This window comes from Rattus norvegicus, chromosome X (assembly GCF_021556685.1).
Source record: "Rattus norvegicus strain SHRSP/BbbUtx chromosome X, alternate assembly SHRSP_T2T, whole genome shotgun sequence".
Taxonomy (NCBI): domain Eukaryota; kingdom Metazoa; phylum Chordata; class Mammalia; order Rodentia; family Muridae; genus Rattus; species Rattus norvegicus.
The window spans coordinates 42984203-43106098 of NC_141554.1; the positions used below are offsets into that span (position 1 = coordinate 42984203).

Genomic DNA, 121896 nt, shown 5'->3' on the forward strand with positions numbered 1-121896 from the left:
GGCTTTTAAAACTAATTTATTTACTTGGTAGGTTTTTTTTTAATTCACTTTACATCCTAATATTGGCCCACTTTACTCCCAGTCCTCCCTTACACAGATCCTCCCCTCATTCTCCCTCCCCTTCTCCTCTGAGAAGGGGGAACCTCCTTCAGGCATTGCCCCCCAGCACATCAATCATTGCAGGACTAGGCACATCCTCTCCCACTGAAGGCAGACAAGGCAGCCCAACTAGGGGAATGGGATCCACAGACAGGTAACAGATTCAGGTACAGCCCCTGCTCCAATTGTTGGGGGACCCATATGTAGACCAAGCTGCACAGCTGTTACATATATGCAGGGGGCTTAGGTCCACCCAGAACTTGCTCCCTGGTTGGTGGTTCAGTCTCTGGGAGCCCCTACAGCTTCAGGTTAGTTGACTCTTGTTCTTCCTGTGGAGTCCCTGTCCTCATCAGGTCCATCCATCCTTCCCCCAACTCTTCCACAGGACTCCCTGAGCGCCATCTAATGTTGGGCTGTGGCTCTCTGCCATCTGTTTTCATATTTTTGTTTGAGTCCCGGGTCTCTCTTACATAGGATAACCCAGGCTGTTTTCGAACTCATTATGTAGATCAGACCAGCCATGAACTCAAAATACCTTCCTGTCTCTGATTCCTAAATGCTGAGATTAAAAGTGTGACACCATGATCAGCTCAATTAAAAAAGGGTTTCGAAGATTTCCTTTTTTTTAACTAATTATACTCAGAACTAGGATCCCCCCCATAAGGGTCTTGGTTGGTCACTGCTACAAACAGTAGCAGGTGTTTTTTTTCCTGATCTTGGTGGCTGAACACCTTGTCAACCTTCTCTCAGGGCACCAATCTGGGGTTCTGTAATTAAAAACAGTTCTGCTTAATTCTAGCTGTATGTCTTGGTGGTGGTGGGGTGTTACCCTCTTGTATCTACCTCATGGCAAGAACAAATCTTAACACAGAGTTGAATAAGCTTAGCTCATGCTGCCTGTCATGGTATAGTCACACAGAAACCTGCAGCTCAGTGAACAGAGTCCCATTTCGCCCTTGCACCACTTCCTGACTGCAGCATATCCTGGGGCAATGGACAACAGGAGCCTCAGAAGAGGTTCCCAAGCTTTGTATCTACATTTTGTTCCACTTAAACATTGAAGCATAATTGGGATCCATGTCTTGGATGAGTCATCTTGTCACTTTAACTTCCAGCTTCTGTTCCCACTTGGTTTCAGAACCTAACCCAGCTGACGCTCTGGAAGCACCAAGTCCTGTTATTTTTCTACAGGTACGAATGGCTGGCCTCTAGATTTCATGAAATATTAAGTGCTAGCTTATGTTCACTCTTTTTTTTTTTTTTAAAGATTTATTTATTTATTATATATAAGTACACTGTAGCTGTCCTCAGATACACCAGAAGAGGGCATCGGATCTCTTTACAGATGGTTGTGAGCCACCATGTGGTTGCTGGGAATTGAACTCATGACCTCTGGAAGAGCAGTCGGGTGCTCTTAACCGCTGAGCCATCTCTCCAGCCCTTATGTTCACTCTTGCTGCTTTCCACTGCTATTCTAAATTTCTCTATCAGCATATAGTGTTTTAAGTAATAAGAATTGTATGCAGTTTACCATTTGCTGGGAGAAATTTCACTTTCTAAAAATTTAAGTCTCTTCGGTTTTTTTTTTTTTAAGATTAATTATATATCAGTACACTGTAGCTGTCTTCAAACACACCAGAAGAGGGCATCAGATCTCATTACAGATGGTTGTGAGCCACCATGTGGTTGCTGGGATTTGAACTCAGGACCTCTGGAAGACCAGTCAGTGCTCTTAACCACTGAGCCATCTCTCCAGCCCAAGTCTCTTCATTTTGTTTTCTTACATAAACTATAGAATTCTGACTTGGTCCAAAAGAAACCCCATGGGTTGGCCAAAATCTGAGTGCCTCCTTCTTCACATGCATAGATCTGGCCATCCTAATACCCCTTGGGACAAACCTCAGAAGGTTACTTCCTGGATACAAGGGTCATCTGACTGTAATGTTTGTCACCCCATTGATCCCCAGGATTGATTGAGCTGATCTAGATAGCTAGGCAGGTGTCTGTTCCTCTCCCAGTGGGCCTTGTTTGCTCCTTCTAAAACTTTATGCTTGGATGATTGGAGATGACAAGGACAAGTCTTTACTGTGCTCCACCTGCCAGGAGTCTCCAAATAAGTTCTCAAAAGATAGATATTTCTAGGATTTTTATTTATAGGGATCTTTTAAAATTCTAACACATAAAACCCAAAGTTTTGATTTTTTCCTTAATAGTTGCCCTCCTGTGGAATTATTGTCTTCAGTCATTCCAGGGTTCTTGGGTGGAAGTGCATAACAGGCTTCTCGTTTCTAGTATTTCTAATAATTGTCATTTTCTTTCACATTCAAGACACCTGAAAAATACTGAGAAGTGAAAATTGGAGTTGCCCCCCCAAATAAAGTGTATATACTTAGCAATGAATTAGTTCTTGTATCATTTCTACATTTGTTTTCTAAAAGCACTTAGTAGAAAGTCTGTATACATCATGCAAACAATTAGGATATTCAAAAACTAACAATTACTCTTAGGACTGACTGGTCAACCTAAGCTAGGTCAGCCCTATGGTAAAGCTTATGATGACACACATGACTTCTTTTTTAAAAAAAAATATTTTAAAGATTTATTTAATGTATATGAGTATGCTGTTTTCATGTCCACCAGAAGAGGGCATTGGATCCCATTAAAGATAGTTGTGAGCTGCCATGTGGTTGCTGGGAATTAAACTCAGGACCTCTGGAAGAGCAGCCAATACTCTAAAGCACTGAGCCATCTCTCCAGCTCTAACATAAATGACTTCTAATCCTAATCAGAACCTGGAAAGGCTGCGCTGACTGACTGGGCTCTTAGCTTCAGATTGCTCAGGAGGAAGTCTGCATGTAGAAGAATGCAAATCAATCCATTCTTATTGACCTGTACAAAGCTCAAGTCCAAGTGGATCACGGATCTCCATGTAAAACAAGATACACTCAAACTAATAGAAGAAAAAGTGGGGAAGAGCCTCAAACACATGGGCACTGGGGAAAATTTCCTGAACAAAACACCAATGGCTTATGCTCTAAGATCAAGAATCGACAAATGGGATCTCATAAAACTGCAAAGCTTCTGTAAGGCAAAGGACACTGTTATTAGGACAAAATGGCAACCAACAGATTGGGAAAAGATCTTCATCAATCCTACAACAGATAGAGGGCTTATATCCAAAATACACAAAGAACTCAAGAAGTTGGACTTCAGCAAGCCAAATAACCCTATTAAAAATGGGGTACAGGGGTTGGGGATTTAGCTCAGTGGTAGAGAGCTTGCCTAGGAAGCGCAAGGCCCTGGGTTCGGTCCCCAGCTCTGAAAAAAAGAACCAAAAAAATGGGGTACAGAGCTAAACAAAAAATTCTCAGCTGAGGATTATCTATCGAATGGCTTAGAAGCACTTAAAGAAATGTTCAACATCCTTAGTCGTCAGGGAAATGCAAATCAAAACAACCCTGAGATTCCACCTCACACCAGTCAGAATAGCTAAGATCAAAAACTCAGATCATGGGTTGGAGATTTAGCTCAGTGGTAGAGCGCTTGCCTAGCAAGCGCAAGGCCTTGGGTTCGGTCCCCAGCTCCGAAAAAAAGAAAAAAGGAAAAAAAAAACTCAGATCATAACAGATGCTGGTGAGGATGTGGAGAAAGAGGAACACTCCTCCATTGTTGGTGGGATTGCAAACTGTTACAACCATTCTGGAAATCAGTATGGAGGTTCCTCAGAAAATTGGACACTGAACTACCTGAGGACCCAGCTATACCACTCCTGGGCATATACCCAAAAGATGCTCCAACATATAACATGGACACATGCTCCACTATGTTCATAGCAGCCTTATTTATAATAGCCAGAAGCTGGAAAGAACCCAGATGCCCTTCAACAGAGGAATGGATACAGAAAATGTAGTACATATATACAATGGAATACTACTCGGCTATCAAAAACAATGATTTCATGAAATTCATAGGCATGGGTTTGAGACCCCATATGAACAATAATGCCAAACCAACCAGAGCTTCCAGGGACTAAGCCACTACCCAAAGACTATACATGGACTGACCCTGGGCTCCAACCTCATAGGTAGCAATGAATGGCCTAGTAAGAGCACCAGTGGAAGGGGAAGCCCTTGGTCCTGCCAAGACTGAACCCCGAGTGAACGTAATTGTTGGGGGGAGGGCGGTAATGGGGGGAGGATGGGGAGGGGAACACCCATATAGAGGGGGAGGGGGAGGGCTTAGGGGGATGCTTGCCCGGAAACAGGGAAAGGGAATAACATTCGAAATGTAAATAAGAAATACTCAAGTTAATAAAAAAAAAAAAAAGAAAAAAAAAAAAAAGAAAATATCCTGAGTGAGATAACCCAATCACAGAAAAACACACATGGTATGCATTCACCATATATGTATACACACACACACACACACACACACACACACACACACACACACGGCCACCAAACCTAAATAATACTGATGAAGCCAAGACGAGCATGCTGACAGGAGCCTGATATAGCTGTCTTCTGAGAGGCTCAGCCAGAGCGTGACAAATACAGAGGGAAATGCTAGCAGCAAACCATTAAACTGAGAATGGGACCTCCATTGGTGGAGTTAGAGAAAGAATTGAAGGAGCTGAAGGGGTTTGCAACCTCATAAGAACAACAATGCCAACCAACCATTGCCCTCAGGAACTAAACCACTACCCAAAGCATACATATGGACAGACCCATGGCTCCAAGTGCATATGTAGCAGAGGATGCCCCTGTTGGGCACCAATGGGAGGAGAAACCCTTGGTCCTGCCATGGCTGGATATCCTAGAGTAGAGGAATGTCCGGGAGGGGAAGTGGGAGGGAGGTGTTTTGGGAGGGGAAACACCCTCCTATAAGAAGGGGGAGGGAAGGGGATAGGGGGGCTTATGGATGAGAAACCAGGAAAGGGTATTTGAAATGTAAATACAAAAATATCCAATAAAAAAGACACTCATTCACAGGGGGGAAAATAAGTCTAATATCGTGGTTGGTACTATTTCTCAGGGAGTGGGGACAAGCCTGAGTCATGTATTACATGTAGCTATTTTCTCTGAATAAAAATACCCTTCCCCGGAGGGTAGGGAGACTCATAAACCTGATGATATAAACAAAGATAACAGACTCCTGAAAGTTACAAGATTCACAAACTCCTTCAAAGTTATACAAACAGTAAACAGTAGCTGGTGAGAGCAGTCTCCTGCTGGCTAAGCTGCCTGCAAATAACTTGTAAGAACATTCTAGAACTCCAGGGGTTTACTTCTTTTTTTTTTAAAGATTTATTTATTTATTACACGTAAGTACACTGTAGCTGTCTTCAGACACACCAGAAGAAGGCCTCAAATCCCATTTCAGATGGTTGTGAGGCACCATGTGGTTGCTGGGAATTGAACTCAGGACCTCTGGAAGAGCAGTCGGTGCTCTTAACCACTGAGCCATCTCTCCAGCCCCAGGGGTTTACTTCTTGAGAGTTGTCACCAAGACTACTGGGGTAGCTTTCTGTTTGTTTACAATTCTTTTTTTTTCTTTATTAACTTGAGTATTTATTTACATTTCGATTGTTATTCCCCTTCCCGGTTTCCCAGCCAACATCCCCCTAACCCCTCACTCTCCCCTTCTTTATGGGTGTTCCCCTCCCCATCCTCCCCCCATTGCCACCCTCCCCCCAACAATCACGTTCACTGGGGGTTCAGTCTTAGCAGGACCAAGGGCTTCCCCATCCACTGGTGATCTTACTAGGATACTCATTGCTACCTATGAGGTCAGAGTCCAGGGTCAGTCCATGTATAGTCTTTGGGTAGTGGCTTAGTCCCTGGAAGCTCTGGTTGCTTGGCACTGTTGTTCATAAGGGGTCTCGAGCCCCTTCAAGCTCTTCCAGTCCTTTCTAAGATTCCTTCAACGGGGGTCCCGTTCTCAGTTCAGTGGTTTGCTGCTGGCATTCGCCTATGTATTTGTTGTATTCTGGGTGTGTCTCTCAGGAGCGATCTACATCCGGTTCCTGTCGGCCTGCACTTCTTTGCTTCATCCATCTTATCTAGTTTGGTGGCTGTATATGTATGGGTGGGGTAGCTTTTTATGTGGTATAGCTGCCTTTGTTTCATCTGAGCACCTAATCCCTCATCCATACACCTGGAGGAACCCCAATAAACTTACTGGTTCACCAAACCAGACTTGGGTTTCTGTCACTGTTCATGTCTCTTCAAGAAAATTACATTACAGATACCAAAAAGTCAAGTCTGGGTGTCCCAATCCTTGACAGAAACGGCCATTATTTCCACTCCAACTATCTGAATGGCAAACTGCTATGTGAAAGTCTTACCAATTATATCATAATGAGGTATTTCTTTACTTAGCCAACTGCTTGCTCAGTGCCACCTACCCATTCTCTGAAGTTCATCATGTTCTATGGACCAACCACCAATGAAGCTACAGCTGGCTCCACTTGGCACTGACAACTGAGGAATTTTTAATCAATCTGACAGAGAAAGAACGCTTATATAGAAATCAATTGGCTTTTTGTTCTCTCTACCTAGTTTCAGGTTTTATAATCTGAGTAGGTTTCAGGGAGTTTCTTTACTGAGATTACAAAAACAAAACACCAGCAAGTCATCAGACTCTTCAGTGAAAATGTATTAACATTAGACAAAATGTACACATTATGCAAATGAGGCATCACGTGATCACAATTGTGTTGAGAGGTACTATGGAGCTCAATGAAATAGACACCCAGGAAAATAAAGTGTTAAGAAAAATAGCCAGGTATTTTTTAGATGTCAGACTATGCTATCTTTTGTGTGTTTGTCATAAAAGATTTATCTCCTTAAGTATTCATCAAGGTCAATGGCACAGCATTCTTAGAGGTATGTATTTTATTTAGATTATATCACATAAACATACATAGTTTGTTAGACTAATACATTCTTCAACTGTACCAGCTTTAAGACTTCTTTGTATCTTCTGTTTGTAAATCTCAGAATTAAGGATCTTTTCAAAAGCTTTAAGGTACAAGTCAAAACAAAAAGTTCCAAAGAAAAAGTCATTTTTAATAGTAAAGCTACATTTCACCACAAGAAATGAAAATTTAAATATAGCATATGGCATACACGGAGTTATACATTCTAGTGTCATTTTTCCTTGTTCAGACTTTTTAATGTTTAAAGCCTATTAAAGTGACATACTGGAACCAACTTGGGCCCCCTTTCAAAGCACTGACTCCTTTTTATTACAGTTAGTTAAACACAGGAGCAAAAAGAAAATACCAAGTCTAATAGAAAAACAACAGCAAAACCATGAAAATAACCACCTGTATGTTACTTGATTCATTCAGCTGAAAAGCCATTCAATGGTTTGGAGTGACAATTCGGGGGTTTTAAGGGTATGACATGAAAGCATCATTGCTAGATTTGAGTTCCCATAAGGGAAAAGAAATAATTGCCACTATTTAATTATTTATTCAACTAAACATTTCTTCAATCCCTAAACAGTAAAGGAGGGTAATGTTCTGCAGATGATGAAGCTTAATAATAAAATAACAGAAACCTGAGATGGAGAGAAAGTAGCTAGATTTCCCCCACCCCATACTCACACACTCTCTCGCTCGCACTTGCGCTCTCACTCACACTCACTCTCTCTCTCTCTCTCTCTCTCTGGCACGCGAATGTGCACGTGCATGCACACGCACACACAAAGACACAAAGACAGGGAGATAAGCAGCCCAGGTTGAGTAGTGCACGTTTAACTAGAGTATGGGTAAATAGAAGATTTTTATAGGGAGAGACATCTAAATGTCCCTGTGCTCCAACTCTGGAAACTTGAGTGTCCTAAAGTCGGGTTCCCAGACAGCATTACACAGGTTACAATAGTAGAGAAGGTCAAGAAAGTGCTTTAGCAGCAGCTGAAGCTCATAAGTAGAACCATAAAATGAAACTTTGCTAAAGCCCCACAAAGCAAAAATCTCAAGGTTTCTACCAAGAGACCAGTGTTTGCCAAACTACCTAGGAATAATACAGTTACATTTTGAATCTAGCAATTTGGAATCCAGCAGTTAAGGGCAAAAGAAGCTTCTTTAGGTGGCCAGCAGCTCAGATTCAACACTGACAGCTTCATGGGCGATCCAAATACCACCTGTGTCAATTCAAAAGCAAAAACATGTAAGATTAAAGCAGACACCAACTATTTTGCATTCTTCCTTGGCTCAACAGAAATATTTCTCAATAGAAATAGTGTACAGTTTTTACAGAATAATTATTTTAGTGGGTTCAAGTGTTCCTCATATGGGACTTCTCTAAAACTGGCATATGTTTTGTTTGTTTTTTTTCTGCCCTTAAGTGAAGATCAGTTCTCCCTTCAGGAAGCAGGGCCAGTACCCAGATTCAGGAAGAATGAGGGAGGGAAGGAGGAAGAGAATACTTTCTAGTCTACATAGAGACTTCAGGCCAGTTTGGTCTATATGAGACTCTCTCAAAAAATTAAAAGTAGCTTTTCATGATTTTCCTATTTTGTGTTTAAGGAATGCAGGAACTTTCCAGAGAATTGACTGAAGGAGGCTCTAGAGCCCAGTGTCTATACTAAAGACTCTATAGGCAAAGACTAGAAATATGTACACAAAATACAACTTTGTGGCCTTTCCACCCTATTATTGTATTTGATTTTTTTAAAAAAATTAGACTTCAGTTTAGGCATCAAATTTTTATTAGAAGAACACAGCACCATAAAAAAACATGGTGGACTTCTGAGAATCTAAACCCCTTTTAAGACAGGAGGCCTGGGGAGGAGGCTCAGTAGGTAAGCATGCTTGCTGTGCAGGCATCAGTATGAATACAGCTCTTCAGCACCCACACAGAAGAAGGTCGTAGTCACATGCACTTGTAATCACATTGTTGGGTAAGGGGTGAGGCAGGAGGACTGTTGGAGCTCACTATTCAGGTTGCCTAGTCCCCCAAAAATGGTGAGATCCAGGTTCAGTGAGAGACCCTGTCTCAAAGGAAACAGGTGGAAAGTGACAGAGGATGACACCTTTACACAAACAAAAACGACAACCATAAAAACATATAAAATAGCAGGAGCCATAGAAATTACTAACTTATCCACAGATTTTTTTGAACAATGTTTGCATTGTTCCAGGGGCTGGAGAGATGGCTCAGTGGTTAGGAGTGCTTACTACTCTTGGATAGGACCTGAATTTGATTCCTAGTACTCATGTCAGGAGAGTTAACTCTACACACACACATTTAAAAGCATTTTTCTTTTTTCAAGTCCTAACTTAAAGTAAACCAAATGTAAAATATAGGTGTATACAACTGGAATGAATACAACCCATATAGATCTCACATGAGAGGGACTGGTGTTGTTTAGTAGCAAAGTATAAGCTTAGCATGTAAAACACAGTGAGGGTGGGGGGAGAAAGGGAGAGGAAGAGAAACTCTAGAGGCCAAAATGTTCCTGAGTGACCATCAGAGTGCCAGTAAGGACAAAAGCTCTTTGGCAACAAAAAGGTCAGTGTTGGGAGAGAACCTTCAAGACACAAAAATAAAGTTCTTTCTTTTCTCATCTCAGCTATAATCCAAGAACTGATGGCTGCTTGGGAAACTAAGTGCTGAGGTTCCTTTCACCCTGCAGCCATTTGAGCATTCTCTTCTTGTCTCACTGTTGAACCTTCTTAACCTTTCTACCCACAGGGACATGAGCAGGACACTATATTGGGGATCCACATATAAAGTAATTATTTAGACTCCTTCTCAATGTCTGTGCATGCTGCAATATATATTTGTGTTTGTAATTTTCACTTAAAATCAACTGTCCAAGAGGCTGGACAGTATTTATCCAATCTTACCACATCTCAGTTGGGGAGTTAAAAGATTTAGAGTGTCATTAAAAGACTGTACCTTTCATTAAAGAAATGTTTTCTTTGTCAACAGAAGGTGTTCAGCGTAGTTTCTTGCCCAGGACTGTTAAATCCTTCGATGAGGTTTTTGTTACAGTCATCAAGGCTGAGGTTTTCACTGGATTTCTTGGGGAATGCTGGAGGGCCAGTGAAATCTAAAATATCTTGAAGTGCCCGGGCATTACCAGTTCCATTTTGATCCAGAGACATCCCAGGAATCATTTCACTCACTGGTGAAAATTCTGGGATGGAGATAAGCTCTTCTTTGGAAACAGGACTAGAAGAGACAAGGGAGACAGAAAATGAGATAGACAGAGGAGAGAGGACATGAAAACTAAACATGATGTGGTAATGCACTTTCCTTTTTTTTTTTTTTTTTTGGTATGGTTTTGCTATACTGCTCTTATGGGAAAGTTTGAGTTAGGAAAACAAGTGAATTCACATCTGAGAAGATAGTGGACACAAGGTTCCAGTGGTTGAGGACATGTGAAGCATATGGGGCAGAGCAGTGAAAAAGAGTAAGTGCCGTGTCTGAGGGCTGAAAGGAAAATTCCGAGAAGCAATGGCCTCCAAGAGCTTTCAGGCAGGGATATTCCAAGGGCAAACAAGGGCTAAAAGTTCAAAGTGAGCAGAAAGGAGCCACTAATTCACACTGGGCCTCCAGGTGCTGCCCTTCCAGCAGTGTTGTCTATGGTGAGCTGTTTTTCCTATCTATCCCTGGCTTCAGTTTCCTTCCTCTGTATAATGGGGAGAGGAGTTATTCTTCCTCCCACTACTCCTTTGAGATGTGAAGTGACCATGCTGAGAAGAGTTAATGAAGGGCCACATGAAGCATGTGCTCGTTTAAAGTTGAGAAATTGGGGACATGAACCTGTTGTCACCCTAGGTAACTACTGACCCAATCTCACCCACTACATCCTTTCTAAAACCAGGCTCCCATTTCACCCTGACTTATCCAGGTGAAACTAGCTGAGGCATGCATTTTCTTTATTTTCTTTCTCTAGAGACTGGAGGAGTTTCACTGCTATAGTCTGTTGTAGGTCCAGCAAAGGAGCAAACCTAGGTCCAGAAGAGTAGTGGGCTAGAAATTAAGGGCCTATCTATGTAAGACTCTAGAATAATGCATATAAAATAAAGATGATTTCAGGTTCTTCTTCCTTCATGAATTCTTAGAGATGAATGGAGAAAAATCAGTAGATTTGCAGAAACTCAAAGGATCTACTTTCCTTACACCTGAGCCAAGCTAAGTCCTAGAAACTGACCTAGCATACCTTCAGGTATCTGGGCAAGCTGCCTTATTAAGGCACCTGGTCCACCTTCACCTTCCCCTTCCCCCCATTTCATTCTCTTCACTTCAGCTCCTCAAGAACTCAAGAGGAAGAAATCTGAGCATGGTAGCACATACCTGTAATGTCCTCACTTAGGAGAATTAAAAGTTCAAGGTTAGCATGAGCTACATAGTGACATCAAGGCCAGCCTGAGCTACATGAGACTCTGTCTCAAAAACACACAACTATTACCATCAACAAGGATAATAAAGAGCACCATAAGCTTACATATGGGTGGCTCCAGTAGGTACCTGTAAGGAAGAACTCAGCATATAAAACCCAGTACTTTTATGACTCCTGTCCAGTGGTGTCATGTCTTGTCCTGCCCTCAAATCCGAAAACATAAAAATAAAGCACACTTGGCTCAATATGGGGGTGTGTGGAGATATGTTGTCTTAACCCTTATATGAATGATCACCTCTGTTTTTCTCTGATGGGAGCAGAGTGGCACCAGTCACGGGGAGGCTGTGAGGTGGTGTTGGGGTATGCAGATAACCAGTTGAGGGTTGGTGGGGAGCTCTACTATCAGTCTATACAGGATTTTCTCTGTTAGTGACAGCACTGTTGGGGGCTTGGGTTTTCAATTATTTGATTAAACCCAGTGTACACGAATAGGATATTAATGATCAGTGTGTGTTACAGGCTGCTCACATCTGCTCAGAAAAAGTAGAGGGTTTGTGGTTGATGAGAAAAGGGTAGGGTCTTGATAGCTAAGAGCTCTGGTAGAACTTCTATAAAATACTGTCACACGTCCCTGACTCTAGAAAACCACCCTATTCCAACTCAGGGGGAAATGAGTCGCGACCCCAGTGTACTGGTTTCTGTCGTCCCTATCAATAAACCTCTTGTTGATTGCATCAAGATCAGTCTCTCGTGAGTTCTTAGGGGGTTTCGTCATCCTGAGACTTGAGTGAGGGTCTCCCCACTTCAGGGGTCTTTAAAATTACTGTGCTACATGATGTCATCTGCAAACACACCAATTTAAAGAGACCTTAGGTTTTTAGTAACTGACAACAAGCTTTTCCCCTATTCTCATTCTGTGACAAATTTTTCTATGTAGCCCAGGCTGCCATTGAACTCTTAGTTCTCCTGTCTTAGCTTCCAGAGTGCTTGGATTACAAATACCTGACAATTCTGACCTTTAAATAAAAAATTTACTTAAAAGAGAGACTCTGTGGACACAGGAGACTATGATGGTGGCTTGGCTAAGATCTCATTTACTTGAAGGTGCACTCAGAAAGCCTCAGAAAGCTGCTTCTGGATCCATCTCTGCCCGAAGCTGACCCTGTGCCACAGCTCTCTGTACCCAGATCCTGCCAGGAGAGAGCTGGTCTCTCAGAGGTGCTCACACACCTGAGAGAGCACAGGTGAGACCACCACTTCTGCTCCAAGGGACCAGGCCCTGAGCCCTCAGGACACAGGAATCAAGGAGCAGTCTGGAAAAGGATCCTTTTGATTTCTGTCTGCACCCCCAACTAATCCTGTGCCACAGCTCCCTGTACCCAGATCCTGCCAGGAGAGAGCTAGTCTTCCAGGAGTGCGGACACAGAGGCTTAAAGGAAGGTCAAGCCACTGTCAATGAAAGCAAAACCAGCTTACACCAGAGATGACCAGATGGTGAGAGGCAAGCACAAGAACCTAAGCAACAGAAACCAAAACTACTCGGCATCATCAGAGCCCGGTTCTCCATCACAGCTAATACTGGATATCCCAACACACCAGAAAAACAAGATTCTGATCTCGGGCTGGAGAGATGGCTCAGCGGTTAAGAGCACCGACTGCTCTTCCAGAGGTCCTGAGTTCAATTCCCAGCAACCACATGGTGGCTCACAACCATCTGTAATGAGATCTGATGCCCTTCTGGTGTGTCTGAAGACAGCTACAGTGCACTCACATACATAAAATAAATAAATAAATATTTTAAAAATCGCATCTCATGATGATGTTAATGGACTTTAAGAAGGAAATAAATAATTCCCTTAAAGAAATACAGTACAATACAGGTAAACAGGTAGAATCCCTTAAAGAGGAAACACAAAAATCCCTTAAAAGATTTACAGGAAAACACAACCAAACAGGTGAACAAAACCAGTCAGAATCTAAAAATGGAAGTAGAAAAAATAAAGAATTCACAAAGGGAGACAACCCCAGAGATAGAAAACCTAGGAAAGAGATCAGGAGTCATACATAGATGCAAGCGTCACCAATAGAATACAAGACATAGAGGAAAGAATCTCAGGGGCAGAAGATACCATACAAAACATTCACATGACAGTCAAAGAAAATGTTAAATGCAAAATGATCCTAACCCGAATCATCCAGGAAATCCGGACTCAATGAGAAGATCAAACCTAAGGATGATAGGTATAGAAGAGAGTGAAGCCTCCTAACTAAAAGGACCAGTAAATATCTTCAACAAAATCATAGAAGAAAACTTCACTAACCTAAAGAAAGAGATGCCCATAAACATACAAGAAGCCTACAGAACTCCAAATAGATTGGACCAGAAAAGAAACTCCTCCCATTGCATAATAGTCAAAACACCAAATGCACAAAATAAAGAAAGAATATTAAAAGCAGTAAGGGAAAAAGGTCAAGTAACATATAAAGGCAGATCTATCAGAGTTACACCAGACTTCTCACCAGAGACTATGAAAGCCAGAAGATCCTGGGCAGATGTCATGAAGACCTAAGAGAACACAAATGCCAGCCCAGGTTACTGTATCCAGCTAAACTCTCAATTAACACAAAACCAAATTTACACAATATCTTTCTAAAAATCCAGCCCTACAAAGGATAATAGATGGAAAACTCCAACACAAGGAGAGAAACTATGCTGTACAAAAATCAAGAATGTAATCTCCTTGCAACAAAACCAAAAGAAGATAGTCACACAAACATAATTTCACCTCTAACAACAAAATAACAGGAAACAACAATCACTATTCCTTGATATCTCTCAACATCAATGGACTCAATTCCCCAATAATAAGACATTGACTAACAGACTGGGTACTTAAAATAGGACCCAGCCTTTTGCTGCATACAGGAAACACACCTCAGGGACAAAGACAGTTATTTCCTCTGAGTAAAAGTCTGGGAAAAATTTTTCCAAGCAAATGGTCCCAAGAAACAAGCTGGAGTAGCCATTCTAATATCGAATAATGTCAACTTTAAACCGAAAGTTATCAAAAACAATAAAGCAGGACACTTTATACTCGTCAAACAAAAAAAATCCACCAAGATGAACTCTCAATTCTGAACATCTATGCTCCTAATTCAAGGGCACCTACATACATAAAAGAAACTTTCCTAAACCTCAACGCACACATTGCACCTCACACAATAATAGTGGGAAACTTCAATATCCTACTCGAATCAATTGACAGATCATGGAAACAGAAACTAAACAGAGACACAGAAACTAACAGAATTTATGAACCAAATGGATTTAACAGATATCTATAAAACATTTTCATCCTAAAAAAAAAAAGAATATACTTTCTCAGCACCTCATGGTACCTTCTCCTAAACTGACCATATAATCGGTCACAGAACAGGTCTCAACAGATACAAGAAGACTGAAATAATCCCATGCATCCTATCGGATCACCTCAGACTAAGGCTGGTCTTCAATAACAACAAAAACGACAGAAAGCCCATATACACATGGAAGCTGAACAATGCTCTACTCGATGACAATTTAGTCAAGGAAGAAATAAAGAAAGAAATTAAAGACTTCTTAGAATTTAATGAAAATGAAGGTACAACATTCTCAAACTTATGGGACACAATGAAAGCAGTGCTAAGAGGAAAACACATAGCTCTGAGGGCCTGCAGAAAGAAACAGGAGAGAGCATATGTCAACAGCTTGACAGCACACCTGAAAGCTCTAGAACAAAAAGAAGCAAATACACCCAGGAGGAGTAGACAGCAGGAAACAATCAAACTCAGAGCTGAAATCAACCAAGTAGAAACAAAAAGAACTATACAAAGAATCAACAAAACCAGGAGAAAAATCAACACGATAGATAAACCCTTAGCCAGACTAAACAGAAGGCACAGAGAGTAACCAAATTAACAAAAATCAGAAATGAAAAGGGAGACATAACAACAGAATCTGAGGAAATTTAAAAGAACATTAGATCGTACTACAAAAGTCTATACTCAACAAAACTGGAAAAATCTGGATGAAATGGACAATTTTCTAGACAGATATCAGGCACCAAAGTTAAATCAGGATCAGATAAACCATCTAAACAGTCCCATAACTCTTAAAGTAATAGAAGCAGTTATTAAAAGTTTCCCAACTAAAAGTAGACCAGGGCCAGATGGGTCTAGTGCAGAACTCTATCGGACCTTCATAGAAGACCTCATACCAATATTATCCAAACTATTCCACAAAATTGAAACAGATGGAGCACTACTGAATTCCTTCTATGAAGCCACAATTACTTTTATACCTAAACCACAAAAAGACCCAACAAAGAAAGAGAACTTCAGACCATTTTCCCTTATGAATATCGACGCAAAAATACTCAATAAACTTCTGGCAAACCGAATCCAAGAGCACATCAAAACAATCATCCACCATGATCAAGTAGGCTTCATCTCAGGCATGCAGGGATGGTTTAATATACGGAAAACCATCAACGTGATCCATTATATAAACAAACTGAAAGAACAAAACCACATGATCATTTCATTAGATGCTGAGAAAGCATTTGACAAAATTCAACACCCCTTCATGATAAAAGTCCTGGAAAGAATAGGAATTCAAGGCCCATACCTAAACATAGTAAAAGCCATATACAGCAAACCAGTTGCTAACATTAAACTAAATGGAGAGAAACTTGAAGCAATCCCACTAAAATCAGGGACTAGACAAGGCTGCCCACTCTCTCCCTACTTATTCAGTATGGTACTCGAAGTCCTAGCCAGAGCAATCAGACAGCAAAAAGGAGGTCAAAGGGATACAAATTGGAAAAGAAGAAGTCAAAATATCACTATTTGCACGTGATGTGATAGGATACTTAAGTGACCCCAAAAGTTCCACCAGAGAACTACTAAGCCTGAGAAACAACTTCATCAAAATGGCTGGGTATAAAATTAATTCAAACAAATCAGTAGCCTTCCACTACTTGAAGGGTAAACAGGCTGAGAAAGAAATTAGGGAAATGACATCCTTCATAATAGTCACAAATAATATAAAATACCTTGGTGTTACTCTACCCAAGCAAATGAAAGATCTCTATGACAAGATCTTCAAGTCACTGAAGAACGAAATCGAAGAAGATCACAGAAGATGGAAAGATCTCCCATGCTCATAGTTTGGCAGGATTAATATGGTAAAAATGGCCATCTTGCCGAAAGCACTCTACAAATTCAATGCAATTCCCATCAAAATTTTAAGTCAATTCTTAACACAGTTAGAAAGAGCAATTTACAAATTCAGTTGGAATAACAAAAAACCCAGGATAGCAAAAACTATTCCCAACAATAAAAGAAATTCTGGAGGAATCACCATCCCTGACCTCAAGCAGTATTACAGAGTGATAAAACCTGAATGGGATTGGTACAGAGACAGGCAAGTAGATTAATGGAATAGAAATGAAGACCCAGAAATGAACTCACACACTTATGGTCACTTGATCTTTGACAAAGGAGCTGAAAACATCAAGTGGAAAAAAGACAGCATTTTTCAACAAATGTTGCTGGTTCAACTGGAGGTCAGCATGTAGAAGAGTGCAAATCGACCCATTCTTATCTCCTTGTACAGAGGTCAAGTCCTAAGGGATCAAGAACCTCCACATAAAACCAGATACACTTAAACTAATAGAAGTGGGGAAGCATCTCGAACACATGGGCACTGGAGAAAATTTCCTGAACAGAACACCAATGGTTTATGCTCTAAGATCAAGAATTAACAAATGGGATCTCATAAAACTGCAAAGCTTCTGTAAGGCAAAGGACACTGTGGTTAGGACAACACGGCAACCAACAGATTGGGAAAAGATCTTTACCAATCCTACAACTGATAGAGAGCTAATATCCAATATATACAAAGAACTCAAGAAGTTAGACTCCAGAGAGTCAAATAACACTATTAAAAATGGGGTACAGAGCTAAACAATGAATTCTCAGTTAAGGAATATCAAATGGCTAAGAAGTACCTAAAGAAATGTTCAACATCCTTAGTCATCAGGGAAATCCAAATCAAAACAACCCTGAGATTCTATGTCACATCAGTCAGATGGCTATGATCAAAAACTCAGATCACAACAGATGCTGGCAGGATGTGGAGAAAGAGGAACACTCCTCCATTGTTGGTGGGATTGCAGACTGGTACAACCATTCTGGAAATCAGTCTGGAGGTTCCTCAGAAAATTGGACATTGAACTGCCTGAGGACATAGCTATACCTCTCTTGGGCATATACCCAAAAGATGCCCCAACATATAACAAAGACACATGCTCCACTATGTTCACAGAAGAACTTATTTATAATAGCTAGAAGCTGGAAAGAACCCAGATGCCCTTCAACAGAGAAATGGAAACAGAAATGGTGGTGCATCTACACAATGGCATAGTACACAGGTGTCAAAAACAATGAGTTTATGAAAGTCATAGGCAAATGAATGGAACTAGAAAATATCATCCTGAGTGAGGTAACCCAGTCACAAAAAAACACACATGATATGCACTCACTGATAAGTGGATATTAGCCCAAATGCTTGAATTACCCAAGATACAATCCACAGACCATATGAAGCTCAAGAAGTAGAAAGACCAAAGTGTGGGTGCTTCAGTCCTTATTAGAAGGGGGAACAAAAATATCTACAGGAGGAAATACAAAGACAAAGAGTGGAGCAGAGACTGAAGGCAAGGCCATCCAGAGACTGCCCCACGTGGGGATCCAGCCCATATGCATAACAGTTACCAAACACAGACAATGTTGCTGATGTCAAGAAGTGCACGCTGACAGGAGCCTTATATAGCTGTCTCCATGTCAGAGCATGACAAATACAGAGGTGATTGCTAGCAGCCAACCATTGAACTGAGAACGGGTTCTCCGTTGCAGGAATTAGAGAAAGGATTGAAGGAGCTGAAGGGGCTTGCAACCCCATAAGAACGACAGTACCAACCAACAAGAGCTCTCAGGGACTAAACCACTACCCAAAGGGTACACATGGAGGGACCCAAGGCTCCAGCTGCGTATGTAGCAGAGGATGGCCTTTTTGGACATCAATGGGAGGAGAAATCCTTGGTCCTGTCATGGCTTGATGCCCCAGTGTAGGGGAATGTCATGGAGGGGAGGTAGGAAGGAGTGGGTGGGTGGGTGGGTGAGAGAGTACCCTTAGAGAAGCAGGGGTAGGTGGGATGGGATAGCAGGTTTCTGGAGGGGAAACTGGGAAAGGGGATAACATTTAAAATGTAAATAAAAAAGAAAAAAATTCATAGCTGTTATCCTTGTTTTTGTCAACTTTAACTGAGAGGAGAGAGGAACCACTATGGTCACAATTACTCATGCATCAGTCAACCTGTAGTGCCTGGCCAACACTGAATGACATATATAAATACACACACACACACACACACACACACACACACACACACATATATACATATATATACATACATACACACACGCACACACTCTCATAAAAATGATTGCCTGGTGGAAAGCCAACCTCGAGATATCCTGTTGAGATTGAGAACCCATCTTTCCTTTGTGCTTTCCCTACCTCCACAGTCCTCCTTCAGAACATTATATGCCACTAAAACCCTGTCACTGGTTTTTCTTCTAGGATGCCAAACCTGAGATACTTATATTACACCAGTGACAGCTTTCCTGTATCAACAAGACCTGCTTTCAAGGTAATTCATTACAGATGAGGAAGATGAGTGAAAGGATACAATAAGAAAGGTATATTGTAAAGAAATAACTAAAAGAAATGAAAAAGTGAAAAAGGATGGAGTAATTGGGAAGGACTGGCAAAGAGATTGAGCTTCACTGCAACATAAATGAACATACCTCACATCCATAGATTGAACTTCTTCAGTTGAATCATCCAGACTGTTTGACTTCCCATCAAGGACATCCGGATGAACAGGTCCCCCAACTGGTTTAAGACCATTAGAGAAAATGTCTTGGGGGAAGGTTTCTGGAGCAGCACGCTCTGAGACATTTACTTTCTGGCAGGTGTTCAACACATTGATTTCTGAGCAAGAAAACAAAGTCTTCAGATGATCATAATGTTCAAATTTAATAAGGCAACAAAAAACATAATAAGGCAATTATTCTCATCTTTTCTTTCACCAGTAATACAGTAGTTAGTTATTTGTTTGTTTGTTTGTTTATTTAATTTTTGTGGAAAGAGCTACCAGTAACTCCATGTAGAGAGCTTCACATAGTCTCGAGAAGAGAGTATGATCGTACTATCCGTGACTGCAGGGCCTCAGTTTAAGAGACAATCCAGGTCTTAGTAATATCTGATGCCAAGGACCCTGGAAAGCATCCTGGGCCAACCATCAGTTATTAGAGCAGCTAAAGAAGGCAGTGGGTTTCCAAATGGAGTCAACAGCCTTTGTGCTGAAAAGATGTCTCAGGAAGAAAAAGTGCCAGCAGCCGCTGCCTTGGGCCCAGCTGAACCACCCTGACCTTCAGCAGGAAGGTTCACTAGTCCTCATTAACTAAAGGATCCAAACACCAGACCTCACACTCACCTATTTTGTTGGGGACAACTGGTTTTATCTTATTTTCGACATCTGGAAGAGGCTGAATCTCCACTTTGGGGTCTTCCTTCTGGAAACAAACACAAGGTGGATGACTTGGAAAGAAGGGAGAGGGAGAAAGAGGAAAAGTATCTAATAAAGAAATAAGTATAAAAAAGAAATTTTTTTAAAAAATGAAGTTATTGGCAATGACTGAGGAAGAAATCAAAAGGTGACATAAGGATGAAAGACTGACATAAAGAAAAAACAAATACTTTTTTGAAAGCACCAGGGAGTATTTAGAGCCCTTGTGGGCCATAGCAGGAAGTGGTTCTTTGAAGGTCTGTGTATCTCTTAATTATTATGTCACCTTTTCCTTCAACTACTCTGTCTTTCCTTGCACTACCACCCCACTGCTCTGAGGGAATCTTTTACCTCTGAAACTCCTCTTTCCTTTAAGGTCTCAGTTCCTTCCTGAGTCCCACCTTGACCAGAACAGGAAAAGTCTGTTTTCTATTAATTTGTCTCCAACCTTCAACCTCACTAAATGTATCCTGCTGTCCTTCGCTCATGACATAATGGCCATCTGAATTCCTACCTTCACTTCTAGAGACGCATCACTCTTCCTTGTTCTCTTCATGATTTCATCTATTCTCTGGGGGGAAAAGTAAGAGGCCTCTAAGAATAAAATTATATAAAAAAGAAATTGGCTCCATATGCACTTTCATATCTCTCAGAAAAGTTGTAAAAAATGTCAGCAGACAAAAAGTAGCAGAGAAATGTTTCCCATTGGTGCTGCGGAGGACTTACTGCCACTGCTACAAACAAAGAAGAGCACTAATACAGATAGATCTACAATTAACATCCAATTTGTACACCAGCTTTCTTTCTTCTCCTTAAATTAACAAATTACTGTCTGCCATTCAAGAGGACGATGCAATAGAAAGCTAAGGTGACCAGTAGCTCAGAAAGGGTCCCAGATCTCTTAGCTCCTACACCTAGAGCCATACAAAGCCCACACTGGGCCACAACAAAAATGGGTCTGCATTATCAGTCTCCTTAAACCCAACCTGATACATAAGTGTGTTAAATTTAAAAGAAATAACATTTTCAATAGAAAGACAAACACTGCTTAATTAGATTCAGATTGCAAGTCCTGACTAAACTATATGTTTACAAAGGACACTCATAAATAAATCCTGTCTCGAAACACAGAAAAAGAACTAAGAAAGGAATCTCATGATAAAATAGTCAATTCAAAAAGAAAATGTAACTACATTTTTTAATAATAGGGCTTCAACATTCTTATTCTCTCCCTCTCTCTGTATGTGTGTGCTTATATGTGTGTGTGTGTCTGTGTGTGTGTATGTGTAACAAAACTGACAGAAATGAAAGGCAAAATGGAAAAATTCAAAATCACAAAAAGACCTCTATTGTTTTGAGAGCTGAGGGTTAATCAAATGACCACATCAACAAGCACTCATACTACTGCGCTACATCCCCAGCCCACTAATGGAGCTTTCTTTTTTTAATTTATTTTATTTTATTTTTTATTAACTTGAGTATTTCTTATTTACATTTCGAATGTTATTCCCTTTCCCGGTTTCCGGGCAAACATCCCCCTAATCCCTCCCCCTCCCCTTCTTTATGGGTGTTCCCCTCCCCATCCTCCCCCCATTGCCGCCCTCCCCCCAACACTCTAGTTCACTGGGGGTTCAGTCTTGGCAGGACAAGGGCTTCCCCTTCCACTGGTGCTCTTACTAGGATATTCATTGCTACCTATGAGGTCAGAGTCCAGGGTCAGTCCATGTATAGTCTGGGTAGTGGCTTAGTCCCTGGAAGCTCTGGTTGCTTGGCATTGTTGTTCATATGGGGTCTCGAGCCCCTTCAAGCTCTTCCAGTTCTTTCTCTGATTCCTTCAACGGGGGTCCTATTCTCAGTTCAGTGGTTTGCTGCTGGCATTCACCTCTGTGTTTGCTGTATTCTGGCTGTGTCTCTCAGGAGAGATCTACATCCGGCTCCTGTCGGTCTGCACTTCTTTGCTTCATCCATCTTGTCTAATTGGGTGGCTGTATATGTATGGGCCACATGTGGGGCAGGCTCTGAATGGGTGTTCCTTCTGTGTCTGTTTTAATCTTTGCCTCTCTATTCCCTGCCAAGGGTATTCTTGTTCCCCCTTTTAAAGAAGGAGTGAAGCATCCACATTTTGATCTAATGGAGCTTGCTAACCACTCCTTTTTCAATAACCAATAAAATATGATGACAGAAAAAACATAATAAAGATATAGACTGATCACTTCCTGTTTCTGTCCTCACCTTAAGTCCTCCTGATCACTCCACTCTTACCTTCTTCCTCTCCAGTCGTTCCTGCTCAATCTGCAGCATGATCTGTTCTCTTTCTAAACGCATCTGTTTAGCGGCATCCTGCGCCTTTGCTTCTGCTGCTTCTTTCTGAAAGAAATAAAGCAAGACACAGGCTTTAGTAAGGTAAGAACCAGTGGAGTGGTTCCCTGAGCTCTGCACATGTGCCTTCCTCCCATCATCTTCCTCAAAGTCAACATTTCAATATTTAATGTACAGTTAGGCAACATACTTCTGACACCGCAGGTAAGGCTGGACAAGGTGCATATACTCTCACCCCACCATAAAAACCACCTGTAGATAGTTTTCACAGATGGTGAACGGCTCTGTGTTTGTGGGCAAGCTCTGGCCAGGAATTGTGCATACAGGCAGACACTTCCAGGAGTTATTTCCTCTAAAAGCAGTATTCTACAATGTGGTGTTTTGAATAGGTTTTGCCCCACACCTACTCATGTATTTGAATGCTTGGCACACAGGAGTGGTGCTATTAGGGGGTGTGGCCTTGTTGGAGGAAGTAGATCACTCAGAAGGGCTTGGGGTCTCCTAGTGCTTCATCAGAGCCTCCTCTTGGCAGCCTGTGGAAGTCAAGTCTCCTTTTGGATGCCTTTGATTAAGATTCAGAACTCCCAGCTCCTTCTCCAACACCATGTCTGTCTGCAGGCTGCCATACTTCCCGCATACTTTCAGTATTTTAAAACTAATACAAAAAACTTGCATAGTGGACTGAACCTCTGAAACTCTAAGCCAGTCCCAATTTAATAATAAAACACTATAATGTTTTCTTTTGTAAAAGTTGCCCTGGTTATGGGATCTCTTCACAGACACCATAAAACTCCAACTAAGACACAGTAGTGTTAGTAAATTGCTCAGTTTCCTTACTCCTCAGGGAGAAAATTCTAAGTCATTACCATTAGTCTCAGGGGTTCCAATGGCACTAAGCTCCAGTTATCCACAATAACTTATTCATTGGTTTACTGATTTTCCTTATTCTCACACCAGATTCAAGAAATTTTCTACAAATAAACCATTGGAACCCAGATTCTTATTCCAATGTCTGCCTCTAGTAGAGAAATCCAAACTGACATGGACCACATTATTGACTTCACTTTACAGGAGTTACATTTACTAGCCAGTACAAGGAGTTTAAGAAAATCCTTTAAGTTATTATTATGAGGCATTCAAATTGAACAGATTTTACCTAATATTAATGCCACTGAATAACAAGAAAAACCTGAGACCTCAGCTTGTATCTGCTTTTCAATCATGGCTTTTTCCTTCTTTTCTTTTTCTTGTTTTTCCTTTTCTTGCTCCTCTTTTGACAACAGCTCCTCCTCAGCCTTCTCTTTTGCCTTCTCTTCTGCCTTTCTTTTCTCTTCTTCCTCCTGCTGCTTCTTTTCTTCTTCTTGTTTTTCTATGCGCAGCCTTTCCTCTTCTGCCTTTCTTTTCAATTCCTCTTTTTCCAGCCTTTTGAGAAAAAAAATAAGAGGATGATACACTCCAAAGGCAAACTGCCAATGGACCACGTGCTGGTCATGGCAGGTAGAGCTCGACATAGTTATACACACACCCTCATTCTCTCTAAGATTAAAAGAAAGTGAGTGAGTGAGTGAGCAAGGGAGTGAGAGCAAGAGAGTGAGAGCGAGAGCTGGATAGAACTGAGAGGTAGAGTGTGCGAGAGAGATTGAGACTGTTATAGTAGTATCCCTATGGTCCTGCATCTCCTTAAACCTCATTATCACTCAGTGATCCCACATACCTACCAGCTTCTGCTTATCTTTTCCTTGGTATATTCAGGGAATTCCATCCTCAACTTCTTACTACTGAAAAGATTTCCTTTTACCGCCCTTAAAAGTATTTTAAAGCTAGCACACACACAAAAAAAGGCCTAGTTTTCCATGGAAAATAGGAAACCGCTATTTTCTCCAAGTATGAAACTTCTCACTTTAAGAGCCACTTTATCTTCCCTTATCAGCTCCACACCATAGGCCACCCCTAGCCCACTGCAATTGTCATTGTCACTAACCTACCTACATGCTCTAGTTTCTCTTCTAGACTTCGAAAAACCTTCGAACAGTTGTCATTCTCTTGATTTTTGTTACCATACTCATCCTACCCAGTTTTGCTTCTCTACCAAGTAGAAAGTGTCATCATTCAGCAGTTAATGGATATGCCTTGCCTTGGTCATGGGGTACTAGCAAGATTCTTCATGCAGTGGACTCTATCTCTTAACCTCTAGCACTTCACATTTTATGTTCCTCATTGTCACAGTTGGCCCACGCTATTGGTGTGCTGGACAGGCCTTGAATTGTTTAGTCTTGTAGATGAGTGTGTGGGCTTTGCTGTTCGATATTCCTGTGTTTTCGGATTTCATTTTAAAAGCTTCACCTTCACCATCAATCTTTGATTTGATTTTAGCCCATCCTTCTGCCTCTTTGGTGACATTCCCTGCTGAGCACTGTACAAACAACTTCCATCCTTTTCCTTCCATCAGGATCTCCCCAGGCTTCTGGTTCCTGTGACCACAGAGAGGCTGCTCTGCTCCCCAATTCCCACCATGCGTGGTCCTTAGGATCACTCATGTCCTTCCCTGGTTTCCTAGACTGGCTAGAGAAAGGCACAAACAAAGCTGATTGGTCTTGTGCTCTTTAGTCCTGTCTCTTGGACTCTATGTGCACAACCACCTTTTTGTCAACCTTTATCCTCATTCTAGTTGACAGTATTACCACTACTTTTCAGAGAAAATTGGGACTACTTCATCCTGCTTCTCTACTTCACTCATTCATTCACTCTATTAGTACTGAGAATGTTTCCTGTCTGTTCTGCCTAATGTGTAAATGACTGTAAATTCTACCAGTAACTCGTGCAATTCATGGCATACCTTCCCATTGCTCTGACATCTTCTGCTAGATTCCATTCCTTCCAATGCCAGTTTTGCCATTCTATATTTAACTTTCCATTAGCTTCAAAAAGACTCAAGTCTTAGGCATCCCACTCCACCTTCCTAAATTCTCTCCCACCTGCCTTTCTTCTGCTCTATGACAACACTCTTACCTCTTTCAGGCTGCTTCTTGTCTTTGTACCTTCTCAATAATTTAACTCCAAAAAAATCTGTTCATTGCCTAATCCCAAGACCATTCTCAGCCTCAATATGTCTTGCAATAGCCTGATAACACTGACTTTCCTTCCCGTGAGGGCCTCTTACACAGCCCCTGGCCACCTGAGGTTGTGGTATCATTTCTCTCCTGCCTGTAACCTACCTTGCTACTACCCATTGGAAGGCTAGTGCCTGCCCTAGTTTACACCCAAAACACCTGCCACCTAGAAACTTAGCTAGTGAGAAGCCAGGTGTAAACAGAACTGTGAAACTCTGCCTGCAATTTCAGGTCTGTGTTCTCATTTGGACAATGACTCCAGGTTGGATATGAGGCCTGGTCATAAGAAGCTTTATTTCAATATGGGCCCCTAGCAGCCATTTCAGCTTCTAGATGTAATTTATTTTATAATCCCACGAAGTTCTTATCTTCACTAGACTGGACCTAGGGTATAAGGATGCTTGCCCTAACTCCAAGAATCCAACTGTATATCTTAGCCCATCCCCAGGCCCAGAGGCTGGGACTGCTTTGTGGATTTCTAAGAGCACTGGTGTCACAGCCATCTGTAACTGGATCATGTTTTTACTCTCTTAGGGCCTTGTTGCCAGATTAGTCTAGTAAGCCTTTTCTTTAAAGAAAGTCTCCCAGATTCATGACTTGGACAAATATTTGCCTCAACAGCTAGTGACAATAACTGGGCTTTCCAGAGTTTAGCACAAGTATCTTTATTTTTTATTTATTTTTTTGCTACATTTTCTCAACTTGCAGTCACATTTCTGTGACTTTAGTTATTGACACTAAAGAAAACAGATGTGAAGATGGTCCTGTTCCAAGAGATGTCCGCTATTTCCAGCCTCAGGCTGTTTGGTACGTTGCTCTCTCACCTTTTGGGTGGTACTATCAATGCTTCTTCACATTATGGCAAAAGACGGGAAAACTGATTTGGAGTTAAGTGTATTCATCTCAATTTCATCTTGGCCTCAGGCTTCTATTTGACTTCCAACTACCTGTATGTTCTACAGGCACCTATGTTTATCTTAAAACCAGAAGGTTAGTTTTTAGCTTTTCAGACCTTTTTTTTGGCCTTTCCATGGTCTATTACTTCCTAAATACTGCAAATCAAACCTTAGCATCTCCTCTGAAATTTTCCCTTCTTTTAACTTGTCTCAGTATGCATACATCATTTTCTTCTGCCTTGACCACAAAATCTTAGCCTTTGAGTCCACTTAGCCCACTGCTGTTACTGACAGCCTTTTAGTTGAGCTTCTTCCTCTTCACTGAGCAGCAAGCAACAGTAATCAAAGACTGTACTCTGGCCTTTTTAAATGTTAGCTAGAAAAGGGAGACAACCTGTAGACAAATGAGGCTATGTTAGTCATATGAAAGCTTAGCTCAAAGGGGAAAGAGGAATAAATCAGTTCCCTCTCCAATCCAGGTCCAGAAATGCTGCAGGAGATATTCAACCTGCATGTTGAGAAAGAAAGAGTCATCACATGGAAGAAGCATGAGTTCATGTGGAGGCACAACAAAAGAAAGGTTTTTGTGGTTGTGGACCTGCATACTGAAACATAGGAGGAGGTTTGCAGACTGGTCTAGACAGAGAAGGTAGAGGGCAAGGAGTAGCCGGTCCATGGTAGACTTGGTAGGATTTGATAAACCCTGTAGTCAAAAGAATCACTAACAAGGACAATCACATTTATTTAAGAAAAGTAACTCTGGAAACAGCATGGACAGCAGCTCTGGGAGATCTGGTGCTAGAGGAGCATGAATGCTAACATGAGAGCCAATGAAGACTTAACTGATAACTGATGTGATATGAAGGATGATAGAAACATTGAAAGTAGCTCTGAGATGTCAGGAATGGGGTAGACAGAGTATGGAGTGCATGAAATGAACAAGAAGTCTGGGTGACATACTCTAATTTATGCCTTTAAAATGTTGAATTTGAGGTAAATATGAGACAGTAAAATATACTTGAAAATATAGGATTTGCCTTAAAGACAAATGCTAGCTAACGGCTATCTGAGATAAGGAAATGAGTTATAAAATGATGTTATATGACAATAAACAATGACATGTGGCTAATAAGGCCGTCAATTCACATATATCTAGATGTTATGGTATAATGCAATGCAGCTCTAGAGTAAATTCAGGACATAGGCGCAGATTCAGGAGTCTTCAGTGTACTGCAGCAAAGTATGGAAGGTTTACAAAACAAAGTTACGGTTACCTTCAGATATGGGTGATGAACACAAGGTAAAGGGGAAATGGACTCAGGAAGGGAAATGAGAACAAGTTCATGGCTAAGCATGAAACTGCTGCATCAACTGTCAGCCATAAATATTTTGAAGTCAGAGGAAACTGGAAGGATGTCAGAGACAATAGCCAGCAACACTGTGTGCAAGGGAGACTTGTCAGGCAAAAAGCTACTTAAGGACTAAGGGCTTGGAGTCCAGGCAACATTTAGGAGAGATGCAAGAAAGACAAAAAATAAGAATAAAAAACAAGAACAAGTTCCACGGTGCCAAAGGAATCAAGAATCAAATTAAGAATTGGATAATGAAATATTTGAGGGTGTGCAGAAGTATGAAGGGTTTGAGTTGGGAAAATAAAGACAGGAGCTAATGAATTCTTTCTGCAGCTGTGCTGTGAAGGAAATGTGAAGGAGAAGACAGTAGCTGGAAGGTAAACAATCAGTTCTTAAGTACACAACAACAATCAGGTCACTCACCTGCTTAGGGGAATGTTATCTCTGTGGCTACCTTTATCAATCTGTCATTTGAAATCCCATGATTTATGACCTGTCATTTCCCTTACTTAACCTCCAGGAGCTCACCCAAACCAGCTTGAATACACCATCCAACAATAACAAACCATATTGATATTGATCAAAAGGTCGGAGTAAAAAAAAATATGAGATGTTCAGAAGAAGAAGGGATCTATCACCCAACTGTTAAAAAATAGATTGACAAACATTTAATCAGAAACCACCAAGATTTTTTTTATAAAGTTCTAAAGGATCAGGAATACATTATTATTTGTTATCTTAAATTCAGTGCTGGCTTTGTGCTATAGCATTGCTTGAATCCTGTCATGTTCCCATTGTCTAAATGGTACAGGATTGGGCTCTGATTATCCCAAGACCACTCTTTATCTTTGTAGTGATTAAATTGACCTTGTTCATTAACGATGCATTTCCTTTCGGAACACAAAGATCAGAAAAAGTAGGACTACCAGTATCACAGAAAAGTGTTCTAGTACTATTAGCACAGTGGCTTTTAAACACTGATGAATTGCTCCAGTAGAATGAGACTAGAGCAAGCACATTTCCACTATGTTCCCCAGACACTTCTGATAAGATACTCTCCAACATTTAGAGAATCACAGCAATAACATCTTCTGTTTCAGTCTAGGTGAGGATTTCCACATAACTCATTCCCGTGAGTTGGCTCTTCTCTCTAGCCCCTTATCTCTGGGACTCTGATTGACTGACTCTCTTTCATTCCTGAATTTGAGCACAAGTTAGGATCATTTGGGAAGCAGAGTCATGATCTCTATATCCAGAATCTTCTGTCTTTCCAGGAAGACTCAATCTATCCTAAAAGTTCAAACTCTCCTTATAGTTCTACTAGAGTTGCTTCATTTCTCTATCTAAGAAGGGAAAAGAAGGTACCTGTAACATTTAGACCCTGAAAATGTGAGTTTCTAGGTCCTCAGAAAAGAACAACTCTTCATCAATAAGATGTAGAAGACAATGCAGTGTCCCAAGCCCCTTCCCTGCAGTCCATACATCTAGATATGGATTCCCAATACTGCTGTTCAGGTTTTGGCAACATAAACATTGTAAAAAGAAAAGCAAGCTATTTTTTGAATCCCACCTTTACAACAGATCACGCAAGTCTAAGTGCCTGTATACCTCTCTTGTTCTTCCTTCTCCAGCCGTTCTTGCTCCTCCTGTTCCTTCTGTAGCCGAGCCTGACGTCTCTTTTCAGCTAGGATCTTTGCAGCCTCCCCTGCATCTGTGGTGCCTGCTGTGGATTTTCCTGAGGCAGTCAGACAAATAGTAGATAGATAGATAGATAGATAGATAGATAGATCGATCAGAGGAAAGGAACACAGTGAGTCCACTCACACAGAAATGGACACACCACTATTTTTTTTTTGGTTCTTTTTTTCGGAGCTGGGGACCGAACCCAGGGCCTTGCGCTTCCTAGGCAAGCGCTCTACCACTGAGCTAAATCCCCAACCCCACACACACCACTATTTAACTCAGCATGGTGATGGCAAACACTGCAAAAGAGTGCTAAGCAACAGAAGCTGCAATGGGCTAGTTTGACCCTAGTGTGTTCACTCCTCAGTAGTGGCAAGAAGTAGTTGAGTACAGGGCTACAAGCAAGTTCTACAATTCTACCTTATTAATGAACTCACTGCAAGACCGAGACTTTTTTTTTTTTATTAACTTGAGTATTTCTTATATACATTTCGAGTGTTATTCCCTTTCCCGGTTTCCGGGCAAACATCCCCCTCCCCCCTCCCCTTCCTTATGGGTGTTCCCCTCCCAACCCTCCCCCCATTGCCGCCCTCCCCCCATAGACTAGTTCACTGGGGGTTCAGGCAAGACCGAGACTTTAAGGACTAAAGCTAGTGCTTTGTCATGCGGAAGTGCACATATAGGCTGTATGCGGCTCATCTTAGCATTCCTAGGAAATCTTACAGCCACAAGAAGACTCGAGGTTTAGGTTTCCTCAGGAAGAAAAAGGATTCAAAACTTATGAGCAAGCCCGAGAAAGCAGTACAAGGGGATGGGTTGTCCTAGGGAAAACCCAAAATCATGAAAGTGTGCTATGTGGATCAGAACAAAGAGAGAACCATGAGGGGAAAGCTAAGTCAAACTAGCAACACTAATAGAGAAGGTTTACCTGCACTGTGCTCAGCCTTCCCTCCGGTGGCAGAATGTTTCTCAGTTGCATGCTTATCAGCTACATACTTCTCAGTGGCATCCTTGTCAGCCATGGGCTTCTCCAGGGTTTCTTCTCTGGGTAGAACAGTGGTCTGCCGACCAGTGGCACCTTCCTTTTCCTTATTACTCTTCTCTTTTTCTGCCTTCTTCTTGAGTGTTTCTTCACTTGGAGTGGGTGGAAAGTAATACTTCACAGGAGACCCTATGTATGTGGGCTTCACTGTCTTTGGAGACTGTGGATATGTTTTTGCAGTTACCCTGGAAAACCAAAATAAGGCATAACAGATACTGAACTTGATCACCGAATTTTTCATAAGAAAATTTGCTCCAGGAAACTATTTAACTTCATCCTTATATAGAATCAGTTGTAGGGTTTAGAATATACTCCCCAAAGTCATCCAAATGAAATACACGGTACCTGTAAGATGTTCTTGGAAGAAAGAGAAATTGTTTAGATTGATTTATTTTATGTATATGAATACACTGTAGCTATCTTCAGACACACCAGAGGAGGGCATCAGATTCCATTACAGATGGTTGTGAGCCAACATGTGGTTGCTGGAAATAGAACTCAGGATCTCTGGAAGAGCAGACAGTGCTCTTAACTGAGGAGCCATCTCTCTAGCCCAAGAGAAATATTTTAAGAAATCTAGCTGGTAATACCCTGCCCTAAATTTATCTGTGTTTTGTGACAATGTTTAGGACAGGTTGGTAACATGGTTTGGATATGATTACGCAACAAAAGACCTCTGTGTGTGTGTGCGTGTCCCCATGTGTCCATGCTGTGATGCACATGTGAGGTCAGAGGAAAATTTTGTGGGGTCACATCTCTCCTTTCATCTTTATGTGGGCTCTTGGTTCAGGTTTCCAGATCTGGGTGGCAAATGCCCTTATACAATGAATGAATCACCCTACTGGCCCCAAGCCACACTATCTGGGATTGGATTATTTACTATAAGGATGTGTTAGAGTGTGAACCAGCTTTCCCCACCTCACAAATACGTGACCTTTCATATATGCCCACTTTTCTTCTTCGTTTTTCCTTATGAAGCAGCAACATGAGTACCTCACCAGAAGCCAAGGGAATGCTGGTATTATGCTCTTCAACTTCTACACCTTCGAAAACTGTGGTCCAAAAACAAACCTCTTTTCCTTATGAGACATCAACCCTCAAACATTTTGTTATAATGTGAAACAAGTTAAGACAGATTACTGAGCATTCCCTTTATCTTCTTTTTAGATGAACACTAGAGTTGGATTTGGTTTCAGCATATGGCAATAGACAAACTGGTTTTATTTTTTTTATTTCAAGCTTTATTATCAGAGAAAAAAAAACCACACAGACTCATGTGTTTGAATGCTTGGTCCACAGGAAGTGACACTATTAGGAGGTGTGACCTTGTTGGACCTTGTTGGATCTTGATGTTTCATATAATATTCCCCTCTGTTGCCTTCAGATCAAGATTTATAACTTGGTTTTTACTGCCATACTTACCACCAAGACAAGAATAGACTAACAGTAAGACAGCCCTAATTAAATGTTTTCCTTTATAAGAGCTGCCTTGGTCATGGTGTTTCTTCACAGCAGTGAAACCCTAGCTAAGATAGGCATTTTAAAGATAATGCTGTCTCAAAAACTAACAATAATATGAACCAAAACCAGGATGATAAACTTGTGCTGGCTAGTTTTATGTCAACTTGACACAAGCTCAAATCAATTAGGAAGAGGGAATCTCAACTGAGAAAATGCCCCTACCAGATTGGCCTGAGGCAAGCCTGTGAGGCATTTTCTTATTTAATAATTGATGTGGGAGGACCAAGATTGCTGTGGATGGCACCATCCACGTGTTTGTGGTCCTGTGTTCTATAAGAAAGCAGGCTGAGCAAACCATGCAAAACAAAGCAGTAAACAGCATTCTTCCTTCCATGTCCTCTGCATCAGTTCCTGTCTCTAGATCCCTACCCTGATTTCTCTCAGTAATGCACTATGAAATAAGCAAAATAAATCCTTTCCTACCAAAGTTGTTTTGGTCGTTGTGTTTTATCATGGCCCAACTAAGACAAACGATAGTGGGAAACCATGCTGTACTGTTCTTTCATGTTGCTAGTTTTCTACTGTGCAATGTTTTCCTAGAAGTTGCAAAACTTATGTTTTACTTCAAAGAATGTATACAAACATAACAGAAAGTCTTTTACTTGGCCACACCCCTTTTCCTGCACTGTCACTAAGTACTATAAGGACACTGTTAGATAGGTAGATCCTCAGTTGTCCCCATGTTGGAAAGCCTCTATTTGCCTTCTCATGGTGACAATGGCCTTCTGAGGTAGAGATCCACACTGCTCACAGCTATAAAGCACTATGTGTTTGTCATAACCCGTGAGGGTAACAGAGTGATTTGGTCTAATGTTCTGCCACAATCGGCACATATTACTCACTCTCTAGAACATTATACAGGTGCCATAGATACCCCCATCCAACAAAGGGAAAGGCAAGGATAGATGAGACCTGATGGGAGAAGTGATGGTAAAGAATAATACATTGTGGTGGATGGAGAGAAACATTCTCCCTGCCCATAGACTTGTCTACCTTGACTCATTAAGGTGGCACTTTCAGTAACAGAAGCACTGGCGAAAACTGTCTATTGCTTTTCTTTGCACTTATACTCCCTAAGAAGTAAAGTTTGAGTTTTCTAATCAGTAAGTCTAAGGAGGGTGTTGGACACAAACAACCTGACCTTTGTAGTTCTTTTGTTGTAGGAAGTTCTCTTCACTTACAGGGAGCCTTTCCTCTGAGTTCCTCTAAGTAGTGTGAAAAGAGATGGGCCCTGGTTCCTCAGGGGTCTGCAGTATGCCTGCTATCTCCACCCATGAATGAGCGCAGAGATGATGGTTCTGAAGACACCGCTCTCACTAAGAAGAATCTCTACAACTGGACTGTGTACTTGGAAATGATTAATATTCACTGTCAATTTCATTAGATTTAGAATCACCACAGAAACATACCTTTGAATGTGATTATGAGGGTGTCTTGAAAAAGTTTTAACTGAAAAAAAATCTATTCTTTTTGTACTTTTTCATCCATCCATCCATCTATCCATATTACAGCCTGACCTGCAGTTTTCTTTCTCTTTATTCCTTTCTATCTTACACCCTGACCTGCAGTCTTCCTTCCTGCCACACATGTGTGTGTGTATGTATGTATGTATGTATGTATGTATGTATGTATGTATGTATGTATTTTTACAGTCTGACAGTTTCCCCTCCCTCCTCTCTTGCCAACCTTTTCCCTCCCACCTCCCCTTCACCCAATCCCATCTACTCCTCCTGTTTCTCTTCAGAAAAGGGCAGGCCTTCCATGGATATCACCCAGCCATGGCATATCAAGTTACAATAAGTCTAGACACCTCCTCTCCTGTCTATTAAATCTAGACAAGACAACCCAGTAGGAGGAAAGGGTCCCAAAGGTACACAACAGATCAGAGACAGGTCCTGCTCCCACCGTTAGGCATCCCACAAGAAGACAAACTACACAGCTGTAATATATGTGCAGAGGGCCTAGGTCAGTCCCATGCAGGCTCCCTGGTTGGCACTTCCATCTCTGTGAGCCCCTATGGGCCTACATTAGTTGATTCTGGAAAACCCCAATCTTATTATGGGTGGCATCACTGATGAGGTAAGGTGCTGAACCACAAAGAGAAAGTGAGGAGCACAGCACTAACATTTGTCTCTCTCTGCTTCAAGCTCCTGGGCTTATGCTTTTTCTACCACGATAGACTTTACCTTCAAACTCTAAGCGGAACTCAACCTTCCTCACATTGTTTCTGTCAGGTATTTTGTCACAGTTATAAGAAAAGCAACTAATATAAAACCTGAATTGGTCACAGCCTAGCAGTCACAAAGCTATCACCTGAATGCCAACATGACATTCTTTTTTGCTTTAAAGGGCTCACTAATGCAAAATGAGGTCACATTCTCTCTCTCTATCTGGCAGAAGCCTGCAGGTCTGTTAGATCCATAATGGTCATATGGAAGTTCATGTTGCACCACTGTGAGGTTCTATTATAAGTAAACTATTCATGACCACATATTAAAAACAAACAAACAAACAAACAAACAAACAAACAAACAAACAAACAAACCCCTTCTACCTGTTAAGTGAGAATAGATTATTTGGGATAAAATTCTGTTTATGCGGGGTTGGGGATTTAGCTCAGTGGTAGAGCGCTTGCCTAGGAAGCACAAGGCCCTGGGTTCGGTCCCCAGCTCCGAAAAAAAGAAAAAAAAATCTGTTTATGCTCCCCTATCCCAACCTCTCATTAATGAACAGAATATACTAACACATACACAAACACACAGCTAGAGAAATGTACAATACACAAGCAAAATCTAGAATACAGTCTTTGAAGTCTCAATTTTACATATGTACAGAGTTTCCAGGAAAGCTTGCCTCTGTATAGCTTATATGGATTTAGCACCCTGCTGGACATCATAGAAGAGGAAGAAATCTTGAACAAAACACAGTCATTCTGGCAGGTTCTATGGCTTTCCGGGCAACTGATTCACACTACTTTGAGCCAAGGGAAGCCTGACAACACTATTTTTCTAGTTCCCAGGAATAGGTGTTTTAGCTAAAGAAACAAATTCAACTTAAATTAATTGAGAGAAGCCATTGTGATTTTTCTCAAGCTTTATTTTGAAGTATCTTCATACCTATTTATTCAAGACCTACTTAATTGTCAGTGATGCAGGCAGGAAATTTCTACTAACCACAGTTTTTGTAAGAACACTACCCTTGACAGCATAATAAGTGACTTTTCCCAAAGAGATACAAAGAGTGAGGACAGGGCTGGCACCCAAGTTCTGATATTTATTTGCCTTGCTTTTTCAGTTTTTAGTTTTATTTTGCTATTTTAACTTTTACGGGTTGAAAATACTGTAATAGAGAATTAAAAAGGAATGCACAGAGCAGAATTATATAATCTGCATGATTAACAAAAAAAAAAGAGTTAACAAACACCTACATAAGTACAGTGAATGGCAAGAATAACTCTCTGGAGACAGCTTTACACCACAGAACGTGAACAGACAACAAAGTGGAACTCCAAAGGAGTCCCTGCCCCCTATCCTGGAATCTGATTTTATTTTCTCCATTGCTATTTAATGCCAAGAATGGTGAATATAGTCTACACCCTGGCTATGAGAGAGTTATGTGATTGAGTCAGTATAATTCAGCCAGCAGTCTGAAATTTATTACTTTATATAGAAAAAAAGAAAACCTACATACACCACCTTATCCCACAAACTGACACCATAATATGAAATGCTAACAAAGACTCAACATCCCTGCCACAGGGTTTCTGTCCAAATGCATAACCTGAATCTAACCTTCAATAAACATCAAAACAACCTAAGTCAAAGGCAAACCATCACATGAACTAGCTTCTATGCTAAGATCATGAAAAAAATAAGACTACAAAATCATTACAGGTTAAAAGAGACCAAAGAGTAAGGGACTCCATATATCTATAATTTTAGATTTTGGGAGGTGGAGGCAGGATAATCAGGAATTCAAAGCCATCCTCAATTACACAATAAGTTCAAGACTGGCCTGGCAATATAAAAACCCTATCAAACATACACAAAACTAAACAAATAGTAAATAATGAGATAAAGAAGACTACGGTGATTAAATTATCAAATACAATGTGGAATTCTTTGCAGATTCAATCCTGGGCTATAATTGACCAAAGCTACATATAGTTTATAAATCAAAGTTAATTTTTCTAATTTTCATGTACTGTGGGTATATGTATTAGTTACTTTTGGTTCTCCTGCAACAAAATACCTGACAAAAGTAACTTAGAAAACATTATTTGGGGTTATGGTTTGAGGGACCACCATGATGTTTGGCAGCAACAGTGGGAGAGGGACAGTGAGTCACATTTCATTCAGTTGGGAATCAGAACAAGTTAAATATTGGTGCACGTATTACTCCTTTTAATTTTTTTTCTGTTTTTTAAAATTTAGTCTGAGACCCCAGATTATGAAATGGTACCACAATCAGGGTGGGTCTCTTCTCAGTTAAACCTCTTTAGAGACTTCCTCAAAGACATACCCAGAGGTGTGTCTACTAGGTGATTCCAAATCAAAGTTGTCAATGAAGGGGGCTGGAGAGATGGCTCAGTGGTTAAGAGCACTGACTGCTCTTCCAGAGGTCCTGAGTTCAATTCCCAGCAACCACATGGTGGCTCACAACCATCTGTCATGAAGATCCGATGCCCTCTTCTGGTGTGTCTGAAGACAGCGACAGTGTAATCACATAAAATAAATAAATCTTTAAAAAAAAAAGTTGTCAATGAAGACCAACCATCACAGTAAATAAAGGAATGCCTTTGTTTTTGAGGGACACATTGTCAGCAACTTATTTTCAAAAGTTCCAGGAGATAATGGTATGTATCTACTGATAGAGGGGATGAGAATGATAAAACAAATGTGGATGAAAGAGTACTAATAATTCTTTAAAATTGAAACGATCTAAAGAGAAAGGCTTAAAAATTGGTCCAAATTCAAATGATCCTTTGGTAAGACTTAAACATATAGTATTATGGAATGGGTAAATACATATACCTGCAGGACCAGGTATCACTTGATATTTTTAATTATACTTTACAGGGAAAAGGTCGGATAAGAAACAAATGATGGTGACAAAACAGCAGCTGAACTGCCAATACAAGGAGCCCTAGTGCCCTATGGTTACTTATCTATGTGAGTGGATAACCATACCATGCATCTGCCAAAGAAGTCTATGGGAATGACACCTAGACAAAAGCAATTAAAAATTTCCTGGGTTTCTATGAGCATATGATTTAAAGCAATGAGATCCTTATTTTGACATATGCAAAATACCCTTTGTGCTAGTTAGTTTTCTTCTTGTGATAAAATATTTGACAAAAGTAAATTAAGGAAAGAAGACTTGTGCTTTTTGTTTGTTTTGCTGGTTGGTTAATAGTATGGCATGATGGTAAAAGGATTAGGCAGATAGTCACATTGTATCTGCAGTCAGGAAACAGCAATGACCACTGATGATCAGCTTGCCAACCCATGGAATGGTATCATCCACATTTAGGGCATCTCTTTCTACCTCAAATAACATAGTCTAGAAACTCTCCCATAAACATACCCAGAGATGGAGAGATGGCTCAGTGGTTAAGAGCACCAGCTGTTCTTAGAGAGGGTATAATTTCAATTCCTAGTACCTACATGGTGGCATGTAACCTTATTTAACGCCAGTTCCACAGGAATCTGGGCTTCATGAGTAACAGACAGACATATTCTGGTGCACAGACATACATGTGTGCAAAGCACCCAAGCATATAAAATAATTTTTAAAATTGTAAAATGTCAATAATAAATGGAGTTTGCTTATGTGTGATACCATTTTTAATACCAAGTTTCTTTTTCTTGTCTTTCTTCAATATTGAAAATATAAAGTAGGGGTTGGGGATTTAGCTCAGTGGTAGAGAGCAAGCGCAAGGCCGTGGGTTCAGTCCCCAGCTCCGAAAAAAACAAAAAAAAAAAAAAAAAAGAAAAAAAAGAAAAAAGAAAATTAAAAAAATATGTTAAGTTGTAAAGAATGAAACAATAAGTGTCCATACATCCACCATTTAATCCAGAAGAAAGGCACTATCATTATGATGAAAATTTTTGACTGATCTGAACTGATCCAACAGCTCCCTGCACCTAAATCCAATGTGGGGAGAGAACTGAACACCAGAAGTGTGGACAATCCTGAGACCACAGGACAGTCCTGCCCACTTCTGCCCACCTCTCCTACTTCCCTGGCCTAAGAGGAAACTGCATAATGCCTCTGGATACAGGAATATAGGAGCAGTCAGTGGCAGACTGAACCGGTCACATGGCTCTCTGTACCCAAATCCTGTGGGGGAGAAAGCTGGACCCTCAGAAGTGCAGACACTCCTGAGAACTCAGAAGAAGACTATTCTCTGCCCACATTCCCAACCCAAAAGGGAATCGCCTAGTGCCGTCTGTGGCCCCTGGGTGCAGGGACCTAGGAGCAGTCAGGGGCAGGGTATCTGCCTGCACCAAGAGCTGAAAGCCAGTCACCAGGAGTGCCTACACAACTGAGGGCAGAGCTCTCTGCTCCCAGATCCAGCTGAAAGAAAACAGGTCTACAGGAGTGCTGACACACAGGCCTATAGGAGGGTCAGGCCACTGCCAGAGACAGCAAGACAAACTAATACCAGAGATGGGGAGAGGCAAGCACAGGAACCCAAGCAACAGAAACCAAGACTACTTGGCATCATCAAGCCCAGCTCTCCCAAACAAGCAAATACTGGATATGCAAACACACTAGAAAAGCAAGATTCAGATTTTAAATCACAATTTAAATGATGATGGAGGACTTTAAGAAGGACATAAATAATTCCCTTAAAGAAATACAGGAAAGGGGTTGGGGATTTAGCTCAGTGGTAGAGTGCTTGCCTAGGAAGTGCAAGGCCCTGGGTTCGGTCCCCAGCTCCAAAAAAAAGAACCAAAAAAAAAAAAAAAAAAGAAATACAGGAAAATACAAGTATACAAATAGAAGCCCTTAAAGAAGAAACACAAAAATCTCTTAAAGAATTATAGGAAAACAGAACCAAATGGGTGAAGGAATTGAACAAAACCATCCAGGATTTAAAACTGGAAATAGAAACAATAAAGAAATCACAAAGGGAGACCCTGGAGATAGAAAACCTAGGGAAGAGATCAAGAGTCATAGACCAACAGAATACAAGAAGAGAACGAAGAGAGAATCTCAGAGACAGAAGATATCATAGAAAACATTGACACAACTGTCAAAGATAATGTAAAGCGGAAAAAGCTACTGGTCCAAAACATACAGGAAATCCAGGACTCAATGAGAAGATCAAACCTAAGGATAATAGGTATAGAAGAGAGTGAAGACTCCCAGCTCAAAGGACCAGTAAGTATCTTCAACAAAATCATAGAAGAAAACTTCCCTAACCTAAATAAAGAGATGCCCATAAACATACAAGAAGCCTACAGAACTCGAAATAGATTGGACCAGAAAAGAAACTCCTCCCGTCACATAATAGTCAAAACACCAAATGCACAAAATAAAGAAAGAATATTAAAAGCAGTAAGGGAAAAAGGTCAAGTAACATATAAAGGCAGATCTATCAGAGTTACACCAGACTTCTCACCAGAGACTATGAAAGCCAGAAGATCCTGGGCAGATGTCATGAAGACCTAAGAGAACACAAATGCCAGCCCAGGCTACTATATCCAGCAAAACTCTCAATTAACACAGATGGAGAAACCAAGGTATTTCATGATAAAACCAAATTTACACAATATCTTTCTACAAATCCAGCCCTACGAAGGATAATACATGGAAAATTCCAATACAAGGAGGGAAACTACACCCTAGAAAAAGCAAGAAAGTACTCTCCTTGCAACAAAACTAAAAGAAGAGAGACACACAAACATAACTCTGCCTTTAACAGTGAAAATAAAAGGAAGTAGTAATTACTATTTCTTAATAGCTCTTAACATCAATGGACTCAATTCCCCAATAAAAAGACATAGACTGACAGACTGTATACAGAAAGAGGACCCAGCATTTTGCTGCCTACAGGAAACACAACTCAGAAACAAAGACAGACACTACCTCAGAGTGAAAGGCTGGATAACAACTTTCCAAGCAAATGGTCCAAAGAAACAAGGTGGAGTAGTCATTCTAATATCGAATAAAATCTACTTTCAACCAAAAGTCACCAAAAAAAGATAAGGAAGGACACTTCATATTCATCAAAGGAAAAATCCACCAAGATGAACTCTCAATCCTAAATATCTATGCTCCAAATGCAAGGGCACCCACATTCATAAAAGAAACCTTATTAAAATTCAATTTACACAATGCACCTCACACAATACTAATAGGAGATTTCAACACCTCACTCTCATCAAAGGACAGATCATGGAAACAGAAACTAAACAGAGACGTAGACAGACAAAGAGAAGTCATGAGCCAAATGGACTTAACAGATATTTATAGAACATTTCATCCTAAAACAAAAGGATATACCTTCTTCTCAGCACCTCATGGTACTTTCTCCAAAACTGACCATATAATCAGTCACAAAATAGGCCTTAACAGATACAGGAAGATAGAAATGCTCTCCCATGCATCCTATCAGATCACCATGCACTAAGACTGGTCTTCAATAACAACAATAATGACAGAAAGTCCACATATACATGGAAGTTGAACAATGCTCTACTCAATGACAACTTGGTCCAATATTGTCAGAAAATGTACTGATGAAGTCAATGGAGAAATAAGATAAATCCTACAATTAATTTGTAACAGGCCTTTACACCGCCAACTATAACTTTAACAAAGCTCCCAGTAAAAAGAAGTGAACCCATGTTTTATTTGTTCAATTATCTAAAAGAAAAGAAAATTCCCATGTGTTACTTCCTTGTCTGATCCCCATCTTGCCTCATTCAAAGAGTCCAGTATGTCATAAAAATTCATTTCACAACATTTAATTTTGAAGAATGTTGTTTAGGTAGTAATCTGGGAACTAAAAGTACATGGAATCTATTATCAACATTCTTCTGTAACTTGCTTTCCCATTCACTATGACATTCCTGAGATCTACATGTGGTTACAGGCAGTTGTGACCAACGTTTCTTTACTGTATAGTTTTGATTTAGTTTTAATTAATTTATGTTCACTGCATATAAGCCCTCATGATTCTCTAGACTGGACCATGCCCGGGTGTTTCATTCACTAATTTTCAACTAGTAGGAACCTATTTTTCTGGGTATTTTATTTTTATTTACTTGGGAAAGAGAGGTTTCAATATGTAGCCTATGCTGGCTTAGGCTAGCCTATAAATTTATATGATCCCTCTACCTCAGCCTCTTAAATGCTACGATTATAGTCTGGCTTTTCTGAACATTTTAAAACCAGAAACTCTTGTTTCTCTTTAGACCAAATTTAAGCATTCTTTTTTCTCCCTTTTTCCCTTGCTTATTTTTAGGTTAGTCATTCTTAATAGGAAGTTTTGAAATCTGAAATGCTCCATACTCCAAATCTTTTTAAGTATCATGCTACTGCTTAGAAATTTTCAGACTTCAATCTGTCAGATCAAGGATGCCTAACCAATAAAGTCTGTGCAAGCATCCCCAAGCCTGAGCAACTATAAAATGTGAAACATTCCTAGTTCCAAGTAGTCCTAATGAACTAAGAGAGACACATACCGAGCATCTGTCATACAATAATAAATAAAGACAATGCCCCAAGTATTCTGAAGAGGCCACCTCCTGTAGTCAGGCAGAACTCTCAGGGGAGGGATGGGGACACCAACCCACCCAAAAAACTTTCAACCCAAAATGTATTCTAAATAAATCTAAATAAATCTCTAAAAGAGATTCAGGGATGGGGGTTGGAACAGAGACTGAGGGAATGGCCAATCAATAACTAGCCCAACTTGAGACTCATCCCTTGGGTAAGCACCAGTCCTTGACACTATTAATGATACTCTGGTTATGATTGCAGACAGAAGCCTACCATGGCTGTTCTCTGAGAGGTTCCACCCAGCAGCTGACTGAAACAGATTCAGATATCCACATCTAAACATTGGATGGAGGTTGGGGACTCTTGTAGAGGAGTAGGGAAGAATTAAAGGCCCTAGTGGGGACAGGAACCCCACAGGAAGACCAACAGAGCAAACTAACCTAGGACTTTGGGTGTTCTCAGAAACTTAGCCACCAACTAAATAACATACTCAGGCTGTACCTAGGCCTCTGCACTCATATGTAGCAGATGTACAGCTCAGACTCCATGCAGGTCCCCCAACAACTGGAATGAAGACTGTCCCTAAAGCTGTTGCCTGTCTGGGGAATCCATTCCCTAACAAGGCTGCATTGTTGTCTGGCCTCAGTGGGAGAGGATGCACCTAACCCGGCAAAGACTTGATGGGCCAGGGTGGATGAGGGACGAACTCTGATTTCAGAGGGGACTGGAATCCTGGGTAGCAATTAGGATGTTAAAAAAGGATGTGTGCACAATAATGACAGGCAGAACTGAAGACTCCAAGATAGTGAGGAACGGCATCATGAGAGTAACCAACAATGTCACCCTAAGGCCAAGGTATGGTCCTAGCCTGTGCTGCCACCAAGGGCCATATCAGGGTGCAAGGCCCTGCAGCAGCAGGTCTGATATCACCAAAGAGCAGGTGGTTATCCCTGGTCTGGACTATGACCAGGGGGCCATGTTGATGTCTGTGGTGCTTTGAACAGGTAGGTATGGGCCCCATAGACTTATGTGTTTGAATGACTGACACATAGGGATGGTATTATTAGGAGGTGTGGTCTAATTGGAGTGGGTGTGGCCTTGTTGGAGGAAATGTGTCAGATAGGCTTTAAGGTATTCTTTGGTCATTCTATGCCCTCAGATCAAGATGTATAACTCTCAAGTACCATGCCTCTTCCATGTTTCCTGCTATGATGATAATGGACTAAAACTCTGAAATTGTAAGCCAGCCCAATTAAATGTATTTCTTTATAAGAAAAAGAAAGATGGGCTGGAGAGATGGCTCAGCAGTTAAGAACACTGACTGCGGAGAGGAAGATAGAGACAGACAAGAAGGACGATTTGAATCCAGGTGATCTAGGTCAATTTTATCTCGTCTAGCTGGTCGGTTGGCCGGAGTTTCTCATCAAGGAGTACATGCTGTTTGCTCCCCAGATGGACAGCCTGAATGAGCTACAAATCCATGGAGCCTGGGACACAAGAGACTCTAAAGTCTGCAACAGAATTGAAATCTCCACCTTGCCAGATCCTGCTGGGGGAGAGCTGGTCTTCCAGGAGTGCTGACACAGCTGAGAACTCAGAGATGGTCTTATTACCCTGACACATATCTTTGGGTGAGAAACATCGGATGACAAGTTCCTCATGTGTTCTGAAGAGGGTGGATCTAGGAGCCCCTCCAGTGAGGCTTGAAGGTTATTGGTTAGCCAAGTGGTTCTGCGGTTCCAACTGAAATACCCCTTTCATTCAGTTTGAAGGCCCTTTTCCTTTCCAACTTGCTAAAAACAGAAGTCTATGTTTACCAGTGAACCCATCGACCCCACTGCTACTTAACATGGCCACAGGGGCTGTGAAGAGGTTAGCAAGTTGGCTTCTCAAAAAAAAAAATAGGTCAATTGGGGGCTGGGGATTTAGCTCAGTGGTAGAGCGCTTACCTAGGAAGCGCAAGGCCCTGGGTTCGGTCCCCAGCTCCGGAAAAAAAAAATAGGTCAATGATCCTGGTCTTTGTGGTGAGGTCTAGGGTAATCACGGGGTTCTTGTAAGTTGAAGCGGTCAGAGGTGAGAAGAGCACGGATGCCAATGAGAGTGAAGTAAGGAGGCCTCTTAATGATGGAGAAAGGGCTGTGAGCTGGTAGACTGGGATTTGAAAAGGCACAAAGACATGCTTTCCCTTGAAGTCTGCAGGATCATACGCCTCAGTGCCTTGCGTTCATACCAAAGACCCCCGCACCCGGAAGAGAAGACACTGTTGCTTCCGGACACTACATCAGCCCTGGAAAATAGATTCCTCCTCTCCTCCCTTTCCTGTCTCTGTCCTTCCCCCCTCTCCAGTTTCTTCTCCTCTGCCACCTTTTCTCTTCCCCTCTCTCCCTCTTCCTCTCAGCTCCTTTCTCTCTTTGTCTTTTGGGATCAAATAATTCAGGGAACAGTTAGGAACAGACCTGATGATTTACTAACAATGGATATTTTTGTTTATGGCAAGGTTTTTCTCTGATTATTATGAGTTCTGGTGAGGAGATTAATTCAGTTACAGTGATTTGTTTCCTTGTCTTGACTTCATAAAAATCACGGAGATACAATAATATAGTTATACATCCCCTGGGCTTGAGAATGCCCAGTAATTACAAGTGATTCACGAGAACAGCTTAACTTATAAGGGATTGTATTGTGCTCTGTGGTAAGCAGTCATTTATTGAGTTTTAAAAGTGCCTTTAGAAAGGATATAATGTGATAATCCATTAAAAGTACGTTTGGAGAAAAAAAAAAAAGAACACTGACTGCTCTTCCAGTGATCCTGAGTTCAATTCCCAGTAACCAATGGTAATGGGATCTGATGCCCTCTAATGCTGTGTTTGAAGACAGTGACATTGTACTCACATATATGAAATAAATAAATAAATCTTTAAAAAACAAGAAAAATAATAAAAGACAATCTCCAACCTCAAAGTAGTTTTGAAGAAGCCCACCAATTGAACATAAAATGCTGACACAATAAGAACAAGCTTCAGATGAACAAGGCTCCAACTGAGGCCTGACCCTCACTTCATATAGGTAGGTCTCCACTCAAATGTTACATTGAGGGATATATGCTGCTCAAAGGACATTATATACTTGCATGAAGATGATCTTATATAACTCTGCATAGAAAAACTTCTGAGTACCACTATACCTCTGCACTCCTGGATTAAGTTGTTACTAAATCACTTATTTATTATTACTATGTGTATGTACATGAAGAGTGTTGTGTGCAATGGGACATGTGTAGTGGTTAGGGGACAACTCCTTCCACTTTTAGATGAGTTCCAAGGATCAAACTCAGGTAGCCAGACTTTTATGGTAAGCACCTTTAGCAAGTCATCTTATTGACCCTTCAACTGAATCACTGTTGTCAATTACTGTTGGTACAATTTTTTAGTAACTTGGGACAATGATTATAAATCTGTTTTTTATTTATATTGTCCTTGTTGAGTACAGGACAATGATCATAATTGTTTTTTTACTTATACTGTTCTTGTTTATCTATCTATAATAAAAATGAAGTGTTTTATTTGAAAATGTTGTGTTGTGTGGGAACATATAACTATTATCTCAGCACTGTAGAAGCAGAGGCAGAAAGATCAGTTCAAGGCCATGAGAACTTTGTTTTGGAGATAGTCTGCAAATTGTTAAGCTCCAATAATGAGAGACAGTGAGCAGATGCCCACACACAAAGAAATCACTTCAATCTAGAGCTAGACATGGTTCACCAAAAGAAAAAGGATTATTCCAGAGGGAATAAAGAAGAGAAAAATAGAATTGAAGAATTTAAAGAGAAAATGATGAACATATAATTTTGGTAAATATGAATCGTATATATGTTACCAAGCAATGAACTTATAAATGGTCCTTCATTTATCCAGAAGATACATAAGCATGTAGCACATACCTCAAAGGTAGGTATTTGTCTTGCTCACCCATTTTGTTGGTCATGCTTTTGTGAGAGCAGAAGCCACAATGTTGGACAGAACCAAACTAAGTTTGACTGTTAACCATCAGAGTTCTGACAAGGGAAATATTGCTTACTTGGATTTCACAGGAGAAGATGACCTCTTGGAAATGTTTTCAGGAGGCTCGCATCTTCTCAGTGGGGACCCAAGACCCCCAGAAGAAACAGAAGTTGCCCCTCGTCCCTTCTTCACTTTCTCCATCTGCAAGAGACAAAGAATACGATAGCCACAGCTCACGACTGGTACTTCTTCTATAATTTGAAAAACTACCCCAGGTCAGAGTGACACAGTTTTCTTACAGAGGAATCAATACAAAGGCCTAATGCTCCATGTAATATGAATGAGATTTATGATAGCATGAAATCATTATATTTAGGTCATCAAGTTGGAACAACAATTTGTGCTTCAACATGGAGATCCTCTGCCCTTCATTTTGTTATCTTACCAAGAGGTAACAAACAGCATAACCACATACTGGCCCTAAACATATAGGAACTGGAAAGAATACAAAAACATACACTTGTAGCTCAGCCAGTCTTTGGGTCCTGTGTCTAAAGTGCATGGTATTTTCAGCAATAGGGACTAACCTGACACCTCTGAGGGCAACTAAGGCAAAGAGCAGTAGCCTATGTTTTGGGTGTCTTTTGGACAACCCTGAGTAACAACTCAAAAGAGGGCTTCCCATACTTGGTTATGTATTTAAGAATTACTAGTATATATTCATATGTATGAATATATATGATGTATATTCATATGTATATACACACACAATAATTATTGTAAAAAAAACAATAATAAAACAATAAAAACAATAATTATTGTAAAAAAGAAATCATGATTTTGAACGAGAGTGAGAAGTATATGGGAAGGCTTGGAGGGAGGAAAGACAAGATGGAAATGATGCAATTATAATTTTAAAAATTAAAACATGGGGCTGGAGAGATGGCTCAGTGGTTAAGAGCACTGACTGCTCTTCCAGAGCTCCTGAGTTCAATCCCAGCAACCACACGGTGGCTCACAACCACCTGTAATAAGATCTGATGCCCCCTTCTGGTGTGTCTGAAGACAGCAACAGTGTACTCACATAAAATAAATAAATAAATCTTTAAAAAAATTATGCTGAGTCGTAAACTCTGAGGCTTACATGGTATAATGTAGAGTGCAACAGACACATCTTTCTACTTCCCCCTTACCTCTCTTGGCAGAAAGGAATGGGCATCCCTGACTGGCCTGCAGAAATAGCCTCACCCTCTTTCTTTACTACACTTTTCTGTAACAAGGCCTCATTTGGTCACCAGAAATGGCAACTTTCTTCCACAAATAGCCTACCTTACAGAAAAATCTAAGAATCAGAAATACCAGTTCCTATTTTAACTATCTAGGGGCAAACATGAATTTGATAAAAATAAATTTTTTGTTTTTACAAAGTATTTAACAGTGCTAAGGATGGAAGATAGTGGTAGGCTACTCATGTAACATGTAAGTTCCTGGATTTTCTCTCCAAGACTACAAATAATAAAAATAATAAATAATGAATAAGGCTAAAAGGTTCGATAGTATTGTAATAGTTTTAACATAAATTTTATGTATTAGTAATTGATACATAATCAACACAATTGATTACATGCACTGATTCCGTCAACTGAGGTGTCGCTCAGCTCCCTTTGTATTGAATAACGGATCTGGGTGACTTGCTTTTAATGACCTGCATGAGGCTTAACTCAGAAGTTGGGGATTAAAAGCATTATAGCTTTGTACATATAACCTGTCCCTTGGATTGTTTGCTCTGAGAGAAGTCAGCCATTTTGTTCTCACAAGTAGGTTTGTGGAAGCTTGTGGAATGAGGAACTGAGGCGGTCCCTTCTTCAGTAGCCCTGGAATGAAATTCTCACAAGAGGCCCAGTCAGGCCTTCAGATGACATAGCCCTGGCCAGCATTCTGACAAAATTCTCTAGAAATCCTGTACCAAAACTACCAAGCTTTTAATTGCTACCTTCAATTCAAACCCAAGGAACTTAGGAATGAAGACATATTTTTTAACTTAATCTTCCAAGGTTTAGGGCACTTTACTGTGTAGCAAATGATAACACAAATAATATGGTGTATACAATTTCTTAATAAATACATAAAATTGAGGTACCTGCTTAAGAGTCATGTCACTAACTGTCCATATGACATAAAAACATTCATAGGCTATTGTGAATGAAGTTTAACCTAGAACCTCAGTTTTGGTTGTATAAGAGGCAAAAGTCCTAAAACCAAATAGCCGGAGGAAGCGCAATGTTCCCTGCAACACTCCTTTTGACTCTTGTCCCCTGGAAGCAAGGCTGTGTTATCACAACAATCTCATTAAGAATCTGCTACAAGGCATTAAGGTTTAGGGAAATACAAAAGCACTTGGTAATTTTCCAAAGTTTGGTAAAAACTTAAAGCAAATGCATCTTTTGAACAGCCCTTGGAGAGAGATGGACAAAAGAGAGACCCCAGGTCGATGGTAGAAACAATCACACTGTCAGGCAAAGTAGAGAGTGAGGGAGAACATTTAAACTTACCTGTGAAGGCTCTCCTCCAGTCATGGCTCCCTTCCCAGCATCTCCCACACCAGATAAAAGTGTATTCTTCTTTTTCTCAGTGGTCCGGGTTGGAGAGGACTTGTATGACGATTTGAGAGGGCTCCTGAGAGCTACACAAGGACAGGCATGGAATACTAGAGAGTTACAGTACAATAACCAGGAAATAAGGGAAGCCCAAATGGAAAAGGTAGGAGAATCATGAGTTGAAAAGAACTTACTCCTTTAAAAATGTAAGGTGTAATCCACACCTAAAAATATTATGATTTTCCTACTGTATATAGATTAGATCTAAGTATGTGAAGTTCGGATATTTGCTTGATAGAGAATGCCTACATGACTAGTTCCTGTTAAAAACCCCAGGCACTAAATCTTTAGGGTGCTTTCTCAGTTGGCAACACTATGTTGTCATATGAAGCATATCCTGCATGACTCTTCTAGGAGATCCTTGGAAATGTAGACCCACTTTCCTCTGTATTTTTCATGCACTCTTCCCTTTGCTAACTTGGTTGGGTATCTCGTTACTATAATGAATCATAGCCAGGAGCTATGAGTCCTCTGAGTTCTACTGGTGAATCACCAAACCCTGGTGTTTTTGGGGGCCCTAGAAAAATTGACTTCAGAGGTGGGGATTGCTACAATGACTCATAAAAATAAATAAAAATCAATGTTTGGGGAAATGGGGAAGGAGTGAACCAAAGTGTTGTTAGTCACGGTATGAAACAGCCAAGATATTCTGTTGTGAGAGGTGAAAAGTTGTCTACAGAATTTGAAGATAACTACTCCAACTCCAAGAGTGTTGTCTCCACGGGATTCCTTGGCTACTTTTGGCTACTGTACCTAAACTGAGGTTAAAAAAAATCAGTCAGGGAGTGGTTTTAGTTTTCTCCTTCCGTGGAAATGTGGGGGGGAAACCAACCTTTTCTTGTTTTTGTCATCAGTGGGTGGGTTGGAACTAAGTCCTGAAACTAGAACAAGTTTCAAACTAATGTTTTGTTTTGTTTTTTAACACTATAATTTTCGTTTAAAAATTGAGACTGAAAAGACCTAAAAAGAAGAGATTTCCAGAAGAGATATACACTGGAATTTTAAAATTCAAACAGAGACTGTTGCAAATACATCCCTCTTTCTCCCTAGCCTGTGAAACATCCTGAATACTGCTGAAACACCTGGATTACGTACAAATGTCCGCAGGACAGGTCTCCAATGCTGCTCTTCAATGCTGTAATTCTGATGCAGAGCCTATGGATATTCTTTGCAAAAGGCTGTCAAAGTGCACCATTACTGCCTTCTGTGTGATTTTTAAAAGCAGCTGTGGTTTATAACAATGGGCTATGGCCTGACTCTACTTACTTTACCTTTTCCTAGTACATGTATCTAAGATACGTTCTTTGAAAATTTAGAATTTGATTCTGAATAATCTCTCAACATGATATATCTTTCTGATTGATATGATTTACATTTTTCTATATTTTCTTCTCCTCTTCCGCTTGCACCCCTAAAGATACTCTGTTTAAAAAGAGGCTTCTGCAAGTGTAGTGAATAATTGAGAAATCAAGTTTTGGATGCTGAATAGAATACAAGAAAAACAAAAGTCTGCTTATAGTGGCATGGGGGGCAGTGTCACAAAGAAATTTGTAATCTTTATTTTTCAGAATTACTCTAAGAAGTTCTCTTCTACAGAAAACTTCCCACAATGCCTTTGCAAGCTATGGTACACACAGATTTCTAGGTCTCGACTGTACATAACAGTGTTACTGAGCTAACTGTGATGGCCATTTTTTGGTATACTGCCATTACAGCACACTGATATACTATCCACATTCACCAGGTAGATAGGCCAGTGTCACCAACAGAAGGGGACTTTGGGAATGATAGCCTCAGGCAGTCTTTCTGGAATCACAGACCGAAATGAATTACTACCACTGTTCTAAGCACCCTGGGACAACTACAGTGCTGGAAAACTACAGTAGGAGTTCATATGGGGGAGTGAGTCTCTTGATCAAAGAAATCCCCTGCTCCAAGTGCCCTGAAGTCCTCACCTTCTCATTTTCCATAGGAAGCCATGAACCCTCAAGAATGATATTTGTACATGTCTTTAACATTATATCATTGCCTCAGACCTGAATTGAAGGTGGTCAAGAAAGCTTCAACTTACTGGTCAGAGCTGGGCTGGGTCAGGTGAAAAAAGATTCAGAAGGAACAAGGAAGTAACATGGCTGCTTAAGACAGACTTTTAAGATTAGTGGTATTCAATTCTACTTTTAAGCTCACGTTACCTAAAGGTTACATTTAAGATCAATGCCACAGGCTGGCCTTAGCCTTATCTTGTTGTGTGGTGTCCCACTGGTTTAAGACATGGCCATGGGGGGTTGGGGATTTAGCTCAGTGGTACAGCGCTTGCCTAGCAAGTGCAAGGCCCTGGGTTCGGTCCCCAGCTCCGAAAAAACGAAAAGAAAAAAAAAAGACATGGCCATGGGTTAAGAGTATACACTATTCAGAAGAAAGTGTTCAGATGTGTTCAGAAAGTGTTCAAATATCTAATAAACACCCCTTGTCTTAACTCATTTCAGTAAACACATCCTGGGTAATTACTAGAGAGACTGGAAGCTTGTGCCTTGTCTTTCCTAGACTTTGTCATTCATTTTTCCCCCTTGGTGGATATTGTTGTATAGTCTCTCATCATAATGAATAAAAGAGGTGAGTATATCTGTATACTGAACTTTCTGAGCAAATCTGAGGAATCCATGAAACATTTCTCCTTCTAAGAATGAGGATACTTCCTACTGGCTATGAATTTAGGGTTATTGTTGAGGTAAAATCAGCATATTATTTAATCTCCCCCTTTAAATGTCCAGCTCATTGATTTTAGTATATTCATAATCATAACCAAGTTATGAATAATTTTAAGGCTCTCAAATGAAACCTTTTATCCGTGAAGCAGTCACTAGCCTTCTTTCCCTTCCCTCCATGTTAAACATTAATCTACCTTCTGTTTCTAGTATTTACCTATTTCAGACATTTTATATAAGCAAAATCGTATAATTCGTGATGTTTGTAACTTCCCTTTTTTACTTGGAATAGTTTCAAACTTCATCTGTTAGGTATCATCTACCAGCAACCAGCATGACTTTCCTAATTAAGCTGAACAATACATTATAGATATGCTTCATTTTGTTTGTCCATTTGAGCTGTTTCCACTTGTGGTGACTGTGAATAATGCTGCTGCTAAGCACATTTACCTTTGAAGTGCTTTTAATTTTTCTAGCTCTATATCTAGGAGTAGAAGTGCTAAATCACATCATAACCACTTAAGAGGTTTTATAGCCAGACAGAGTGACACGTACTAGCAATCTCAATACTTGGGAGATAGAGGTAGAAAGATCAGGAGTTCAAAGCCAGCTTCAGCTACATTAGTGAAGTAGAAACCAGTCTGGACAACATGAGATTTTGTCCTCCTCAGCCAAACAAAACAAAACAAAACAAAACAAAACAAAACAAAACAAAACAAAACAAAACAAAACACAAAAAAGAGAAAACAAAAAAAACCCCAGATCCTATGTATGTAACTTGATGTAATTGTCAATGAATACACTGTATCTTGGAATGTGGCCTTATATACACACTCTGCTGTTCATCTGCAAATGAATAAAATGCTTACCCTCTTAAATCTTGACATCATGTTCTAATCTTATTCAATAAAGGAAGGCAACTGATAGTCTGGTCCAGTGTTTGTCAGACTTTAATATGCAGGTTAGGGAGGGCCTCAGAGCTGGTCTTTCTACAAAGTTTCCATCACTGGTCCATGGATCACGTTTTGAGTAGCAAGGCTCTAGACATTTGTTTAGCTTTTATACTGTGCCAACTACTATGTTACCTTATTTATACTATGATCTCCTTTAATCCTCATAATTTTTAGAAAAGATTTATTTATTTTATGTGTGTGAGTACACTGTAGCTGTCTTCAGACACACCAGAAGAGGACATTGGATCCCATTACAGATGGTTGTGAGCCACCATATGGTTGCTGTGATTTGAACTCAGGACCTCTGGAAGAACAGTCAGTGCTCTTACCCACTGAGCCATCTCTCCAGCCCCTCATAATTTAATATTAAATTTTTGAGACATAGTCATGCTATTTTGCACAGACTGGTCTCAAACTCATGATCTTCCAACTTTTGGCTTACTAAGTAGCCAACATTGTAAGCATTCACCACAATATGTGGCTTTCATTACAATAAATAAATACTTTCACTTTATATATGAGCAAACATGAGTAGTAGCTGTGGAATTCCAAGGGGAAAGATATATACGCTAGTTCCAAAATAAAAAATTTCCTAAAAAAATTCTACTAACCTCCACAGTCTATCAAGTTGATTTTCCACTTGATTCACATGTCACCAGTCATAAAATAATTTACTCACCTATATATTATTCAGCTTTAAAACAAAAGCAACAGCAAAATACTGTCAGGCAGAAAATGCTATTAGCCATTGAAAGCATTTCATAAAGGCAGCAAAGGAGAAGCAAAATGCAAAAATTCAGGAATGAATCCAAGGCTGATGAAAAGTGTTTCAGGGATTTTCTTTGATTTTGCAGCTTGGACTCTTTTACCTTAGCCTGCTCAGAGAGCATGTATGTATTTCTGTTGCTGGCTAAAGAAGGCTGTGTAGGTGTCAGCAGTCTTGGAAACAAGAAAGGTTTCTATGGAACTAAGGTGCATGCAATGAGCTGAGGGATGGAATTAAACTGAGTTTTTAAAAAGAATTAAAATAAAAGAGAATAATGTTTAAATAAGATAGTAAATGATGGCATTTAACGTTCTGGTGGCAGAACAACCGTGGAAATAAAAATAACTCTAACAAAGGATGATTTTGGAGTCTGTTCCAGTAAAATCGAACAAATAAAATCACTCAAGATTGTAAACGAGTTCATTCATTCTCTTGTGGCATCAGAATTAATTCAACACACTAATTTACCTGAGCTACACAGGTGAGCTATAGGTGTGTAATGGTGCATACCTATAATCACAGCATCTGAGGACTGAAGTAGGAGAATCCTGTGTTTGATGCTAGCCTGGACTACACAGTAAGAACCTATCTCAAAATCAAAATAAAGCAAAACAAACAAAAAATAAGCACAGTGACCTGTATTAGATGAAGAGAATTAACCCCACTTCCAAAATATTTTTGGACTCAGTTACTAAATACATATAGCACTGGAAAAACAAAGTTCATGCCCAATTTACTAATTTTACACTCATTTTCTTAGAGTCCTGCTCTTTTCCAAAGAGGAAACAGAGGGGGAGTGGATCTAGGGAAGAGGAGAGGTAGAGAGGTGCTGAGAGAAACAGAAGGAGGGGTAATTATGGTTGAACTGTATTGTGTGAGAGAAGAATGTATTTTCAATAAAAAATTGAAAAGTTTTAGTATGCTTTTAATTTACTTTAAGTAAGGGCAAAATTACACCAATGGAACAAAAATAACAGCCAACCAATTATTGGCTTTAATGGAAGACATCAGGTAGGATTCATGATACAAAATTCATTGACCCCTGGATGTTATGATTTACACCTAGCACATGGGAGTGGAAGTAGTAATATTAGGAGTTCAAGGCCAGCCTGGCCATAGAATGAGGTGCTGTCTCAAAAAGAAAAGCAAAATTAACAACAAAATCTCAAAAAAAAAGAAAGAAAGAAAGAAGAAAAGAAAAAAGAAAAAAAAAGAAAAAATCCAATAACTAAAATGTTTTGGTTTAGGGATCTAATAATATATGACAATGAATATTGTTTAGATGGCTACTTAGTAAAAGTTATGGAGATTAAAAAATTTCAATTTAGCATACACATACAAGCAGATAATTCAGTTGTCAATCATGAAGTGTCATGTTTATGTTTATGTTCATCAATACAAAAAATGAATTTATGATCAACCTATAACCATGTGGTCTAATGAATATGTGGAATATGTTCCCTGAACAAATAGCCATAGAGTTCAAAGTGTTAAGTATTTTCTCTTCAAACCCTTCCTTCCATGTTTGAGTAGCTACCCATAAATTGGCATCAGAAGTAAGCAGCATGATGACACTTCTGGGAACTCTATTACATGCATCATGCCTCTGGGATGTAAGGATAAAGTCAATGCCAGTGAGTAAAAACCAGCAAGGTCCAGCAGTCTCTTCCAAGTCACAAGCCTCTTCTTTGCTCACCCCTTGGTGATGACCTGACAACCTCAACAGTCTTCTAGTACCTGACTTCCCTTTATCTGTGCTTTACGATAGTCTTGTTACACAAGGAGAGACCTCTCTTAACCTACATATAGTAAAAGGCAAAAATTCAGGCCTCCAGTGATTCTTCCAAGCCTTCATTAGAACACATAGGTTCTGAAAGTAGTGGATGTCCCTCTATATATACTGTCTCCCAAAATATTGCATTAAAAGTTTGTTCATGTTTTACCTTTAAAAAAAATATCCACTTACTTCTGTATTTTTGTTTTCATTTATAAAATAGGCAGGCCTATATACCATGAATGAATTTACAGTCCTATTTTTTCTGTTATCAAGTCCTCCAGATAACTCTGACTAATCAATTCTCTAGCTAATCAATTATATTATATCACTGACCTAGCAGGTGCTTTAAAAAAGAAAACTCCTCTATGCCTTGTGGAATAGGCTCTTGCAAATTAGAAGACTATCAATTCCTATCAGTTAATAATGACCTTTCTTTATGGAACAACACCAAAGTCCTGTAAACCAAACCATAGTGGTTAGGACAGTGGTAAGATTTATAGAAGGAGATTTTCCGAAAAGGCAATGTTAAGATGCTCAACCAGAAAGAAGCAAACTGGAGAGACAAGGTCTACCCATTCACTTGCCTCGGTCTGGGGAATAAGATATTGCCACGATGGATGAAGACAGGTGTTTACTCATAGGAGGTTCCGTCTGCTTTGGCAAATTCATGGTTGATGTTGAAAGTTTGTCACATGCTGTAGAGAAATGCATTAAAGACATTGGTTTTCTATCACTGTCGTCTGTGAAGTCCTATCTCAAAGTGTCCTTCCTGTTCTCATCCACATATATTCGGTGGTATTCCACTGCAGCCCAGCGTACTGCCTCCATTAGCTGAATCTGGACATGTCCAGGCTGCAGTGGCCACTGGTTTGCAATGTCTTCACGGTGCTCTTCTCTTTAATTTAAATGTTCAAACTCATTCAAATACCCAGCTAAAAACATGTTAATCCCATCTAATATTTTCTTGTGTCCAGAGACATTTAAACATATCTACATCAAACAAAAACAAAAGTAACCTAGACCCAGGGACAACAGTTCTTAGAAATACCTAATATCTTGACTAAAACTATGTGTGCTGAAACAGAATATTTCCTGAAGTTTATCTGAGGCTCAGGTTGGGAAAAGAATGTAATTTGTAATGCAAGGAGTTTGTGTTGAAAGTAGCACTAACTTTAGCAGTTGTAGATTTTCTTCCTATTTTTAAGAGAAAGCATCAAAACGCCTCCTCTGCAAATCTTTAACAGTATACAGTAAGAATTTAAACATCCAATCCTAGATTTGGTGTTTTTATGTTTCAGTCATTGTTTTCGATTGGCTTCTAAATTAAATCATTACAACCAAAAAAAAGAAGTACCGACAGTGCCCCGTGAAGCTACGCTAGAACCTGAGGCACAAGTCACACTACACATACATTGCCATCAAGGAAGCTGACTCCTAATACTTTCAAAATTTAACTCATGTTTTCAAATGGGAAGATTCCTCATATCTGACAATTCTGCTGACCAAGTAGCAATATTAAATAATTTAAATTAAGGTAAAAATCAAGATATAACATTTTAATTGAGACTTTATAAAATTCTTACTTAAAATGATGTCTTAAATTTTAACACTCCTACTCTTTAATTTTTAACAATACTTTAATTTTCTAGAAAAATAAGCAATAAATTAAGTACACAGATCTCCCTTTTCGCCTCAACTCTGACTGGCTTGGCACAGCACTGTGTGTAGAAAGTCAATGTCTGACTTGGAGATGTCGCTTAGTCCAGTGCTTGCAACGCCAAGAGTTCTCTGGGGAAGCAGGGGAGAGGAGGGGAGGGTAAGTAAAAGGCAATTCATTATTTTGTTTAACATGGATCATTCTGTGGTTTGATTTTTACAAATTCAGCATTAAAATATTATCTCATCTTGCTATTTTTGACATTCATACAGGTTGTATGTCTGAGTCACTCACCTCACCTTGTTACTAGCTTTACTATGGGGAAGGCCAAGTCTCAACCTCTACAGTAAAATCTGTGCTGCTTAGCACTACCAATAAGGATATTCTGTGTCAAAGGAATATGAGAAATCAAAGATATTTATTCCTACTATTAAAATGTCTCTCTATATTATTCATAAATACTGCATCCCTTCTATATCTCATTTTCAGTTTACCAGTCAAATAAATTCTAAAGTCATTATTTCTAAAGTCATTATTAAATGAAAACAAAGTTTTTCTGGCTGTGGTCTCAATGTAGACCATAGAAAAATTTCATGTTTATATTTCCCATGTACTGTACTTTTAGACAGAGAGATAGAGTCTGGCACAAAGCCAAACTGTCTGATTACATAGACTCTCCATGTTAGTACTGATAAGTTCCCTACCACGGCCTCTCAAACAGTTCTCCAGAAATTCATTACATTAACCAAGCCCAAGTATTCTATTCAGAATCTGTGATTTCTGTGATTTGTTTTTTCACCAGAAGTAAAAAAAAAGTACTTTGCTACTTGAAAAGTAAAACAAGATGACTAATGAGACTGCTAAATATCTAAATGAACAAAAGTCAAATACTGATGAGATTTTTAAAGGCAGAAGTTAGCAAGCTGAGGATGAAATGTGTCCAGGACACTAAGATATAAAGCATGCAGCTCTGTGGTGACAAAGGAACAAAAACATATGGGCATGTCATCCACAGCTTTAGGGGGAAAAGTCATGACAAGCCAGACCAAGAAATCAATTGTGAAAGTGATTTCACTTGTGAGTGACTTCACACTTGAGACAGACATAGTGATGGAGGAGGGTGATCAGAACAGATGTCACAGAACACTATGGCATGGTGATGCTCGTGTATACCGTTGGTGGACTCGGCAGCAGCTGTAGCGGTCCCTGTGTCCGAAGGGGGTATGCTGGCTGCTAAAGTTAGAGGAAGGGGTGGGGTATTTTCTGATTCACCTACACAGAAAAAAAAATCAGAGCAAAGACAGGTAAAAGAAAAAGTTCCAATTTGTTGCTGCATTTTAGTTTTTAATAAAGAAATTAGAAAAGTAACAAATGAATTATTGCCTTTTGAAAAGAAAAAAAAGTGTATTCATGTCAAATGGTTAAAATCACAAGATGATAAGGTCAAGAGACAGTAATTTACACATGTGCTCTCAGAAAGAGGGAGTATACAACTCCTGAACAGAGTACTGCTAGCTCGGAAACAAACCATGACACTGAAAAGCGGGGAAGTCAGCCTGATAGTGTAATAACCCGTCAGTTGGGCCTTTGACATTTTAAAGATGATTATGAATTAGATAATGAAATAAAGAAGCTGCTTTAAAATAAAACCAGGGCAACAAATGGGAAAAAAGGAAACCACCCAGCCCTTCTTAGAAGCTACTGCTGCTTTTCCAGGCACTTCTAGAGCTGGGGCTGTGCCTTCTGCCATTTCCCTTTCCTAAAATGAGACTGTTTTTGGACTTGTGTGCTCAGTTCGGTTACTAGGCTCTGTGTTTATTTTCTTTGCTTTTCTCTCCCTCTTCCCTAAAGTCCAGTATTCATGCTTCACGTATCGGACAGCAAAAGGAATGACAGCTCCCCTTTATGAGAAATGCATACACATTCAGGAAGCATAGCAGTTTAAGCATTCAATAATACCAACCAACCAGAGCTCCCAGGGACTAAACCACTACCCAAAGAGTACACACGGACAGACCCATGGCTCCAGCTGCATATGTAGCAGAGGATGGCCTTGTTGGGCACCAATGGGTGGAGAAGCCCTTTGTCATTGTAGGGGTGGGGTGGGGAACACCCTCATAGAAGGAGAAGGGGGAGGGGTTAGGGGGTTTATGGACGGGGAACTGGGAAAGGGAATAACATTTGAAATGTAAATAAAGAAATATCCAATAAAAAAAGTGGAAAAAGGCGTCTTTAAAGCTGTGCACAGGGGGTTGGGGATTTAGCTCACTGGTAGAGCGTTTGCCTAGCAAGCGCAATGCCCTGGGTTCGGTCCCCAGCTCCAAAAGAGAGAGAGAGAGAGAGAGAGAGAGAGAGAGAGAGAGAGAGAGAGAGAGAGAGAGAGAGAGAGAGAAAAGAAAAAAAGCTGCGCACAGATCTTCCAATCTTGCAGACATCCAGTCACGCCCGTGATCCCCATAGGGCCCTGCAATGCAGAGATAGCATTAGACTCACCATCACGTCCTCCAGGCCCTGAAGCTGCTGATCCTGCCCATGAGCACTTCTTCTTCAGCTCTAGCTGCTGTGTACGCTCCAGGGAGCGGCGCATCATTGCTTCCAGACGCTCCTGCCCAATTTTAAAAAGGCACAGAACTTTAACAGAAACAGTGTGAATCACTCAGCCACATTGCACTGCTGCTGCCTTAGTGCTCCGAAAGAGTCACCAAATGGGGCTTTCTGTGCTCAGCATCCCAAAACTCAGGCACATGTGCTCTCTTCACTACACCAATGCTTTTAGCTGGGGTGGAGAGTAAACAATACAGCTAGGCTACCAAGGGTTCTCCAACCACAGACTGTGAACACTGCATCCTGTCCGGTCTGTCCCCTCCCCTCTCCTCCCTGGGGAGAAACTGTTGCTATGCCAGCTCCACTTGCTTATGAATAATGCTCAATAAGCATTAACTCTTTCAAGTCTGGATAAGAACTGAAATTTGATCCTGGTACGAAATACAGCCTTTCTTTCTTTCTTTTTTTTTTCTTTTCTTTTCTTTTTTTTAGTATAAATTTTCTTTTTCTTTTTTTTTCATCTTTATTAACTTGAGTATTTCTTATTTACATTTCAATTGTTATTCCCTTTCCTGGTTTCCAGGCCAACATCACCCTAACCCCTCCACCTCCCCTTCTGTATGGGTGTTCCCCCCCCCCATCCTCCCCCCATTACCGCCCTCCCCCCAACAATCACATTCACTGGGGGTTCAGCCTTGGCAGGACCAAGGGCTTCCCCTTCCACTGGTGCTCTTACTAGGATATTCATTGCTACCTATGAGGTCAGAGTCCAGGATCAGTCCATGTATAGTCTTTAGGTAGTGGCTTAGTCCCTGGAAGCTCTGGTTGCTTGGCATTGTTGTTCATATGGGGTCTCAAGCCCCTTCAAGATCTTCCAGTCCTTTCTCTGATTCCTTCAACGGGGGGTCCTGTTCTCAGTTCAGTGGTTTGCTGCTGGCATTCGCCTCTGTATTTGCTGTATTCTGGCTGTGTCTCTCAGGAGCGATCTACATCCGGTTCCTGTCGGCCTGCACTTCTTTGCTTCATCCATCTTATCAAGTTTGGTGGCTGGAAATACAGCCTTACTAATTGAAAGCATAACCTATTTCCGATTTGAGGGAATTTAAATTAAAGTATAATTTGAAAGTTTTCAGCCTTGTATAACTTTTAAGGAAAGCATATGATTTTGAAACCTACTTTGTAAAGCCCCATTTTCATCTTTGGACTGTTTTAACTTTGTAGTAATTTTCTGCCCATGTTACTCTTAAGAAAACACTGTATACTTCCAAGATTTAACAAAGGTACAGAAAATAAAACACCTATGCTTTGCTACAGTTAGGTATATGTGTGTAGGTGGGGGTGGGTGGGTGGCAGGGACTAAGTAATTTTTAATAAGAAAATAAAAACCGTTACCAGGCTTCTCTCTTAAAAGAGGATTTATCAAATTATCCATATTAACCAACGTGTTACTTTCATAAAGCTGTCCTTGACAGTGAATTGAAGGTGTTCTAATTCTGCACCTTCACTACCTCAATGACAATGCAAATCCTAGTTTCCCCCTTGCCTCTACTAGAGAAGCCTAAGGTAAGGGTGGTCATTACATTGCAGTGGTCTGGGAGTAGATTAACCTTATTGGACTCCAAAATATGTAGCTAGAATTTTTGGTGACTTATAAAACAGGCAAAAAATTGATTTAGGACAGAAAGAACTGAGTAATCATGACTTAAGCATTAGTGTTCTAGTTCAGAGTCAAGCACTCTCCAATCATGACTGTACATTTCGTGGATGTCCTATCCTGACAACCTTGAACCATTACATTCTGATGACTAGCAATAGTGGTCTTCCAGAAAATTGTTGGAACTAGGAGGGAATAGAACTTTACAACACTAGATGAGTGAAATATGGTCACTTGAGACTTAGACTAAATAGTATTTTATTAGATGAATTTAAACAAAATGTACTTAACTAGCAGCCTAATTTGTTTTAAGTACTGCACCCTAGAATAAATTCAATTCAGGGTGAGTTTTGGTAGACTTTCTACATGTCAAAAGGACCAGAAGGACTAAGGGATAAAGAACAAAACCACTGAAACCAGCCTTATAACTGAGCAGCTATAATTTTGAGAAGGCAGAATTATAAAGAACTGCTTGTTCTCCTAAAGCCAGACATACCCCCTAGGAAACTTAGGAAGAAAAAAAAACTTCAGAAAATCTATTCATGATAACCACCCTCAATTTCCCAAGTGGCTCCAGATTACAACACTGGGGGCTTGTTCCTTTGGACTCTGAGTAGATTTGTGATCCACTTTTTAGCCCTCTAACCAGTTTACATTTCTGTCCTTTAATTTACTCACCTATAAAATGAAGATACTATTATCTATGTCACCATGTCATATAAGGTTAATTACTAGATCTAGTACTTAAGGTAGTTAATTCTTTTACCAGTGCTGAAGGAATCTGAATTTGAAGGATGATTAAAAAAACAAAACAAAAACAGCTAAAACAGTGGCTTTCAAACTTTAGTGTGGATGTTATCAGAACCTGCCCCTAAATGATTTAGATTTTATTCCTAGGATTTCTCAGTAATCTGTGGTAGTTCATTCTTATATTTATTTCTGGCAGTACTTGGGATTAGAACTAAAGACCTTCCACATGTTAAGCAAGAACTGAACTATAGGGGCTGGAGAGATTACTCAGTGGTTATGAGTACTGACTGCAGCACTGATTGCTCTTCCAGAGGTCCTGAGTTCAAATCCCAGCAACGACATGGTGGCTCACAACCATCTGTAATGGGATCTGGTACCCTCTTCTGGCCTGTAGGCATACATGCAGGCAGAACACTGTATAATAATAAATAAAGCTGTTTTTTTTTAACTCTATCTCACCATAGGAGGACTGACTATCATTAAGAATATAAATGACAATGAATGCTGGGAAATGAATGCTGGGGAAAGGACTCCACCAATTTCATAGTTACTGGAAATGAAAATGAGTGCAGCAGCTATGAAGTTAGAATGGAGATCCCTCAAAAAGATAAATCTACATTAACCATATGAATGACCAAGTTGTTTCACTGGTGCACAAATCCCTGAAGGACTACTCTATGTCACCACAACATAGAGATATTTGCATAGCCATGTTTACAGCTTCTGTACTTACAATGGCCAAGATAGAAACCACCCTACATTCCTATTAATAGATGAATAGGTCAAGAAAACGTGGCAATTGGGAGAAGGAAAGCACCTAGAGCAAGGAAGGAAGTGTCATAATCTATCTAAAGAGATGGCTCGGGGTTGGGGATTTAGCTCAGTGGTAGAGCGCTTGCCTAGCAAGCACAAGGCCCTGGGTTCGGTCCCCAGCTCCGAAAAAAAGAAAAAAAAAAGAGATGGCTCAGTGTTTTAGAGTATACATTGCTCTTGCAGAAGAGCTAGGTCTGGTTCCAAGAACTCAGGTCAGGTGGTGCACAAGTGCCTGTCACTCCAGCTCCAGGAGAATCTGAAGCCCTTTTCTGGCCTCCACATACACATAAATAAAAATCAAAATAAAATCTATTTGTAAAAGTGCCATACTGGAACTCAATAATTTATATACCAATTTAAAAATTAAATTAGTTAAAAGGCAAATGATTTAAAATGTGTGGTTTCTATATACAATGGATTTTAAATTTTTTATTTTATTTTATGTGTATGAGTGTTTTTCCTGAAGGAATACAAGTGTATTATGTTTGTGCTTGGTGCCTATGGGGACCAGAAGAGCAATCCAGAGATGGTTATGAAGCACCATATGGGTGCTAGGAATGTAATGAGTCCTCTGCAAGAGCAATAGGTTGTCTTAAACACAAAGCAATCTCTCCAGCCCTGGCAATAGAGTTTTATTTAGCCATAATGAAGAATGAAATTATGTCACTTGCTAGAACTAAAGATCATGATGAGCAAAATAAGCCAGACTCAGACATGTACCATGTTCTTTCTCATACATGAAAAGTAGATATAAATATAAATTCATATGATTTCGTAAACATATGTGACATAAAAGTAAAGGAGGACTGATTCAAAGTATCACATCTTTCAGATAAGGAATTTGTATTAAACTATACATACATACATACATACATACATACATACATAGATGTAACACAAAAATAGAAAACTGACTATTTGGGGGAAGGAGAAGTAGGAAAAGGTAGTAGGATAGTAAATATTGCCAAAACACCATAATATATATGCAAATATGAAAACGAAATCCATTATGTTCTTTCTATGTTAACTGAAACTAGTATTAGTATGTATAAATAAATAAATTAAATAAATAAATAAATAAATAAATAAAAGTCAAGAAAAGTTCTGTAGTACAGAATGATCTAGACACTGTTGTCTGGTGGTCAAAGGTGGCAGAGAGGGAGGGGGAAGGAGAGGGAGAGGAAAAGGGGATAGAGGAAGAGGAGGGAAGAGGGAAGAGGAGGGAGGGGGAGAGGGAGCAGGCAGAGAGAACAAGCTCTATCTTCTCTACTGCTTCTTCTGTACATGTTCGAGGATGGAACTCAAGCCCACAGTGGTCCACAAAAGAAAGGGCTCTTCACAAGATGTCTCCTCTCTACAGATTTCTATATGTAGCCGGGTAGTTAACCAAGCCCTCTAAGAATAGACAGTCAAGTTTTTGTTTGGGTAAATTAAAAAATTTCTTGTTCTGCACCCAGTGTGAGTCTTATTAGCTACTGAGCAATGACAGTATGAGAAGTTTAGATGGGTCAACCCAACTTAAAGAGGTGAAGCTACTCTTTGAAAGAATCTTTTCTTAATTATGTGTTAGCACAAGAATCAAGAGTTGATCTTTTTCTAAATCCTACCTTCTGGGCAATTAGTCAAGTAGCTACACTGAATAAAGATTAGATGAGAATAATGCATTGTTCACCAAAACTTGAGGTAGCAAGAACTTGTTCTATCACTTAAATTCTGAAGGTACATGGCATATCAGATGCTATAGGAAGTCACTTGAAGGTGACTTCTACCAAGAATATTAGTTTGTTCAAGGACAGGGTCTCAATGGATACTGGACATGGGCTCCCTTCACTATTGCCACTGCTATAGTCCTGCCAATTGTTAAGACTTTTAAGAGTCAAGGTATTGGTTTTGCTTGATAGAAACAATGTTATTCCAGACAATCTGGTCTTGATGTAGCTAAATCATTGGTGGTTTTGTTTCAGGATTTTTTTATTTGGTTCTGGCCATTTCTAACCCCCTAAGGTGGTACTAAGGGATACTGAGACTACCCACTTCTGAGACTACCCACCTCCTAACATAAGGTTAGGAAGAACAACATTATGGACATCATGGAATATGAAGGGAATGGATAAAAGGGAAAAGAGGAGCTTACAGACCTCTAATGATCTTCAAAATGTCAGACCCAGAAAGGTAAGAATCCTCAACCCTTTCTAATATGCTAGAGAAGCAAAGTGGCCTATATCAGAAGAGTAATCTTTTCAATGAAGTGTTTTCTTGATTGGCAAGAGACAGAACAGGACTAAAAGGTCTTAAACTTGGTACTGAGGAAAAAAAACCTAAAAATGATTCTATAGCCAGGTGTGGTTGAGCATTCAAACAGCCTTCATTGAGCTCTTCAAGAATAACAGAGATGGGGGTTGGGGATTTAGCTCAGTGGTAGAGCGCTTGCCTAGCAACTGCAAGGCCCTGGGTTCGGTCCCCAGCTCTGAAAAAAAGAAAAAAAAAAAAAAAAAAAAGAATAACAGAGATGATCACAGAACTTCCACAGAACTTCCACAGTGTGGAGCAATCCCACGTCCATAAAGATCACTCATGAAAATATTTAAGTCTTTGCATTAGCAGTATACTAACCTGATGGGGCTAACTGGTTACCCTAGGTGTAGAAAGTTCCTAAGCTACACCTTGGTCTCTGGGACCCTGAGAGTGGGCATAAGTGACAAAAGCAAGCTTCTCCTTCCCTGGGTTGCTACATAACATTAGAAAACCCATCTCTCAGCATAGACCTGACCTACCAAAACTGTGCCATGTTGTTCCTAGGAAAAATAGAAAAGAAAAGCATTTTCAGGTTGTTCTCATGTTGACCAGTGGTCAGAGCATATCGTCTATTATATTAAGGATAAAAGAAAGTACAGAATCAGAAAATATCCAGAGTTTAAACTACTACAGATTAGGCTGTATCAGCACTAACCATCTAACATAATATCCTTTAATTAACAAGGAGTATGAGACTGATTACATTAAGTACCTCTAACACTAATGTTCTATAAAGAAAAATTATGCACAGAAATTGCCTCCAAAGTGTACCCTTGTGACAGTGCAGGATGTGCTGAAGCATGAGAAGCATCTAATATGATACTGCATAGTGTTCTTTCCTGGGAGAAGTAGTTACAGGCTTTTTCCTGAATCAGCAGGATTTCAAGAATTAAAATGTGAACGTAAGGGAGAAAGGGGACAAACTCTAAGTCATCAAGGAATGGAGGATGGGAAGAAAATGGGCAAGTCCAGTGACTCATGAAAAACATATAAGCTAAGAATGGATAAATCTATTTGAAATTACCCAAACACCTTCTCATGCATTGGCTTCCCCTTCCAATACTGAGGATTGTACCTAGGGACACAGATGTGTTAGAGAACTGCTCTATCATTGATATATACTCTCAGCCTTTAACTATTTACTTTGAGGTAGATTCTCACTAAATTGCTCAGGCTATCCTTGAACTTGTTCTATAGCCAAGATGTCTCCTGAACCTTTACTCTTCCTGTCGTAAACTCTTAAATAGCTAGGATTACAGACCAGTACACCAGACATATGTGAATTTTGTTTTGTTTTCATTTTTGGATTTTTATTTGGAATTTTTATTGATACATGTACTAATATATCCTAGGTTAATCTCAAAATGTCTATAAAAGAAAGAATAAATGTGAACTTCTGAACCTTTAGCCTGTATTTTGATATGATTTATTTTTTTTAATAGTGCATAGACTGTTCCATATCTTCTGGTGCTCTATTTTGACTTTACCTCCACCAATGTCAACTAAAATAACTGGAGAGAGTCTCACATTTCTAACAAGTATTCTGTACTAGGCACATTTATAAGTAATCTTCTTCAGTCCCAGTACCTTTGGTTCTAAGGAAACAGAGTTGGAAGGGGGTTGCTCTAGCTACAAGTTGCTTAGTGATAGAAATCAGGTATATAAACTGAGAGTAGAAGCCACAGCAATCAGACTGAAGCTAGCAACAGTGAGCCACAGATAATAGTTTTGCTTATATGTCTATCTGCTAACAAAAACAAATAAATCATCAAAGGTGCTGGAAAAGGTGGATCTCATAATGTGTGCTTCAATCCATGGTCAATGCGCATATGTCCTCTTTAAAATTAAAAAAGAGAAAGTGGACTCTGGCTGGGAAAGCAGGTAGGCTGACTGGAATCGTCATAGCTCCCTCTGCTCCTCCAAATCCAATCCTCCAGCTTCATCCTCAGCTCTGCAGCAGAGCACCTGCCACAAAGCCAGTCTCACCAGGTAAACGGTAGGCTAACTGCAAATCTTCACCTCTTTCTCCATTCCGCCAAGTTTAGTCCTCCATTCTCCTCGCCAGCTCTGTGGCAGACCTTCTGTTGTGGATTCTCCTCTCTCTACCCTCATCCCCAGTGAACTAAGCAGATCCTGATGGAACACACTGGTTTTCTCCCTCCTGTGAACCCTTTCAGGTCCCCCCTAAGCCCATGCCTATTCCTAGGTGTCACCTCCTAATATCCAGAAACACCTTTTACCTGAAATTCCCAGTGATCACACTGAACAGGATCCCAGAGAAATTTCCTATCAGGCACCACACAGACACCACTCTCTCCTAAAATTCAGAGAGGGCAACAGAAACCAAGGTATGAAATAACTACCCAGCAAAGACAAGACCAGATATCAGCACCTCCCCCCAATCCTAAATGTCTAGATATCAACATGAAAACACAGTCAGGATAGTAATCTCCACTAAAGCCCAGCAACCCTACTCAGCAGGCCCTGAGTACTTCAACATTGCTGAAGTAAAAGACCTTAAAATAGCCTTTATGACAAGGATAGAGATTCTTACAGATGAAATAAATGAATCCCTTAAAGAAATGAAAACACAAACAGTATAAGGAAATAAATAAAACTGTTCAAGAAGACCCAAAAGTCAAAATAGAATCAATAAGGAAAACACAAACTGAGGGAAATCTGGAAAGAAAAAAAATGTAAGAACCTAAAAAACAAAAAGCAACCCCCCCCAAAAAAAAACAAAAACAAAAAGCAAACAAAACAAAACAAAAACCCCAGGAACCTCAAAAGCAAGCCTCACCAACAGAATAGCAGAAACCAAAGCAAGCATCTCAGACACTGAAGACACAATAGAAGAAATAGATACCTCTGACAAGGAAAATGTTTTTAAAAAACAAAACCCAAAAAACTACTGGCACAAAATATACAAGAAAGTGGGATAATATGAAAAGACCAAATATAAGAATAATAAGGATGGAAGGAGAAAAAAAAAACCAGGCCAAAGGCATAGAAAATATTTTCAACAAACTCATAGAAGAAAATTTCTCTAACATAAAGAAGGAGGTACCTATCAGCATATAGAACACCAAATAGATTGGACCATAAAACAAAGTACCCTTGTCATGCCATATAGTAACCAAAACATTAAATATACAGAAAAAAGAATATTGAAAGTTTTAAGAGAAAAAGAATAAATAACACAGAAAGGCAGGTCTATTAGAATTACACCTAACTTCTCAATGAAGTCTCTAAAAGCCAGAAATGCATAGACAAATGTGCTACAGACTATAAGAGCTGACAGTAGCCATCACAGACTACTATACCCCCGAAAACTTTCAGTCATCATAGAGAAAATAAAAACATTTCAGGATAAAATCAAATTTAAGCAACATCTAGCTACAAATTCAGTCTTAAAGAAGGCACTAGAAGGAAAATACCACCCTAATCAGGAAAATACAGGAAACAAATCATCCTAGACCACCTACCCACCCCACACACATCTTCAACAACACCATAACCAATCAACCAACCACTATCAATCATCACCACCACCAAAACAATAGGAATCGACAAACACTGCTCATTGATACCTCTCAACATCAGTGATCTTAATTTCCCAATAAAGAGACACAGACTAACAGAACGAATGTGAAAACAGAATCCATCCTGATGCTGCTTCCATGAAACACCTTAAGAGCAAGAATAGAAATTATCTCATGATAAAAGGAAGGAAAAAGATATTTCTGGTTTAGCCATTTTAATATCTAATAAAACAGACTTCAAAGCAAAACTAATCATCAGAAAAGATAGAGAAAGAAACTATAGTGGTTTGACTAGGTATGGCCCTATAGACTTAGGTGTTCAAATGGTTGGTCCATAGGGATAGTACTATTAGGATGTGTGGCCTTGTTGCAGTAGCCATGGCCTTGAGGGAGGAAGTGTGTCCCTGTAGAGGAGGGCTTTGAATTCTCCTATACTCAACCCACATCCAGTGTGGCACATTGTCTTCTCTTGCCAAGGAGACACTTTTGTACAATTTTCAGTGCCATGTCTGCCTGCAAGCTACCATGCTCCCTGACAGTCATGACACTACTGGAGTAAATCCCTGAACCCGTAAGCCAGCCCCAGTTAAATGTTTTCCTTTATAAGAGTTGTAGTGCTCATGGTGTCTCTTCACAGCAGTAAAACACAAATACAGACATTACTCATCAAAGGAAAAATTCACCAAAAGGACCCTGTAATACTTAACATCTATGAACACCCAAGTTCATTAAAAAACCACTTATACAGCTTAAATCATATATTGATGCTAACACGTTGATAGTGGGTAAATTTAATACCCTGCTCTTACCAATAGACAGACCATCAAAACAAAACCTAAACAGAGAAATGCTAGAGGGAGCTAACTGATGTTATAAACCAAATGGACCTAACATATATTTACAGAACATTTCACCAAAACACAAAAGAATAACTCATCTTCTCTGCACCTCAAGGAACTTTCTAAAAAATTGAGCGTATGCTCAGACACAAAGCAAACCTCAACAGATATGTAACAAATCTGAAATAACTCCCTTCATCCTATCAGACCACCACAGACTAAAGCGAGATATCAACATCAGAAACAACATTCAGGGTTGGGGATTTGGCTCAGTGGTAGAGCGCATGCCTAGCAAGCGCAAGGCCCTGGGTTCAGTCCCCAGCTCCGAAAAAAAGAAAAAAAAAAAAAAAAGAAGAAACAACATTCAACTATTGAATGAAAAATGGTTCAATACAGAAATAAAGAACTTAAAGACTATTTAAGAATTCAATAAAAATGAAAAGCAAAATTAAGGGGCAGAATGAAAGTGGTTCTAAGTGGAAAGTTTACAGGCTAAGTGCCTACATTAAAAAAATTGGAGAGGGTTGGGGATTTAGCTCAGTGGTAGAGCGCTTGCCTAGGAAGCGCAAGGCCCTGGGTTCGGTCCCCAGCTCCGAAGAAAAAACAAAAAACAAACAACAACAACAAAAAAAAAACAAACAAAAAAATTGGAGAGCTCTCCCTGCCCCACATGTGGCCCATACATATACAGCCACCAAACTAGATAGTATGGATGAAGCAAAGAGGTGCAGGCTGACAGGAACCAGATGTATATCTCTCCTGAGAGACACAGCCAGAATAGAGCAAATACATAGGCGAATGCCAGCAGCGAACCACTGAACTGAGACACCCGTTGAAGGAATCAGAGACTGGAATCAAGGACTGGAAGAGCTTGAAGGGGCTTGAGACCCCATATGAACAACAATGCCAACCAACCAGAGTTTCCAGGGACTAAGCCACTACCCAAAGACTATACATGGACTGACCCTGGACTCCAACTTCATAGGTAGCAAAGAATAGCCTAGTAAGAGCACTAGTGGAAGGGGAAGCCCTTGGTCCTGCCAAGGCTGAACCCCCAGTGAATGTGATTGTTGGGGGGAGGGTGGTAATGGGGGGAGGATGGAGAGGGAAACACCCATAGAGAGGGGGAGGGAAGGGGGAGGGGGAGGGGGAGGGGAGGGGGAGGGATGTTGGCCAGGAAACCGGGAAAGGGAATAACAATCAAAATGTAAATAAGAAATACCCAATTTAATAAAGATGGAGAAAAAAAGAAAAAAAAGAAAAAAATGGAGAGCTCTCATATTAGTAACTTAATAGTACACATGAAAACTCTAGAACAAAAAGAAAAAAAAGGAGCTTACACCCAAAAGGAGTAGCCTGGAAGAAATAATCAAAATCAGGGCTGAAATCAATAAAACCAAACCAACACACACACACATGAGAAGTGAAAAGTTAGTTTTCTGAGAAAATCAGCAAGACTGACAAACCCTTATCCAAATTAACTAAAAGGCAGAGAAATTTTAAAAAAATCAAAATTCGGGGTTGGGGATTTAGCTCAGTGGTAGAGCGCTTGCCTAGCAAGCACAAGGCCCTGGGTTCGGTCCCCAGCTCTGAAAAAAAAAATCAAAATTCAAAATGAAACAGGAAACATAACTCCACGTAACAGGACTAATCAAATCCAGAGCATCATTAAACCTGAATTCCACCAAACTGAAAAATGTAAAAAAAAAAAAAGGCAATTTTCTCAATACATACCAGTTACCAACATTAAATTAAGAGCAGATAAGCAATTTAAATAGACTATAATCCATAGTGATGTAGAAGTACTCATCAAAAGTCTCCCAACACGTAAATGCCCAGGGCCAGATGGTTTTAGCATAGAAACCTACCAGATTTTCAGAAAAAAAAGAGTTAATGCCAATACTCTTTAAATTATTTCACAAAATAAAAACAAAAAGACTATTGCCCAATTTATTTTATGAGGCTACAGTTACCCTGATACCCAAATTACATAAGGACCCAAAAAAGAAAGAGAATTACAGACCAATTTCCTTTATTAACATGGATTCTATTTTTTTCAAATACTTGCAAAATGAATCTAAGAACACATCCAAAAGATCATCTACCATGATCGAGTAGTCTTCATCCCAGAGATGCAGGGATGGTTCAATATACATAAATCTCTAAGTGTAATCACCATATAAACAAACAAACTGAAACACAAAAACCACATATTCATCTCATTAGATGCAGAAAAGGCCTTGAACAGTGTTTAACTTCCCTTCATGATAAATGTTCTGTTCAAATTCCTGATACAAGGGACATACCTCAGCATAACAAAGACAGTTTACGAGTCCATGGCCAACATCAATTTAAATGGAGAGAAACTCAAAGAAATTTTCCTAAAATCGAGAATAACACAAGGTTGTCTACTTTTTCCATATCTATTAAATATACTATATAAAGTCTTAGCTAGAGCAATAAGACAACGGAAGGAGATTAGGGGGTTTAAGAATTAGAAAGGAAGAAGTCAAAGTATCTTTATTTGCATGTGATATAACAGTATACATTAATAAACCTAAAAATACCTCCAGGTAATTCTTACAGCTGATAAGAACTTTCAGCAAAGTAGCTGGATAAAAACCAACTCATACACACACACACACACACACACACACACACACACACACACACACACACCACACACAAGAATAGCTGAAACAATCCCTAATAATAAAAGAACTGTGGAAGAAATCACCATCCCTGATTTCAAGTTGTACAACACAGCTACAGTAGTTTTAAAAAAGCATAGTTTTGGCACAAAAACAGACAGGTTGACCAATGGAATTAAATTGAAGACCCAGACATAAATCCACACACCCCCAGACACCTGATTTTTGATAAAGAATTCACAAACACACACTTGTGCTGGTAAAATGGATGTCTGCATGTAAATAGATCCACACTTATCACCCTGTACAAAATTCAAGTCCAAGTGAATCCAACACCTCAACAACAACAACAACAACAACAACAACAACAACAACAACACACCTGCAGATACACCGAACCTGATAAAAGAGAAAGTGTCTTAACACATTAGCATAGGAGACAACTTTCTGAAGAGAACATTGATAGCTCAGGCACTAAGGTCAACAATTAATAAATAGGACCCCATGAAACTGAAGAGCTTCTGCACAGCAAAGGACATTGTCACTCAGACAAAGTGGCAGCCTATACAATGCAAAAATAGTTTTCCCAATTACAGATCCAATAGAGGGCATATATCCGAAATATGGAAAGAACTCAAAAACTAGGTATCGAAAAACAACTAACCCAATTAAAACTGGGATGCAGATCTAAACAGAGAATTCCCAACAGAAGAATCTCAAATGGCTGAGAAATATTTAAAGAAATGTTCAACATCCTTAATGAGCAGGGAACTGAAAAATCAAAACTGCTTTGAGATTCTATCTTTTGCCTATCAGAATGGCTCAGATCAAAAACACAGATGACAGGTCATGCTGGTGAGGATGTGGAGCAAGGGGAACACTCCTCCACTGCCGGTAGATTATACAGACACTATAAAAATCAATATGGTGGTAGTTCTTCCAAAAGTTGGGAATTGATCTTTCTAAAGATCTGGTTATACCACTCTTGGGCATACCCCCAAACAACACTTTATCCTATCGCAAAGACACTTGCTCAGCCATGCTCATTGCTGATCTCTTCATAATAACCAGAAACTAAAACAACTTAGATGTCTGTCTTAGGGTTTCCATTGCTGTAAAGAACACCATGACCAAGGCAACTCTTATAAAGAACAACATTTAATTGCAGCTGGCTTACAGGTTCAGAGGTTCAATCCTTCATTATCATCAAGGTAGGAGCATGGCAGCTTTCAAGCAGGCATGGCATAGGAGGAGGTGAGAGTTCTACATCTTGTTCTGAAGACAAACAGGAGAACACTGGCTCTCATGGGGTTAAGAGGGGGATCTCATTGCCCACTTCCAGTTACACACTTACTCCAACAAGGTCACATCTACTCCAACAAGGTCACACCTCCTAATAGTGCCACTCCCTGGGCCAAACATATTCAAACCACTACAATGTCCCTGAAGAAGGATGGATAAAGAAAATGTGATACATTTACTCAATGGAATATTACTTAACAGTCAAAAATTATGAAATTATGAAATTCACAGGTAAGTGGATAGAACTAGAAAGAAATCAACCATGGGGGATAGGGAGATGGCTCAGTGGGTAAGAGCACTGACTGTTCTTCCAGAGGTCCTGAGTTCAAATCACAGCAACCATATGGTGGCTCACAACCATCTGTAATGGGATCCCATCTCCTCTTCTGGTGTGTCTGAAGACAGCTACAATGTACTCATATACATAAAATAAATAAAATTTTAAAACAACAACAACAACAACAACAACAACAAAATCAACCTGAGTGAAGTATCCCAAAGTCAGAAAGACTATATTCACTTGTATGTGGATAACAGCTGTTAAGTCAATGATAACCAAGCTACAGTCTGTAGAAACACAGAGGTTAGGTACAGAGTATGTGACTATGGGGATAAAGATAGATCTCATTAGTAATGTGGAATAGAAGAGATAGTTATGGATAGATGATGGGTGGGGTGGAATTGGAAAATTAATTAGGGATAGAGGAAGGTGAAGGAGTGAAAATATGGGAGAGACAGCTTAAACTAATACAGTAGAAGCTTCATTCTCATATACATACATACATACATACATACATACATACATACATACACACACACACACACACACACGAATGAAGGCCTTTTAAATGAAGTAACTAAATAATGGATAAGACAGAGTCCCAACTGGCACCTCTTATCACCAAATAAAGCTTCCAGTTGAGGTCTCCTGGGAATTCTGAAACAACTCAAACTGTTTTCAAGACTATAGGTTGCTCTCTACAAACTGACAGCAAGGTCCACTGCTGAAGACAACACCTACACAAAACACTTAACGTGAATTAGTCAAGCTACTACCTAAATAGAGTTCCCCCATCCCAAGTTTTTGGTATAGAAAGCTACCCTGCATGTTACCAGAAGAGAAACATAAAACACCAAGCCAGTCACAAACCTTTTGCTCCAAAAGGGTGTTTTGCCTGCAAAATATGTTAGGACAATGGTGGCACAAAGCTTGTGGGACTAACCAACCAATATCTGACTTGAGTTAAGGACCACTCCTTGAGTTGGAACCTATACCTGACACTCCTTGGGTGACAAAGAACCTGAGACTAGATGGGCTAGGGATTTAGGAGAAAACCAAATAATACTGTTCAGAAGAACAACAAAAAAATAGCAAAAACCATTACTCTTGCTGACACTCTGCTCTATTTATAGATCAGTTTCGCACTCATCAGAGATGCTTCCTATAGCTGACAGAAAGAAAAGAAATCCACAGCCAGACATTATTCCGAGCGTGAGAGACCTTGAAACACTCAGCCCTAAATGCAATGCCTCTATCAAATCCTTCCCTTCTGAGGTTAGGGAAACCCATGGAAGAGAAAGTAGAAAGTGAGAGGCAGAGAAAGAAAACAAGGCCCTCTAAATCATCAACATGATCAAAACTCATATGAACTCAAAGACTGAAACAGCATGCACAGACCCTACAAAGATCTAAACCAGGGTCCTCTGCACATATCATGTGGCTTCTAGTTTATTATTTTTATGGAATTATTGAGTGTATGAGTGAGTTGATCTGTTTTTTTAAAAAAACTTCTCTTGGGATCCTTTCCTTCTGTTTGCTGTCTTGTCCAAATCTTATTGTTAATTTTTGTTTTATCTTATAATGTTATTTTATTATAAAACAAAAGGCAATATATAGTAATATGCTTTCAGAGACATTAAAAACACTAAATTTATACAAAAGTCTCTTTATTCTATAGAGCTGGAAATTGACAAACTGCTACACTGTTCATACTAAAAGATGAGTCATTATACCTTATGAATAAAAGATCATCACCTCATACAAGAGTACAATTACATCCTTAAAATATACTTGTTAAGAAAATCTATAATTCAAATATGCTTCCTAAATATACTTCCAGAGCTTAGTAATAATGGACTCCATGCAGATAATTGCATTTCTTTTTCAAAAGGTAACTGGAAAGGATGATTAAAGTAAGGAGCTACATTAAAATTTAAATACACTAGCATCTTTGTATTCAAACATAGAATTTCCAGCAGTAAATAACAGGATCATCTTCTTATATGCTTTGGTGTTGGTCTGTTCCAGAAGCATGGACATTCTCCTGACATAATAGTACTTAATTTTCTATCACACGAAACCCAAGCCACAAGACCCCCCCCCCCCGTGTCTCTTAATCTAGCCAGAAAAGGTTTTACTTGTAAGAAGCCTTGGAAATCACTGAATCCAACTGCTCACAGCAGACACAAGCAAGCCAGAGCCAAGAGTATGCAATCACTTTGTCCTGGGTTGTACAACAAACGTGAATGAAATGGCAAAATTCCTCTGCTCCTGTGCAAGTGCTCCTTCCACTAACTCACTGTATTGCAGCGCTGAAAGAAGGCGTACTGTGCCACCAGGACGAGATTGGGGGTGGGTCTTGTTCACAGCTGATACTTGGGTACACCAGATGCCCTCAACACTTTGCCCTATGTGACTTACTGAGCTAGCTGGGGTGGAAGGCTCCCAAGACCTTACCTCTTCTTCCCGGAGCTTCTGCTTCCTCTTTTCTTCCACTGCTGCCCTCTTCTGATCCTCACGCTGGCGCTGCTCCTCAAGTTTTCTCCATCGCTCCTCAATTTGTTTCTCATACTGAAGCTTAGCTCTTTTCTGTTTCTCTAAGATCTGTTGTTCCCGAGCAGCTGAGAAATGGGAGCAGAGTGTCATTCCAAGTACTCCTCGTGCAGGTTGGATTAAGACCAAGAACACAGAAACAATAATGTGATCAAATCCCAGGATGCAGTGATTGAGATTGGGTGTTCTGTTAATCTCTGCCACTCGTTAGGTGCTGTGGGGAATGTTAACTATGTTATCTCTCTGCTTGGTTTCCTTCTCAGTTATGCAGCGGCAGTAACAATATGGTGAAGAAAATTATGCAATGCATGTAAAACATAAAAAGTACTTCCACCATAGGTGTTATGGCTATTATTATTATGATTAAGCCAAACTTGTACACAATAGCTAAACCATATAGTGGCTAGAATGATAGTTGAAGGGTACATTCAATCAAAATCATGTTAAATGAGCATGCACAGTGATCTGAGCAAAGCATTAAAATATACAAAGTCTTGTCTTTGCATCAAGCTATTTACTAAGAAGCCTCTACCTTTATTTAAAAAGGCTCTCTGGGGGTGGTAGTGCCTGAACTGCCCAGAAAACCAAGCAAGAATCCAACAGCTTCTTCTTCATCTCAGTTCAATGAGGGAATTATCATGTACCTAACTCACAGAACTCTGTGGTGGTATCCACAGCTAACAAGAGGTTAAAAAAGAGAAGCCTTTCTCAACTGAGCATATTGTTGTAACGCAGAAAATAAGTGCCCATTTCATCATTTCTCTTGAGGATGGCCCTTCTATATCCTAAAAGAGAAGGTTAGTGCACATAGTGGATACCTAAGGGCATCAAATCTTCCTCAGATCAGAAGAAGCAATTGCTTGATTTATTTGTTTGGGTGTTTTGTCTGCATGTGTGTGTACATCATGTACGTGCAATGCCTAAGGACACCAGAAGAGGATACTGGATCCCCTGGGGATAGAGTCACAGACAGCTGTGAGCTGAGCTGTGCGCTCTGGAAATTGAATTGGTGTTCTCTAAAGGCAGTCAGTACTCTTAGCAATGGAACCATTTCTCCAGCCCCAGTGGCAGCAACTGTTGTTCATAGCTCCAAGAATACTGCCAAGAATACAGTGAAGGGTCAATATTTTGTGAGTGAATGAACTGTTCATTAATTCCAGTTTTTGTGATCATGCAAGTTACTGTGTGAGTTCACACTCAAGTCTCTAGACTTGTCTAGTTCTCTTTCCAGTCATTCACAGATTTCTAAGGACCTTTCAAAATGATATTACTTCATTTCTACTTTTCTACTTTTGTGAACTTCAGTAGTCAAAGTATACAACTTACCCAGACACTTTTCTCTTTCTTCTCGTCTCTCTTTGGCTAATCTTTGTCTCTCATCTGATTTTAAAAATCCATCCATTCCTATAAATAGAAAACATAATTTTCAATTTTTTATTCTTCTTTATCTAGTGAGTGCTAGAGATGGTTGGGTCCATAGGCTTGGGTCTGGGCATAAACATACATTATCCACAGTTACCAATTCATTTCAAGGAGCTCACGTCCCATCCTACATCCTCAGCTAGCCCTAACAACTCACGGGCGGGTCATGGCTTCCACCTGTGCTTTCCAACATTGGGTGTAGTGGTGCTGACGACAGCCCTTTAGCTAATCTTTGTCCCAAGGCCTGACCTGGAGGGGTCAGAAATGCAATTAAGTGACACAGAAACCTAGCTATGTGCAGAGACACTCATCAGTCTCATTGTAATCTGGCTTGTAGTTTCAGGGCAGAATAATTAAGAGGGAGGAAAAGCCAAAGATGAATGTGATTTTGGATATCAATTATTATACAATTGAAAAAGAGTTAATGTTCTGAAATAAGTCAATTGTGGCGAGTACATATAAGCACTTTAGAACACTGCGAAATGTATTCCTCAAGGTTAATTTTAGTTCTGCCAAGTTTGCTTCGATGTTAATCTTAGTATCTCAATTACAAAGAAAAAATATACTTCTGTGTATTTAATGTGCAAATGGCTGTAACAAATAAGATGAAATGAATACTAGCTAGCCCCAAAAAGTTCTAGGAAATATCCCTGCATCTCCTTATCCCTACCCTATTCCTTTCAAGGACTTTCGAGATTAAATAAATAAGGGCTATTTAAGTTTAGAATAATCTATTGAATTGTTATTATCAGTTGTTCATGAAAATTCATCTATATGGCTTATGCACACCATTCTGGAGAAACAAGCTTTACTGCTTTAGTACTAATGCAACCACATTCCCTGTGCCTGGGCCCTTCCTCTCACACCAACTTCATAGTGTGTTTTGCTGCCGTAGAAATCTACACTTCTTCCAGGGACTATTCCACTTGCTGCCCAGGAAAGGGTCAGAGAAGCAAGGCCTGCAGTGTAGGCACTGAGGATAGAGATGAATGACATGACACATTGTCATGATTCCCAACATATGTTTGGTTCTACACTGTAAACTATGTATCAGGAATACTAAAGCTCAAGAGACAATTACAAGAATAATCCAGTCCTTGACTACATACAAATTGACATAATTCATGTTTAGTTTTAGTCAGTTCTTAATTATGATACTGCCAACAAAATAAATGTCATCATGGTTTTAAAGACCCAACTCCACCTCATTCCAAGGCCTAAACCATATGACTTCAACTCCTTATCTAATTTGACCTCACCAATTCTCCCCTCCTCTCCTATTTTCTATTTTACATTGCCTGCCACTTGTTCTTCCACCACCAACACTGCCATCTGTTTAACCTCACGTCCTTCAAGACTCCAAGATCCATGATGCCCCATGTTCCCATACAAATTGTGAAGCCCTTACTTCATCCTTCTTTCCTGTACAGCAAACTAACTTCCCCTCCCTGACAATCTCTAAAGTGATATATAACTGGGACTGCCCTAGGTTTGCCTAGTTCCAACTACTACCCCTTACCCAGGGTTTACAAAACACACACATTGCGCTGAAATTAATGATAAGAGAAATAAGAAGAAAACATCAGATCTTTTCTTAATTTAGATTTTAGTCTCTATCTTAAGCTCCACTTAGATGAATTTATTCTGTCTGGAAAGCTTAAAAAGAAAAAGCCTAGGAGGCCTAGTCAAATGCAGCCCACACCAATGTGCCTACTCTCCACCCAAGCCTCCATTAGTACACCACAATCTTGACAATCTTGATGATAAGAAGTCTGCTTTACATATGAGGCAAGTCTGGAGGATGATCAAAATGCTCTTTAATTAGAGAAAGAAAAACTAGAAGAAAAAAGTGGTCAAAAAGCTGCCCCAGAGGAGACTGTTCCATGGATATGCAAGGTCTCAGGCTGCCCTCTTGTGGGCACATGTAAGACACAAGTTTCCCTTCCAGAAAAATCTTTATGATCAGGATCATGGTCAGCAGCAGCAGCTTCATCATAATAGAGGTGACAAACAAGCAGTTACTATGGACCAACTGCAGCCATGCAGGGTGGTAGCACATGCCTTTAGCCTCAGTCCTTGAGAAGTGGAGGCAAGAAGATAATTTTCAACTATAGGCAAGCCTGAGATCCATGCTACCTTTTACACACACACACACACACACACACACACACACTCTTGCGCGCCCATGCACGCATGCATACCACTATGGACAAAGTACACTACATGAATTTATTGGTGCAACCACCCTATGATGACATCTTACAAGTATAGAAACAGGAGTTCAAAATGGTTAATTAATTTGTTCCACATTGTTAAAAGTAGACAAACTGGATTCTATTTAACCTGGAAACTTGACTCTAACACTTAGACTTTCAGTCACCAGTTTTTCAAAGGAGATATCGCACCTTCTTTGGTGCTTCGGTTCAGCAAAGAGACAAATCATATCGTGATCCCATGAGCCTGAAAATCTGGAAAAGAAGTGCACGTCTGATAGAGAAGTATGAAATAGGCAGTATTGAGAGCCAAGTATGGGCGCAGCTGTGCACAGATGTAGCAACCCCTTCAGCTCACTGTTTGTCTCTCAGACTGGTGGTTTTGGAAATATTTACTCAGTGCTATCTTAGAGACTGATGCTGAGTGGAGAATGGGGGAGAAGCTCTAAGATTCTGGGAACAACTTAGGTTCCTCCTGGCTTAAGCAAGCAATTCAGCTTTGCTGCACTGAGAAAAAACAAAACAAAGCAAAACCAACCAAAACAAACAAACAAACAAAACAAAACAGCCTAACACGGGTAACCTGGAATCTCTGTGCTATCCATTTGGCAGCCATGTACAGCAAAACAAACAAGTATGAGTTCAGTTCCTAAGCCACATAGCACACATTAGGCACTCCACAGGCACACTGGGTTGCTATCCTACTGCATAGCAATAGTGGAGAAGCCTGAAAGCTCATTCCTGGGACTCTTTCCCCTCAAGTTTAATTCCTCTTGGTCAGATGAAGATAAGCACTATGTGAGTTCAATCAGGATTGAAGTTTTACTCAGTATGGTGGTTTGAGTGACAAGTGAGGGGCCCCAATAGGCTCATATATTTGAATGTTTGGTTCAGGTTAGTGGAACTGTTTGGGAATAATTAGAAGATGTGGCCTTGTTGGAGGTGGTTTGCAACTGGAGGTGGGCTTTGATGTTTCAAAAGTGCCCCCCTTCCTTTCCACCCCTTGCCACCTGTGAAGACAGGATGTAAAGCTCTCTGCTACTGCTCCAGTACCATGACTGACTGCTTGCCACCATGATGATCATGCATTAACCCTCTGAAACTGTAACCAAGTTTTCCAACTAAATGGTTTGTTTTGTAAGAGTTGCCTTGGTCATGATACCTCTTCACATTAATAGAACATTAACTATAACACTGGATAAGAAACCTAAGGTCCCAACCTCTCCCTCTTCCTCCTCCTTAACAGCATATATGTCTCTCCTATTTAATGGTCTATATGTTTCGAGAACTTCTCATTGAAAGAAAAACCAAGCAACACATCTCCAGCTTCTACCCTCTGACTCCAGCTTCTACCCTCTGACTCCAGTTCTACCCTCTGACTCCAGCTTCTACCCTCTGACAAGAGACCTCTGGGCTCATCTCAATGTAAAAATAGTTAGAAAATCAATGAAACGTCCATGGACTTGGTAAGATACTACTCACAACAAAACAGCTACATGTAATACAGGAATCATGTGAGATTATCATGACCACCAATGCAGGAAATGTTTTCTAAGGGAATAATATACTCAAGGATTTAACTCCAAAATAAAGTCTTTCTGTGTCACCTAAAATTCTAAAGTTGTTTTCCTATATAACCATACTTTATTCTATCGTACTTTACATGAGGACATTTATTTTTTCTTTTTCAAAAACCAGACACATAATCTTATCATGTAAGCCCCAATAAGAATGGTTGGCTGATGGAACTGTGCTTATCAGTGATTGTGGGGGAAGGGTTAATAGGAAGTAGAAAGGTATAATGGGAATCAGGAAAGGGATCCTTGTGGTGATAGAGTCTCCATTTTGACTACATTGGTATAAATACATTTGTTGTGGCATTGCCTTAAAATTTTGAGATCTCTCTGTACCATTTCCCATAACTTCATGTAAATCAACAACAACCTCAAAACAGAGATCTTTAACTATGAAGAAAACAAATCTGGCTCAAGTATGAAGCCCTGGGATAGACCCAAATAGAAAAGGGTGTTCTAGAAATATCCCTGTTCCCATTCTAGATGTAACAGCACTTGCCAAGACAACTACATTCAGATAGATGTATGCCCTTGAAATACAATTTATCAATACAAAAATTAAAAAAATAATAGTGATACCGAGCAAGCAAGAGACAGCATAATCCCACACTTCACGGATTTACTGTTAGTGGCATAAATAGCTTCCCGTTATCCTGGAACTTCAGCAATGCATTCTTAAAACCTCATTTTGAATTGAATTTTATTAGCCTGAAGCACTCTACTAGAATATTAATGAGTTAATATTAGTCAATTATTCATGAATACTACTATTGAAATTTAAATTTTCTAAGGGAAGCCATATGTTTTAAAACTTAATTGAATGAGTGAATTTTATTTTATTATTTATTTTGGCTTTTTGGGAAAGGATCATTCTACAATGTAGCCCAGACTGGCCTCAGCCAAAATCACAGCATTCCTCCTACTTCAGCCTCCTAGGTTACAGGGATTACAGGCATGTATATTACCACATCTGGCTCTGAACAAGTGTATTTTAAAACAACCTCAATTACTCTAAGTGTAAATGTGATGAAACTTCAATGCCTGGAGGACAGGAATGAAGAGCTTATATAAGAAGTTCAATGAAAGCCCCCACTTCCTGTGGGGGGTCTCCCATATCCCTTCATGAATACTCAATAAACTCTGGCTCAGTAGCTACATGGGCACTGACTTATCAGTGGTTCTAGTTTGTACTATGATTCTCTTTAGACACACTGAAAACAGATCACTACTTCCCAGCTTTAGCCACACAGTAGAATCACCTAAGGAACTGCTGAATAGTTTTATGTCAACTTGAAACAAGCTAGATAAGAAAATGCCTCCAGATCGAGCTGTAGGTAAGCCTATAGGGCATTTTCTTAATTGGTAGTGATGGAGGAAGACCCAGCCCATTGTGGATGGTGCTCTGTCAAGTTCCATGCCATCTTGGGATCCAACAAGCAAGATTATTACTATGTGAGGCTTCTTGATTATTTGCCTCCATAAACATGAGCCAGACGTTATTTTATTTAGAAAGTAGCCTGTAGGGGCTGGGTATTTAGCTCAGTGGTAGAGCGCTTACCTAGGAAGCGCAAGGCCCTGGGTTCGGTCCCCAGCTCCGAAAAAAAGAACCAAAAAAAAAAAAAAAAAGAAAGTAGCCTGTACCTGGTGTTTCATTATACTGGCAAAAAATGTAAAATAATAATAACTAATAATAATTAATAACAATAATATTAATAAAAAACCCCAAGCATGGTGACATACACCTTTAATCCCAGCACTTGGGAGGCAAAGGCAGGTGAATTTCTGTTAGTTAGAGGCTAGCCTGGTCTAGATAGTGAGATCCTGTCTCAAAATATTAGTAATAAGTACAATGAAGCAAGAGATTAAGGCTCCAAAGGATGCAGTTGGGCAGTTGGACTAGCTAGAGCCATAAACGAAGGAATGAAGGGGATGGGAAATATTGGGAAGAACAACTAAGAAGTTTCAGGTTTCTTTATCTTCCTTTCTTCCTTATGAAACAAAGTCTCGTGTAGCATAAACTGGCTTCAGACTCTGTACCGAAGGATAATCTTAACTTCTGATGATCACTGTGCCTCTACCTCTAGAGTGCTGGGATTACAGATATGATAAAAAAACATATAAAAACCAGAATGTAATGGTTTGCATCTCTAGGCCTAGCATTCCTATGGGCATGCTAAATGCCAAATGGGAGGCAGAGAAAGGAGAGTTGCCCAGAAGTTCATGGGGCCAACTAACCTGGAGTACGCAGGCCACAAACAAAAACAAGACAGAAACTCCATCAACAAGATGGGAGACAAGAAACTAACATCTCAAAGTTGTCCTCTTAACGTTTACACATTTACTGTGCAATGTGTATGAGCAATTGTATGCACACACACATACACATGAAATACATATTGAAAACAATTAGTTCAGTTTCTGTTTGTCAGTGTGGTGGTACATGCCTATAATCCCAGCACATAGGAAACCAAAGCAGGAGGATTATGAGTTCAAGTCCTGCCTGAATCTTATATCAAGAGGGATTAAGAGATTGCCAGCAATAATAAATTTGTCGTGATGATTACATGAAATGATACATATGAATGACTTTCTAACTAGTGCTTATTATTTTAAAGGGAGTTATAGTTCCAGAAAAAAAGAAATGGAGACCCCCAAAATGGAAGCCAGCCAGTGTCATATATGAAGTGGGAGGAATCTAATTGTTACCTTCTAACACTTACTCCAGTATGATTTCTTCTAAGCTCTGATGTTCTCCTGGGAGCAGGGAAGGGAGATGAGATGTATTAGTGAAGAGCAGAAGGTGGACAGTTCAGTCTGGGTAATGGCATATGTGAAATGTGCTTCAAAAAAATCCTGAAATCTCACTGAACTTCAATATTTAGTGAACTGAAAATACTATGACAGAACCTAGACATTTTTTTTAAAATACTGACTTGGGTGAGGGTGTGGTGCTGGGAATTGAATCTAAGATCTCACATGTGCTAGCTATGCACCAGTAAGCTATATTCCTAACCCAGACATACTGCTTGCATTCAGAAAATACCACATACTCCTAGCTCACAGTTTTAATTTAAAGGCTTCAAAGCAAAAGCCATTCTATAAGGTCATTAAACTTTTCATTACAATTTGAGCACAGAGCTAAAGCTAAATTCCCTCTGTACTTTGGGATACCTGCTTCAGTGCAATGTATTGGGACACAAATCATCAGTAAGAAAGAAAACAGCCTTTGTCCCCCAGCAATCACAACATGTTTTTTTAAAAAAAGAAATCTAAGTCCATCAAAGTTCCTTCCTTATTAAAATCAGAGCTTAATCAGATACATGTATAATTCACACAAAAAATAAAATGCTAAGAAGTCAATTTAATATGTTCTTGGGTCTTAAAATTTTTTCAGGGGTTGGGGATTTAGCTCAGTGGTAGAGCGCTTACCTAGGAAGCGCAAGGCCCTGGGTTCGGTCCCCAGCTCCGAAAAAAAGAACCAAAAAAAAAAAAAAAGAAAGTAGCCTGTACCTGGTGTTTCATTATACTGGCAAAAATGTAAAATAATAATAACTAATAATAATTAATAATAATAATATTAATAAAAAACCCCAAGCATGGTGACATACACCTTTAATCCCAGCACTTGGGAGGCAAAGGCAGGTGAATTTCTGTTAGTTAGAGGCTAGCCTGGTCTAGATAGTGAGATCCTGTCTCAAAATATTAGTAATAAGTATAATGAAGCAAGAGATTAAGGCTCCAAAGGATGCAGTTGGGCAGTTGGACTAGCTAGAGCCATAAACGAAGGAATGAAGGGGATGGGAAATATTGGGAAGAACAACTAAGAAGTTTCAGGTTTCTTTATCTTCCTTTCTTCCTTATGAAACAAAGTCTCGTGTAGCATAAACTGGCTTCAGACTCTGTACCGAAGGATAATCTTAACTTCTGATGATCACTGTGCCTCTACCTCTAGAGTGCTGGGATTACAGATATGATAAAAAAAACATATAAAAACCAGAATGTAATGTAACAGAGAACCCAGAGGAGGGGTAGGCCTTTCTGGTTACTGCCCTCAAGGAGAGCTGAAACCTAACCCTAAGGAGCGACTTCAGGCCCAATACAAGAGGTAAGACCAACTTTTCTGCTCCAAGTGACCTGCCTGGTGGACTCAGGACACAGTCCCACAGGAACAGCTGAAGGCCAATAGAGAGGAACAACTACACACCTGAAAACAGAACACTCTATTCCCATAACTGGCTGAAAGAAAACAGGAAAACAGGTCTACAGCACTCATGACACACAGGCCTATAGGACGGTCTAGCCACTGTCAGAAATAGCAGAACAAAGTAACACTAGAGATAATCTGATGGCGAGAGGCAAGAGCAGGAACCCAAGCAACAGAAACCAAGACTACATGGCATCATCGGAGCCCAATTCTCCCACCAAAGCAAAAACTGAATGTCCAAACACACCAGAAAAGCAAGATCTAGACTTAAAATCACATTTGATCATGATGAAGGACTTTAAGAAAGACATAAAGAACTCCCTTAGAGAAAAGAAGGAAAACACAAATAAACAAGCAGAAGTCCTTAGAGAGGAAACACAAAATTCCCTGAAAGAATTACAGGAAAACACAATCAAACAGATGAAGGAACTGAAAATGGAAATAGAAACAATAAAGAAAGCACAAAGGGAGACAACGCTGGATATAGAAAACCAAAGGAAGAGACAAGGAGCCCTAGATACAAGCATCACCAACAGAATACAAGAGATAGAAGACAGAAACTTAGGAGCAGAAGATTCCATAGAAATCATCGACACAACTGTCAAAGATATTGTAAAACGGAAAAAGCTACTGGCCCAAAACATACAGGAAATCCAGGACACAATGAGAAGGTCAAACCTAAGGATAATAGGTATAGAAGAGAGTAAAGACTCCCAACTCCAAGGACCAATAAATATCTTCAACAAAATCATAGACGAAAACTTCCCTAACCTAAAAAAAGAGATACCCATAGGCATACAAGAAGCCTACAGAACTCCAAATAGATTGGACCAGAAAAGAAACACCTCCCGTCAAATAGTCAAAACACCAAATGCACAAAATAAAGAAAGAATATTAAAAGCAGTAAGGGAAAAAGGTCAAGTAACATATAAAGGCAGACCTATCAGAATTACACCAGACTTCTCGCCAGAGACTGAAAGCCAGAAGATCCGGGACAGATGTCATACAGACCCTAAGAAAACACAAATACCAGCCCAGGTTACTGTATCCTGCAAAACTCTCAATTAACATAGATGGAGAAACCAAGATATTCCATGACAAAACCAAATTTACACAATATCTTTCTACAAATCCAGTGTTACAAAGGATAATAAATGGTAAAGCCCAACATAAGGAGGCAAGCTACACCCTAGAAAAAGCAAGAAACTAATCATTTTGCAACAAAAGAAAGAGAAGAACAAGCACACAAACATAATCTCACCTCCAAATATGAAGATAACAGGAAGCAACAATCACTATTCCTTAATATCTCTCAATATCAATGGATTCAATTCCCCAATAAAAAGACACAGATTAACAAACTGGATACACAATGAGGACCCAGCATTTTCCTGCCTATAGGAAACACCTCAGAGACAAAGATAGACAGTACCTCAGAGTGAAAGTCTGGAAAACAACTTTCCAAGCAAATGGTCTGAAGAAGCAATCTGGAGTAGCCATTCTAATATCAAATAAAATCGATTTTCAACCAAAAGTCATCAAAAAAGATAAGGAAGGACACTTCATATTCATCAAAGGAAAAATCTACGAAGATGAACTCTCTATCCTAAATATCTATGCTCCAAATACAAGGGCACCTACATCTATAACAGAAACCTTACCAAAGATCAAAGCACATATTGCACCTCACACAATAATAGTAGGAGATTTCCACACCCCACTTTCATCAATGGACAGATCATGAAAACAGAATTTAAACATAGACAGACTAACAAAAGTCATGAACCAAATGGACTTAACAGATATTTAAAGATTATTCTATCCTAAACCAAAAGGATATACCTTCTTCTCACCATCTCATGGTACTTTGTCCAAAATTGACCATATAGTCAATCATAAAACAGGCCTCAACAGATACAGAAAGATAGAAATAATCCCATGTGTCCTATCAGACCACCACGGGCATAGCTGGTTTTCAATAAAAATAAGGGAAGAACGCCCACATATACATGGAAGTTGAACAATGCTCTACTCAATGATAACCTGGTCAAGGAAGAAATAAAGAAAGAAATTAAAGATTTCTTAGAATTTAATGAAAATTAAGGTACAAGATACCCGAATGTATGGGACACAATGAAAGCTGTGCTAAAAGGAAAACTAATAGCTCTGAGTGCCTGTAGAAAGAAACAGGAAAGAGCATATGTCACCAGCTTGACAGCACACCTAAAAGCTCTAAAACAAAAAGAAGCAAATACACCCAGGAGGAGTAGAAGGCAGGAAATAATCAAACTCAGAGCTGAAATCAACCAAGTAGAAACAAAAAGGACTATACAAGAATCAACAAAACCAAAAGCTGGTTCCTTGAGAAAATCAACAAGATAGATAAACCCTTAGCCAGACTAACCAGAGGACACAGAGAGTGTGTCCAAATTAACAAAATCAGAAATGAAAAGGGAGACATAACAACAGAATCAGAGGAAATTCAAAAAATCATCAGATTCTAGTATAAAAGGCTATATTCAACAAACCTTGAAAATCTGGAGGAAATGGACAATTTCCTAGACAAATACCAGGTACCGAAGTTAAATCAGGAACAGATAAACCATTCAAACAACCCCATAACTCCTAAAGAAATAGAAGCAGTTATTAAAAGTTTCCCAACCAAAAAGAGCCCAGGTCCAGATGGGTTCAGTGCAGAATTCTATCAGACCTTCATACAAGACTTCATACCAATACTATCCAAACTATTCCACAAAATTGAAACAGATGAGGCACTACCAAATTCCTTCTACGAAGCCACAATTACTCTTATACCTAAACCACACAAAGACCGAACAAAGAAAGAGAACTTCAGACCAATTTCCCTTATGAGTATTGATGCAAAAATACTCAATAAAATTCTTGCAAACCAAATCCAAGAGCACATCAAAACAATCATCCATCATGATCAAGTAGGCTTTATCCCAGATATGCAGGGATGGTTTAATATATGGAAAACCATCAACATAATCCACTATATAAACAAACTGAAAGATAAAAACCACATGATCATTTCATTAGACGCTGAGAAAGCATTTGACAAAGTTCAACACCCCTTCATGATAAAAGTCCTGGAAAGAACAGGAATTCAAGGCCCATACCTAAACAAAGTAAGAGCCGTATACAGCAAACCAGTAGCTAATATTAAACTAAACGGAGAGAAACTTGAAGCAATCCCACTAAAATCAGGGACTAGACAAGGCTGACCACTCTCTCCCTACCTATTTAATATAGTTCTTGAAGTTCTAGCCAGAGCAATCAGACAACAAAAGGAGGTCAAGGGGATACAGATCGGAAAAGAAGAAGTCAAAATATCACTATTTGCAGATGATATGATAGTATATTTAAGTGATCCCAAAAGTTCCACCAGAGAATTACTAAAGCTGATAAACAACTTCAGCAAAGTGGCTGGGTATAACATTAACTCAAATAAATCAGTAGCCTTCCTCTACACAAAAGAGAAACAAGCCGAGAAAGAAATTAGGGAAACGGGGCTGGGGATTTAGCTCAGTGGTAGAGCGCTTACCTAGGAAGCGCAAGGCCCTGGGTTCGGTCCCCAGCTCCGAAAAAAAGAACCAAAAAAAAAAAAAAGAAATTAGGGAAACAACACCCTTCATAATAGACCCAAATAATATAAAATGTACCTCGGTGTGACTTTAACCAAGCAAGTGGCAAGTGAAAGATCTGTATGATAAGAACTTCAAGCCTCCGAAGAAAGAAACTGAAGAAGATCTAAGAAGATGGAAAGATCTCCCATGCTCATGGATTGGCAGGATTAATATAGTAAAAATGGCCATTTTACCAAAAGCGATCTACAGATTCAATGCAATCCCCATCAAAATACCAATACATTTCTTCAGAGAGTTAGACAGAACAATTTACAAATTCATCTGGAATAACAAAAAACCTAGGATAGCTAAAACTATCCTCAACAATAAAAGGACTTCAGGGAGAATCACTATCCCTGAACTCAAGCAGTATTACAGAGCAATAGTGATAAAAAGTGTATGATATTGGTACAGAGACAGACAGATAGACCAATGGAACAGAACTGAAGACCCAGGAATGAACCCACACACCTATGGGCACTTGATTTTTGACAAAGGAGCCAAAACTATCCAATGGAAAAAAGATAGCATTTTCAGCAAATGGTGCTGGTTCAACTGGAGGTCTGCATGTAGAAGATTGCAGATCGATCCATTCTTATCACCCTGTACAAAGCTTAAGTCCAAGTGGATCAAGGACCTCCACATCAAACAAGATACACTCAAACTAATAGAAGAAAAAGTGGGGAAGAGTCTCGAACACATGGGCACTGGAGAAAATTTCCTGAACAAAACACCAATGTCTTATGCTCTAAGATCAAGAATCAAAAAATGGGATCTCATAAAGCTACAAAGCTTCTGTAAGGCAAAGGACAGTGTTGTTAGGACAAAACGGCAACCAACAGATTGGGAAAAGATCTTTACCAATCCTACAACTGATAGAGGGCTTATATCCAAAATATACAAAGAACTCACGAAGTTAGACAGCAGGGAGACAAATAACCCTATTAAAATATGGGGTACAGTGCTAAACAAAGAATTCACAGCTGAGGAATGCCGAATGGCTGAGAAACACCTAAAGAAATGTTCAACATCTTTAGTCATAAGGGAAATGCAAATCAAAACAACCCTGAGATTCCACCTCAAATCAGTCAGAATGGCTAAAATAAAAAACTCCTGCGACAGCAGAGGCTGGTGAGAATGTGGAGAAAGAGGAACACTAGTGTTTTTGGTGGGATTGCAGACTGGTACAACCATTCTGGAAATCAGTCTGGAGGTTCCTCAGAAAATTGGACATTGAACTACCTGAGGACACAGCTATACCTCTTCTGGGCATATACCCAAAAGATGCCCCAACATATAAAAAAGTCACGTGTTCCACTATGTTCATATCAGCCTTATTTATAATAGCCAGAAGCTGGAAAGAACCCAGATGCCCTTCAACAGAGGAATGGATACAGAAAATGTGGTACATCTATACAATGGAATACTACTCAGCTATCAAAAACAATGACTTTATGAAATTTGTAGGCAAATGGTTGGAACTGGAAAATATCATCCTAAGTGAGGTAACCCAATCACAGAAAAACCCGCATGGTATGCACTCATTGATAAGTGGATATTAGCCCAAATGCTTGAATTACCCTAGATACATAGAACACGTGAAACTCAAGAAGAATGACCAAAATGCAAATGCTTCACTCCTTTAAAAGGGGAACAAGAATACCCTTGGGAGGGGATAGGGAGGCAAAGATTAAAACAGACACAGAAGGAACGCCCATTCAGAGCCTGTCTCACATATGGCCCATACATATACAGTCACCAAACTAGAGAAGATGGATGAAGCAACGAAGTGCAGGCTGACAGGAACTGGATGTAGATCTCTCCTAGGAGACACAGCCAGAATATGGCAAATATATAGGTCAATGCCAGCAGCAAACCACTGAACTGAGACACCCGTTGAAGGAATCAGAGACTGGAATCAAGGACTGAAAGAGCTTGAAGGGGCTTGAGACCCCATATGAACAACAATGCCAACCAACCAGAGCTTCCAGGGACTAAGCCACTACCCAAAGACTATACATGGACTGACTCTGGGCTCCAAATGCATAGGTAGCAATGAATAGCCTAGTAAGAGCACCAGCGGAAGGGGAAGCCCTTGTCCTGCCAAGACTGAACCCCCAGTGAACGTGATTGTTGAAGGGAGGGCGGTAATGAGGGGAGGATGGGGAGTGGAACACCCATAGAGAAGGGGAGGAGGAGGGGTTAGGGGAATGTTTGCTTGGAAACCGGGAAAGGTAATAACAGTTGAAATGTAAATAAGAAATAACCAATTTAATAAAGATGGAGAAAAGGGGGGAAAAAGATTCTATGGTGTGCCTTTACTGATTGTTATAAATGTTCTTAAGGGATGGATGTGTACAGGGCTTTGTATGTTTAGGTGGGCAATTATATGTTATCAACGGAATCAAAAGTTACTGTGTTGTGTGTTCTTTCACGTAGCAATTTAAGTGTAAGAAAGTGTGCGGCGGCTGGGCTGGGCTGCCACAGAGTTGGGAGGTGTGTTTCTAGCATGGAAACCTGCCTTGGGAAGTAGATGGGTAGAGAGATTGCTAACAGGCTCAGAGAAGCATGAGGTACAAGCATAGGAACTGAAGTCACTTTGCAAGGGCCCAGTGATTAGTTGGAATTTCAAGGGTCATAAAAATCAAGGGAACAGAATATGGTGGCGTATGTGTGTGACCCCACCACTTGTGGGGTCTAGGTAGAAGGATCTGAAGCTCCAAGTCATCTTCACCTGCTGGGCAAATGTGAAGCTAATGTGAACTGACACTGTCTCCAGCCAGAGAGATAAATGATCATGGACCAAAGACCTGATTTCACTGAAGATTTCAGCAAATAAGATGTGAGAAGCTATTTCTTGGTCCTGAACCCTTCTTTGACAAAAATCATTGTTCTCCAGGATCACTGTTATTTTGTCCTTTTTGTTGTTGTTGTTGTTGTTCAGAACTGAGGAATGAACCCAGGGCCTTGCGCTTGCTACGCCAGTGCTTTATCACTGAGCTAAATCCCCAACCCCAGGATCACTGTTAAATCTGGTCTTTAACTGCCTCCAGCACAAATTCTTAGTTGCAAACGTTCAAATAGTCTTGCTATTTCTAGTTGCCAGTAAGAATGCCTTTGCTGAGTTGTACCCAAATTTATGTGAAAATCAAGCCATTTTGGCATTGAGCGTTGCTTTTGGCATCTAGGTGGCCTAACTGTATCCCAGGACTAAGGAATCTTAGATACTTAACACTAACAGTCATTTCAAGTTCATCCTCTGTAAAACAAAATGTTTTGTCTACCTCCCAGGGATAAAGAAGGAGTAGGTTGTAAAAAACTGCTTGGCACTCAGTAGCATTCATAGTTGAATCCTTTTCTTTTATGATATATGAGAACACAACTCAAGTTGTGGCAGATTCTGACTATTCCTGCAGTTCTACCACAGAATCACTTCAGTGTTCCTAAGAACACCATGTTATTCCCCCAGGAACTACCACAATTCCCTAGAGGTCACATTTTCCATTCTAATTAATCAAACGGATCAAATGGATCACTTCAGAAAAAAATATTAACACACTCAAAGGTAGCTTTAAGATGAAAACAGATAGAAGAAAATGAAACTCAACTGGTTATCTACTGCACACCATGATGCAAAAGCTTAACTCCTACCCTGGCTCCTCATTAAAGAAGTAGAGTTCCTATGTTTATAAATATATACAATATTAATATGTACAATTTCAAAGGAAACCAATACAAACCATACACTCTATTCACAGTATTATCTGATACTTATATGAGTATGTGTGAGTAAGTCTACACAGCTTAGAGTAGGGCTCCCTAAGGTAAACTGATTTTTGAATACTTTCCTCCCAGCTTTCTTCATTGTATGGTAGCCACGCAGACCTCGTGCTTCCATACCCTCTACACTTCTGATCATCACATACTTTTTCTACATGTCTATTATTCACCCATAATTCCTGCTGGGAAGTAATCACACATATAAAAACCAGGTAAATGATACTAATACTATATGAGTGGACATGTACAACATAGTAAATGTAGAATTTTCTATCATAGACAAGATAAAAAGTTTCCTAATTCCATTTAACATATGGGAAACAAGTCCTAAATTACTGTTACCATTCATTAACACTGAGCAAATATTTAAAAGCTGTAGACTTGGGTGTACCTAATACCTGATTTCTGCTCCTGGTCAACAACTGTCTGAAAACTGTGCAAGTAACCATCTTGAGGCCCTCTGTGACCCACTGTAGCCAGCTGTGTGAATCTGAAGGGCTTCCCTAGCTAAACAGATGAGTCTGACAATTTTCTGTCTTAAGAAATAAAACAAGGTATTATTGTATAGATGGCTCAGTTAGTAAACTGCTTCCTTGAGAAGCATGAGGATCTGAGTTCTGATCCCTTGCACCCAAACAGAAAGCCAGGGGCTGTCTGTAATCCAAGCACCAGGGAGGCAGACAGGATTATTGGGGCTTGCTGTCCAGTCTGTCTAGCAGAATCAGTGAACTCCAAGTTCATTGGGGATCCCTGGCTCAAATATAAGGCAGAGAATGAAAAGCTTTAATATTGGCCACGTACCTCCAAACATACACAAGTTTATGCACCCTTCCCCCAACAAGTATAGAAACATGCATAAAACACACACAAACCCACACACACACTTCAAAGTTACTCTCAGAACAACAGTTTAGTTTATTTCCCCCAAGCAAAGCCTACTCATGAATACAAAAATGACAGGACAGATCTTATTCTAAGAGTACACTGTTGTTTTTTTCTATCATGTGTCTCTGGAAATTCCACAGCAAAAACCTGCTCATACTTGCTGTATTGCCAGCACTAAGGAGATATAATAGAAGATGTATGTGTACATGAATGTGTATGTATCATGATCAGGAACACACACTGCTCTTTTTAAAAAAAGAACACTAAACAATTAGTGAACTCATCACTAAGACCCTGATAATCCTCTTTTGTCAAGATCATTTGTTTTGAGCGAAGTGATTTGCCTTAACTAATAGCTAACAGTGATCAATGAGAAATGGCAAAGTATTTTGGTTTATCCACAAGAAATTGCCATGTCTAAAATTCTCAGCAAGTACCCAAGCATAACCAAATCTTTCCTATGTTGATGTTTATAATCAACACAGCATTGTGTAAAAGTTTTTTTTTTCTATTCTTTTTTTCGGAGCTGGGGATCGAACCCAGAGCCTTGCGCTTGCTAGGCAAGCGCTCTACCGCTGAGCTAAATCCCCAACCCCTGTAAAAGTTTTAATATTAGTATTTAATGCATTTATAGTTTTTTCAATTTTTTAATTTGTTTTTGTGTTCTGAGATAGGGTAGCCTCAAACACCCTATATAGCTGAGACTAACCTTGATCGTCCTGTTTGTATCTCCCAAGTGCTGGTATTATAAATGTGCCAGAGTGCTGGGATTACAGGTGTGCACTATCACAACTGACTCAACATTTTTAGTTCGAAAGAGACAAGTAAAATATCAGTGCTTGTGGTGGTCTGAATGAGAATGGCCTCCATAGGATCATGTTTGAATACCTGGTCCCTAGTTGGCAGAACTGTTTGGGAAGGATTAAGAGGTGTGACTTTGTTGAAAGAAGTGCATCCTTCTCTTCCTCCTCCTTTCCCTCTCTCCCTCCTTGATTCTCTATTGAAGCTCTGCCCCCCACCCCCCGCACCTCGCCAAAGAGAGCAGGGAGCTCAGGAAACTCACAAGAAACAAAACTCAGGAAGTTCCTCCTGGTTATTACATAAGCAGTAAACAATTGCCAGGCAGAGGAAACTCTTCCAAGCACTGCCTGTAAACTTTGCAGATAACTAATTCCTCCAAAAAACTTTCTTTAGCAGTAACTCATGCTGGAGTGGGGATTTTTAAAATGTAGCTCCTCTAGTCACTCATGTTTCTTTAAGCAACCTCAATAAAACACGTTGACAAAGATTAATGAAAATGGAAACATTTCTTTGTTGTCATTGTTCTGTCTATGTTGAACAGCTGCTTCTGTGCATTTCCTCAGGGAAAGTAATTCAATAGTTTTTAATGATCTAAACCAAGTAGAATTAACTACAAAAGCAAGCAAAAAGCTATAGTGAATCAATATTTTATCAGTCAGTAATAGTACTCTATTAAATACTAATATTTGTAGGTTTTGATACCATAGTTTGATTACTATATATTAGTTCTGTTATAGGAATAAAGTGTCAGATTTTACATATTTGGAGATGGTACTTTTGGAAGGCAGGAAATTTCTGTTCCAGAGTGCGCTTGCTCGCGCTCTCTCGCTCTCTCTCTCTCTCTTATTCACTCACTCACTCACTCACTAACTCACTCACATGAGACATACCCTGAAATCTTAGTTCATCACTTCCAGACCATAGCATAGATCACTATCAGATCAACTTTTGGCTCCACTTTCACTGACCTAGCTCTCTAATACCTACAGACCAGCCAGTGAAAAGCCAGATTCACAGTGGCAGAATGAAAGCAGGTGACTTACAAGGGCAGCACAGTGTTCAACTGTGCTATGTGTCCATCATTACTTTGGGGGACTGAATTGTGTGTGTGTGTGTGTGTGTGTGTGTGTGTGTGTGTGTGTGTGTGTGTAGACAGGGTCTTACCATGTAAATCTGGTTGACCTGCAACTCACTATGTAGACTAGGCTGATCTCAAAATCAGTGTTCTGTCTGCCTCATTAGTGCTGAGATTAAAGATATCCCTATGCTGGGGTTGGGGTACTGAATTCTTGAATTTGCTTCTCTCACATTCATTCAATTTGGGAATTAATCAAGGATTAATCAGTTAATGTCATGTGAGAAGAGTTAAGGAAGAAGGGAAATGGGGGGAAGGCGAGCATGTAAAAATATATCGAGATAGGGAAGGTTAGTTAGTAGTAGGCTGAATAAGGTTGAGGATTGAGGGAAAACAGGTAATTACTGTTGATGCGTGCAGAGTTTCTTTTGGGGATCATGGACTGTTGTAGAATTTATTATGGCTGTGTTTCTATAACTTTGAATATGATAAAATATTATGTACTTTAAATGGGGTGATTTTGCAGTGTCAAGAAAGAAAGAGAGATAGGGAAGGAAGGAGTCTGGATACTATATAGCTCAATGGTAGAATGCTTGCCTAAATTGTGCAAGGTCTTGGGTTATAATTCCAGCAAAAAATAACCTAAAAGACAAAATCTAAGTATGGGGCCTCATACATGCAGTCCTAGTACTCAGGAGGCGCATAAAGGAAGATTGCTACAAGCCTGGAGCTGGCCTACTTTATACAGTGAGTTCTCAACCACCTTTCATAGCACAACTGCACCATCCCACCACAGACAAAAAGGAATAAAAAAGAACAAACTATCAAAAACACAATAAAATAATACTTGAAAAATAGGGGTTGGGGATTTAGCTCAGTGGTAGAGCGCTTGCCTAGCAAGCACAAGGCCCTAGGTTCGGTCCCCAGCTCCGAAAAAAAAAAAAAAAAAGAAAAAGAAAACATTAAAGCTACAACTATAAGGTGAGAATATGGGGAAGGCAGAATACCCTTTCTGTATGAATGGGCTACATTAACAAGCAAAATTAAGGCTTATTTCTTTGCTCCAACACAGAACACTAAATCAGAAAATCAAGTATTTAAGATATTTATTTATTTTAAACAAACTGTTTCATGTTGAAAAATACAATTAGCTGCAGAATTTGGGATCTGAACCAGAGAATGGGATGGGGGTGGAATGTGGCCTAGTGGTAGAGGGTCAACCTGGAAAACACAAGTCTCTTGGTTCAATTCTTTGAAAAGAAACACACACACACACACACACACACACACACACACACGGATATGGAAAAGAAGTAGTCTGGAGGCAAGGAAGGTCATAGGGAAAAACAAACATCATATGAAGGAGAGTCTACACTAGGAGACGAGCATCCAGAGAACTGCTGGGGAATCTGACCCATTTGTGGTGTTCCTTGCAACTTCCTGTTCCATAAATGAAAGCCTCAAGAGTGGCTGAAAATATGTCAGGTAGCAAGGGAGCCATTCTAAACTTCAGGTCTAAAAGCCTCATGGTGGTCAGTGTATTCTTGACAACAATTTCAAAATCTTTGATATAAATAACTTTTTGTACTAATCCTGAATACCTCCTGATGTCCAGGCCATGATCAAGACAAGAGTCTCATTCTCATTCTCTCTCATTCATTCATTCTCATTCATATTCTCATATTCTCATTTTCTCTCTCTCTCTCTCTCTCTCTCTCTCTCTCTCTCTCTCTCTCTCTCTCCCTCTCCCTCTCCCTCTCCCTCTCCCTCTCCCTCTCTCTCCCTATCTCTAGCTCCTGGAAGTCCTAAGATGCTACAAATAAGTGAATACAATAATTTTCAGCTATATATAGTGCCAAATTATAGCAAATTACCACTTGACCCAGGAATTCCACTTTTTGGTACCTACCCAGAACTGAAAGCAGGAACTCAAATAGATATTTTCATTCTTATGTTCATAACAGCATTATTCATGATAGCAGAAAAGGGAAGCAACTCAAGAGTCCATTGATAAACAGATAAACAAAATGTATACTATCCGGAGAATGAATTATTCAGCCTTAAAAAGAAGTGAAAGTCCAACACATGCTATGACATCACTGAATGATGAAGACATTATGCTAAGTGAAATCAGTCACCAAAGGGTAAATTTTATATAACTCCACTGATAAAAGTTATCTATAATAGGTAAATGCATAGAGACAGAAGATAGAAAAGAGAAATGGGATGTTACTGTTGAACATAATCATTATGGAGCTTCTATTGACAGTGCTAAAAATATTCTGGAAATGGGGTTAGGGATTTAGTTCAGTGGTAGAGCGCTTGCCTAGCAAGCGCAAGGTCCTGGGTTCGGTCCCCAGCTCCGAAAAAAAGAAAAGAAAAAAAAATATTCTGGAAATAGTACTGATGGTGAGACAACATGGTAAATATACTTAATACCACTGAACTGTACCCTTAGATTGATAAAATGATAGTTTGTATTACATATATTATCACAGTAAAGAGGAATTTCAAATTAAAATTCTTACATATGAGAACCCATACTTGATATTATAAGATCCAAGTCTATTTTAACCCAAAAGATAGTTCTTTGATATGTATGTATGTATTTATTTATTTATTCAATTATATATTATATGAGTATTTTGCTGGATATATGTATGTACAGTATGAGTGTATGGTGCCCTACAGGTCAGCAGAGAGCATGGGATCCCCTGGATTTTAGAGTTACAAACTTTTAAGGGGCTGGAGAGATGGCTCACCGGTTAAGAGCACCCGACTGCTCTTCCAGAGGTCCTGAGTTCAATTCCCAGCAACCACATGGTGGCTCACAACCATCTGTAAAGAGATCTGATGCCCTCTTCTCGTGTATCTGAAGACAGCTACAGTGTACTTAAATATAATAAATGAATAAATAAATCTTTAAAAAAAAACTTTTAAAACTACCGTGTGAATGCTAAGCAAATGTGGATTCTCTGAAAAAGAAGTGAATGTTCTTAACTTCTGTGCTATCTCTCCAGCCTTTCTTTTTTGTTTTTTAGGCAAACTCTCACTCTATATTCCAGGCTGGCTTCTAAGTAACTAATTATCCTAGGGCGGCCTTGGAATCATCAATACTCCTGCCCCAACCTCCTGAAGGTATGTACCAACATGCCCATGGTCTTTAGCTTAAAGTGATTACTTATAGGAACCACAGACAGAAATAGCTGAAAATATGTCCTTCTATAAAAGAAATGTTCTTTTATCTACATTGTAAGGAACAGATGCACTGGCTTTCTTTTCTAAAAATTCCCTTATCTGCCTGTGGTAGTTTGAATGAGAATGGTCCCTTTAGGCTCTTATGTTTGAATACCTAATTTCCAGTGGGTGGAACTGGTTGGGAAGGATCGGGCAGGGTGGTCTTGTTGGAGGAGTGTATCACTGGGGTGAATTTTGAAGTTTTCAAAAGCCTATGTCATCCCTATTGTACTCTCAACTTCCTCCTTGCAGTTCAGTTTGAGATATGAGCTCTTGGCTGTTCCTGCTATATTTCACCATCATAGACTCTAACCCCCTGGAACTGTAAGTCCAATTGAAGGCTTTCTTCTATAAACTGTCTTGGTCATGGTGTTTTATCACAGCAAAAGACAATAACTGCCTAAGACCGATCTAGGGAAAAGCTAGGAACAATTACTAAAGAGAGACTTTTATATACTTAAGACAACCTTTGTTCACCTTGTATCTTCTTTTCAACCTCCAATAGCTTAATTCCACATCTTCCCAGAAACTCCAAGCTTCTATTCCTATAAGCTTCAACCATTAAGATCTTATATTTTCTTTTTATGTGGCTCTTGTATCTATAAACAAAACTAATTTTGTGGGTAGCTTTCTATGTATCTACTGTAAGTTCATTGGCTAAATTTATCAAAATTCAGAGAGAAAATATAACTTTCATTCTTTTAGCGAGATAAACTGTCCTTATACTAGAAAATAATATCTATTTCAGACTAATATAGCAGCACAAAAAAGGTTGCAGAAAAGGATGTCTTCTTGTCATATAAATATAAGGAGATCCAAGTATTTTATGATTTATTGTCTATACATTCAACTTAGTGTTTGGAAGAAAGACCAAGTCCACTGTAGTGTGATTCACATCTGTTTTCCTCTTTGTTAAGTAGCCTATAGCTGTACGACAACACCCTAGAACAACACTGGATACATAGGCTACTGAGCACTTGAAAAACAACTAAACCAACCAAGAAATGACTTCAGAACACATATGCTAGGCAAGAACTCTACTAAACTGACATACACCCCAGCCAAGAAAACAGAATTTTAGTGGAACTGGTTGCAGTACTAGCCAGTACAGAGTCTAAATTCCTTAACTTATAAAACCTATAGCATGCCATAGCATTCTTTACAAGCCAAGCATCATACACAATTTCTAAAGTTTCAGAAACTCAGATGTTTTCTCTTAAGCTCTGAATCTATGTGGGGTGAAGCTTCAAACAGGGTATGGGAACAAAAAAAATTTATTTCCCTGCCTCTGTACCTGCTGAAAAATAGTGCCCAAAATCAGAAGAGAAAGCTAGTTAGAACAATGTGAACTAGGACTTAGACTCCAATATATAGAAGTATACTACCAGACATTCAACTTCCTGAACAGGGAACAACTGTACACACTTCAGGGATTTAGATATATATAAAACCTTGACTCTAGGGGTTGGGGATTTAGCTCAGTGGTAGAGCGCTTGCCTAGCAAGCGCAAGGCCCTGGGTTCGGTCCCCAGCTCTGAAAAAGAAAAAAGAAAAAAACAAAACCTTGACTCTATTCCTCCAGCCATAACAAAATGTTTGCTTATCTCTGACTTTATGATCCATTAAAAATGTTCATTGTGGGGCTGGAGAGATGGCTCAGTGGTTAAGAGCACTGACTGCTCTTCCAGAGGTCCTGAGTTCAATTCCCAGCAACCACATGGTGGCTCACAACCATCAAGATCTAGTGCCCTCTTGAAAGCTGTATGATGATACATAATAAATAAATATTCAAAAAATGTTCATTGTGTCAGGCATGCCTTTAATCCCAGCATTTGGGAGGCAGAGGCAGGCAGATCTGTAATCCCAGCACTCAGGAGGCTAAAGCAGGAAGATCACAAGTTCAAAGCTAGCCTGGATTACAGAATGAGTTCAATGCTAACCTGGTCTATGACAGTTCCCCAAAGCAAAATAAAGTAACGCAAAGCCAAATAAAACACAAGCCAAGGGTCGTGAATGTAGCTCAGTGGTAGAGTACTGACCTAACATGTGAGAGGCCCCAGAAGTTCAATCCCCAGTATTGCCCCAAAATGGAGAGGCTGATTGCCAGATATGGCAAAACACATATGTAATTTCAGTATTCAGTAGGCTGAGGCAGGAGGCTCAACATGAGTACAAGGAAAGTTTAGTTCAGAGAAAAGCTTGGTGTACGAAGTGATTCCTTGTCTCAAAAAACAAAAGCAAACACACATCTATAAAAATTTAAAAATCAATTAAAAGTAAGTGGTAATCAATACAAAACAAAAAGGGTCAAGAAACGGACATCACTAATCAAACCTGTGCCTGATTGGATTAAGGAATTAAGTCATAGATGCTTATCTAAGAAAGGTAAAAAGCTACATGTGAGCAGTTTGTGCAAATAGGGCAGAAAGGCTAAGTGACAGGAATGAATAATAAACGATGCTGGCTAGTTTGATGTCAACTTGACACAAGCTAGAGTTGTCTGAAAGGAGGGAACCTCAATAGAGGAAATGCCTCCATAAGATCAGACTGCAGGGCATTTTTTACATCAGTGATTTATGGGGAAGTTTTGAAGGGATGGTCAGGTTCCCCTGAGAAGGAGCTTGATAAAACATCAAAAGTTTTACTGTTAGCCTTTCCCCAGTTCTTCCTCTGGCTTTTTACAAGGGTAACTGTACACTGGAGGAAAGCTAACAGAATTTCTGGGGTCTATTGGACAATGGTTCTGAATTAATGCTGATTCTGGAAGATCCCATGAAACATTGTGGTGCCCTCCAGTTAAAGTAGGGGTTTATGGAGGTCAGGTGAATAATGGGGTTTGGGCTAAAGTCCGACTCACAGTAGGTCCATTGGGTCCCTGAACTCAACCTGTGGTTATTTTGCCCGTCCCAGGATGTGTAATTGAGATAGATACACTTAGAAGTGGCAGAATTCTGACATTGGTTCCCTGACTTGCGGTGTGAGAACTATAATGGTTGAAAAGGCTAAATGGAACCTTTTAGAGTTGCCTCTGCCAAGGAAAATAGTGAATAAAAATTGTATCACATTTCTGGAGGATGAGTACCACCACCAAGGACTTGGGGCAGTGGTTCCCATCACTTCTCCCTTTAACTCCCTATCAGGCCAGTGCAGAAAACACACGGATCATGGAGAATGACAGTTGATTACTGAAAACTCTATCAAATAGTGACTTCAATTGCAGCCGATGTACACATCTCCTGGTACATAGTATGAAGCTATTGACTTAGCAAATGTTTTTCTAAGTACTTATCCATAAGGACCATCAGAAAGAATTTGCTTTTAGTTGACAAGGTCAGCAGTATATTTTTACAGTTTAATCTCAAGGATATATTAAATAAAGCCTTATCCATCATCATGATTTCCACACAATATTGCTTCTGACCAAGGAACTCATTTCACAGACAGAGAAGTGTGACAGTGGAGACAGTGAGAGCCTAGAAGACAGTGTCCTGCAGAGGGCAGAGCCAGAGAAGTGATCCAAGCCCTTTGGAAGAGTCCAGAGGAGAATGAGTGATTTCCAGGCATTGCTCATTAAGATATTTATACTTGGGGATGGGGATTTAGCTCAGTGGTAGAGCGCTTGCCTAGCAAGTGCAAGGCCCTGGGTTCGGTCCCCAGCTCCAAAAAAAAGAAAAGAAAAAAAAGATATTTATACTGTTGGAGTTTGGTTTGTTCAGATTGTGACTATGCCCTGGTTCTTCCCTCTTTAAGTGAAAACCTATCTAATTTACTTTATTTTATAGGTTCTCACAGTTGAAAGGCTAAATTTTAAGACTTTGGAGTTTGAAAGAGACTGGCTATTGTAAAGAGGCTGGATTTTTAAGTGTTGGAAATTTTAAAGACTGTGGGACTTCTAAAATTTGGAATGTTTGTATTTTACTGTTGATATTAATGCATAATCTTGGGAAAGAATGAGAAAGGAAAGATTATGGCTTAACAGTGATGTGTTTTGTATGTCAAATTGGCAAGGCATCAATTTTCCTGCTAGTTTTATGTCAACTTGACACAAGCTAAAGTTAGCTGAAAGGAGGCATTGAGAAAATGCCTGCACAAGATTGGTCTGGATGGTATTTGCTTTTAGTGATTGATGTGGGAGTGTTCAGCCCACTGTGGGTGGTACCATTCCTGAGCTGAGCTCCTGGGTTCCATAAGAAAGCAGGCTAATCATGCCATGAGGAGCAAGACAGTAAGAAGCACTCCTCCATGGCCTCTGCATCAGCTCCTGCATTAGTTTCTGTGCTGACTTCCTTCAGTGATGGGCTATGATGTAGAAGTAAAAGTCAAATAAATCCCCCCACTTGCCTTTAATCATAGTGTTCCAGCATAGCAACAGAAACACTAGCACAAACTCAAAATCATGAGGTAGGAAACTAATGAACTGGAAAAGGTGTAGCCCAAAAAGATGTAGCTGAAATAGGGGTCTGTTTAGAGATGATGTCTGTGGAAATTTGCCAAAAAGAATGCCAAGAGCTTGTTTCTGCCTACTCACAAAGGTCATACCGAGTAAAGGGAAATTGTAGTAATATAAAGAACTTCCCATCTCTACCACAAATGTCTAGCTGAGATCTATTATCTATTCTGGAAAGGAGTTTAAAAAACGGTAATTACTTAAAAGGATTCATCCTACATTCCTTCATGAGTCTTTCCAGACTCATAGAGTGAAACCAGTCTCAGCCTCTCTGATCTGAGATAACAGCGAGAAAAGAGCATTGCCCCAAATCCTAGATAGTGCTCTCAGCATAAATGCAGTTACTTGACCTCTAGAACTCAGATACAGCACAAACAATGAACATCTAAGAAGTCATCTAGACATCATAAACACATAACCATAGCTCCATTTAGCCTATCTAAGTCCTTATGATAAACATACTGAACATACAATTGGCTACAGCCTGCCTCTATTCTGGCATGGCTAGATTGCTTCAGATTAGTCTATAAATTGCTCATGCAATTCAAATCACTAAAGTTGGTGGAATTGTCAGGGTATCTTTAAACAGAAACCTGTAAGTCTGGCACAGGTCTGTCACAGTAATTCTTTTTTTTTTTTGTTCTTTTTTTTCGGAGCTGGGAACCGAACCCAGGGCCTTGCGCTTCCTAGGCAAGCGCTCTACCACTGAGCTAAATCCCCAACCCCCCAGTCACAGTAATTCTTACCCTAAGATAATACTTTTACCCAAAGACCAACTCCCTTTTGTTCCAAATATAAAATAGCCAAGTTTTGGTAGAAGACATTAGTTTCCTATGAGAGATAAGAAAGTCCTCTACCATACTCAGAAAAATCACACACACACACACACACACACACACACACACACACACACACACACAGAGAGAGAGAGAGAGAGAGAGAGAGAGAGAGAGAGAGAGAAAGAGAGAGAGCGCACCCACACACTCAGTCACAGAGAGCAACATAATACCAAGCTAAAGCAACACTCTGGCATCCTGGCAAGGTAACACTGAAAGACCCCAGCATAGCAGCAGTAACGGAAAGACCCCAGCTTAGCAGCAGTAACGCCATTTTGCAAGGCTGTACTTAGGATGACTGGTTCAGGGAAAGGTCAGAACACTGAGTACACAGGCCATGCAGGATATGTGTGGAAAGCCTGGCGACAGGATGATTGCGGTTGAGCACCTGACAATGAGAAAGAGGAATGTGGAAAGCCCCGGGAGAGGCGGGAGAGGACCCACACCCAGGTGGGAGGCCGAGTCAGCCACTATGTTCCAGGAAGACAGCTAGAGAACTTGTCCCCGGGCTGACCCCTGTAACCATGCATCTGCTTCTGTATGTTTGCTTCTGCTTCCCAGAACCCTATAAAAAGCCCATCCCTGGTTCTGCTAGGCGCGCCAGTCTTCCGAATTGACTCGGGCGCCCACAGATACCTGTGCTTCTTGATCAATAAAAATCCTCTTGCAGACTGCAGCCTGTGGATTCGGACTGGTCATTGGGTTCGAGGGTCTCCCTCCTGAGGGAAGATCCTCTCTGAGGATCTTTCATTTGGGGGCTCGTCCGGGATAGGAGATTCTCTACCCAAGGACCACTGACCACCCACTGGGAGGTAAGCTGGCCAGCATTCGTTGTGTTCTGTCTCATCTTGTCGTGTGGCTTGCTTCATAACTGCTTGGTTACTGGATCTGAGTCTAGGCTGGTAGTGTTTGAGCGGGCCAGAGAAGGAGCTGACAAGTTCGGACTTCTCCCCCGCCGCCCTGGAAGACATTCCAAGGGTGTTTGAAGCCCGATTTATCGGGGCTCCGCCCGTATCAGAGGGATACGGGGTTTTGGTTGAGGGATCCGGACCCTCGGTGCACCCCTCCGATTTTTTACTTTCAGTTTTGCGCCGAAGCCGTGCAACGCGTTTGACTGTTGCTTGTTTGATTGTTGGGTGTGTTTGTCTTGTTTGTACATTAGTTTTCTTTGGAACTAACATGGGACAGTCTTTAATAACACCTCTGAGTCTTACTCTTGACCACTGGAAGGACGTCAAAGACCGAGCTAAAGATCAATCGGTCGAAATCAAGAAGGGGAAGTGGCAGACCCTCTGCACATCTGAGTGGCCCACTTTCAGAGCCGGATGGCCGGTGGCCGGTACCTTTAATAAAACTGTTATTTTACAGGTCAAGGATCAGATCTTCCATAAGGGACTTCATAGACATCCTGACCAGGTGCCCTATATTATCACCTGGGAAAGTCTTGCCTTTGATCCCCCTTCTTGGGTACAACCCTTTGAGGACCTGAGAAGGCCCCCTACTCCCTCAGCCCCACTTGTTCCTCCTTCAACCCCTACCTCTCTCTATCCTGTCCTTACTAAGGAGGAATCTCTCAAGACTACCACATTTAAACCCAAGCCGGTGCTTCCGGAAGATTCTAACTCTCCTCTTATAGATTTCCTATCTGAGGAACCTCCTCCGTATCCTGTTTCTACAAGCTCAACTCAGGAGGCAGAGGCAAGACCGCCTGCCTCCCCAGAGGTTGGACCACAGTCCGAGGCAGCATTTTCTCCAATAGCAGGGAGACTGCGCCATAAGCGAGAAGCAGCGCCGGATTCAACCTCTCAGGCCTTTCCCCTTAGACAGGGAACGGGAGGGCAGACCCAGTATTGGCCCTTCTCTGCGGCCGACATCTATAACTGGAAGCAGCACAACCCCCCTTTTTCCAAGGACCCAGTGGCCCTTACTGAACTAATAGAATCTGTTTTACTCACACATCAGCCCACTTGGGATGATTGTCAGCAGCTTTTACAGGCTCTCTTGACTTCGGAAGAAAAACAAAGAGTGTTCCTGGAAGCCAGGAAGCACGTCCTGGGGGACGATGGGCGTCCTACTCAGCTGCCTGATGCCATTGATGATGCGTTCCCACTTACAAGACCGAACTGGGACTTCAATACGGTTGACGGTAGGGGACACCTACACCTTTACCGCCAGTTGCTCTTAGCGGGTCTCTGAGGGGCTGCCTGGCACCCTACCAATTTGGCTCAGGTGAAGCAGGTATTACAGGGGGCCAATGAGACCCCCTCAGCTTTCTTAGAAAGACTAAAAGAGGCCTATCGCATGTATACACCCTATGATCCAGATGACCCAGGGCAGATGACGAGTGTCTCTATGTCCTTCATCTGGCAGGCTGCACCAGATATTAGGGCTAAGTTACAGAGATTGGAGAACCTACAGGGCTATACGCTGCAGGACTTGCTTAAGGAAGCAGAAAGGATTTTTAATAAGAGAGAGACACAGGAGGAGAAGGAAGAAAGAGTACATAGAGAGAAAGATGAGAGGGAGAGGAAAAGAAGAAAGGAGCTGAATCGGATCTTGGCCGCTGTAGTTCAGAGCCAGGAAAGAAAGGGAGATAGGGTGGGAGCTCGAAAGGGGCTGAAGCTGGATAAAGATCAATGGGCCTATTGCAAAGAGAAAGGACACTGGGCCAGAGAATGCCCCAAGAAGCCTGGAGGATCCCAAAAGCCTCGACCGCGAAACTCCCTTTTAGCCCTAGATGAAGATTAGGGAGGTCAGGGCCAGGAGCCCCCCCCCCCCCCGAGCCCAGGATAACTCTTGAAGTCGGGGGGCAGCCCGTTACCTTTCTGGTAGACACTGGAGCCCAACATTCAGTCCTCACCCGGGCTCATGGACAGCTCAGTGACTGGACGGCCTGGGTGCAAGGAGCCACTGGTTGCAAGACATACCGATGGACTACAGATCGCCGGGTTCAGTTGGCTACCGGTAAGGTGACTCATTCTTTTTTACATGTTCCGGATTGTCCATACCCTTTGTTGGGCCATGATTTGCTTACCAAATTAAAAGCACAAATTCATTTTGAAGAAGGAGGGGCCCGGGTAACTGGCCCTCGCGGGACCCCTCTCCAAATTCTAACCCTTCAATTAGAAGACGAATATAGACTATATGAACTGGGGCAAGACAAACCACGATCTACAGAAATAGACTCTTGGGTCACGAAGTTCCCACTAGCTTGGGCAGAGACTGGTGGAATGGGGTTGGCGCTCCAACAGCCCCCCTTAATTATTCAGTTAAAGGCCACTGCAACTCCAGTCTCCATAAAACAATACCCCCTGTCACATGAAGCTTACCAAGGCATAAGACCTCACATTACGAGGCTTCTGGATCAAGGCATCCTAGTCCCCTGCCGGTCGCCTTGGAATACGCCTCTTCTGCCTGTTAAGAAACCCGGCACTGGAGATTATAGGCCAGTACAAGATCTGAGAGAGGTCAACAAGAGGGTAGAAGATATTCATCCGACTGTTCCAAACCCTTATAATTTATTTGCTCAGTACACTGCCCCCTACACATACTTGGTATACGGTTTTAGACCTAAAGGATGCCTTCTTTTGCCTCTGGCTGAGCCCGAAAAGCCAACCCTTATTTGCCTTTGAGTGGAAAGACCCTGAAATAGGGCTTTCAGGACAATTAACTTGGACAAGACTGCCTCAAGGGTTTAAAAACAGCTCAACGCTCTTTGATGAGGCCTTACATCGGGACTTAGCTGACTTTCGAGTTCAGCACCCCACCCTCATACTCCTGCAGTACGTAGATGACCTCCTCCTAGAGGCCACTTCTGAAACTGCATGCCAACAGGGAACTGAATCCCTCTTACAGACTTTGGGACGATTGGGCTATCGAGCCTCTGCCAAAAAGGCTCAAATTTGCCAAACCCAGGTTACTTATTTAGGATACCAGCTACGGGATGGACAGCAATGGCTGACCCCGGCCAGGAGACAGACTGTGGCCAGCATCCCTGCCCCCAAGAATGGCCGACAGCTACGAGAGTTCTTGGGGATGGTGGGATTTTGCCGCCTCTGGATTCCTGGGTTTGCTGAAATGGCAGCCCCTTTGTACCCCCTCACTAAACCGGGGGTGCTCTTCCAGTGGGGACCAGAGCAACAAAAAGCATTTGAAAACATCAAACAGGCCTTATTGTCCTCCCCTGCTTTGGGTCTCCCTGATATTACCAAACCTTTTGAACTGTTCATAGATGAGAAACAGGGGTATGCTAAAGGGGTCCTAACACAAAGGTTGGGACCCTGGAAGCACCCTGTAGCCTACCTGTCTAAGAAATTGGACCCTGTGGCCTCCGGCTGGCCACCGTGCCTGAGGATGGTGGCTGCTATTGCTGTCATGACCAAGGACGCTGGAAAATTGACCTTGGCCAGCCACTCACCATCCTAGCACCCCACGCAGTGGAGGCCTTGATAAAGCAGCCCCCGGACCGCTGGCTCTCTAATTCCCACATGACCCACTACCAAGCCTTGTTACTGGATGCAGAGCGGGTTCAGTTTGGGCCCATAGTCGCTCTCAATCCTGCCACCTTGCTTCCTCTACCAGAGGAGGCAGAACAGCATGACTGCCTACAAATCCTCGCAGAAGTCCATGGAACCAGGCCGGACCTATTGGAGACTCTTCGAACTAGCAGGTTCCTATCAGCTATCCTTGCCAACCTTTTGTGGAGAAGTTTTTCCTGCAGCTCATCAAAATCCTAATGTTTTATGATTTAGAAATACCCTCTAAGTGTACTGTTTTCTCCACCCAGTTGTTCTAAGACTTTAGCTTCTGTTTTTACTCTTCAGCAATGCCAACTTGATAAACTTAGAGAAATTCAGAGAGGGGAAGCCTACTGGTATCCCAGAGCCATCAGGAGCAAAAAATAAGTCTTACCTACTAGTTTTATCATTGTCATCACCTTATAGACCTGTTGATGAACAAGGGGAGCTGTAAGTTATATTCTTGAGAATGGTAACACGACAATTAGCAAAAATGAGAGCATGTACAGGGAAAACCTGGATGGGCCTGAAAGCAACGAGATTTGGAGCATTTTTCATGTCTGATCCCATTCAGGCAAAGTGAGTCAGGAACTGTTTAGAACTTGAACATTTCCATCTTGAGATATTATTCTGTCGGAAAGTACTGTATCTTGTAGGTCTAACCTGCTGAACAGGTAAGAGGGCACTCATTCTGAAGTCATTTTTATCTGACAAAGAGAAAGGAATTCTTCAACTTTTTAGTAAGCAAGATAAATTTAGGTACCACAAAGAACATTCACTACTCTTCAGAAGGCACTTAGCGACCTCAAGTAAAACTGAAAGAAACCAAACGACAACTAAGAAATTAATGTGAAGGAGTCCATTTCTCTCACTTAGTTCTATAAAAATGGTTAATCTCATACCAGAAGACTAGGTATGGATATGCAAAAATCAGTGGACCATTAATAAGTAGCAATTGTCCTTTAGGAAAAAAAAACTTGGGCCTAATGAAAATATCAAGTGAAGTGGAAATTTAAGTGGGTGATGAGGGAAAAGAAAAACTACAATTACAATTAACTTTAAAAAAAACTGTTAAAACTATTTAAAATGTTGATTATCTAGGTAATGAAATAAACACTACTAAATTTCTTTCACAGCAAATGACTCCCAATAGCGGAAAATTACCCAAATGCGAAGAATGCATCTATTGAAGTCTGCCATTATTTCACAACCAATTGCCACCCCTGATTGGTGGTCAAACAAACTAAACACATATGATTAGATTAATAAGGACTGGAGAGATGGCTCAGTGGTTAAGAGCACTGACTGCTCTTCCAGAGGTCCTGAGTTCAATTCCCACCAACCACATGGTGGCTCACAACCATCTGTAATGGGATCGAATGTCCTCTTCTGGTGTGTCTGAAGACAGTGACAGTGTACTCATATATATAAAATAAATAAATAAATCTTTTAAAAATCAGTTAGATTAATAATGTAAAAAACAAAGCAAAACCACTGAAGAAGCTATTACCTCTATACACAATGCTATTTCCCTCTCCAGTCAGTGGGATACTGAAAACACATACCTAGGTTCTGAAGTAAAAGGAATAAAGGAATCCTATTAGGGGACAGATTGTTTTAAAAATAAGCACAGCAAGAGTATTCTATTTTACCTAGTTTAAAATTCTGATGGCTATTGCAAGTTAATGACACACATTAACATGTTGTTTTGAAGTAAGGATGGTTAGTACTACTCAATATGGGGCTTTGGGTACCAAGAGAAAGTGTCTTGCTCTAAGGGGATTTCCTGATATAGATGAATATTTCAGATACTCATGTATATAGCCCCTATCAGAAGAGATTAAAGTTGCTTATTGTAAAATACAACAGTAAACATGGAAAGTGGATGAGAAAAAAAAGGATAGGGACAGAATAACAGAGCTAAGAAGTTAATCTAATGTTACTACCACTCTAATTGGCATACCATACTTGTTAATTAAACCAGCACTCAAGTCTTAGGTCTAAAGGTGAAATCCAACCAAGTGCTCCAGGAACAGACCAGAGACTTGTCCTCCAGGCCCTGAAGCAAATTCTGGCTAACTGGCCTTTTCCAGTGAGACTCTCTCTACCTAACGCCAATGCTCTCCTATTAGACCATAGAACAAGGAGAGCAGAACCTAGAATGGGACTAGCCAAGAGAACAGACCCCAGTTGTTGAAGCGTCTGTCCTAATCTCACCAGAACTGGCTGATGGCTCCCATAACAGGGACTATTACAGCTCCAACATTACTCAACAGCACAATATACATGCTCAATAGAATAGTACACTTAGAACCCAGAAGGCTCCATTTAGATGACTGAACTTGCTATGACTAAGATCTCTACATCCACAGTGGTGCACAAGACAGTTGCCATTAGCTAGTCATCATTCAAAGCTTGATCTGTTCAACTGAAGATGTGCCCCAAACATAAGAGATGCAGAGGCAGGCAGATCTCTATATAAGTTCGAGGTCAGTCTGGTCTACAAAGCAAGTTCTAAGACAGCAAAGGCTCTAATATACAGAGAAATCCTGTCTCAAAAAAATTTTAAAAAGTAACTTGAAACTACATATTCCAAAGTATTTGCAGCATTTTTACAGTAAGTTCACATCCACAGATATCTTTGTATTTAATATTTAAAGTATGGAACTTCTATTTTCCATGTCTTTTCCTAGCACCTCTTCTTTTACTGTTTTCTACTAAGAAAGCAGTCTATAATATATTGTAAATTAGAAATAAAGCCAAACCTGGTGCTCTTCACAGAAGTCAGTTTGAGATACACTAGTATCAGAGAATTTGCTGTGATCCTTGCAGTGATGACTCAGAGGCATATGGGGGGCCTCAATGCCCAGTCACACTGAATTCAGCTTTCTAAGACCGAATTCAGCTTTCTGAGGCTAAAAGGCCAATTAAGGTTGTCTTCAAAGATTCCCCAACAACAACAGTAAAGCTCACAGGAAAAGGATACGGATTAATTCCTAGCATACCAGGAAATTCTGTTAAACTGAAATTTCTTCCTCTCAGCATTTTAATAGTATTTTTGCTATAATTCTAAACAATGAGATCCTCATCATCATTGAGAAAAAACATCTCTGTACAACGGAAAAAGCTCAAAAAGTCTTTATAAGAAGCCAGCAATGACAGCGCATATTTGTAATACCAGGACTTACATGGGAGGTTCAGGAGTTCATGGTCATCCTCAGAACTTGAAAGACAGCAAGTTCTTTCAAGGCCTGTCTGGGCTACATAAGACACAGTTTTGTTTTGTTTTTGAAGGAAGAAAGAGAAGTGTCCTTGTAAGATGTGGCTATCTATGTTTTAAGATGTGTGCTATATTTTAAGATCTCTATAGAAGTGGGTAGCCGCAGGTCTTTTGAAAAGGAGCATGAAGAATCAATCATCTATCTGTGGAAGCAGGGGCAAGAAAACAACAACAAAAGAAAACAAATTCTGTGGCTGCTGAGGTGACTTTAGTTTAGTTTAGTTTCTTCACTCATAAACTCATTTTCTTTAGCCTCAATCACAGTCTGAATTTCACTGATCACAAGGCTTTTAAGACAGGGACATGCTTCTAGGCAAAAAGAAAAAAAAATGCTTCCCACCAGAAAATCCTATCAGACTGACCTAAGAGGCAGATGTGGAGGGATTCAGAGACCATATCAGGCATAGACTCAGATAATAAGACAACAGACCTCACATTGCAAGATGGCGGCCACCTCGGATGCAAACAAGACAGTACTCAATCTTTCTCTTCACCAGCCCACAATACCCAGTCACCTTTAATCATCTATTTCTTTTTCTGGCATAATTCTTTTCACAAAAGATTAGAGGGAGGGTCAGAGTAAGTTTCAAAAATCAGCAATGACCTCAAGTTTTCTCTTATATGTGGGAGGTAACTGTCTTTCAAAGTCTGTCTTACCAAAAATAGTCTTAAGTAACTTTGCCTCTGCCTCTTGAGTGCTAGAATTAAAGGTGTGGGCCACCATGAGTTTTAAGCAACTTTGAAGCCTGGAAAGTGTAGTGCTTGCCTACACAGACAAGGCCCTGGGTCAATGCTCAACATTATGAATACAAACAGATAAATGCAACTTTGAAAGAGGATGAACTGTGTCTAGAGAGATAACTCAGAAGTTTGAGACCATGTTGCTCTAGCAAAGGAAGGACCTGAGTTCTATTCCTAGTATCGACATCAGGTGGCTTGAAAACACCTGTATCTCCAATTCCAGGGGTATCTGATGCCTCTGGCTTCCATAGGCACCAGTACTCACATGTACATGCCTACATACACAGACACATAATTGAAAATAATGTAATTTTTAAAAAAATCGAGAAACTCTTAAAAAGAAAACAAATGAATAACTGATCTGGGGGTACTTTTCAGCCCATAATACCCAATCCCACCCCATTTGACTCCCTAAGGAATTTACTGACCTTCCTGTTTGCAGCCCCCTGCCCTGCCCAGTCTTCTACTTCAGAGATGGGGATGGAAGACATCAAGAAACACTGACTTGCCTATAGCAATTTTCTCTCTATTAAAAGGGGGAGGAGCTTAAAGTTCTGAGATAGCCTAAATGTAATTACAAAAGGAACCATGAATATCAAAGAGGAAAGATGGAGTAGTCCAAAAAAAATCTTATAGCCATACATGATGGTACAAACCATAATCCCAGTACTTGAGTGGTAGAAGCAGGAGAATCATGGTTAGAGGCCAGCTTCAGCTAAATAGTAAGTCCAAGACTCTGTCTGAAAAAAATTACATTATTAAATGCATGTTAAAACATTAACAAAATAATATACTATAATATAATACACTATAGCAGTCTTCCTTACAGTCTCAGTCAATAAAGAGGCAATTCTTTTCATGGCAACAATTAACGTAGACTCAATGCTTGCACCTTTCCCAAATTTTCTTTACGAAGTACCCTTCTTTGCATGTGTGTTTATGTGTGTATGTACACACCTCAGATTAGAAAAGGGCACTGGATTCCTTGCAGCTGAACTTACAGGAAGTTGTGAACCACCTGATATGGGTTCTGGGAACTGAACTATGGTCCTCTGTGAGGGCAACAAGTACTCCTAACTGCTGAGCCAGCTCTACTGTCTCTCCAGCTCTACTCTGTCTTTTAGATCTTCAGAAGCTTTCCCAACTGCCTATGTCGTGCTGCTTATTGCTTAAGGGAACTTGTGCAGAGCTACTCCTTTTCTTCTTGGTTAGCATCAGTAATGGATCTATAAACTCTTTTATTTCAGAATACTTACTAAGAATGAGCAAATAATTTAATTCTATTAGACAATTACCTGAGGAGCACAGGAAAACCTCAACAGACATCAGACCACATGACTTGTAGTTCCATTATTTTAAGTTTCTCTATCACGCCTATACTCTAACACATAATCACTGAGCACTCACCGTAGTGTAGATTATTGTATAAAACAACTGGCAAACAATAGTTACAGACCTGCTGTGCATACACACCCCAAAGAAGGGTAGGATAGTCATCCAGCCACCTTCTGCACTAGGTGGCACTGAAAGACCCACCTAAAAGTGGACCCAAGAATTGTTCTTAGGTTAATGACCTAGCAGGAAGATGCGTACAATTAATAATGGCTAACCACTTCAAGGACTTTCTAGACAGAGAGTAACTGCACCATCCTGAACATAGTGCTCTGCCACGCATGTTTGCCTATAAGTCTATTTTAAAGGAAGATAAGAAAAGCTGTAGTTAAGAGCACTTGCTGCTCTTCCCTAAGACTAGGGTCCATGTCCCAATACCCACGTGATGGCAGTTCACAACTATCTGCAACTCCAGCTGTAGAGGATTCAACTCCCTCTTCTGGCCTCTAAAAGTACCAGGTATGAATGTGACAGACAAATATGCACACAGGAAAAACTCCCATATATAACATTTTTAAATTTTGAAATAATAAACTAGGGGTGATGGCATATGTCTGTAATCACAGTACTCAAAGGCTAAGACAGGATGATTGTCACAGGTTCAAGGTCAGTTTGGGCTGCAGAATGAGAAATAGTCTCCAAAACAAAAAGTCGAAAGCCAAGCAGGCATGGTGACATACGCCTGTAATCTACTTGTGATAAGAAGGCAAGAAGATCATGAACTCAAGTCCATCTTAGGCTACTAAAGGCCAGCCCGGGCTACAAAAGAGAGACTTTGTCTGAAAACAAAAGCAACAAAAAAGGTAAGAAAGGTAAGATAGTCATGGTTACTCATGTTGTAATCTTAGCATTTGGGGAACTGAGGCAGGAGAAATGCTTCAAGTTCCAGGCCAGCCTGGGCTTACAATGTAAGATTCTATTCCTTACTGTCAAATGAAAAAAGGTGGAAAACTGAAGTTTATTGATGTCAAATAATTTATTTGGGATGACAAATAAGGAGAGATCTACCATTTATCCCCAAATGGTCTGGACCTCAATCTATTCAGGCTTGTTGACAATCATGGATACTGAGTCAATACTGACTTAGAGGATGGTGAAAGTTGCTATAACACTGGCAGAATTACTTCAAGCACAGACAGGAGGAAATTCAGAGATGGACCGAGGGTTCAGTGATTAAGAGTGATTACTATGCAACATGAGGAGCAAAGTTTAGATCCCAGCATCCATGTAACAATCCATGTACACCTGTAGTCCCAGGTCTAAAGGGTCAGAGACAGGAAAACTAGGGGCTTGTTGACTTCCACCCTTGCTGAAAAAACAAATACAAGCCCAGGTTCAGGGAAGGACCCTGATTCAAAGGAATAAGTGGACAGAAAATGATACCCAATGTTTCTTCTAGTATCTGGACATACATACAAGTGCACCCATCCACCTGTGCCCACATTTGTGTTTGAGCACACACAAATCTAAAGAGAAAAGGGAGAAGGAGGCACTTTAGGCTGAGAGGAACACAGGACCTATGGGACACCAGTGTACCCTAATATGACAGTGAGTAGCAGATGGTGATGTGCTCATTAACGGTCTTTAAGCAGATTGAAATAACAGGCATGTGCTCCTCACCTGTTACACTGAGTATACCTCACAAGCTCTGAGGAGAACAGCATAATGGGTAATTTCCTTCTCAGAAGTGAATGTCTAAAAGAAGAGATCACTGGTGGGTACATAAAACAAGTATAGGACTTCTATAGTTGAAAAACTTGTTGCTGGGAAAACACCCAAGGGTATTTCCTTGTTATGTTCTACACCTCAGGAAAACCACTTAACCACTCATATCTCCCAAATATGCCAATATGACATTATATTTTCTAAGTTCAAATATCTCAGACCTTTCTGCCTTTGTAGTCCCCATAACTCAAAGAGTTATTAAGATTTATCTGAGGTGGAGAATATGAATTGGTAATGAACATGGGCATATATGATAAAGTCTTGGATTTGATCCTAACTACCAAAAGATATTAAGACTTTTCTGAGGGGCAGAGATATGGCTCAGTTGGTAGAATGCTTGGCTGGCGTGCATGAATCCCCAGATTTGATCTCCAGAACACATGGCCTAGGTGTGATGGCATATTTCTATAATCCCATAACTTGGCATGCGAAGGCAGGAAAATCAGAAGTTCAAAGATACTCTCCCCTATATAGAAAGTATGAGGCCATCCAGTGTTATATGAGACACTGCCTCAAAAAAGAAACAAAAAGACTGGTGTGAGGATTAAATACACGGACTCATTAGTCTCAAAAGTACAAAGGCTGGTATCACTTGCAATCTACACTGAAATCACTTGCAATCTACACTGAATGTTCTAATTTTATAACAACAACCTTGATATATTTAATTCACATGTATATTATTTTTAAGTATAATAAAAATAACTTTTTGGTAACATTAAATAGTAATTTTTCTAATTAGCATACAAAGTAATTTGGCATTTTCATAGTTTTGGTGTAATGGTAGCCTAAAATATTTTATTTTCATTTTAAAGCCTGTGTATATGCAGGGATTTGTGCACAAGTGTAGTACTCAATGAGGCCAGAAGAGGGTGTCGGATCTCCTGGAGATGTAGTTCAAAGCAATTGTGTAGCACTCAAGTGGAACTTCAGGCCTCTGCAAGAGTATTCGCTGAAAGTTTATGTTCTTGTTTTGTTCATTCTTAAGGAAGGGTGGTCTCTTATAGTCCAGATTTTCCTTGCCTCTTGCCTCTACCTCCTAAGGACTAGGATTAATGTCTTTACCATACCTAGCTCCATTAATCTATTCATGAATGTCTAAGAAGGTTCCATATCCTAGCTATTGTGAATAGAGCAACAACTAACAATTCTATTTTTTCTAACATAGGTAATCTTCAGCACACGAGGTGGCACTCTACCCACTGAGCTATATCCTCATCTTTAAAACTAATTTCAGTATCAGAGCCATTCATTAAATGGTTCTACAATAAGTATAATTAAGAGCCCCCCATTCAGAAAGCTGTGTGAAGTACTCATGCCTGTGATCCCAACACTGAGAGAACTAAAGCAGTAGTTATCACTCCAATTCAAGGCCAGCCTAGGTTACACTGTTAGTTATCACTCCAATTCAAGGCCAGCCTAGGTTACACAGTTAGTTATCACTCCAATTCAAGGCCAGCCTAGGTTACACTGTTAGTTATCACTCCAATTCAAGGCCAGCCTAGGTTACACTGTTAGTTATCACTCCAATTCAAGGCCAGCCTAGGTTACACAGTTAGTTATCACTCCAATTCAAGGCCAGCCTAGGTTACACAGTTATCATCACTCCAATTCAAGGCCAGCCTAGGTTACACAGTTAGTTATCATCACTCCAATTCAAGGCCAGCCTAGGTTACACTGTTAGTTATCACTCCAATTCAAGGCCAGCCTCGGTTACACAGTTAGTTATCACTCCAATTCAAGGCCAGCCTAGGTTACACTGTTAGTTATCACTCCAATTCAAGGCCAGCCTAGGTTACACAGTTAGTTATCATCACTCCAATTCAAGGCCAGCCTAGGTTACACAGTTAGTTATCATCACTCCAATTCAAGGCCAGCCTAGGTTACACTGTTAGTTATCACTCCAATTCAAGGCCAGCCTAGGTTACACAGTTAGTTATCACTCCAATTCAAGGCCAGCCTAGGTTACACTGTTAGTTATCACTCCAATTCAAGGCCAGCCTAGGTTACACTGTTAGTTATCACTCCAATTCAAGGCCAGCCTAGGTTACACAGTTAGTTATCACTCCAATTCAAGGCCAGCCTAGGTTACACAGTTATCATCACTCCAATTCAAGGCCAGCCTAGGTTACACAGTTAGTTATCATCACTCCAATTCAAGGCCAGCCTAGGTTACACTGTTAGTTATCACTCCAATTCAAGGCCAGCCTCGGTTACACAGTTAGTTATCACTCCAATTCAAGGCCAGCCTAGGTTACACTGTTAGTTATCACTCCAATTCAAGGCCAGCCTAGGTTACACAGTTAGTTATCATCACTCCAATTCAAGGCCAGCCTAGGTTACACAGTTAGTTATCATCACTCCAATTCAAGGCCAGCCTAGGTTACACAGTTAGTTATCATCACTCCAATTCAAGGCCAGCCTCGGTTACACAGTTAGTTATCACTCCAATTCAAGGCCAGCCTAGGTTACACTGTTAGTTATCACTCCAATTCAAGGCCAGCCTAGGTTACACAGTTAGTTATCACTCCAATTCAAGGCCAGCCTAGGTTACACAGTTAGTTATCATCACTCCAATTCAAGGCCAGCCTAGGTTACACAGTTAGTTATCATCACTCCAATTCAAGGCCAGCCTAGGTTACACAGTTAGTTATCACTCCAATTCAAGGCCAGCCTAGGTTACACTGTTAGTTATCACTCCAATTCAAGGCCAGCCTCGGTTACACAGTTAGTTATCACTCCAATTCAAGGCCAGCCTAGGTTACACTGTTAGTTATCACTCCAATTCAAGGCCAGCCTAGGTTACAGTTAGTTATCACTCCAATTCAAGGCCAGCCTAGGTTACACAGTTAGTTATCATCACTCCAATTCAAGGCCAGCCTAGGTTACACAGTTAGTTATCATCACTCCAATTCAAGGCCAGCCTAGGTTACACAGTTAGTTATCACTCCAATTCAAGGCCAGCCTAGGTTACACAGTTAGTTGGGCTATAGATAAAGTAAAGGGAAGGGGAGGGGGGATGGGAGAAAGGGTTAAAAAGAAGTGAAGAACCCTTCTTAGGGGGAAGAAGAGTATCAAGTTTTCCCTCATATGTAGAACCTACATTCAAAACTACCTGTGTAAATGACATGAAAACCGAGTTGCGATACTTGGGAAGGTGACCAGTAAGAAGGGAGGATGACAAGGGAAAGTAATGGAGAATATGAACAAAGTACAATGATACACACTAACTAAAAAATTACAAGTTAAAGATTAAACTGGGACCACATGGTAGTGGTGCATGCCTTTAATCCAGGCATATGAGAGACAGAGGCAGAAAGATCTGAGCTCAAGGCTAGCCTGGTCTATAGAGTAAGTTCCAGGACAGCCAGGACTACACAGTGAAACTCTTATCTTGAAACTCCAAAAAATAAAAAGTTTCTGGACTGAAGAGAGCTCCAGAGGTCCCAAGTTCAATTCCCAGCAAGCCAATGGTGGCTGACAACCATTTATAATGGGATCTGATGCCTGCCTCTGGTGTTCGTGAAGACAGAGCACTCATATACATACAATACATGAACAAATAAATCTTTAAAACACTGAACATGGGACTGTGAAGAAAGCTCATTGAGTAAAGTACTTGCCATGCAAGCATGGGGACATTAGCTCAATCCCAGAAGCCATAAAAAATTCTAGCACTGGAGAGAGTGAAAAAATGTGGGTCCTTGGGGCTCCCTGACAAGCCAGCCTGACCTTTAAAACCATGCGTTCTAGGCCAGTTAAGAGACTTAGTTTCAAAAATATATGGAAAGTGCCTGAGAAATGAGACCTAAATTAAACCTGTGGACTCCACAATCACACCCACACACATCCACTGGGACCTTAACTCACAAGTACACACACACACACACACACACACACACACACACACACACACACACGAAAATCAAACCAGTCCCAAATGTTGGTGATGCACAACAGGAACATGAATTCACGCCCAATATTGGTTACATAGCACCACATAAACCTGTATCCCTCCTGCCCCTGTTGAAATAAAGTTTCAAAAATTCTATCTGTTCGCTTTCACATAACTATTAAGAATGACCTCTAAATGGTTATAACAGGCTATATAGCTAAAACCTAGAATTATTTTAGGAATTCCAAAGTAAAACTAGTGTCCACACTGCAATTGAGCAATAGGAAAAAGCACTGCCCCCTTAAGTCCCTTCAAGTAAATTAAAATCCCAGATAAACTGGACATCCAACCATACAGCCATTTCTCTACCACAAGACACATCTAAATAACCTATTATTTCAAATCCCCACCAAACCAAAATGTAAACTCAAACAACATCACCTTTCTAAGGTTTTACTGCATGGGATCCCCTTTACCAGAGACTCTGATGTGTGGGTTCTGGGTTCATATCAGATATGGCCAGAGTTTCTCAAGCAAAAAGAGTGAAAATGTACATAGAGATTTAAACGGTAGGTATTATCACTACTCTGTAATGTTTTTACTAAGTTGTGCATCTAATAAAAGGTACAACAACACACACTTGAAATAAATTTAGCCTTCCTTTCGCTTCTATGAATGATGCAACAGACAAACTAATAAGATTGTCCCCTCTATCCCAACAAAAAGAATTGTTCAAGTGACTAAGGGAACATCTGCAAGCTGGTCATAGTGACTTGAAAGGCTCACTGGAATCCAAACCAATATAAAATAAAGAGCAAGATTCTGTCTCAAAACAAAGAAACAAATAAGCAACCCCAACGCCTCTTCATTTGATGTCCTTCCTCCTCTCCCCCCTCCACCACCTTATATGAAATACTCTACACGATGTGATAATTCCCAAATCCTACACATTGTGAGGGGGCTTTTTTCCCCGTTCGAATGTTAAGCTGCAATAAAAGATAAAAAATAAAATTAGCTTTCATTATCAACATTTTAAAAAATGTCGCCAGGAAAATCAGAAAATCCTTTTCCTCACTGCGTATACCTCCGCACCACCTGCAAGTACACAGAAGGTTAGCACCAGAACCAGAAGAAGCAGAGCTTATCACCTTCTTCCCCTTGAGCAGAAGGGATGGGGACCCTCATGCCTACACCCCTGGCTACAGCGCTCAGCTGCAGTCCCGTGGGCTAGGACACTCAAACGCCACGCTGTCATGTAACAGAAGGGCCGCGGAGGGGCCAGACGCCCTAGTAGCGAAACCACTACCTAGGCGACTTAGTGGGGGAGGGGGGTTGTCGTCGCAGCAGCCATGGCTCCCTTATCGCTGCCCCTGGGCGATGCGACATTTTTTCCCCCAACCCCAAAAGGCCAGGAAACCGTAAAGCTGGGCCACCTTGGTGGTTGGCTGTGGATTCCTGGCTGGCGTACGTTAGTCAGGATGGAGGGTGGGAGTTAGCGAGCCAGTCTCAATCCCTGGAGTCCGAACACCTCAGCGCCTCCCACCCCCACCCCCGCCCCCGCCGCGGCACCCACTGGGTCCGCATCCTGGATGCCCCCTCGGGTGCCAAGCCCTACCTCAGGGACAGCCGTGAAAAAGGATACCCTCTCCTCGCTTTCCAGCCACCCCCCACAAACTCGCCCACGCACCCACGCCAAGCCGGAGGGGTCCGTGCCACCTGCCGAAAGAGGGACGCAGCCTGAGGCCGCCGTGGCAGGTTGACCTAGGCCCGAGAAAGGGCGCCCGGCCAAGAGCTGTTGGCCGCCCCGCCCCCCTCCTCCCGGGGGTCCTCTGCGCGGCCTTCCCAGGCGCTCCCAGGGCCTTACCTGTAGGCCGGGGGGTGGACTGCGAGAATCGCCCCGTGGCCCCTTCCGTGGACTTCGCAGACAGCAGCGAAGAGCCCTTCGCAGCCCCCTCAGAGGGGGCTCCGGCTCTGGCTCCGGCGCCGTTCCCACCGCTGCGCTCCATCGGGATGAGCGGGCTGCACAGGCGCACTGTCCGGCCCGCTGTGTCGCACCGGCTCCGCGCGTGTCCGCATGCGCACGCGGCCTCCCACCTTGTGCGCTGTCCTCACCCTGCCTGGGCTCGCTGCACGGACCCTCCCGCACTCGCCGGTGCGTCACTCCTCAGCCGCCAGCGGGTGCGCGGGCGCGTGGGCGCGCAAAGGGAACTGCACGTGCTCTGTGCTCACCGCTTCTCCCCCAGCCCGCGAGACTCTCGGGCTGGTGGGAAATGCGCACGAAGTGCTGGGAACGTGCGCGCGCCGTGTTCACTCCACAAGTCCTTACCGCTTAGCACTCCTAGCGTCCGCAGGCACCAAACCCTGCGCGTTTCTTCTTAGAGTTGATAGCCCTCTTGGCACACTCAGTTTAAACAAGTTTCCACACACCTGTGCACACATACACTTAAATTTTCTCAGACCTGGCACACACACACACACACACACACACACACACACACACACACACTACATGCACACACGTGTTCACACTGTCTTCACAAAAACATCCCTGCAGCTCCAGGGGCCATGCATGGCTAGTTCTTCTGGTGGTCACCACATGAGCCAGTGCCATATGTGCAGATGCCATAGGGCCATAGGACCCATTCCACTACATGAGATTTCAGTTTGTTTGTTTGTTTGTTTGTTTGTTTATTT

The 121896-nt window shown here is 40.5% G+C and overlaps 1 protein-coding gene across 6 annotated transcripts; it reads right to left on the reverse strand.

The window, feature by feature from the left end:
- Positions 1–6741: 6741 nt before the first annotated feature.
- Map7d2 (MAP7 domain containing 2) lies at positions 6742–121432 on the reverse strand. Of its 6 annotated transcripts, NM_001289778.2 has the most exon segments (17): positions 6742–8250; positions 10011–10286; positions 19372–19558; positions 20064–20142; positions 20650–20706; positions 22398–22502; positions 23651–23876; positions 29421–29547; positions 30424–30722; positions 45871–45995; positions 48347–48477; positions 55237–55347; positions 57483–57581; positions 58803–58914; positions 75437–75600; positions 76859–76936; positions 121067–121432. In NM_001289778.2, coding segments are annotated over 16 exon segments (2292 nt in total). In that variant the 5' UTR covers positions 121209–121432; the 3' UTR covers positions 6742–8250; positions 10011–10036.
- Between the last annotated feature and the right edge of the window lie 464 nt (positions 121433–121896).

Excerpts from the sequence above, each read along its gene's own strand:
- Map7d2 (XM_087600183.1), bottom strand. The coding sequence starts at position 121,208 with ATGGAGCGCAGCGGTGGGAACGGCGCCGGAGCCAGAGCCGGAGCCCCC. Across the intron at positions 48,478-55,236 it reads ATCTTATTCCCCAGACCGAG|CTCTCAGGAGCCCTCTCAAA; the intron begins GCAAGTGAATGG and ends GTCCTTGTGTAG. Across the intron at positions 29,548-30,423 it reads GAAGGCTGAGCACAGTGCAG|GAAAATCCACAGCAGGCACC; the intron begins GTAAACCTTCTC and ends TGACTGCCTCAG.